Source organism: Tursiops truncatus, chromosome 19 (assembly GCF_011762595.2).
Source record: "Tursiops truncatus isolate mTurTru1 chromosome 19, mTurTru1.mat.Y, whole genome shotgun sequence".
Lineage (NCBI taxonomy): Eukaryota > Metazoa > Chordata > Mammalia > Artiodactyla > Delphinidae > Tursiops > Tursiops truncatus.
In genome coordinates this window covers 42,968,449-43,078,657 of record NC_047052.1, presented here as the reverse complement: position 1 = coordinate 43,078,657, position 110,209 = coordinate 42,968,449, and the positions used below count along the sequence as shown (strand labels likewise).

The 110,209-nt window shown below is 54.1% G+C and overlaps 10 protein-coding genes and 1 non-coding gene across 37 annotated transcripts; 5 read left to right on the top strand and 6 right to left on the bottom strand.

Moving 5' to 3' along the window:
• The first annotated feature begins 6,549 nt into the window (after positions 1-6,549).
• On the top strand, positions 6,550-18,120 carry PRODH2 (proline dehydrogenase 2). The gene is made up of 10 exons (XM_033845394.2): positions 6,550-6,723; positions 6,800-6,996; positions 7,087-7,225; positions 7,308-7,394; positions 12,877-12,957; positions 13,044-13,199; positions 13,303-13,469; positions 16,300-16,410; positions 16,799-16,884; positions 17,844-18,120. The coding sequence occupies exons 1-10, from the start codon at positions 6,550-6,552 to the stop codon at positions 18,026-18,028; spliced, it is 1,383 nt and encodes a 460-aa protein (XP_033701285.1). The 3' UTR covers positions 18,029-18,120.
• Positions 18,121-27,002: 8,882 nt separating this feature from the next.
• On the bottom strand, positions 27,003-45,212 carry ARHGAP33 (Rho GTPase activating protein 33). Of its 6 annotated transcripts, none has more exons than XM_033844879.2 (21): positions 45,149-45,212; positions 38,431-38,528; positions 38,267-38,351; positions 37,833-37,913; positions 37,586-37,723; positions 37,062-37,154; positions 35,983-36,105; positions 35,818-35,895; positions 35,666-35,732; positions 35,523-35,582; positions 35,280-35,432; positions 35,094-35,196; positions 33,521-33,665; positions 33,361-33,443; positions 33,169-33,276; positions 31,629-31,774; positions 30,840-30,993; positions 30,611-30,756; positions 30,456-30,530; positions 28,741-29,406; positions 27,003-28,648 (listed from the first exon to the last, which is right to left on the bottom strand). In XM_033844879.2, exons 6-21 carry the CDS (start codon positions 37,152-37,154, stop codon positions 27,393-27,395), a joined length of 3,456 nt encoding a protein of 1,151 aa, XP_033700770.1. In that variant the 5' UTR covers positions 37,586-37,723; positions 37,833-37,913; positions 38,267-38,351; positions 38,431-38,528; positions 45,149-45,212; the 3' UTR covers positions 27,003-27,392. The 6 variants fall into 6 exon arrangements, with proteins under 6 accessions (XP_033700770.1, XP_033700766.1, XP_073652554.1 ...); XM_033844875.2 differs by lacking the exon at positions 45,149-45,212 and adding an exon at positions 40,755-41,220; XM_073796453.1 differs by lacking the exon at positions 45,149-45,212 and having other exon boundaries at positions 27,003-27,120; positions 28,257-28,648; positions 38,431-40,713.
• PROSER3 (proline and serine rich 3) lies at positions 44,805-55,467 on the bottom strand. 10 transcript variants are annotated; one of them, XM_073796478.1, is made up of 12 exons: positions 54,511-55,467; positions 53,844-54,114; positions 53,479-53,648; positions 53,056-53,258; positions 51,951-52,078; positions 51,743-51,843; positions 51,000-51,082; positions 50,757-50,899; positions 46,421-46,596; positions 45,330-46,305; positions 45,149-45,230; positions 44,805-44,993 (listed from the first exon to the last, which is right to left on the bottom strand). In XM_073796478.1, exons 3-12 carry the CDS (start codon positions 53,482-53,484, stop codon positions 44,852-44,854), a joined length of 2,040 nt encoding a protein of 679 aa, XP_073652579.1. In that variant the 5' UTR covers positions 53,485-53,648; positions 53,844-54,114; positions 54,511-55,467; the 3' UTR covers positions 44,805-44,851. The 10 variants fall into 10 exon arrangements, 9 of the variants coding, with proteins under 9 accessions (XP_073652579.1, XP_073652580.1, XP_073652581.1 ...); XM_073796479.1 differs by having other exon boundaries at positions 53,967-54,114; XM_073796480.1 differs by having other exon boundaries at positions 54,018-54,114.
• Positions 55,468-55,621: 154 nt separating this feature from the next.
• Positions 55,622-58,281, top strand: HSPB6 (heat shock protein family B (small) member 6). Of its 2 annotated transcripts, none has more exons than XM_033845012.2 (3): positions 55,622-55,935; positions 56,922-57,077; positions 57,156-58,281. In XM_033845012.2, the coding sequence occupies exons 1-3, from the start codon at positions 55,738-55,740 to the stop codon at positions 57,327-57,329; spliced, it is 528 nt and encodes a 175-aa protein (XP_033700903.1). In that variant the 5' UTR covers positions 55,622-55,737; the 3' UTR covers positions 57,330-58,281. The 2 variants fall into 2 exon arrangements, with proteins under 2 accessions (XP_033700903.1, XP_033700905.1); XM_033845014.2 differs by having other exon boundaries at positions 55,653-55,935; positions 56,922-57,044.
• A 56-nt stretch (positions 58,282-58,337) lies between these two features.
• Positions 58,338-63,242, bottom strand: LIN37 (lin-37 DREAM MuvB core complex component). 2 transcript variants are annotated; one of them, XM_033844992.2, is made up of 9 exons: positions 63,038-63,241; positions 60,436-60,511; positions 60,224-60,274; positions 59,876-59,905; positions 59,709-59,794; positions 59,457-59,623; positions 58,715-58,855; positions 58,553-58,626; positions 58,338-58,466 (listed from the first exon to the last, which is right to left on the bottom strand). In XM_033844992.2, the coding sequence occupies exons 1-9, from the start codon at positions 63,069-63,071 to the stop codon at positions 58,385-58,387; spliced, it is 741 nt and encodes a 246-aa protein (XP_033700883.1). In that variant the 5' UTR covers positions 63,072-63,241; the 3' UTR covers positions 58,338-58,384. The 2 variants fall into 2 exon arrangements, with proteins under 2 accessions (XP_033700883.1, XP_033700884.1); XM_033844993.2 differs by lacking the exons at positions 59,876-59,905; positions 60,224-60,274 and having other exon boundaries at positions 63,038-63,242.
• Positions 63,243-64,770: 1,528 nt separating this feature from the next.
• Positions 64,771-66,160, bottom strand: PSENEN (presenilin enhancer, gamma-secretase subunit). Of its 2 annotated transcripts, none has more exons than XM_004318711.2 (4): positions 66,023-66,160; positions 65,734-65,889; positions 65,226-65,330; positions 64,771-65,039 (listed from the first exon to the last, which is right to left on the bottom strand). In XM_004318711.2, exons 2-4 carry the CDS (start codon positions 65,792-65,794, stop codon positions 64,900-64,902), a joined length of 306 nt encoding a protein of 101 aa, XP_004318759.1. In that variant the 5' UTR covers positions 65,795-65,889; positions 66,023-66,160; the 3' UTR covers positions 64,771-64,899. The 2 variants fall into 2 exon arrangements, with proteins under 2 accessions (XP_004318759.1, XP_004318760.1); XM_004318712.4 differs by having other exon boundaries at positions 65,734-65,851; positions 66,023-66,119.
• A 129-nt stretch (positions 66,161-66,289) lies between these two features.
• U2AF1L4 (U2 small nuclear RNA auxiliary factor 1 like 4) lies at positions 66,290-68,497 on the top strand. 3 transcript variants are annotated; one of them, XM_033844996.2, is made up of 8 exons: positions 66,297-66,362; positions 66,507-66,594; positions 66,990-67,056; positions 67,140-67,189; positions 67,264-67,362; positions 67,536-67,669; positions 67,780-67,875; positions 68,232-68,497. In XM_033844996.2, exons 1-8 carry the CDS (start codon positions 66,319-66,321, stop codon positions 68,314-68,316), a joined length of 663 nt encoding a protein of 220 aa, XP_033700887.1. In that variant the 5' UTR covers positions 66,297-66,318; the 3' UTR covers positions 68,317-68,497. The 3 variants fall into 3 exon arrangements, with proteins under 3 accessions (XP_033700888.1, XP_033700889.1, XP_033700887.1); XM_033844997.2 differs by lacking the exon at positions 67,780-67,875 and having other exon boundaries at positions 66,290-66,362; XM_033844998.2 differs by lacking the exon at positions 67,264-67,362 and having other exon boundaries at positions 66,291-66,362.
• Positions 68,498-68,649: 152 nt separating this feature from the next.
• Positions 68,650-71,262, top strand: IGFLR1 (IGF like family receptor 1). Its single transcript, XM_033844940.2, has 5 exons — positions 68,650-68,796; positions 69,004-69,437; positions 69,924-70,106; positions 70,406-70,799; positions 70,884-71,262. The coding sequence occupies exons 2-5, from the start codon at positions 69,027-69,029 to the stop codon at positions 71,237-71,239; spliced, it is 1,344 nt and encodes a 447-aa protein (XP_033700831.1). The 5' UTR covers positions 68,650-68,796; positions 69,004-69,026; the 3' UTR covers positions 71,240-71,262.
• A 392-nt stretch (positions 71,263-71,654) lies between these two features.
• On the bottom strand, positions 71,655-92,177 carry KMT2B (lysine methyltransferase 2B). Of its 5 annotated transcripts, XM_033844866.2 has the most exons (38): positions 91,553-92,177; positions 90,290-90,362; positions 89,858-90,052; positions 88,044-89,713; positions 87,696-87,809; positions 87,451-87,601; positions 86,887-87,166; positions 86,670-86,725; positions 86,161-86,439; positions 85,766-85,860; positions 85,387-85,485; positions 85,132-85,245; positions 84,864-85,010; positions 84,669-84,764; positions 84,080-84,197; positions 83,470-83,583; positions 83,113-83,297; positions 82,949-83,038; positions 82,759-82,863; positions 82,552-82,625; positions 81,833-81,948; positions 81,646-81,737; positions 81,428-81,565; positions 80,534-80,692; positions 80,169-80,289; positions 80,013-80,091; positions 79,751-79,911; positions 78,444-78,671; positions 77,064-78,360; positions 76,888-76,977; positions 76,701-76,810; positions 73,609-73,746; positions 73,450-73,524; positions 73,168-73,345; positions 72,756-72,863; positions 72,555-72,638; positions 72,307-72,436; positions 71,655-72,216 (listed from the first exon to the last, which is right to left on the bottom strand). In XM_033844866.2, exons 1-38 carry the CDS (start codon positions 92,147-92,149, stop codon positions 71,941-71,943), a joined length of 8,232 nt encoding a protein of 2,743 aa, XP_033700757.2. In that variant the 5' UTR covers positions 92,150-92,177; the 3' UTR covers positions 71,655-71,940. The 5 variants fall into 5 exon arrangements, with proteins under 5 accessions (XP_033700757.2, XP_033700755.2, XP_033700756.2 ...); XM_033844864.2 differs by having other exon boundaries at positions 88,044-90,052; XM_033844865.2 differs by lacking the exon at positions 73,450-73,524 and having other exon boundaries at positions 88,044-90,052.
• Positions 92,178-93,188: 1,011 nt separating this feature from the next.
• Positions 93,189-102,220, bottom strand: ZBTB32 (zinc finger and BTB domain containing 32). Of its 4 annotated transcripts, none has more exons than XM_073796565.1 (6): positions 101,599-102,220; positions 94,461-95,446; positions 94,131-94,267; positions 93,946-94,014; positions 93,658-93,822; positions 93,189-93,472 (listed from the first exon to the last, which is right to left on the bottom strand). In XM_073796565.1, exons 2-6 carry the CDS (start codon positions 95,345-95,347, stop codon positions 93,189-93,191), a joined length of 1,542 nt encoding a protein of 513 aa, XP_073652666.1. In that variant the 5' UTR covers positions 95,348-95,446; positions 101,599-102,220. The 4 variants fall into 4 exon arrangements, with proteins under 4 accessions (XP_073652666.1, XP_033700827.1, XP_019796779.1 ...); XM_033844936.2 differs by lacking the exon at positions 101,599-102,220 and having other exon boundaries at positions 94,461-94,508; positions 95,297-97,477; XM_019941220.3 differs by lacking the exon at positions 101,599-102,220 and adding an exon at positions 96,550-97,477.
• A 6,416-nt stretch (positions 102,221-108,636) lies between these two features.
• TRNAE-CUC (transfer RNA glutamic acid (anticodon CUC)) lies at positions 108,637-108,709 on the top strand. The gene has a single exon. It is a non-coding gene; the product is annotated as a tRNA-Glu (tRNA).
• The last annotated feature ends 1,500 nt before the right edge of the window (positions 108,710-110,209 follow it).

Below are 110,209 nucleotides of genomic sequence, written 5' to 3'. Positions count from 1 at the left end.
TCTGTCTGCCCAGAATCGAGTCCCTCTTAATTTATATAGATATCATTGAATAAGACAAGTTCCTAATTATGCTAAGCCCCTGGATCCAGCTATACCCAAAGTCAGAGCCACTCCTGGACTATACATTCCCCTTTTCCCTTAGGTAAATCTGAATGGCGTCTTCAGTTAGTTAGTTGCAACCATAAATTACCCTCTCCCTTAAGCCAGTTTGAATGGGGTCTTTAGTAAACTGATACAGAAATGAATAATTTCCAAGGGGAAGAAACTCACTCAAATTAGTAGAGCTAAAAGGCATTTACTTTATTACTTACTAAGGGAAAAATAGTAATTACCAAATGATCAAAGTTAACATTACCAGGCATGTAAGAGATTGACATCATGGGCCTGCTGATATGAAATATTGAAGGTACAACAGTATGTCAATGATATTCCTGACTAAAGTGCATAACCTGAACCTAATCATGAGGGAGACATATTGAAATTGAAGGATATTCCACAAAACAGCTGTCCTGTAATCTTCATATATGTCAGGGTCATACAACACAAAAGAAGACTGAATTGTTCCAGCTTAAAGGAGACTAAAGAGACATGGCAACTGAGGGCAACACATATTTTCCATAAAGGGTATTATGGGGACAACTGACAAAACTGAGTAAGAATTGTAGATTAGATAACAATATTGTGTCAATGTTAATTCTATTACACTATGGTTGGGTAAGAGAATGCCTTGTTCTTAGGAAGTGTGCACTTAATCGTTTAGGGTAAAAGGTTATCATGTCTTCAATTTACTCTCAAATAACTGAGAAAAATAATGTGTGTTTATACAGAGAGATAGAAAAGGATAAAACAAAGGTAAAATGTTGACATTTGGGGAATGAGGGTGAACTGTATTGAAATGCTTTGTGTCCTTCTTAGAACTTTTCTGGAGGCCTGATATCACATCAAAATAAAAGTTGATTTTAAAAAGTGCATTGTAAAGGTGCACGACAATGTCATAGAAGAAAAGAATCGGAAGTACAACTGGGTCTCATGGGTTGTGCAAATCTATCCAGTTCTTTTTTGTGTGTGTGTGGTATGCAAGCCTCTCACCGCTGCTGCCTCTCCCGCTGCGGAGCACAGGCTCTGGACGCGCAGGCTCCGGACGCGCAGATTCCGGACGCGCAGGCCCAGCGGCCATGGCTCACGGGCCCAGCCGCTCCGCGGCATGTGGGATCCTCCCGGACCGGGGCACGAACCCGTGTCCCCTGCATTGGCAGGCGGACTCCCAACCACTGCGCCACCAGGGAAGCCCTATCCAGTTCTTTTTATCTTTCATTGGTCCCATCATCTTTTGTCTACATCCCTCAGCAGATTTCCTCCATTCTCTCCTTGTAGATACCCAGCTTCCCTCTTTGTCCATAATTATTGCTTGTCCAGGAATTGACTGCCCCAGTTCTAGAGCACCACGCCCTTGCCTGACTCTGAAATGTAGTGCCTTTATTCCAAATTTCAGACAGATCAAATCGGATTGGCTCAAGCTGGGTTAAGAAAAGGAGATCATAAGGGAAATGAAGACTATCTAGAGCAACAACGTGGACAGTGTTGAATTAAAAGTCAGACCCAAAAGAGAACATACTGTATGATTTCATCTCTTTAAAGTTAAAAACAGTCAAAACTGATTTGTGGCAAGAGTGGTTACCTTTGGGGGAGAGGGAGACAGTGATTAGAAAGGGACACAAGGAGGGTTTTTACGAGACTGATAATGTTGCTCCTTGACCTGGGTGCTAGTTACACAGGTGTTGTCATTTTTTGAAAATTTATCACACAATACTCGTGATATGGGCACATTTCTTTATGTGTGTTATATATCATTAAATTTTTTACATTATATCTCATAGCTGGCATTATGGTTGGAATTATAATTTTCTGATATGGTTAATAACGCTTGGTACCGTTCTGAACAAATAAATTATAATTGTCACTCTATTTACTGTATAGTTTCATTTCAGAAAAAAAAGTTCGTATATTTTAAACCATACCAAAATTTTTCATGCATGCGTATTTATATTAATTTAAGATAATTATAAACTTATCTTTTTACCCATATGAATGCCTTTAACGATGTTTTCAAGTCGTTCAGGACGCGGACGCAATATCCAGCAGCATGCCTTGACGCTGGCCTCTTAAATGTCTGGAGGGTGGGAGGGAGGGAGACGCAAGAGGGAAGAGGTATGGAAACATATGTATATGTATAACTGATTCACTTTGTTATAAAGCAGAAACTAACACACCATTGTAAAGCAATTATACTCCAATAAAGATGTTAAAAAAAAAAGTGTCTGTAGCGCCCTCCGTCAACGCGGCAACCAAAAACGTTTGCGCAAATTTCCAAAACTCCCACCAGGGGGCGGTACCGCCCCTTTTGGGAAGAACCAATCTACCAGATTTGTTGTGTATTGGGAGCTCAGGGGACGGGTCTGTGCTGGAGATAATAACTTGGTGGTGGTGGTGGGAGTGTCTTCTGCATGTTAAGTCGTCACTGAGCCCCAATATTAAAGGCTAAGTAGCTGTGCAGGGCATCAAGACATAGGAGACCGCAGGAGCACAGCGTGCGGAGGGATTTTCTTAAAATTGTCGCTGGAGAATAACTGTCAAGGCAGGGAGAGGTAGGAATTGAGGCTGGCGAGATGGGCAAAGATATATCACGAAGGTCATCTTATGGTGTTTGTACTTTATCCTATGGGTGATACGAAGCCACTGAATAGCTGAAATGCAACAACGGACAGACAGCATTTATTAGCTGTTTCCACACGCCAACCCCTTTTCTAAGTTCTTGTTATGTATTCTCTTCCGGAACCATCAGAATTACTCATGAGCTCAGTTGTTCTGTCATCCAGAGTTCATTCACCCTTTTCCTGGTGACCTGCAGTCTCCTCTTGGGAAGCATCGTTGCCTGGTCTCCTACTTCAGATATGCTTTGTGCTTCGTATGTAGCCCACTCTACCTGGGGCTCCACGAATAGGGATAGCCCTGGGAACTGACCAACCAGAGTGTCTTATTTTCTAAAGCCCAGTGATTGGCTTACGGGTCATCAGGTGACCCAGTCAGAACCAACGAGAGGACTCTGACCTCCGCAGTTGTTCTCCCCCTTAGAACACTGCCCTGCCTCTGAGCCAATATTAAAGCCCCTTTTACTCTCAGCAGGAAGTGGGTGGTCACCCACAGAAGGACCATCTGGGAACTTCAAGAACCTTCCCTAGCTACAGTTGAGCAGCTTGCTGTGTTCTGCCAATTCTGCCAGGAGCTCAAGTTTCCCCACCTAGCCTCTGCCCCCCACCGCACTGTCATTTTCAACTTCACTTTCTACCAATCCTAGTTCTGTGTTTCAGGTAGTTAAGAAGAAATGCTTTACCTCCTTGTCTTTAAATCGTCTGTGATCTCGACCTGGTATGCCCACCCATTTTATTCAATAAGAATTTGTGGGGCATCTAGTCCGTGCTATACTCTGGAGGATGCAAAGATAAATAGTAGATCTGGTTGTCTTCAATGTTGTGCAATTTCGCTTTGATGTATTTAGGCATGAATTTATTTGTATTTATCTTGTTTAGGATATACTTGCTTCTTGGAACTGTGGATTCATGTTTTTCATCAGTTCTGGAAAATTCTCAGCCATCATTTCTTCAAAGATTGCTGTTCCTCCGTTCTATTTTCTGCTTTTTGGTCTTTTATTAGATATTTGATGTATCTTAATCTCTCTTTCATATATCCATCTCTTTGTCTCTTTGTGCTATGTAATTTCCTCTGATAAATCTTTCAGTTCAAAAGTTCTGTCTTCAGCTGTGTCTAATCCACTGTTTTAATTTTTATTGTGGGAATTATATTTGTTATATTTTTAATCTCTAAAAGTTTCATCTTTTATTTTTCAAATCCACTTTTTTCATTCCTGATACTCTCTTGTTGCTTGCTTACATTTGTGATTGTATATTTTATTTCTTTAAAAATTTTACAAAGGGCTAGTCTGTAGTCTGATTTTGACAATTCCAATATCTGAAATTCTTGCAGGTCTGAATCTTTTGTTTGTTGTTGTGTTATATTGTATTTTTCCAAAGATGGCCAAATCAAGATTTGCTCTTTACAATATGACTTGACACAGGGCAAGTTTATGACTATGGCAGAAGTGACATTGTGATTTCTAAAGCTAGGTCATAAAAGGCAGTACAACTCCTCCCTGATTCCTTTAGGATGCTCACTCTAAGAATTCCACCACCATGCTGCAAAGAAATCCAAGCATCCTGTGGAGAGGAACTGAGGCCCCCAGCCCACAGACCTGACCGAATCTCCAGCCAACAGCCAGCACCAAGTTGTCAGACACGTAAGTACAGTATCTTGAAAGTGCATCCTCCAGCCCCAAGTTGAGCCAACCCTGCTCATACTACATGGAACAGAAACAAACAATGGAACCGAGCCCTGCCCAAATTGAGAAATTGTAAGCAAAATAAATTATCTCTATTTTTAAAAGCTACCAATATTAGGGGTAGTTTATTTTGCAACAGTTGTTAACTGGAGCAGTTGCTTCTGCTAACCCTCACTCACGGTGGCTTACTTTCTTGTGTGCTTGGTGATTTTTTTTTATATATTACCAGGCTGGAACATCATTATTTTAGAGTGATTTATCTTATCTTTTAGGGCAGACCTCAAAGTTAACTACTGATGAGATTATTCCTGGGGTTTAGGGGACAAGGACATTAAATCCACACTTGGCCACTGGCTGTGTGACTTCAGACATCTTTACCTCTCTGAGGCTCCACTTTTACTATCTGTGAATGGGAGGTTGTGCATTAAAGGATTAATTTTGTCCAACTCCTGGGAGGTAACCTCTAATCCCTTAGAATATCCTGCTTGTTAGGAGTATCTTTGTTTACCTGGGGTCCTTGGGCTGTGCAGTATAAACTTGACCCCTGGAGGGGCTGGAGACTAAGGTCAGTCATGTGGGAGGTAGGCCATGCCCATGTGACTGACCCCCAATAAAAAGTCTGGACACCATGGCTCATGTGAATGTCCCTGGCTGTGGCACTCCATGTGTGTTTTCATGTTTTGTTGCTGGGAGAATTGAGCACCATTCCCTGGGCTCCGCTGGGAAAGGACAATGAGAAGCTTGCTTTGGTGTCTCCAGGACCTATGTCTTGTCTTGGCGTCTCCAGGTCGTATGTCTCCTGTGTCCCATAGCTTCTTCCCTTTGGTATTTTTAATCTGTATCCTTTCACTGTAATAAATCGTAACCACGAGTAAACCAGTTTTTCTGAGTTGAGTCCCTCCAGCGAATCGGTGAGCCTGAGGTGGTTTTGGGGATCCCTAAACACAGGGGTGATTAATGTCATATACCTCTTCAGGGGCATAGACACCAATGGGGTTGTACGTACACAAAACTTAATGATCACAGCCAGTATGTATTGAGCACATACTGTATACCAGGCTGTGTGTGTCCACGAGCTCACTGGATCCTCGTAACAACTCCGTGAGGCTGACACTATGATTCATTTCTTATTTTTATTTTATGGTGAAATGTACTGTACATTCAGGAGTGTAACATATAAACGTATGGCTTTAAAAAATACTTATAATGTGAACAACTGTGACTCCTCATCAGGTTAAGATAAAAAGGACATAGAAGCCCCCATGGGCCCCTACCCAGTTACAACTCCTCTAATCCCTTGAGGTAACCACCTTTCTGACTTTTGTGATAATAATTTCCTTGCTTGCGTTTCTTTGTAGTTTGACCACCCATGTATGTATCCCCCATACTATATTGCCATTTCATTATCCCTGCTTTTGAGTGTTTTGAATAGAACAAGACAGCATGTCCTGTCTGGCTGTTTGGTGTCTGGTTTCTTTCACACACCACGTGTGTGAGATTTATCCATGTGGTTGTGTGTGTCAGTAGTTTATGCTCTTTTCACTGCTCTGTAGTATTCTGTTGTATGACTATACCACAATGTATTTATCCATTCTCCTGTTGATGGAAATTCCCATTTGGGACTATTACAAACAATGCTGCTGGGAACATTTCTTCCTGTGCATGTTTCCTGATGCCCATGTTCAAGTTCTCTAAGATATATACTTAATATGGAACAGATAGGTAAAAGGTTATGTGCATTTTCAAATTTATTCAGTAGCACTACCCTCTCTCCCATTTTAAGATGAAGCAATTGCAACAAGAGAGGTTAATAACTTTCCCAAGGCCACAAAGCCACACTGCCTTGCTCCCAGAGCCCACATTCTCACTTAACACCCACTGGCATATGATGGGCACCTAATAACTGTGAGCTGTTATTCTGAGGGTCGTTGGGGGCTGTTTTGGGGGGTTTCCTTTCCTGTCCCCATTATTCTGAACTATGTCCCCATAAGTTAATAATTAACTGCCCCTCAAGGAGCCTGTGATCCTAAAGATTTACCTTTCCCTGGTTACTGTCTGGTTAATCAGTCACTGCCCCTGGCCGGGCAAGGGGCACTAGGTGGACCAGCTGCCTCCAAAGCCCCCTGACCTGGTGTGGAAGTGGCGGAGGAGTCCTGATGCTCTGGACCTGTCGTGTGCTCTGCTCCCAAGCGGGGCCCTCCGCTGGGGGCTGGAAGCCCCTGTGCTTTGATGGTGGGGCCTTCCACCTCAAGAGCACAGGAGAACTGACCCGGGCTTTGCTGGTACTACGGCTGTGTGCCTGGCCCCCTCTGGTCACCCACGGCCTGGCGGTGAGCAGTGACCGTGGGGACTGGCCCAGGGGCTCCCCAGGGCCAGGCTCTGAGCCCTCGCTCCCTGTCACCCCAGCTCCAAGCCTGGTCTCAGCGACTCCTGGGGTCCCAGCTCTCGGGCGCGCTTCTCCGAGCATCCGTCTACGGGCAGTTTGTGGCTGGTGAGACCACAGAGGAGGTGAGGGGCTGTGTCCAACAGCTGCAGAGCCTAGGCCTCCGGCCCCTGCTGGCGGTGCCCACTGAGGAGGAGCCAGACTCAGCTGTCAAGACTGGGTGAGTAGGGGGCCAGGGACCAGGGTGGCCGGGAGGCTTGCAAGAAGGGGGTTAGTGGGCTCCAAACCCTGACGCCTGCTGGCTGGGCAGCGAGGCCTGGTATGAGGGGAACCTCAGCGCTATGCTTCGATGTGTGGACCTGTCACGAGGCCTCCTGGAGAGCCCCGGCCCGACTGGAAACATCCTCATGCAGCTGAAGATTACGGCGCTGATGAGCACTCGGCTCTGTGTAAGGGACCGGCAGGGTGGGAGGGGAGGGGGTGGGCGCCCCCCAGGTCCCCCTCGCTACCCCATCTACCACCCCATTCCAGAAGGAGTTAACCTCACGCGTCCGAAGGCCAGGGGGGTCCTTGGAGCTGAGCCCTGAAAGACTGGCTGAAGCCATGGACTCTGGGCGGGTAAGGAGCTCAGGCTGGGGGAGATTGAATGGTTGGTGGGGAATGTGGGGGAAGCAGAGCCCCCTGGACTTGGAGGTAGCAGGCACCCACCAGAGGCATGTTCGAAATGTTTAACTACCTCTACTTTCCAGGCTTAGAATGATCAGAATAAGTGTGGCTACAGACCTGGGGCATGGCTGGAATAAATGGAATAGGGGTCACCTGGGGACTCTAGGGGAGGGGCCTGGGGGCTGGGAGCTCTCAGAGGAGACACTGAGACAGCAGCTCTTTACCAACTAGAAGAAAGTAATCAATATTTTATCAATCGACTCAGCTATGCTAGTGTGTGCTAACTAGCTGGAAGCTATGATTAGACCAATGGGTTTTGGTTCATTCATTCACTCATTTGTTCTTTCACTTATTCTTTTTTTTTAATTAACTGTAACTTTTGAAAAATATTTACTTTATTCATTTACTTATTTGGTTGCGCCGGGTTTTAGTCGTGTCAGGTGGGCTCCTTAGTTGTGGCACGTGTGCTCTTAATTGTAGCCGGCAGGCCCCTTAGTTGCGGCATGCATGTGGGATCTAGTTCCCTGAGCAGGGATCGAACCTGGGCCCCCTGCGTTGGGAGCACAGAGTCTTAACCACTGCGCCACCAGGGAAGTCCCTCTTTCATTTATTCTTTATTTCCATATCTTATTTCTACCTTCCCTGCCATCAGCAGCATGTATCTCTTTGTTACTGTGATTTTGTTTTGCCAAGTATATGCTCTTTGGGGGCATATTTTTCCAACATTTTATTATGAAAATTTTCAAACATACAGAAAAGTTGAAAGAATTTTACAGTGAACACCCATATACCTGCTGCCGTTAACATTTAACTATATTTGCTTTATTTATTTATTATTTATTTTTAAACATCTTTATTGGAGTATAATTGCTTTACAATGGTGTGTTAGTTTCTGCTTTATAACAAAGTGAATCAGGTATACATATACATATGTTCCCATATCTCTTCCCTCTTGCGTCTCCCTCCCTCCCACCCTCCCTATCCCACCCCTCTAGGTGGTCACAAAGCACCGAGCTGATCTCCCTCTGCTATGCGGCTGCTTCCCACTAGCTATCGATTTTACACTTGGTAGTGTATGTATGTCCATGCCACTGGGCTTATACTTGCTTTAAATCATATCTATCCTTCTATCCATTCCTCTATCCATCCATCAATCCACATTTTTTTGTTGCATTTCAAAGTAAGTTGCAGACATCAGCACACTTCTCCCCCAAATGCTTCAGAACGCACATCACTAATTAGAGTTCTGTATGTATTTCTTTTCAGGTAAAATTTACATACAATGAAATGCACACATTGTAAATGTACCCTTTGATGATGAGCTTTGACAAATACACATCTGAGCAATTCAAATCCCTATCAAGGTATAGAACCTTTCCATCACTGCAGGAAGTTCCCTTGTGCCCTTCTCCATCAATGGGGCTGGGTGGGGGGTGGAGGGTATAGTTTTAAACGCACACAAGTAACATTATGGCATTCTGTTTCTTACTTTTTTCACTGAGCACTCTGATTTTAAGATCCCTCCAAGCATCTCTGTGTACATCTAATCCATTTTTTAAAATATTTATTTATTTGTTTGGCTGCTCTGGGTCCTAGCTGTGGCACGCGGGATCTTCGTTGCCGCGTGCGAGATCTTTTAGTTGTAGCATGTGGACTCTTAGTTACAGCATGTGGGATCTAGTTCCCTGACCAAGGATCGAACCTGGGCCCCCTGCACTGGGAGTGTGGAGTCCCAACCACTGGACCACCAGGCAAGTCCCTAATCCATTGTTTTTAATGGCTGCTTCTGGCCGCATGGTTTACCTCTCCTGGGATGGACACCCGGGTGGTTTCTGAGTCTCCATCATCCCAAATCATGCTGTCTGGGACCTGCTGAGGTTTCTTTTTTTAATTCGTAATTTTTAATATGTGTCACAGAACACATAGAAGCAGGACTTAGTGCTTCAAAGGATCAGCTTTGGAGTGTACCGAATTTCACCTCTTCATGAACTTCGTTTACTCATGTGAGGGCAGTGATAGTAATTTCTTCCCAGGGTGTTTTCAAAGACTAAAGCCCCTGCCAGGCTGGCATCTGCACGATGACAGAGGGGCCCTCATCCCTCTGTGTCACTAGCTTCCCTTGGCTTCCCCAACACCATCACACCTGGTGTTCCTTTTCCACCTCTGCCAGCTCATTCTCAATCTTCGTTGGGTTTTACTCTGCCTGACTCTTAAATATGGAGGTTCCCCAGGGCGAGGTCCCGGCTCACTCCTCTCTCAGTCCTTACTCCCCTCCAAGGGGCCTTCGCACCCACCCCTACAGCCTGTTTCCCTGCTCTGCGCTCATGATGCCTGCCTTCTGTCTCCAGCCCCAGCCTTTCCTCTGAGTCCCTCTGGAACCTCTGCCTGGACATCCCCCAGACCCCTCACACCAACTGGGTCCCACACTGGCCTGTGTCTCCCCAAACCTGCCCCTTCCTCCTGTCCCCATCTCAGAGCAGTCCTACCACCCCCATCCCGATCCCAGGCCCCACCCATCCTTGGTCTTCACAGCCACTGGCTCCACAGCACGATTCATAACTGTCCTGTCAACGGCCATATCCCAGGCCATGGCACCTAGACAAGATGTGATAAACATGTTAAATAAATGAGTAAATGAATGGAGCAGGTGAGTCTGAAACAGAAAATTAATGGTGGAGAACTTACCACTCACAACGTGCACTGTCCTAAGTGGTTTATATGTGTTCAAGGGAAGCATTTACTCTCCGCCTGAAGATGCTGAGGTTTAAATCCCAGGTCAAGCTGTGTGATTTTATAAGTTTATTTATTTATTTATATTTTTGGCTGCGTTGGGTCTTCGTTGCTGCATGCGGGCTTTCTCTAGTTGCGGCAAGCGGGGGCTACTCTTTGTTGAGGTGCGTGGGCTTCTTATTGCTGTGGCTTCTCTTGTTACGGAGCACAGGCTCTAGGCATGCAGGCTTCAGTAGTTGTGGCACACGGGCTCGGTAGTTGTGGCTCACAGGCTCTAGAGTGCAGACTCAGTAGTTGTGGCACACGGGCTCAGTTGCTCCGTGGCATGTGGGATCTTCCCGGACCAGGGCTTGGACCCGTGTCCCCTGCATTGGCAGGCGGATTCTTAACCATTCTCCACCAGACACAGCTTGGAAGTCCCAAGCTGTGTGATTTTAGACGAATGACTTCAACTCTCTATGCCTTCACCTCTGTTTCCCCCTCTGTAAAATGGGGATGACAATAGTCCCTACTTCAGAGGGTGGTGAAGGGTAAATGAGGACCTGAAATTGCATGTAGCACCCTGCCGTCCCTCTGTGAGGGCGGCGGCTCCACCAGCTGCTCACACCCCAGAACTCTCCTGGGATGATGCCCCATAGGGAGACAATTCTCTGACTGGGGAGAAGAGCTCCGCAGGTGCCCCTCACCCTTCCCTTCTCCTGGAGAGTCTTCTCCCCCAGGATGGTATCCATACCCATCCTGTTGACCATACTGGAGCCCTAAATTCCACCTGTTCCTCTTCCTTTAACTTCCCAGTTTCTTTGAACCCAGCTGGACTCCCTGAGTCACCAGCAGGTCACATTCACCCTCGAATCCCCATAAGAGGACCCTGAACTAGGGATAGTTATTATTTCCACATTACAAATGTAACAATTCCCTAAACGTTTGTTGAACATCTACCACATTCCAGGTGCTGTGCCAGGGGTGGGGATGATGACCAAGATAAACAAAATCTCTGCCCTCGAGGTAATTACTTGCTAGTCTGGGAGGCGCAAGAGACTCTCAATTGTTAAAACCAAAGCCAAGTTGGGGCTTGCAGGGCCTCTGTGCCGAGGCGCGGGGAGTGGGGGTGGGGGTGGGGGGATGGGAAGCGCACCCAGCCAGGAAAATCATTCTTTTTCAAGTTTAGGTTCTAGTACCCCTTGGGGTCTCAGTTTCCTAATCTGGAAATTGGGAATAATATTTACTTAATTGTTTTAGGGGATCAAATTTATTAATGCAGATAAAGTAGGTGCTTTTGAAATTGGGCTCCGAGGGCTTCCCTGGTGGCGCAGAGGTTGAGAGTCCTCCTGCCGATGCAGGCGACACGGGTTCGCGCCCCGGTCCAGGAAGATCCCACATGCCGCGGAGCGGCTGGGCCCGTGAGCCATGGCCGCTGAGCCTGCGTGTCTGGAGCCTGTGCTCCGCAACGGGAGAGGCCACAACAGTGAGAAGCCCGCATACCGCAAAAAAAAAAAAAAAAAAGAAATTGGGCTCTGAGAGCTTCCCCATGTTAGTAAACCGCCTTTTCACTTGAGCTCTTTTGAAAGGTTTCTGTTTATTGTTCCCTTACAATCAAATGATCTTGGATTGAGATGGGGAGTGTGGCGCAGAGACAGACACAGAGAAACATTGCCCTCTCTTCACTCTATCCATAAGTGTGTGAAAAAATGTAATAAATGTTTAATTATACTAAAACAAAAAACAAAGCCGATATGTGACAAGTATAGACAGCCATTGTAGGGAAAAATAAGGCTGAGGAAGGGGAAGGGAAAGCCCCAGGAAGGGAGTTGCAAGTTCAAACCAGAGAAAACCTCATAGAGAAGGTGGCATTGAAATAAAGACCCTGCGGAGAGGTTGGAGTGAAGTAAGTGGACATCTGGGCGAAAAGTGTTCCAGGCGGAAGGAACAGCCAGAGCAAAGGCTCTGAGGTGGGAAGGTACCTGGCACGTTCAAAGACTAGCAGGGAGGCCCGTGAGGCTGGAGGGCAGTAAGCCAGGTGGAGGGTGGGAGGAGGTGAGAGCAGAGGGGTCAGACCAGGCGAGCCTTGTGAGCTGCAATGAGGCCTTCAAAGTTCGCTGAGGAAACTGAGGTCCCAAGAGACGAATGCGAGGTAACACTTATGGCTCTTATTCTGAGCTAGCTACTGTTCCAAGCACTTTCTAGATGCTAATTCCAAGTCACGTCAGTCTCCCAGTGGAAAACGGAGCTTGGAATAACATCTGCCTGCTAGGATCGTTGTAAAGATTAAATACATAAGCTGGCATCTGAAGCCACCTATTATCATAACAGGTATTGAGCGCTCATCATATTCTGGCACTGTCCTGTCCTGTGTATGTCCAGTCACAGCTCATATATTAACCCATTTTTATCCACACAGCGACTCCATGAGGTAGTTATTATCATCACCCCCATTTTACAGAGGAGAACATTGAGGCCCAGAGAGGTTATATGATTTGTTCAAGGCCACACAGTAAGTCGTGGAGCCAGGATTCAAACTCAGATTCTGAGCTCTCAACCATTGTATTATCCCTCAGTAAATAATATCAATGTGATCCAGCTACTTTTCAGATTTCGAACAATTTCTAAACTGTTTTTCCCTTCCTGCTGGTGGGGGAGAGAAGACTTAGGCTCTGGAAGGGTCCAGTAGCCCTGAACTGCTCTTGCCACCCCCCACCCCCCACAGGACCTCCAGGTCTCCTGCCTCAATGTCGAGCAAACCCGGCATCTCCAGGCCTCCTTGAGCCGTTTGCACCGGGTGGTACAGGTAACACCTGCGGCCGCGGTCTGGCTCCGCTGCACCTGCTTGCTGGTCACTCCTGGGGGCCCGACCACAGTCTCTCTCGCCCTCAGCACGCCCGGGCCCAGCATGTGAGGCTCCTGGTGGACGCTGAGTACACCTCCCTGAACCCTGCACTCTCTCTGCTGGTGGCCGCTCTGGCCACTCGCTGGAACGGCCCCAGGGAAGGCGGGCCCTGGGTGTGGAACACTTACCAGGCCTATCTGAAGGTGTGTGGTGCACTTGGGGCGGGCGGGGGGGGGGGTCCGGGGGAGGGGACCGCAGGCCGGGGTCCCGGCACCTTGACCCGAAGCTGCCTCTGTGCTCTGCCAGGATACCTACGAGCAGCTGAGGCGGGATGCTGAGGCCGCAGACAGGGCTGGCCTGGCCTTCGGGGTGAAGCTGGTACGAGGGGCATATCTGGACAAGGAGAGAGAGGTGGCCCGGCTCCAGGGTACCGAAGATCCCACTCAGCCTGACTACAAGGCTACCAGTCAGAGGTGGGACTGGGGCAGGCTGGCCTCTGAGACAAATAATATTAGCATCTAACCTTTCATCAGAGCTCACTCCCCAGGGTACTGAGTGTCCTGTGTGGGTCCACACAACACTCCCTCTCCCCAGTCCAGGACACCGTCACTTCCCACCTGAAGAGCAGCCTCCTCCTTGGGCTTCCTGCTCCCTTCTCTAACCCCCTCCCCATTCGGTCTCCACGTGCAGCCAGAGGGAACCTGCCTCAAATCTTGTCCCTCCTCAGTTCAAAATCCCCCCATGGCGCCCAGTGCACCCTTGATAACCCCCAGATCCTTGCAGCGGCCTGCAATCCTGTCCCCTCGCTCACTTCACTCCAGCCACACTGGCCTCCTTGATGACCCCCAGGGCCTTTGCACTTCCTGTTCCCGCTGCCCAGAACCTTCTCCCTCCAGACAGTGGTGTGGCTCAATCCCTCACCTCCTTAGATCTTTATTTGTTGGTACCTTCTCAGGGGACCTTCCTATCAAAAACTAGAACTTTCCACACCCACTCACTTCTTCGATTTATTTTTCTTCCGGCACTTATCAGCAGTTGAGGTTTCACATTCGGTTGCTCATTATTCGTCTCACCCACGGGAGCGTGGGCCCAGGAGGGCAGGGCATTCTGATTTGTTCACTGCTGAACCCCCAGTGCTTAAAATTGCGCCTGCTGTGTGGTGGGTGCTTGGTACAGATCTGTTGAAAGAATGAATAAACAACCCAAGCGGTAGATACTATTATTATCATCCCCATTTCACAGAGGATGAAATCAAGGCACAGAGAAATGGAATCACTTACCCGCGGTTGCACAGCTAGTGAGTGGCAGGGCCAAGATTTTTGGCAGACTGGCTCTAGAACCCACATTTTTACTCACCTCAAATCATTGTGAGTTCCTTGGGCCACCATCCCATGGCCCTGGGAAGAAAGAATTTATTCTTTCAGGGAATTCCCTGGCAGTCCAGTGGTTAGGATTCTGGGCTTTCACTGTTAGGGGCCCAGGTTCAATCCCTGGTTGGGGAACTAAGATCATGTGAGCTGAGAGGCCGCAGCCAAAAAAAAAAAACAAAACAGAATTTATCTTTCAATACATACTTGCTGACCACTTTATTTTTCTTTTAAATTTATTTATTTATTTATTTATTTATTTATTTTTGGCTGTGTTGGGTCTTTGTTGCTGCGCTCAGGCTTTCTCTAGTTGCAGCAAGTGGGGGCTACTCTTCGTTGCTGTGTGTGGGCTTCTCATTGCGGTGGCTTCTCTTGTTGTGGAGCACGGGCTCTAGGCGCACGGGCTTCAGTAGTTATGGCACGCAGGCTCAGTAGTTGTGGCTCATGGGCCCTAGAACTCAGGCTCAGTAGTTGTGGTACATGGGCTTAGTTGCTCCACGGCATGTGGGATCTTCCCGGACCAGGGCTCGAACCCCTGTCCCCCGCACCGGCAGGCAGATTCTTAACCACTGTGCCAACAGGGAAGTCCCTGACCACCTGATTTAGATCAGGAACTGTGTTGCACCCTGGTTGCAGTGGCAACCAAGGTGGCCACCAGGCCCTGTCTTCATGGAGTTTTCAAAGCCCAATTCCATTTCACAGTGGACCAAGGAGAGGTCTGTAGAATTGCAAGTACTCACCAAGCTTCCAGAGCAAGTTGCCAAGCCACGAAGGCTAAGCTTGCATCCAAGCCCATGAAGCTTCCTAGGCACATTTGTGTCCCATAGGCTTAATCATTTGGCACCATTTTTGGTTTTTTTTACTGAGATATAATTCACATATCGTAAAATTTGCTATTTTAAAGTGCACAATTCAGTGGCCTTTCGTATGTTCATAAGATTGTGCAGCCATCACCACTATCTAATTCCAGAACGTTTTCATCACCTCAAAGAGAAACCCCAGGGCTTCCCTGGTGGCGCAGTGGTTGGGAGTCCGCCTGCCGATGCAGGGGACACGGGTTCGTGCCCCAGTCTGGGAAGATCCCACATGCCGCGGAGCGGCTGGGCCCGTGAGCCATGGCCGCTGAGCCTGAGCGTCCGGAGCCTGTGCTCCGCAACCGGAGAGGCCACAATAGTGAGAGGCCCGCGTACCGCAAAAAAAAAAAAAAAAAAAAAAAAAAAGTTGAGTTCTCTAGGACTGGAATCGCTGGGTCATATGGTCACTCCATGTTTAACTTTTTGAGGAACTACCAGATGGTTTTCCAAAGTGGCTGCAGCATTTTAGACTCACACCAGCACGGTGGGAGGGTTCCAATTTCTCCACATCTTCTCCAGCACAGTACCGTTAATGTTTTAATAGAGATTTTGAATAAATAATACATTCACATGATTCAAAAATCAAAATGATATGAAAATGAACACACCGACACAGCTCACATCCGCTCCCATCACCATGTAATCACGGGGTCTCCCTGCCCCCGCAGGGGCACTCCACTCTCGTCTGGGTGTTCATTTAGCCGGTCCCCCACTTACAGACATTTGGGTTGTTACTAACCCTGCTCTGTAGACACTGCTGCAGTGAATGACCTTGGATAAATGTCATCTTGTGTGATGTGGCCCTTTGCTGTGGAGTGCCATTGTGCCAGAGGCTGTATGTCCACCCTCATCTCACTCCATCCTCACAACAACACTGTTAGGTGAACGTGGGTTGTTAAAGAGAGGAAAAAGCCTCAGAGAGGGGATGTCTTTCGCAGGGGAGGCAGGTGGGATGCAGGTACTTCCCGACTTCAGGGTCCTTGCCCTTAGGCACCCCACCTCCCAAGGACAGAAATCCCCAGTCCCTGGGGCCTAACTCTCACTTACCAGGTGTCATATGCCAGGCCTTTATCTCCCTTCAGTTACAGCCGCTGTCTGGAGCTGATGCTGACCCAGGTGTCCCATCGTGGCCCCATGTGCCCCCTCATGGTGGCTTCCCACAATGAGGACTCTGTTCACCAGGCAACCAAGCGGTATGAAGTAGGGGACTGGGAAATAGGTACCCAAAGGGTGGTGGATGTGGAACAAGGGGAGGGACAGTGTGGGCCAGTAGGTTCAAAGGGGATCTGGGGAGGATATTCAAAATATTTAACTCCTGCTACACCTGCAGGTCCCATAGGCCCCAGCTGAACAAGGCATTGCCCCTTATTTGCTGGGGCATGGGGAGGTCCCAGGGCTCCAGGGAAGAAGTGGGGACTCACTGGGGATCCTTCAGGGGGCCCAGGGCAGTGGTTATTTATCAGTGAGTTTGGAAGTACTTCAACATTTGAATAACTAGCACAGCCATATGAGCGCATCATGGCTGACTTTCAGCTCTGGATCCAGCCACTGTCTGGATTGATGATGTGGCCTTTTCTGTAGCATGTGGGAGCTGGGCATTCCTCTGGATGGGCCTGTCTGTTTTGGACAACTTCTGGGGATGTGTGACCATGTCTCCCTGGCACTGGGTACGTGAATGATCTGTCCCTCCCAGCCCCACTCCCACATCCCACCCAGTCAGCCCCAGGCCTCATTCCCTCCCAAACAGATCCCATCTTCCGTTCCCAGACAATGCCTGGCCAGGCTCCCATCCAGAGCCTGCAGCCGGTCCGAGCGCCAGACCCTTCCAGATAGATCTGTCCCATAGCTGAAGGCCTTGCGGGCCTGTGTCTCTGTGTCTGCGGTCTGTTGTTTCTGTTGGTTCTTCATCGTGGTATCTTGTCACCTGTGTGCTTTGTTTTCTTTACTGTGTTGTTCACCAGCGCCTGAGACCAGAAGATTTATGTTTTCTTCTGCCAGGTGCTGAGGGGTACAAAGTCAGTGTACCCTAACTTCACGGCTTGAGGGGTTTTTTTTGAGATATCCCAGGGATGCAAATTGAGGCTGCAAATATTTTAGGGGACTAACCCATGGCCACAACCTATCAGAGATGGATTTCTCTAGTTTTTTCCTTGCTCTGCTCATGGTCAAGGCCATTCCCCGGGAGTGAGGGAGGGTGGGAGGTTTGACTTCTTGTTATCTCTTACTTTGAGGGTCTAGATTTTTGGATTCCAACTTAATCTGGGGAAGTTCTCCTTTATAACTCTTACCGTGGTCAGGCTTTGGGCCTCCATTTCTGTACCCCCTGAGCTTTGAAGTCATTAAGTAGCAGCCCAATTTTGCCTTCAGGATAGAAATGCTTCTTGTGTAACCCTTCCTTCTCTGGATTCTCACTTTCTCTTAATTCTTGGATTAAGCATTTTCATAACTTTGAGAAGATTTTTTTTTTAATGTTTACTCCAGGATTTTTAGTTTTTTCAGTGGGAGATTTTGTCCAACCCACCTAGTCTGCCATGTTCTCAGAAATGGAAATCTCTGTTCCAGATGGGGCCTGGGGGAGCCTCTCCCCCAAACACCAGCCCACACCCTGCAACTACTCTCCCTCCAGGGCAGGCTGGCTATGCTGTGTACAAGTCCATCCCCTATGGCTCCCTGGAGGAAGTGATCCCCTACCTGATCCGGAGGGCCCAGGAGAACCAAAGCGTACTGCGGGGTGCCCGCAGGGAACAGGAACTGCTCAGTCAAGAACTTCGGCGGAGGCTGCTGGGGCGGGGCCTGAGGGTACCCCATTAGCACCCCCAGGGCTCATATGGTCAATAAAGGTCCTGAGCTGCTGCCCAGGCAGCTGCCCTGTACGGAAGCCGCCTCCTTGGGGAAGGGCTCATCTCGGCCTCAGCCAGCCCAAGCTCAGGGGGCTCTGTGGCTCAAGAGAGATCTTTAGATGACCCTAGAGCATAGCAAGGGCATTGATCAAAGACTAATGAGCTCCCCCACCAACCCTGAGGCAGACGATCCTGCGATGGGCCTGGGGTCAGCTCTACTCAGCCAGCTAGTGGCTCACGCGGGAATTTGCTTTACTCCAGTGGACGCCCAGGTGAGGAGCACAGATGAAGAGCAGACACAGAGGCACTGAAATCTAGAGGCTGGGCTAAGGCCACACGTCCACGGAGGGACAGAGAGAAGAAGCAAGCCGCTCTCTCATTTAATAAGCATTTACTGAAGCTCCTTCTGAGCTAGGCTTCCAGGTGAACAGGGTTAGGGACACAACAGTGACCAAACACAACCCCAGGCCTGGCCTCACAGAGCTCTTAGTCCAGTAGGGGTAGACAGACCCATCTTCAGACAGCGACAGCCCAGGGTGGTCAGGGCTGTGATGAGGGGAGCCCAGGCAGAGTATCAGGGCAACGTTGGGAAAAGCCTGGAGGCTGTAGGAGGCCAGAGGAGACACCTGGTGATCAAGAGGGCGTCCCAGAGAATTCATAAGAATAACCAAGTAAATACTGAGAAGGGCATTCCAGGACAAGGGCATGTGCATAAACAGACTGCAGAGTCGGGGGACAAGGATGGAGGCTGGGGGGCCAGAAGATGCAGTCTTTGGTGCCACACTGCAGGGTATCGACTCTGTCCCAAGGGCACTGGGGAGTAAGGAGGCTTTGAAGCAGGGGAGGGACAGAGTCAGGTTGGGCTTTAGTGAGAGTCCCTGGGCTGCAGCACGGCGAGTGGACCTCGAGCTTTCCGCCTGAGAGCCCAGGGGAAGCTGGGGTAGGGAATCCTGGCAGGTGGGTAGAGCAGGGCAGGGTGTGGGGAAGGGAGGAGGGGGCTGGTGGAAAGAGCAATCAGGAGGCTGAGCGGAAGGGCCGTGGAGCTGATAGGCTGGATTTGAGGGAGACATTCAGGGCCAGGCCCGGGGCTCTGGCTTAAAGAGGGGACAGTGGGTCCAACTCTGAGATGGGGATCTGGGAGGAGATGCAGTTTGGGGGAGATACTGAGGCCAGCGTGGGACCCAGTGGGTGTGAGGGCCCCAGGGGACGTCCAGAGAGAGGCAGAGTATCAGGACATTGTGGGGCAAAGAAGAGAGGCTGGGGCTGAGATGGAGGAAACCGCCCATGGGTGTGGGTGAAAAGCATGGAAAGACAGCCAAGGGCAGGGATCATAAAGGGCCCGCCAGCCCAAACAAGAAGGCGGTAACATTAGGGGGCAGTCAGTAGCTCTGGGGTGGCCATTGCTGTCCCTCCTACCGGGGCACCTCAGGGCCGCAGGGGCAGCTCTCAGGGGAGGGAGGCTACTGCGCAAGCGCACAGGTGGCCAGAGACAGCTGGTGCGCACGAGCCTAGGATTCCCGCTCAGATCGCCATAGTGCACGGGGTCACGTGGCAGCCACATGGGGATCGCTCTCGGAGCCCAACGGTAGGTACAAAGCTGCAGCGACTGGGCCCTCAGCTGTCCACCAGGCCCCTTCCCCAGCCCACAGACCCCCGCCCTCAGACCTCCCCCTCCCTCACACTCCTCCCGTCCTTCCCACCCCTCCTGCGCCCTCAGACCCACCCCTTTATCAGACCCTGTCTTCATTACGCGCTCCCTTCCCTCAGCGCACGGATGCAGTCCTCAGACCCCTTCCTTCCCTCCGTCCCTTCTCATAATCCATAGACCCCATCCTAGCACACAGACGCTTCCCTAAACCTCAGCCCATGCCCCCCAACCCTCAGACCCTCTCCCAGGTGACAGACCCCAGCCACTACCCTCAGACCCCTCCTCAAGCCTGCAGACCCTGCCCTCAGACTGTCCTCCTCCCTTGGACGCCTCCCTCTCACAGCCCGTAGACCCCAGCCCCTCTCAGGTCCTAACCCTCAGACTCCTCTTCCTCCAGCCCCTAGGTAGTCTTCAGACCCTCTTCCCAAGCCCCCAGACTCCTTTCCCTGGCCCCAATCCTATCCCCGTAGCCCTTACACCCTCTCTCCCAGACGGAGTGCCCAGCCCTCAGATTTCCATAGATCCTCTTCACTCCCAGACTCCCTTGGACCCCTGACCTGTTCCGTAGCTGTCCCAGAGCCCACCCCTCTTCTCATTCTAATGCCTCTCTCCAAAGCAGACCCCTCCTGAATTGCCTTTTTTTCTCAGTCTGCCCCCCTGGACTCCCAGCCAGCTCTGTCTTTATTGCCTCCCAGAGGTCTAGTCCTTCACTTCCTCATGCCCTCATGAGACCCGCTAGCTGATCCCTGGCCAGGAGCTGAGTCCAGAGCCCACAGATGCCCTCACTGCGTTCTCGCTTCCCCGTGGAGCTGCGCTCTGTCCGGGATCCAGGAGGCTAGGTGGGCCGTCTGCATCGCCTGGCTATGGCCAGGGGCCCAGGCTGGGGCCTCACCTGGCTCCTGCTGGAACTGCCTCGGGGGGACAAGATCAAGGGGCAGAATGGAGGGTGCAACTTCAGTTGGCCAGTCAACAATTGTGTAGCACGCACCTATCGTGTGCCAAGGCTCTGTTGTCTGAGATGGGGATTTATGGGTAAACGTGACCTCCTGGGTCATTGTGAATGAAATCTAATATGAGAATTTAAGAGAGTGATGAGAATGACGTAGAAAGGAGAGGTAAAGGGGATGGCCTTTTGGATAGGGTGATACTTGGGTCCCACACTACGAGTCAGTCATGCAGACAGCTGGGGGAAGAGCACCTCAGAAAGATGGAATAGCCAGTGAAAAGGCCCTGAAGTCAAAACACACTGGGTATGCGTAAGTAGCAGCAAGGAGCAAGGGGACTCAGGGAGAGAACTGAAGCTGAGGGGGCAGCAGGTACAGACAGGAAAGGGCCTTAAGAGGGGTGTGAATTTTGTTGGATTTTGTTCTGTGTGTGATTGGAAACCATCGGAGTTGCAGGCAGGAAATTAACACTATCAAATTTAGTTTCTGTTTTTCATTGATTTTTGTAAGTTGATTGTGTATCCAGCCACTTTCTGAACTTGCTTAATAGTTGTAATTGTGTGTTGATTCTTTTCCTTTTTTGTTATCTGCAGACGGTGACAGTTTGGTCTCAGCTATTTCATCTTTAAACTCCAATCTCTTTTTCCTGTCATAAGGTACTGGCCAGAACCCCCAAACCTTGCTGTCAATGGACATCTCTTTCCTTGTTCTTGATATTAAAGAGAAGAGCCTATGTTTCTGCACTAGGTACCATGCTTGCTGTTTGGGTTTTGGTTTGTAATTTTTATCAAGTAAGGAAGTTCCCATCTATTCTTAGTTTTCTGCAGTGGTTTTTTTTTCTCCCTAATCATAAGTAGGTATTGAATTTTATCAAGTGCTTTTTTTCTACTGATGCAGTTATACGTGATTTTTGTCTTTTAGTTCATGAATGTGTTTTGTTACGTTGATAGATTTTCTTTTGTTGAATCATCCTTGCTTTCTGGGAATAAATCGATTGGGTTACCCTTTTTACTTTATTTAGGGACTTTGCGTATATGATCATAAGTTGAATTGATATATAGCTTCATTTCTGATTCTGGAAACTCTCATCTGGTTTTGGAGTTAAGGTCGTACTAGCCTCATAAAAATGAGCCTTGCCCTCTTTTTCTGTTTTGGAACAACTTGTATAAGGTTATACGTGAAATGAAGTGATTATCGTAATGATTATATTGTGAAATGATTTGTGTTTTAAGATGATCCCTCTGCAGGGCAAAACAAATGCAGAAAACCAGTTAGGATGCCATTGCAAAAGATGGTAGGCTACTGAGTAAAATAGGATGCAGTAAATGTGATATTCAGAGGTTCCTGAAGGACCACATTTGGAGGGATTTTGCGGCAGAGACCAAGCTAGGTTGGACCAAGTACATGATTAATTAGCTGTGTCTGCCAGTTACATAGGAATGCAAGGACAGAGACACCATGGGTATACGGGATAGAGTCTGGAGGAAGAGGCACTCAGGGATGATGGATGCAGAGAAACAGGGCTTGGGACATGATGGGTGTGGAGATGAAGGGTTGGGAGGGGGGCTCTGAGCAGGATGACGGTGAGTAGGGGATTGGCAAGGGCATGGAGGATGAATCCAGAGGAGGTTACTACCTGGATTCAGCTCTTAAATGCAGTGTTCAAAAATAAACTTGAGAGATTTCCTGATAAAATCCAGAGTTTGCTTTTCTTGAATTCGGTGCTGACCACATGGGACCCGTATTCATATAGTGAAGTAGAGCTGGGTGGAGCCTGCCTGCCCTAGACAGTGCACGAGGCTCCTATAAGCCCAAGTGCCCATGAAGTCCACTTCCTCCTGGCCCCTGGGTACCTTGGTGTGATTTTGACACCTCTGGGATGGGGATGGATATTGGCATAGCAGGTAGATGTCACCTTGTTCCAGTTCTGTGGACTTAATGGTGAGGACTGTGTTGAGATGGATTCTGAGGCAGAGTCCCCAGCAGCTGGAAGGTGGGCGTTCCAGGACACAGAGACGGAACCTGGAGTCAAGGATCACCCAGTCTAGGAGGGACTGTGGGGGCAGGGAACTGGGAGAGGACCTCTGCCCCCGGAGTAAAGGGCAGGGGTAATCCTCAACCTTGCTGCCCCTCCGTTGTCCAGGTAGATGGTGAGAACTCTGCTGGGCAGACAGCGCTCTTCCTCGCGGCGCTGCTGGGCCACAGCTCTGCCGTGCAGCTCCTGCTGGCCTTTGGTGCCAGCCCCAACCAGTGAGTGGACAGCTGGTGATGCCCCGCACTCCCAGCACCCTGAGTCTGAGTCCCAGGGAGCCTGAGAGCCAGGGCTGTCTTCCCCAGAGGCCTCTCTCCCTCAGACCCCCTTCCATCCCCTGATGACCCTCCCATCCCCAGTGACCAGCCCCCACCTTGTTCTCTCAGTTCACCCCTTCTTATCCTCCAGTGACTATTCCCATTCTCCCACTGCCTCCCATGCTCACCGCTATCCTCTCACCCTCTCAGACTCCACTGTGTTCCCAAGTGAGCCCCCCATCTTGATAGCCACCTCCCATGATCGTAGTGACCCCTTTATCCCTCAGTCCTCCCACTCTGCCACCTCCTGTCCCTGTTCCATCCCTTTCCTAATCCATTACTGTTCTCATCGTTTTGCTGCAGCCGCTGCCTGGACGGCAGCACACCTGTGCATGCGGGCGCCTTCTCGGGCCGCAGCCTGGTGATGCTGCACGTGCTGCAGGCGGGGGGTGACCTGTGTCTGCATGACCAGCAGGGTCGCACCCCTCGGGAGTGGGCAGAGGAAGGCGGTGCCAAGCAGAGCTGGGAGGTGAGCCGTGGCCGGGGTGGGGTGAGGGCGTCAGGGCGGGCGCCCCACCCTGCCTCATCTCACGGGCCACCCCCTGTCCGGGTGCTGGAGCCGTTACAGCTCTGCCGTGCCCACACATCAGCACTGGTGCATGGCAGTGAGTTGGCACCCATTGCACCCCTGGGCCAGTTGCAGGCCAGCTCTGGACAGAGCCTGTGTGGTGGTGTGCAGCTGATGCAGGCCGACAGGTAACAGCCCACATCCCGAAGCCTGCCCACCCACCGCTCCCAGCTACCCTGGACTTACTCTCAGACGGCCCTTTACCCCAGGGCACGGAGGCCGGAGCAGATCGGGAGAAGCCCCCAAATCCCAGCCGTAGGGTTCGGCCAGGTAAGCAGGAGATGTTGGAGGGAGTGGGGACCACTCCGTCCTCCTCCTGCCTCATGGTCCCGCTCCCCACCTCCAGCGGAGCAGCTTGTGGCCAGTGGGGCTGGTAACAGGTGGACCCCGAGGAGCGGCTGCCAGCCCGGGGCGAGTCCGACCGCACCTATGAGAGCAGCTCCCACACCCTCATGGCCAAGTGAGAGAGAGACCCCTCCCACACGCCTGCCTGGCTGTGCAGCAGAGCTCGGGGAAGAGTCCAGCTCTCCTCTCCCCTTACAGGGAAACCCCCTTGTCTCAGACCCACACTCTCTCCCCCTCCCCGTTTCTCCAGCCTCCTGTGGAGGGGCCACCCCGTGACCATGACCGTGACCGTGACCGTGTGGCAGCTGAAGGCACCTGGAGCCCAGCCTGACGTGCTGTTGCCTGACCTTCAGCACTGCAGGTACGTCACCCCAGCCTTCCCGCCAGGCCAGCCCAGTCCTGCAGAGCAGTCTCCTGCCTGCCCTCCCGACTCAAGTGTTTCGGAAACAGAAGCGCAGGGAGTGTGGCAGTGGCCGCGGTTACAGTCTTCACCTCTGGGCCAGCGCTTGGCATGAAGCCCTCCTACTGGTGTGACCCCTCCCCACGGGCAAGTGGGTACCCAGTTCTGTGCACTGTCTTGTAGGCCTCTGAGAGGAGGCGGGCGTAGGGAGGGATACCACAGACAGGGTGCTGGTTCTACCGCTGCCAGGCTGTGTGACCCGGGGTCTCGGTTTCCCCTCCGTCTGGTGGCTGAGGCAGATCGTCAGCCCCTGGTGCGTGGTGATCTGTGCCCGAGGGCAGCCCCCTGCCCCGTGTGGGTGGGGGCCTCCGCACGAGTGGCCTGCTCTCCGCCTGCCCAGAGCCCTGCACCACCCCAGCCTGTTGCTGCTGACGGCACTGAGCCCCTCGGCCGACCCATCGGGGCTGTGCCTTCTCTTCGAACCCGTGTGGCTGGGACCAAGAGAGGGGGCCCCTGCCCTGTGCCGGCCTGCTGCCTGGCCACCTGCCACTGCAGGTGCTGGAGGCCCTGCTGTTCCTGCAGGCCCGCTGGCGTGCTCCTGGAGGCCTCAGCTCCCATGCTGTGCAGCTGATGCGGCCAGGCCTGGCCAAGGTGGGCAGCCTGGAGCACGGGCGCCCGCTGCACCAACTCTGGCTGTGGCCCAGGTGAGCGCCTGCCTCACTTGCCTGCCCCTGCGTCCCTGTCCGGCGGCCACTGGCTCACCAGGTTCCTTGGCCTCCACAGGCCACAGCAGGGCTACCCGTGGGGAGGCCCAGGCCCAGGCCCAGGGCTGACCCCTCCTCCCGAACTGTACCCGTGGTTGCCACTTGAGCTCATCTGCGGTAACACGCCTGCCACCACCTCAGACCTCTACAGCTTCTGCATCCTGGCCCAGGAGGTCTTCACTGGTCAGCAAGTGACCCCGCTCCCTGCCCCAGTGAGGCCCCCACCCATTTGGGTCCCCCAGTCATGTTTCCTCACAAGAGAGCTTCCCTGGGCTGGAAGAGAAGGGCCTGAACTGGAGGCCGGTGAAGGCTGAACTGGAGGCCGGTGAGAGCCCAGCTCTGGACCCCCTGGTGCCAGCCCCCAACCAGGCCCTGGTTCAGGCTGGGCTGGGTCTAGTGCCTGCTGACCACTGGGGCAGCCTGCAGAGTACACAATACCTGCTGAGGAAGGCCATGGCTCAGGTATAGGGCAGGTCGGCCAGGGTGGGTGGTAGCCCTGGAACCTCAGGCAGGGCCCGTGTCCCACACCCAGGCTCCTCTCCACAGGACTCAGCCTCTGAGGTGAGCTCCCCAATGGATTGGACCACACTGTGCCCTTCACCCCAGCAGTCTCCACCAGGTTAGAGGGCAAGGAGGGGATGGTAGCAGGTGCTAAGCACAGGTCAGCTGTGACCCCACCCCATTCCAACCAACTGGTCTGTTCCCCCAGAGCCAAGACTGCACTCAGGCCTGTGCCCCCTGTGATGTCCCCAGGCCCCTCCCCATCCCAGGTAGGAGCCAGGACAGGCATGTGGAGGACCAAGGGAGCTGTGGGGCACCTGGGCAACCATGCCAGCTCTCTGCCGTCACTCTCTGCAGGTCATGGGCCACAGCAAAGTCCAGAGGGGTGCAGCCTGGGACTCGGGCAGCAGCTTGACTCTAGACAGCAGCTCGAGTCCCAGCCTCAGCCTCTGCCCAGGGCACAGCCCCACAGCCAGCGTCAGCCTGGACCGCTGCCTGGAGCCCAGATCAACAGTATGGATACCCTGAGCCCTGTGCCACCAACCATTTGCTCACCTGTGACCCCTCCCTCCAGTTGTCACCAACCCCAATTTCCCTGGCTGCCTCTCCTCTGACCAGGGACCCGCTGGGACACCCAACTGTCCACTCGATGACCTGTGACCCCCAACCAACCCTGCTTCCCCCAGGGCCCTGCCCTGTACTCCAGCCTTCAGGACTCAGCCTCCCTGCTGGGGACTCAGAGCTCTGAGGAGCAGTTTGAGAGAAAGTTCTCAGCCAAGATCCAAGCCCTGCAGGGGCCGTGGTGGCACACACACAGGGCTGCCCTGCTGACCCCCAGCCCTGTGAGCCCACCCCCTGCCTACTGACCCACAGGGAGGCTTCCCACACCCTGGAGACTGCTGGCAGGGAAGGCCACGAGGGCAGGTGAAGCAGAGGACCCTGAGCCCAGCCCCTGCCCCACCCCACCCTCCCAGGGCCATCCTGAGCTCCGTGGCCACCGGGTGGCAGCTCTAGTCTTTTACTCCTGCAGGCGCCCAGCCCTGAGCTGATCAGAGGAAGTCTCTTCTCCAGCCTGCAGAAGTGAGAAATGGGGCACTGGTGGGAGGCCACAGGCCCCTTCCTCATCCCTGAGATAACCCTCACCTGCCCGCCACCAACCCCGCCCCCCATCCCCAGGATGGATCTGCTGGAGATCATAGCAGAGCTACAAGGTGGATGCCAACTTGAAGACAGGCCCAGGCTCAATCCCACTCCTGACACAAACTGTTAGGGCACCCATGGCCCCTTCTCTGCAGATATTGCCCCTCAGAGTCTCCCAGGAGTGACTCGCCACTTAGCACCTGCTGAAATGATAAAATGAGAAAGCAACCCACCTGTTACTGCCTCTTTATTCACTGAGCCTGGTCCCAGCATGACACTAGCAGCCACATTTTCACCATTTTTATTCATTAATTTTGTCAGATGGTTTAGTGGGGTATGTGGGGGGAGATGGCAGGAGCTGTCCCCCCACCCCCTGTGCACAGGACAGGACATGCTGGGAACTCCTGGAGAGAAAGGGAGGACAGGGAGTCAGCCTAACCCTCTCAGATTTGTGCAAGAGCCCCCAGGATGGAGGGTGGTGGGGTGATGGGCATGCCCTTCAGCCCAGGGTAGGTAAGCTATGATAACAGGTTAGGGACCCACATCAGAGGCAAGTTACAAAGTTAGAAACCTGGGGTAGGGGTCAGGAGCTCAAGAAAATACAAAACAAGGGATTAGGTTGGACCAAGATCAGTGAGGGAGAAGAGAAAGGAGGAAGGTCTCTCCCAGCTCTGGCTCAACAGTAGCTTCGGGTCTGGCCCTCAGAGTGGAAGGACCAGCTGGGAGTGGGGTAGGGGGGTGGGGGACCAGCCCCCTCCCTTCCTTGCCCCCCATTCCTGTACAAGGACCCTCGGTGGTGCTCGCCCCCCCTTCCATAGGCTGGTGGGGCTGCCCTGTAGGGGAGCGGGTCTGGAGGGCCCCAGGGCCCAGGCACCCTGTGAGGGGTGTGGTGGCCCCAGGGGGCCCGCTGTTTCTGGGGGAGGCGGGGGGCTGGGGGACCAGGATCAGAGCGGCTTCTGGGGTGGGCCGGAGGGGAGGAGGAGCTGGAAGAGGCGGGTGAGGGACCCCTGGGCCCTAGGGCTAGGTTGACATAGAGGGGCTCAGGTCGGGTGGGGCGCCGGGCAGGGTGCTGGGGGGCTGAGTAGCCAAGGTGGTCGTGGGGAAAGCAGGAGGAGGGTGGTGGGTAACTGAGCAGGAAGTCGGGGGACCTATGGAGTGGTGGTGATTGGCCAAGCATGCCATACGAGGCATTGAGCCTATCTGGGGGCATGGAACGCAAGGGACTCCAGGACCGGGTGGGACCAGAGTAAGGGGACCCCTCGCCTGCCTCAATCTCATAGTACAGGTTCTCTCCTCTGTCCAGTGGTGCAGGGGGACCCAGGGGGCTCCTCCAGACTGGGGCTGGGGAGCTGGGCTGGAAGGATGGGGAGCCAAGGGGGTACAAGCCTGGCCTGGGGACCCCGAGGAAGGATGGTAGGCATTCCCGGGGGGCTGAGGAGAAGCCAGGGGTAGGAACCTGTGGGGGGACAGAACACAGGAAGTGGGCTGCCATCTCTGGCACATCCCTGTACCTCCCACCTGTCCTGAGCTGGGCACTGACCTGGGAAGGGCCCCTGGGTCCCCTCCTTGAGGTCCCCGTGGGCCGCTGGCTCCTCACCAGGCTCCCATCGCTTTGTTGTCTTGGTAGGGAGGGTGGGGGTCCCGGAGCCCAGGCACCTGGGTGGGCTAGGGAGCGGGGGGGTGGCCCACTCCCTGAGGTCCCTGGGGGCTCACTGCCCACCTCCAGGGACAGCGAGCCGTGGAAAGGGGAGTGGGGAGCAGACGGGGTGCTGCCCTGCTCCTGCTGACTCTGTCTCTGAGCCACCTGCTGAGCCCGCTCAGCCAGGGCCAGGGCCATGAGGCGCGCTGGGTTTTTGGGAGGCGGGGGCGGGGCCCCCCCAGGACGAAGGAGGGACAGGGGTGGGGGCAGCAGCGGTGAATCCATACCAGCACCTAGGAGAGGAGTGGGAAGAGGAGTCGGCAGGGTCTTGGGCGCAGCCTCAGGGCTGTGAGGGTGCGGGATCGGGGGGCTGGACAGTACTCACCATGCTGGCCTTGGGCTCCCCGGGGACCAGGCAGTGCCAGCTTGCTGCAGATCTCCTGTTGGCAGGTGTCGCTCAGCTGGGCCTCAGCTCCACGCAGCAGCAGGGGGATGAGATGGGGGCGCAGGCCTGGGCTGGGGCTGAGGGCTGGCGCTGGGGTGGCCGAGGCAGGTGTTCCTCCAGCCCCCAGCAGCTCCAGGACAGCGGGTGGCACCGATACAGCCAGGGGCTCTGAGATGTCCAGGGCAATGGGTGAGGCAGGGCCGGTGGGTCCACGGGGCGAGAGGGCCTGGGGGGTCACCCTGGGTGGAAAGGCAGAGGCGGGGGCCGGGGGTGCCGGGCTGGCGGGAGGTGCAGGGTCCCCTGGGGTGGGGCTGCTGCATCGAAAGGTAAGGGGATCAAAGTCAAGCCCCCGGAGCCCCTCCAGGCAGCGGGGTGGGCTGAAGTCCAGCTCGTCCCCATCATCTAGCCAGGCTGAGGCTCGGTGTGAGGGGGAACCGGAGAGCGCCCCCAGCCCAGCTGCGGAGGACTCGGAGGTCTCGGAGGACTCGGAGGTCTCGGAGGACTCGGAGGATGATAGGCTCTCGCAGGAGCCAGCAGGTGCTGGGCCCACAGGAAAAGCATCACTGCTGGAGTGGGGTCGCCGTAGCCTGTGCAGCCTCTGGAGGCCTGGAAGGGCAGTATGGGGGGTGCAGTTAGGGGTCAGGGGTCAGAACTTTACATACCCATATACATCAGTGAGAACAGGACACACCACCCACTAAGTTGGGGAAATAACATGAAGAGGCACGTCCCTGGACAGGGTCACAATGGCTGGGAATCCAGGGAGAGCTCTTCAGACTCATGGGTGATAAAGGAAATAAATGGCAAGTCCATGAAGAGAATCCTTCCAGACCCAAAGGCAAGAATGAAGTCTAACGACCCCACTGGCTGTGAGCATGAGACCAGCAAGATCTCATACACAGTGGCTGGGAGTACAGCGTGGGGCGACCACGTCTGGGAAATACTTGGGCCTTGTCTTGTACAGTTGGACGTGAGCATACCGTACAGTATGCACCTCCACTCCTGGGCGAGCTCATCAGAGCCCCCAGATCCATCAGGAGGAGGATGGACAAGCAACTCCCAAGGGGACACCCACACATGGAACACTAGAGAGTGACGGAGAGGAAGGAGGCTGAGCTCTACTCAGCAGCGCGGACGGCAGCCTATAATGTAGTGGTGAGTGAATCCACATATAGCGCGATACCGCTTTTAATGGTACCCTTTAATTAAAGTTTCAAAACAACTAGAACTTCCCAGTATGTTATTGACGCCTGCACCTGTATGTGATAAAACTGTAAATGCAAAGGGATGAAGACTATCAAATTTAGAGGATGCCTGTGGTGGGGAGGCAGCAGGTGGGAGGGGGAAGAGTTCGCAGGTAACATAGTGGCGCTCTTTTAGTTCTGGCCAGTGAGTTCATGGGTGTTCATTATACTATTTAATTTTTTTTTCAAAAGGGATGAATAAAAGACTTTGAAAGGACGCTGCATGGACCAGTGATCATAGTGCATCAGGAAACAAGGGTGAAGCTTTATCCGACTTATTGTACCTATGGTCCAGATTAAAAACGAAAAAACCCAAGACCCCCAAATCTGAAAACACCACTTGGAGGCCAGCTCAGGGCCCCAGTCCCTCCCAGCTCCACCTGGGCATAGGCAGCGCTGCCCCGTGCTCACCAGCCCCGCTGGCCTGCGATGACAGAGACTCCTCACTCTTGGTAGACCTCAGCGTGACAGTGTCAGGTCGGCTGCCTGCAGGGAGAGGAAGAAGGGTCACGGGGGGCACTACACAGTGCCTCTCTGACCACCACGCCAGCTGCCCGGCCTCTGACCTGAAGGTGGCGGTCGGGCACGGGTGCCCCCTAGCCAGGGAAGAGGCTTCTTTCGGGGGATGCTGGGGCCCCGGCCCAGGGCAAAGAAGGTCTTCCAGCTGCTACCCCCAGGCTTCCGCTGTTTCTCGCCTCTCTCCCCTTTCCTCCTGGAGTTTGGGTGAGACACAGGAGGCAGGCTGAGAGCTGGGGCCCCCCGGCGAGCCCCTCCCCTTCCAGGCCTCCCACTCACCTTTCCACAGGTGAAGCTGGGGCCTTGGAAGTTGTGGGCTCGGTGGGCGTCCCCAGCCGGCCCTGGGTGCGAGCCTGGGCTTCCTCCAGCGTCAGCAGGCGAGTGGAGGGGCCGCTGCCCGCAAGGGACTTGGGCCTGGGGAGGAGGCAGCGGCCTGGGAAGTCGGGAAAGGGGGCAGCCGTCAGCTCTGGGACCATTCAAGGCCATAGGCAAAGCCAAGCGCTACAGCCCAAGCCCCGGCCCAGCAGCGTGCCCACCCGGGCTGGCAAGGCAGGGGGCCAGGGCGGATCAGGCGGGAACGGGTGGGCAGCAGGCAGGTGAGGAGGAGGCGTGAGGCAGAACGAGCTGATGAGGAGGCAGCTCCCAGCAGCCAGCGAGGACAGCGGCTCTGGCTTCAGTTACCTCGAGCCAGAGGGCCCTCCGACGTGCTGAATCCTGACTGGGCTGGGGTCCGGGGCGGGGCGGGGAGTCTGGGTGGGGCTGGGGCGGGGTCAAGTCTGGGGACCTCCCACCTCCTCCCAGGTGGACCCAAGGCCCCGAGCGCCCCCAGGAGCTACAAGGGGTGAAGGAAGAACGATGTCCGGGCCAAGAAGTGGGGATCCTGAGCGTAGGAGCTGAAATGAGAAGGGGGGGGAGGGGAGGGAGAGGCCGGGGCGGGGTCCTCAAGGAGCCAGAAGGGAGGTCCAGCTTCAGTGGGATAGGGATGGGGCTGGGAGCCCACCTGCCCTCCCGCTGCAGCCCGGACAATGAGGGGGCAGTAGTCAGGACATCGGGGGTGGATGGGCATACCTGCAGGGTCAAGGCCAGCAGAGGTGAAAGTGTCGCTGAACAGGACGTCCACGTGGGTGAGCAGGAATTCCACCACCACCGACTGCACCCGCACCTCCCGGAAGGCTGCTGCCCCCCCCAGCCCCACTGACTCCAGCTCCATGGACCTGGATGGGAGGACGGGGAGGGTGGCCCGGTGCCTCGAGCCCCAGCTGGTGGGTTCTGGCCAGGCAAGGTAGGGAGCCTTGGAAGCAATGCCTATCATTCAATGTCTCTGACCCCGTCAAACTAAAACTGCATTCTCAACCCTTCCCCAAACCTGCTCCCTCCCTGCTATCCCATTTCAGTCAGTGTACTTCTTCTAGTGGTTCAGGCCAAACACCCTAGAATTGTCCTTGGCCCGTCTTTCCCTCACACCCACATCCAGTCTCGGCAGACCCTGTTGGCTCCACCCACAAAGTCTATCCAGAATCTAAACTCTGCTCCTCCACTACCCCCACCCTGGCCCAGCCTCCATTCTCTCCCTCCTGGACCATCACACAACCTCCTCCCTGGTCTCCCTGCTCCCATCCCGCCCCTACACTCTGCTCCCCACACACAGCCAGAGGGAGCCTGTGAACCCCTGAGTCAGATCAGGGCCCTCCTGGCTCAGAGCCCTCTTCTGGCTGCATTTCACTCCTGGTAAAAGCCAAAGTCCTCACTATGACCCACAACCCATAAGTCCCTCCCCTACCTGGTCCATCACCTCTCTGACCTTACCATCTCCTCCCCCTCAACCCCTCCCTCACTCACTCAGCTCCAGTCACACTGGCCCCTCTGCTGCTCCTCCAAAACACTAGGCCCTGACCCAGCCCCAGGACCTTTGCACTTGCTATTCCCTCTGCCTAGTTTGCTCTTCCTCAGATATCCACATGGGTCCTTCCCTCACCTTCTGCAGGTATCAACTCAAATGTTACCTTCTCAATGGAGTCTTCCCCACCCACTTCATTTAAAATTGTAAACCTCTATATTCCAGGTCTGTCTTTATTTTTTCTCCTGTAGTTCTTATACCTACCATGTACCATCTATTTTATTTATTTACTTATCTGTTTCCCAAGAAGAACTGAACTCCTCCAGAACAGAGAACTTGCCTGTCTTGGTCACCATCAAATCCTCTGGGGCTTACCCTGCTGCTGGCCATGGAAGACTTCTTCCTGAAGCCTTCACTGCCAGTCTAAACATTTCAAATGCCATGGCCCTGCAGATCTCCCTTCCCCACTTTGTAATCTTTCTCTTTGCCACTCATCACCATCAGACAGCGCTCTGTGTTTTTCTTGTAATGGTTCACTGTCATCTCCCGCATGAGAATGTGAGCCCAGAGCACAGGTTCCTGCTCACTACTGTGTCCCCGGTGCTGAGAACAGGGGCTGGCATACTGGCATCCAACACTTAAGAAATATGTGAAATGAACAAGAGAGCAAAAGCTGGGTGGGTTCCTGGGGTGGGGGAGGGGGAGGGGGAGACTCAAGGCCCAGCCTGTGGGAGGGAGCTAGGGGGGCAGGCTGGTGAGCTGCCAGCTTACCGTAGCAGGTTGGGTGCCCAAACAATGGCCAGGTTGCGGGCATGCATGCTGGTATTGGCACTGTGTCTCGCCATGCGGGCCAAGTGCCTCAGCAGGTACTCCAGGGTCCTGGGGGTGGAAGCGGAGGGGGACGCCTGAGCCTCAACTCCCTTGGGAGCCCACCACAGCCCTTCCCTGCCCCTCCTGGTTTACCTGTAGTGCGGCGGGGGCAGCTGCTGGATGACGTCGTGGACCCGCACCAGGCGTTCCTCCTCCCCAGGCACTGACATGGCTTCCTGAGATTGTGTGAGCATGAATGAGGGGGGCCGCACGCCTCCCAGCACCCTCCAACCTTGCCAGCGCCCTCACTCACGCTGAACTTCCCGTAGAGCTGGTATGTGAGCAAGGGGTTCGGCAGCTCTCGGAAGTAGAGCTTGCAGAGGGAGGACACGCTGTGGATGTCCTGCAGGAAGGCGGGGCCAGACAGTTCAGGGATCCTCTCACTGTCAAACTCATGCCTGAGGCCACCAGGTCAAGGAGGAGGAAGATTCGGGTCAGAGCTAGCCCACCTGGCCGTGTCCTTCCCCCGCCCCCTAAAGTGTCCACAGGTGGATGCAATCCTCTTCCTGTGCTGGGCTCTTCAGAGGCTCTCAGAACCTTACTGAGCCCCCCTTCCCCCCAACAACCCTATGTGCCAAAGACAAGGGCACCCCACTTACAGAGGAGGACACTGAGGCTCAGGTGGGAGATGCCCTGCTTGTAGCTACCCAAGGCTATCTGCCTCCACAGTGTGACCGGGCTCTGTCCACAAAGTTGTGCCATTTTCCTGGCTCCAAGAGGTCACACTGGAAAATGCAGCTGAAATCCCAGCGGCCCCTGCTCGCAACCTGGCGGTGTCCCACCCTCTCAGGTAAAAGCTCTATGCACGTGACCTCGGCCTCATCTCTCACTGCCCCAGGCTCCACGCTCTTGCTTCACGGCCTCCTGTCAGCTTGGAAGCCCATGCCTCACTGCTTCCCACCTCTTCGACTGTTGTTATGCATGCTGCCCCTCCTGGGCTCAGAACCCATCCTGTGGCTCCCCTCTTACTCCCAGTAAAAGCCCAAATCCTAACAGTCATCAAAAAGGCCCCCCATGGGGCTTCCCTGGTGGCGCAGTGGTTGAAAGTCCGCGTGCCAATGCAGGGGACACGGGTTCGTGCCCCGGTCCGGGAAGATCCCACATGCCGTGGAGCGGTTGGGCCCGTGAGCCATGGCTGCTGAGCCTGAGCGTCCGGAGCCTGTGCTCCGCAACAGGAGAGGCCACAGCAGTGAGAGGCCCACGTATCGCCAAAAAAAAAAAAAAAGGCCCTGCATGCTCTGCCCCTAATCATTTCGCAGACATCATCTCCTGCTGCTTTCCCCTCACGCTGGCTGTTCCCTCCAACGTGGATAAGCACATGGCTCGCTCCCTCACCTCCTCCACAGCGAGCTCTCCCCCAGGAGGCCTTCTCCGCCCACCCTGCTGAAAACCGCAATACCCCCCCCCCCCCGTTTTCTTATTATGATCTTGCTTACCCCTGTCTTTTTTCCTCCATACCACTTGTCACCTATTGTAAACTCTCTCATTTCCTTGTTTGGCTCCCCCTCTAGCACGTGGGCCCCGTGAGGGCGGGATTTTCTGGTTGTCTCATTCACCACTGCGTCCCCAGTGCCTAGTGCTTGGCATGTGGCAGGTGCTCAGTGAAGGCCGACCCCTCTGCTTTGAGTGCTTGTTCTGCTCTCACCTTTCAGACCTCAGCTGGGGTGTCACTTCCTCAAGGAAGCCTTCCCTGCCCCCACCCCAGTCCAACCCTGCCCTGTGCCCTCCCAATAACTCTGTGTCCCCAGCACATGGCACAGGGCCTGGAATAGAGATGATGCTCAATAAATGTTTGCAGAGGGAAGGGGTTGGTGGAGGGTCCTCACCGTAGCCTCTGGATGTTGGATGACACACCTGAGAGCCGATAGATTCCATCTACCACCCCATGGGCCTCGATAAACTCAGAGCAGCAGCGAAGCACCTGGGGCACTGGGAGAAACAGCGGGGTCAGGGCTGGGCAGGTTGCAGCCTGGGTGGGAGGATCGGGCAGGGCAGGTGGGCCCGGGCCTCACCATCCTGGCCTGAGTTGCTGAGGTGCTCTCCAAGGTCACAGCCGAAGACCCTCTGCCGCAAGATGCCCCGCTGCCGCAGCCGCTGCCGGGAAGGGCGGGAGTGCATGAAGGTGCGGAGGAGGCCGGCCAGCTTCCCACGCGGCCGGGGCACAGCTGTGGGTGTAAAGGCGGGTCAAACAGGGTCAGTGCAGCCCCCGGTCTGATGGGGTGGGAGGCAGGGGCCTCGCCCCTCATTTGCATTACCTGAGGTCAGAGAGGAGATACCCTGGGGAGCTGGGACACCACCCGGGGGACCGTCGGCATCTGTGGGGCGAACAAGGGGTGGAAAGGATGGATGGCTGACAAAGGATGCAGGAGGGCCTCCCCACTTTGCCCAGGACACTCACCCCCCTTTAGTCCTGGACCCGGCCGCTCTGTGAACAGCTCCACACACTCGCTGGGGAAGAATCCGACCTGAGGAGGGTTTGGGGTCAGTGACTGGGCCATCTGAGCTGGCGCAGTGCCCCGACCCCACCTGTCCACCCCAAGCCAGGCTCACCTGGAAGCCCCGCTTGCCCCGCCACCAGCTCCGATCCTCCGTGGGCGGCATGTCGATCACTGAGACAATGTCTCCCACCTGGGAGTGGGCAGGTGTGAGGAGGGAGGGTCAGAAGGCGCAGGGGAAGTGGGGACCCAGCTGGAGTCTGCTCCTCCACAGCCTCACCTCAAAGGACAGCTCGTCTGGTGCCTGGGCTGTGTACCGCTTCACCACATGGGCAGCGGCCACCGCAGGGATATTGAGTGAGGCCTCCTCACTGAGAAGCAGTCGCCGGCCGTGGTTGTCCAGCTGAGATGGAAGAGAATGTAGCAGGGAGAGGCCAGAGGAAGGCGATAATAAAGACAGAGAAGGTTCCTCCATGCCCAATGGAGGCCACCACCTGTCTCCCACCCAAGAGCCCCTGTCACTCAGAGCTATTGGTCAAACACCTACATTCTTGCCCCTCCCAAAACAAAGCCCTTTCCATGTCCCAGGACTCCCCTGCCAGAAGTCTTTCTGATACACCTATGCACCCTCGTCCTCCATAGCAGACACTGCACATCTGCTATCTAAAAACCTGCTGCTTAGGGCTTCCCTGGTGGCACAGTGGTTAACAGTCCGCCTGCCAATGCAGGGCACATGGGTTTGAGCCCTGGTCCGGGAATATTCCACATGCCACAGAGCAACCAGGCCCGTGCACTACAGCTAGTGAGCCTGCACTCTAGAGCCCGCGAGCCACAACTACTGAGCCTGTGAGCCACACTACTGAAGCCCGTGTGCGACAACTACTGAAGCCCGCGCTCCTAGAGCCCGCCCGTGGTCCGCAACAAGAGAAGCCACCGCAATGAGAAGCCCGTGCATCGCAACGAAGAAAAGCCCCCGCTCCCTGCAACTAGAGAAAGCCCACGTGCAGCAATGAAGATCCAACGCAGCCAAAAATAAAATTAATTAATTAATTAAAAAAAAGCCCAACCCTGCTGCTTTAAGCCACTCTTAGCCCGGCATTCTGTGAGCTACAGCCAAACCTATTTCTAACCAATATACCTTGAAATTCTCACATCCCTACAGCTCAACACCTGTGTGCGCATGTGCGCACACACGTTTTCCCCCCATAGGCAAGCGCCCACACAGACACTGAAATACCAGCGTCTCCTCCACTCCTACTCGTTTCTTTCCTGTGCCCACACAAACCCTCCCAGGCTGGTTCTTGCTCCCCAGACATCCCTCACTCACTCCCAGCTCCAAGCCCTCCTGCCCGGGCCCACCTCCATCCAGGTGAGCACGGGCCCACAGTTGAGGTTACTGTCCACCAGCCCTGACAGGGTCTCCAGGTACTGCAGCAGCAGCGGCACCAGCATCTGGGGGCAGGTGGTCAGAGTGGGCTATGTGAGAAGACCCCACCCAAGACAGCCCACTGCCCTCCTATACTGCCCTAGCTCGCCTCTGGCAGAGCCGAAATTCAACTTGTACGCATGGGTGCTGCTCCGTTCGCTCTTAAGTACTGAAATGCTGTCATATCAATTGGTTAAACAGACTATGCCGAGTCCCCGTGTGCCCCCATTGGTCTGGCCATTCTGACCCTTCCATGAAACCCCCAGGAACTCCCTATGATCCTACAACTAAAGGGAGTCTCCAGAACCCTGCTGCAGTTCTAAGGCCTCTGACTGGCTGGGACTCGGGCCATACCAGTGCTTAAATATTTCTCTATTCCCCTGCCTTGATGGTTTCACACATCTCTGATGAGGACACACCTTGGCTGAGGTAGGGGCTGGGACAACAAGTAGTTTACCTGGGCAGCCCTGGCACCCTCTGGGGGTGGGGGAAGCTCTGGGAGGCAGGAAAACCTCCGGTCAAATATGCAGCGGTGGAGGTGGGCGTCCAGGGAACGGAAGTCATCATAACTGCGGAGAACTGGCCAGGAACGGCCCTGTGGGAGCGGGAAGGACAGGAGGGAGCAATGGTTCCATTACCCTGAGCTGAGGACTATGGCAACCAGTCCGCCAGGCTTGATGAGAGGTAGGGGTGGGTGGCCTCACCTGACAGGTCACCTGCACCCCAAACACCAGTTCATTCTCTCCAGAGAAGCTGGGACCTTCACGCTCTGGAGACAGCAGGAGCTGTAGAGGGAAACAAAGGTCCAGGTGCGGGTCTCACTTTTTTCCAGCCCTGACCTCTCCAGATCGGCATTATCTAAGGATGGGTCTGTGTCCCCGTCCTGAGCCTCCCCAAAAGCAGGGCCTCGTGATGTCTTAGTCAGAGTACAGGGTCCTGGCACCAAGCATACACCTAACAAAAAGTTGTTGCTAAATGAATAAAGGAACAAATGAATGAATGAACAACTCTCCCCTTCTGCCCTGCAGCTCCTGCCACTGAGCAGCCAGTCCCAAGGGTAGGTTTCAGCGGTAAAGTGGCTGATACTGCTTCAGGGCTGGGTGGGATCTTGCCTACCCACCTGGTGCTGCCCCCATACCTGAATGTGGCCGAAGTCAACGTTCTCGTAGTGGAAATGGGCACAGTCAGCCAGCCGGGGAAAGGGACCTCGAGGAGCCGAGAGCCTGGGGGACAGGTGACAGATCACTAGTGGCTCCTGCACTTGGTTCCCCTCCTAAGTTGAGCCTGTCCCTCACCTCTCACCTCTTCCCAGGCTTGCCCTTCACACTGGGCCCCCCAGCTGGGGGCAGGGGCTGCACTGAGCCTTCCCCAGGGCCATCCAGGCTGTCAGTGCTGCGAGCCTGTAGAGCAGAAAGAAGAATCAGAGGCCCCCAGAGATGGGAGCAGAGAGACAACGGGAGCATTGTTATCTGTCAGCCTGGGCCTGCAGGCCCGAATTGCTCCATACACTGCCCTGAACAGGGAGAAGAGGGGTAGGTCAGGGGGAGGTAAAGGCTGGGCTGAGGGTAGGTCTGCTTCTTCGTGTGTGGTCTGGGGTGGGGGGCTGGCAGAGCAGGGCCCACGGGTGAATTAGGGAAAGAGCATGTTGGTACCATCTCTCCCCATTTAAAACCCTCCTGTAGCCCCAGCAGAGTACAGTCATCTCCCGTATGTGCCTCTCCACGCCTTTCATAGACATCTGGACAGTCACTGCTCCCATCTTATCAGTCTTCCTGCTTCCACCTCTCCCTCCCTGCCAGCTTCTTCACAGCAAGAGCCTGTATAACTTTCACAAAACACAAATCTGCCTCTGTCTCTCCACAGCTCATGAATCTTCAATGGCTCCCTGTTGTCTTTAAGATAAAGTCTAGGGCTTCCCTGGTGGCGCAGTGGTTGAGACTCCGCCTGCCGATGCAGGGGACGTGGGTTTGTGCCCCGGTCCGGGAAGATCCCACATGCTGCCGAGTGGCTGGGCCCATGAGCCATGGCCGCTGAGCCTGCGTGTCCGGAGCCTGTGCTCCGCATCGGGAGAGGCCACAACAGTGAGAGGCCCGCGTACCGCAAAAAAAAAAAAAAAAAAAGATAAAGTCTAAATATTCTGGTCTGTTTACCTCTCCAGCCTCATCTCTTCCCACTGCCTCTGCTCTCAGAGCTCTCAAACTTCTAAGAGTCCAACAAAAGTACCATCTTCTCATTTCCTTCTAGGGCTTTGCAAAGGCTGGTCCTGCTGCATGGAACACTCTTCCCCATCCTTTCCGTCTTTTCACTTATCCCTCAGGTCTCAACTCTCATGTTCCCACCTCTCGGAAGTTCTCCCTGACCCTTCAGGCTGTGTCAGGCTCCTCTTCTGGACTCCCGCATCCCCTGAGCCACCTCCATCCCAGGCTTGATGTTGCCTGAGCTTCCCTCATTACAGCCTTGAGCACTCTGAGGTGTCCCTGTCTGGTGACAGTCCAGTGGAGGAGTCCATCTCCCCCACTGGACTGGGACTGAGTCCCTAGTCCCCCAGCATTGCCCAGCACAGAGCTGGGCACAGAACTGATGCTCCTCACAGGTTGGGTTGTGCCTGATTCCTCTCTGGGTCCCAACGCCCAGTGCCAGCTCAGTCACACAGCAGGGGCTCGGTAAAATCTGATGAATAAATTAACCATCTGCCAGATGAGGATTCCTCAGGCTGGGCTCTAGCCTCTCCCTCCTTCGCATCTCTACAACGCCGACTTCGTCCTTTGGGTCTCACCCTTGGGTGGGTCCCTCTCCAGCCCATGAAGCTCCCCAAGGCAGGAGGGGATCTGACTTTCTCTGGGCCTGGAGCAAAGGGGCTACACAGAGGTCTCAGTGAATGTTAAGTGAGCGAATGAGGGAATGAATGGATGAATGAGCAGGAGCAGCAGGGTGGGAGAGGGAGATGGTGGGGGAGGGTGGATGAGGACAAGAAGATGGAGAGGACCCAAGGATCACATCGGGGTACAATGCAGGCTTGGGATTAGGGTGGAGTAGGGAGGAGGGGAGCAGATGGAGAGGCTGAAGTAAAGGTTCAGGCTGATGGGGGATAAGGGAGGGTTGGTTGAGAGGGACTGGGAAGGGGTGAGAAAGACGAGAAGGAGAAGAAAAGGGTCAGGCTGAGGATGGAGCCGGGTGGGGGTGGGGCTCAAGAATGAGAAACCGGCTGATGGTAGAAGGAGGAGGGGTCTAGGCCAGGGAGGGGTGGAGGCTGGGATGAGGACGCTGAGGATGGCTCTGGGATAGGGGCTGTTGAAGGACCCAGAGAGCCTCAGCAGGCCCCTGCGGGGGCCACTTGGAGGATGCGGGGTCCTTCCCTGGACCAGCCCTTTTTCCTCCCAAGTCTGGGTCTTCGGCCACTGTCACCCCCATCCAGGGCGTGGAAGGGGGATGCGCGCTGAGGGGGCGGGGCTCGGGTAAGAGCTCGGGCCCAAGACCAGGCCGGGGTACAAGAGGGACCGCGGTGAGGGGTGAGGGGCGGCGCAGGCCGCGGGCTCGGGCGGGGCCGGGGGCGGGGCGCGCGGGGCGTGGCCCCGCGCGGACAGACTGACTTCGCCGACAGATTGACGGCCGCGTGGGCGCCTCACCACCATGGTCGCGTAGCCTCCTCAGGAGCCGGCCGCGCTGGACCCCTCGCTCGTCGTCTTCGTCGCCGATGCCGCCGCCATGGCGACACAAAGGGGAGGGCGCGAGCTGCGCGCGGGCGGCTGCAGGCCCCGCCCCTAACGGCCGCCCGTGGCTCCGGCACTAGCCTCACAGGGGCGGGGGCAATGGGGGACGCGGCGCAGCGTCTCATTGGCTCCACCCTTGGCCTTAGGACGACGCCCCGCCCACCTGGCGGATTTTCATTGGCTTGGGTCTCATTTCTGGCTCGGTCTCTCCGGTCCCGCCCCGCGAAGTTTGACAGCGCCACGCCTATGCCTGCTTTTCATTGGCCGTCATTCCCCTCCTGAGACACACCCTCAGGTTCTTTATGCTTTGCTTCTAACATTTCTAACACTAAGCTGTGGACCCTTCCCTTAGTCCACTGTCAGTGACCGCTCCTCTGCCACTTTCAATTGGCTTCTCCCATGGCCTCAAGCTTTTCTCCATCCCCTAAGCAGCTCTTCAAAGTCCCGATCCTCTGACCCCACTTTGTCAGTCCTTGACCCCTCCCCTGCCCACAGAATACTAACAACATTGGCCTCTGGATGTTTTTCACTGGCTCAGATGCCCTGCCTGGGACATAACCCTAGGCAATCTGCGACTTAGCCTCCCGCTACTCACTGGACATTTTCCTTGCCTCCTCTTCTACTGCTTCTTACAGGCTGGCCTCCAGCCTTTATTTATTCCTTTTTCCTAGGAATAAATTTAGCCTGCATGCCTGAACATGACCACGCCTCCCATAAAGCCAGTCCCAATTGTTCCCGCTGTTGACTGAGGCTCAGAAAACACTCTGTAGGGACTTCCCTGGTGGCTCAGTGGTTAAAGATCCGCCTACCAATGCAGGGGATACGGGTTCGAGCCCTGGTACGGGAAGATCCCACATGCCGCGGAGCAACTAAGCCCGTGAGCCACAACTACTGAGCTTGCGCTCTAGAGCCCGCAAGCCACAACTACTAAGCCTGCATGCCACAACTACTGAAGCCTGGACACCTAGAGCCTGTGCTCTACAACAAGAGAAGCCACTGCAATGAGAAGCCTGCGCACCGCAACCAGGAGTAACCCCCGCTTGCCACAACTAGAGAAAGCCTGTGCGCAGCAACAAAGACCCAACACAGCCAAAAATAAATAACAAATAATAAATAAATAAATAAATACAGCTCTCTGATCCCTGGACCAGGTATGTACATTTTAAAAAAAGAAAGAAAGAAAAAGAAAACACTCTGTAACAACGCCCTTTCCAAGAGAATTTGCCATTGGTCATGCCCTCAACAAGGCCCTCGAAGGTACATCCTTGATCCACCCATTCATTCATTCAAAAACTCTGATCGCTTAATTTGTGGATATATCAGTAACCAAAACAGGGGAAAATATAACCTGCCCACATGGAGCTCAAAAGCTAGTGGGAAAAGACAGTTTACAAAATAAGAATTTTAAAATATAGAATATTAGAAAGCGATAAGTTCTATGGATAAAATTTAAGCCAAGATTGGGGAAAGGGAGTGCTTGACTGGGGGGTAAATTTACAGCTACTTATTTCAGTTTATTGAACTTGCTGACCTCACTTCCATAACAGGGATCTCCCACATGAATTTCCCTCTGCCCGGAGTATTCTCTGCGCGCCACCCCCACCCCCACCCCCGCCATTAAAACACGACTGCAAATTCTTTCACACTCCTCTCATGAAAAGGTAGAGTCTATCTCCATCTGGGCAGGATTGTGACAACTTCAACCAATAGAGAATAGGAATGAATAGAAATTGACACTATGTGATTTCCAAGGCTATGTAGTAAAAGGCAAAGGCATTCTTCGTCCACTGGAATGACTAGCTCTGGAGCCTTGAGGCATCATGTGAGAAGTGCAACTGTGCTGAGGTAGTCGTGCTCTGAGGAAGCATAAACCACATGGAGAGACCTTGTATAGGCACTACAGTCCGTAGTTGCAGCTTAAAGTCATCTGAGCCCTGATGTCAGACTTGGGAGTGAAGAAGCTCCAGAGATTCTGCCCCCAGCTGTCAAGCCACCTTTGTCTTCCCAGCTGAACCCCTAGACATCATGGAGCAGAGACAAACTGTCCCCAACTGTGCCCCGTCCAAATTTCTGACTCACAGAATCCATGAGCATAATAAAATGATTGTTTTATGCCACTAAGTTTTGGGGTGGTTTGTAACCCAGAAATAGCAATTAGGATGGCCCTTTGTTAGTTATTAATTCCTAACTGTCTCAGCTCAAATATAACTTCCTCAGGAAAATTTCTAGGTCCCACTCACCCCCCAAGATCAGATTCTGCTACTATAAACATCTTTTTTTCTCCTTATATCTAAGCAGCTATTTCCTTCTTTTGATTTTATTTAAATGTATGGTTTGTTCAAAAAGACTGAAAACAAGTATTTACCATGTCTGTGACATACAGAGCTACTTTTTACAGAAATCTATCCTATCTTCTCTTTTTTTGTAAATACAAATATCAAAATAATCCTGATCATATATTCTCCAACATTTTATTATAAAAATTTTCTAACATACAGCAAAGCTGAACAATTTTACACCCATATACCCACCACTTAGATCCTACCATTAGCATTTTACTATATTTGCTTTATCTCACATCTACCTATTACTCTATTCATCCATTAACCTAATTTTTGGATGCATTTCAAAATAAATTAAAGACATTGTATACTGTCTCCTAAATACTTCAGCATGCATATCCTTCGTTGGAGTTCAATATTTATTTTTCTTTTGAGGTAAACCTTACATACCATGCAATTCATAAATTTCACTGAATTTTGACACCTTTGTAGTCAAAATCCTTATCCAGGATGGCAAATGGACTTTTTATATGGCATCCCAGGGCTCCAAAAGGAGGGGGACGGGGAGAGATGGAGAGAGAAGAGAGACTGGGAGAAAAACAGGTGGAAATTATATCATCTTTTCTAATCCAATTTAGAAAGTTAAAGTAATATCACTTCCTCTGCATTTTATTTGTGGAGGCAGTCACAAAGTTCAACCCAGTTTCAAGAAGGGACATAGACTCTACTTTTTTGATGGGAAATGTGTCAAAGTAGTCACAGATAAAACAATAGGTTTTTCACAATAGTCCGGACAGGTGACGATAGCCTAGACTGGGGTGGGGCAGTGGAATGGGGAAAAAGGCAGGGTTAAATTCTGGAGAGATTTTAAAGGTAGAGATGATGGAACTCGCTGGTCAACTGACTGTGGGTGTGAGGGAACGAGAGGAGTCAATGACAGCTGTGAGGCTTCTGACTGAGCAAGTAGAAGGATGGAGCTGAGAGCCAGGGAGGAGCAGGTTTAGGGGGAAGATTAAGATCTGTGGAGTTTGAGACATCTCTTAGACCTTTTTGTGTGGATGATGAGCAAGTAGCAGGGTACAAGAACCTGAGGTTCTAGGCTGAAGATAGAAATTTGTGGACTATCAGAAAAGAGATGGGGTTTAGAGCCCATGATGCCAGATGAGAGCACCTGGGATTGACTGTAGATAGAAAAGTCAAGGCCAGGGCCCTGGGACACACTAAAGTGACAGGTGTGAGGCACAATGAGGAGGCACAACCAGAGAGGTGAGGAGAGGGCTGGGGTTCTGGAAGCCAGGAAAAGAAGTGCTTCAAGGAGGGGGTGGGGATCAGAGCACCAAATGCTGCTGCTGGGTCAAGCAGGATGTGGACTGAGGCCTGACCATTGTCCAACACTCTGATGACTCTACAAGCTTCATACCCAGAGGACAGTTCCTTTGGTCTCATCTGAGACAAGAGGATCCACTCCTGAGTTGGTCAGATAAGGTGAGTCCCAGTCTTGCCCGGAACCCCTCTCCTGCCCTCACAGAGGATGAAACCAGAAGAGACTTTGCTTCAGTGGTCAGAAACTAGGGTGAGGTGGGGCAGGGCAGAGCTAGGGTGTGTGTGGGGGGGAGGCGGGGCATGGGAGCTATTTCCCTAAATTAGTATGACCCAAAACAACTTCTTTCTCAGAGACAACCAGTAACCTGAAAAAAAAAAATGTATTAGGAAAAAGAGAATCTGTACAATTCAAAGTCGTCTGGCCTCAAGAGAGTCTCCTTCCCTCCTCAGCCGCATCCTTGGGGACCCGGGAGGCGACCTGGCTCGAGGAGACCAAGACCCTGGGTCTTCAGTGTGGCCCAGCAGGCGGGATATCTGGGCATCTACTTTCCTGGAAAAAGGACAGGGGAGTAGAGGCTGAAGTTTTGCTCAGGATTGGGGTCTGGGGCTGTGTATGTTCTGGGAAAGGGGCTCAGGAGAAGTGGGTACCAAACGGCAGTCTCAGAGGATTCAGGGGCCGGGTGTCTTAAATCCTGGCATGGTCACCTTTTCTGCCGCCGCAGCTCCGCCCTTTGAACCCTTAGCACCTGCAGTATAGGGTCGTCCTGGAACTCGCTGCCGTCGGAGTCTGGGGAAAAAAGAGCGAGATTCAGGGGGCCGGACTCGTAGCGTGCTGGACTGCCATCCAGATCCGGGCAGCCACGAGCGTCTGTGCGCATCTGCTCACCTTCCGCAGCCTGCAGAAGTCTGGCAGCCTGGGAGAGGACGTTCTCTGAGGGGGCGTGGCCATCAGCGGATGAGGGCGTGGCCACAACTTCAAGAGCCCCCTCCTTGAACGGACGGGGCGGGGCCTCAACACAAGTGGCCGCCTCCTCAGCTGGATGAGGCCGGACCTTGGGCGGCTTACACCCGATGTCAGCCAAGAAAGTGTCTTTGTCCTTCCTAGGCACCGATCCCACTAGGGGGAGCATGGCCTTGGCGTTCCGAGACTCGGCCTTAGACCAATCCTGCGGGGTCTCTGTCTGGGGACACCGTGATTCAGATGGAGGGGCCGTGACCTCTGAACGAGAGGACCGAGTCTTGGTTTGAGGGCGTGTGGCCTTGACTTTCTGAGATTCAGCCTCGGGTGGAGGCTGGCCCTCTTGGCGAGGGGGCGTGTCCTCCAGGCTGTCCGGAAACAGCCGAGCCGCCACTACTTGGCCCAGCGCGCCTCTGAGCTGCGCGCCAGGGCCCTCGTCCGCTTCCGTGATTCGCCCAGCAGACTCCCGGCGCTGGGCTCTGCTTCTTCGAGGCTTGGAGCTCTGCCTCTCGAGCTCGGCTGGGCTGCATGGTGCAGGGGTGGGCGGGCCCTGGGGGGCGGCAGGGGGCGCGGGAGTGGAGGCAGACGGCGCAGTGGTTGAGGCTGGAGGCGCAGGAGTGGAGGCTGGGGGCGCTGGGGTGGAGGCCGCGGCCGTGGGAGGGATGGCCCCAAGAGATACCCAGGAACCGGGCTGCGGGGCCCAGAAGAATCCATGGGGGCTGTGGCCCCAAAAGATATGTGGAGAGAACCCTGGGGGAATAGGAGGCCTCTCCAAGTGGAAAGCTTCCCGGGGACCAGGTGGAGCCACACTGCCCCAAAGCGGGATGCAGTTAGGCTGGGTTCCCAGGGAACCAAGCGTCTCCGCAGGGACAGGAGAGGTCTGTAGACAGATGGGGATAGGGACCTGAGAGGGAGAGAAAGGGTAGAGGGTCCTCAGATCCCCTCAGCCTCCTCCTTCCTCCAACTTCCCTTAGGATCCCTGCTCCAGCCCCCTCAGTCTCCTCCCTCCCCCATCTCACCGTAGGGGTGAGGGCAGGGGTCTGGGGCAGCACCCAGGTTCCATCACCCTGGCTTCCTCGAGCCTGTTCAAGCTTCCGCCGCTGCCGCCACTGGTACAGAATGTCATCCTCTTGCCGCAGGGGTGCCCGGGAGGAGACTGGGGATGGAGCAGGGATGGGGGCAGGTGCTGGGGTTGCTGTGGAGTAAGTAGAGGGAAGAGGGGTAAGGCAGGGCCTGGGGGGATGAGCAAGGACAGCCTAGCACACACCCTTCGACTGTACCAGAAGGTTATTCAGACAGGCTCTCCAGATAATGTCCCAACTCCCCTGCAGATTGGGAAGTGGGGAAAGGGGCAGAATCAGAGAAGAGAGCCCTCATGGGCTTCTCAACCTGTCATCATTCAGTTCTTCATTCATCAACAAATATTTATTGAGCTCTTACTATTTGCCAGGCACTGTTCTGGACGTGGTGGTTATAGCAGTGACCAAGGCGGATCCTCCAGAATCTGCCCACTTCTCCCCGCTTTCCTTCCCTCACCTGCCAACCTCAGAGCAACTTCCTCCCTGGTTTCCCTTCTTCCTATCCTCCCAAACTGTCCCCACCCGAAGCCAGAGGGAGCCTGTGAACACCTGAGTCAGATCAGGGTGCTCCTGGGTTAGAATCTTCCCCGGGCTGCACCTCTCTCCTGGTAAAAAGCAAAAGTCTTTGCATTTGTGGTTTCCTCTGCCTGGAAGGCTCTTCGTTCATGTAACCACAGGGTTCACTCCAAGTATTTCCAGTATTTTCCCAGGTACCACCTTCTTAGTGAAGCCTTCCCTGGCTACCCTATTCAAAACTGCAACAACCCCGGCCCTACCACTCTCCATCTTCTTTCCTGTTCCATTTTTCTCCTTAGCACTTATTACCTTCTAACTACTAAATATCATACTTCTCTGCTTATTTATTGTTCACCTCTCCCTTCACAATGCCAGCTACACAAGGGCAGCAATTTTTGTCTATCTGGCCATTATCATATCCTCAGTGTCAAGAACAGGACCTAGTGTCAGTATTTGTGGCATAAATGCAAAATGAACTGTTTATCGTGTTCCATCCCAGTGCCCAGCCCTGTGCTGGGAATACAGCAGTGACTAAAGGCAGGGCCACTGGCTGTCCTCAGTCCTGTGGGGCAAAGAGACACCACTCCCTATCACCCAGAGCATCATTTTGTCAGTTATGATTAGCATGGCTACCATTATCTCTCGGAAGCCCCACCTACTAACGCTGCACCGAGAAGGTGGGGGGGGTGCATCATGTGGGACCTCTTCTTCTCTCCCTTCTATATACTGTGATTCTACTTCCAGACCTGGCCACTCCCCTCTACTCTGCTCCTCAGGCTCTGGCCCAACCCAAACTACCAGAGTCTGTCTCTCTCTAGATGTTGATAGCAGCCATAGGGAGCGATAAAGATCCCGTGCCCTCCTTGCTCAGAACTCTCCCGTGGCTCCCCGGTAGATTATGACCAAATGCCTCACATGCCTACATAGCCCATGGAATCCGACCCCTGCCAATCTCTTCCACCTTATCCCACACTACTCTTACTCCTGGCTCTTGCCTTTCCTAGTTCATTGTCTGCATCGTGTTCCCTCCGACCTCAGGTCCTTTGTACAGGCTAGAGGGCTATTGTCCCCACCTGCATCATTCAGGTCTCCACTTAGATAGCAGCTCTTCCAGGAAGGCCTTCTCTGACATCCCAGCATCGCAATTCTCTCCTGCATGGCCCTCATTTCTGCTTATATTTCACATTTGTTTGTGGAGTTATGTAGCTATTCTCTACCCCACACTCACTATCCTGTGAGGACCATGAAGGTGGGACCATGTATGGTTGGTTCACTAAGGAATCCCCAATCCTGCTCACAGGCTTCATACACAACAGATATTCAATGTTTGTTATGTGAAATAATGAATACATTTAATCTGCAAGACAACTCATGAAGTAGGTAGTAGTTTTATCCCCATTTTACAGATGAGGAAACTGAGGCTCAAGGAGGAGAAGTGAATAAGAAGAGAAGGAACAAAGAATCAGACAGGGGAGTGCTTGGGCAGGATCACACAACATGCACAAACACCACTCTGTTCTCTCTGCTTGCCTGTCCCCACTCATGGGAGTCCTGTGAAACATGGAAAGCATCTGTCCCGTGCACCACTGCATCCCAGGACCTAGGCACAGAGTAACAACGATGACCGTAACAGTAACCCAGGTCCTTAATCCAATCTCTGAAATCTTGGGGGCAGAAATTTGCAAGTTCAACAGTTTGCATGTTTTAGCAAAGTTACATGGTATGTACAGTGTTGACAGGGGTCTGGGTCAGTACACCAGACTCAAACACATTGGTATTTAGTTGAACAATATGAAATTGCCATTATTCAACCATTTTTCACTTACAGACAAAAATTTCATATGGTTCAATGTTATATATCCATAGAAAGGAGAATGAATATTTACTCCCTGGCTTCAGACTATACTACAAAGCTACAGTGATCAAAACGGAACGGTACTGGCACAAAAACAGACAAGTAGATCAATGGAATAGAACAGAGAGCCCAGAAATAAACCCACACACTTATGATCAATTAATCTACAACAAAGGAAGCAAGAATATACAATGGGGAAAAGACAGTTTCTTCAATAAGTGGTGCTGGGAAAACTGGACAGCTACATGTAAAAGAATGAGATTAGAATATATTCTCCCACTTCATACAAAAAGAAACTCAAAATGGATTAAAGACCTAAATGTAAGACCTGAAGCCATAAAACTCCTACAAGAAAACACAGGCATAGAACACTCTTTGACACAAATCATAGCAATATTTTTGTAGATCTGTTTCCTAACGCAAAGGAAACAAAAGCAAAAATAAATGAATGGGACCTAATTAAACGTAAAAGCTTTTGTACAGCAAAGGAAACCATCAACAAAACAAAAAGACAACCTACTGAATGGGAGAAAATATTTGCAAACAGTATGACTGATAAGGGATTAATGACCAAAATATATTAACAGCTTATACAACTCAACATCAAAAAACAAACAACCTGATTAAAAGATGGGCAGAAGACCAGAATAGACATTTTTCCAAAGAAGACATACAGAAGGGCCAACAGGCATATTCAAAGATGCTCAACAATGCTACTCATCAGAGAAATGGAAATCAAAATCACAATGAGATATCACCTCATACCTGTCAGAATGGCTATCATCGAAAAGACCACAAATAACAAATGTTGGTGAAGATGTGGAGAAAAGGGAACCCCTGTACACTGTTTATGGGAATGTAAACTGGTGCAGCCACTGTGGAAAACAATACGACGGTTCCTCAAAAAACTAAAAATAGAACTACCATATGATCCAGCAATTCTACTCCTGGGTCTATATCTGAAGAAAATGAAAACAGTAATTCAAAAAGATACATGCACCCCAATGTTCATAGCAGCATTATTTACAATAGTCAACATATGGAAGCAACCTAAGTAAGTGTCCATCAACAGACAAATGGATAAAGAAGATGTGGTGTATATATACAATGGAATCCTACTCATCCATTAAAAAGAATGAAATTCTACCATTTGCAACAACATGGATGGACCTGGAAGGTATTATGCTTAGTTAAATAAGTCAGACAGTGAAAGGTGAATACCATATGTTATCACTTATATGTAGAATTGAAAAAATAAACGAATGAATAGAACAAAACAGAAACTGACTCACAGATATAGGGAACAAACTAGTGGTTACCAGTGGGGAGAGGGAAGCAGAGGAGGGGCAGGATAGGGACAGGGGCTAAGAGGTACAAACTACTATGTATAAAATAAAAAGCAACAAAGAAATATTGTGGAGCACAGGGAATATAGCCAATATTTTATAATAACTTTAAATGGAGTATAATCTGTAAAAATTTTGAATTACTATGTTGTACACCTGAAACATAATATTGTAAATCAGTTATACCTCAATAAAATAAGATAGATATATGAATATTCTTCATATTGTTTACATCAAATTTTGCTGGCAAATCAGCTGTGGTGCCAAATTTGCAAAAAGCCTTCTGATTTTGGGGCTTCGTGTTCAGAACTGCAGACAGGATGCAGAGAGAGAACACGCATACTCCTGATAGCTACTGTTAACAGAGCCGTGCTAGGTTTTCCATGTATTCACCAACTCATTTAATCCTCACAACACCCATAGCAGAGGAGTACAATTATTTCCCCTGTTTTACAGCTGGGGAAACAAGGCCCAGAGAGGTCCAAGGTCACAGAGCTGGTAAGTCGAAAGGCTGGGATTTGCACCCAGACTGCCCTCATCCTTGCCTCCCAGAACCTACCTCGTGCCTTGGGGTCAGAGCCCTTGCTGGAGTCATGAGTGAAGGTCATGGAGAAGGGAGAGAGGCCATCAGAGCTGACGGGGAATGAGGAGATGCCGGCATCGCTGGGGCTGAGGGAGGAGGAGGAAGAGATGGAGGCCTTGCTGTAGGGAGAGGCATAAGTGAGGCAACGGGGGTCTCAGAGGCAGTGGCCCAAGCCTGGAGGGGTAGGAGTGGGGAGGGTGATGGGGGTGGGGGAGGCACCTGCGTTTGAGCAGCCTGGCAGCTCTGCTTTGCAGGCTCAGTGTCTCCAAGTCCAGCAGGGATGAGTTCCACGTGTTGAGGCTCTGTGAGGTGACAGGGGTCAGAGGCCAGTCCCCATCCCAAAGGCTACTGGGAAAGGGGCTCGGGACAGAGGGCCTGGATGCAGGTCTACATTCCACCTGGTGCCCTCACATGCTGGCTTAGAATCTGCTCTTCCTCCTCAGGAAAGAGAGACCAGGTTTTCCTCTGTGGATCCGTATCCCTCAGTGCAGTCATTGTTATAGAAGGGTTGACCCTGCCTTCCTGATCAGGCCTGGCTAGTCATAACGTTCTGTCCTCTGGTTCACAGTGATTGGCTCAAAGATGAGTGAATGAGAGTAAGCCCTGGGGTTTAGGATGGAGCTATTGGAAAAGCCTTCTCTTTCCACTGGAGTGATCAAGTACATTAGAAGCCTAGAGTTAACGGGGCCATCTTAGCTATTTTGAGGGGAAAACCTACCTGAGGTTGAGCCAAACAAAGAGGAACAGAGAGCCATGAGAGTCAAGTTCCTCCCAATATGGTGCAAACACCTGGATTCAGCTATGCCTGAAAGCAGCTACCTTTGGATTTCTTGATTGCATTAGCCAGCAAGACCTTCCTTTTTTGTTTACACTTCCTTGAATTGGGGGTTGACTCTAATTCTATCCCAGGGCGGGTACTGCCAGTTCAGGCATGTAGGGGAAGGAGTGGATGGGGATGTCACCTGCTTTATTTCCTGAAGGGGGGCCATAGTCTGTGATGCGCTGGCCACCTTGGCACGAGTCGGGACTGCTGTGTTGCGTCTTCCTTCTGGTTCATTGGCTCCTGTTGAGAAGCTCCAGTTGATTTAGGGGGGGCCAGGAGGAGTGGCTGCTGGGGGTATCGCTCAGGAGAGGTTATAGGCCAGGAGTAGATGAGACTGAAGCAGGTACCTGTTGCAAGCTGACTGCTGGGGTCTGGTGATTCAGGCCACAGCCACCAAAAGTCAGCTGGGGTTGGGCCTGCAGACTCGCGTTCCTCTCGGCTTGTGGGCTGAGCCTGTCGGAACCGGTTTATGTACCTGTGAGCATCAGAGAATTGCAAGGTGGGTGGGATGAGGAGAGCCTAATATTTAAAAATAACAATAATAATCACAATAGCCAATGTTTACCTAACTCCATAGCAGCACTTGGGAGTTGTCCCTCAACATCAGTTCTCCTTTCTTATAGAGTAATGCAATTTTGTTTTGTTTTGTTTTGTTTTGTTTGCCACGCTGTGCGGCATGTGGGATCTTAGTTCCCCAACCAGGGATTGAACCTGTGGCCCCTGCATTGGGAGTGCGGAGTCTTAACCACTGGACCGCCAGGGAAGTCCCCCAGTAATGCAGTATTATATAATATGATATAATCCGGGGCACATAGCCACTCTTCTATAAATACATTTACCAGGTGCCCTTGTAGCTTTATGGCCATGTAACTCTGTTCTTGACCAACAGGTACGAGGAGATGTGATTCTGGAAAGTGGATGTGGCTGGGAGCCATTATGGGCCATGAAGGAAAGGGTAACAGCCTAGGGAAGTGAGAGCGACAAGACAGAAGGAAACTGTGTCTCTGAGACCTCAATTAGGGGCTGCCATATCAGGCCTGGTTGTTTCTGTCTGGACTATTAGGTGAGGAAGAAATAAGTACTCTCTTGTTTAAGCCACAATTAATTTGGGACTCTATGTTATAGCAGCTGAACTTGGATCCTACAAATCCAAGTGCTCACTATGTGACAGGCATTGTTATAGATGCTGCACGGACAGTAACTCATTGAAAATTTAAAACAGCCCTAGAGCATACACGCTATTAATATCTCCAATTTACAGATGAGAAAACTGAGGCCAGGATCATATACAGAGTTGGTGACAAAGCTTGGATTTGAACCTCGCTCCAGATCGCTTGCTAACATGCATGAAGTGTGGTCCTAAAAGTGCAGATCTGGCTGTGATATTATGGGATGTCTGCCCCCTCCCACTGATCCAAACCCTTCTTTTCCCCCAGGGCTACTGCTACTTACTTGGCCACCACAGAGTCCCCGCTGTCAGTCACGGTGAGTGGTGGAGAGGCTCTCATCTGTCCCTCAGTGGTGCTGGGTGGGGAAGAGGTCCCTGAGCTGGATGGCCAGGACTCCTCAAACAGCTCAGGGGATTTGGGACCTGTGGCCAGAGCCCTGGGAGCCTCTGGGAGCCTGGATCTCTGGGACCTGGATGAGCTCAGGGTCTAAGATAGGGGAAACGAGGAGAAGAAAAAGTGAGGCTGAGGGGTTATCCCTGTAGGGTAACGAAGACACATACGAAGTCTCAGTCCGGAGGGGAGGAAACATCCCACGATTGCAACAACTCAAAGTGATTGGGGCTGTGATGAGGGATTTAGGTGGTAGAGGACAGGATAAGGGTAGGGCCATAGGGAAAAGAGGAGGGACTGTCTTTTGATCTCTCACCCCCATCTCTCATCATGTCTTCCTTCCCTCTAGTTGTCACTCCCTTGCTACTGGGCTGGAACACAGCACTCTCTGTTGGGTGTCCTCATCTTGGGGTGCCAGGTCAGAAGTGGCTTCGACCCAGGGGGCCGTCCCCCAAAGTACTGTCTTGGGTGGAGAAAACTGGCAAGCTGCAAGGGGAGAGGGGGGTTGGCAGGCAAAGCAAGGTCACTGCAGCCCTGCTGGGAGGCTGTATGTGGGTGGGGTGGATGGGAGAACGGTAAGAGGGCACAACCACCCTACGATTCCCATGGATTCCTGGAAGAGATGGACTATAATTCCCTTGAAGCACCACTGCACACTCAAGATAAAGATACTGGACGCACGATTCCCACCAGCCCTTGGAGCAGTCTCAAAAGAGAAGAACCCAGGAACTGTTGATTGGTGGTTCTTAACCGTGGATCCAGTCTAGGAGGAATCTTTTAAAACTACAGATGCGTGATCCTCACCGCAGACCAAAAGAATCAGAATATCAGGAAGGGGGCTGGGCATCTACATACATCTTCTTCGCAGTGTCCCAGGTGATTCTGAAGTGGAGCTCACGTTAAGGGCTAAACCTTATCACTGTACATTTCCCATAAGTCCTTGGGACACTCTCTGAGGAGAAAGGGGTAGATGGATTACAGTCCCTATAGTCACTGGGCTCCGCCTAAGCAAGAAAGGTCAAAAATAACACCCATGGGAGTCTGGGGACAAATTCAAAATTAAGAACCTTAATTCCCAAGATGCCCCTGAGAATTGCGAGGTTAGAGGGAAAAAAAAAAAAAGCCCTCGGGGCCACTTAGCGGAACGTAAGACGCTATGGAACCCCCGAGACGGTGAAGTCCAAGGCGGGAGCCGCTTAAGGCTGTGGAGCATCTTGGGAGTTGTAGTTCCAGTGCCGTTGAGAACGAGAGACTCCGCACCCTAGAAAACCTGATCCTAGGCTGCGTTGCTCTCACCCTTGATCCTCCCCAGGCCCCTTGTGATCCCCGGAAGAGGGATCGGTCTCACCTGCGGTCCATCCCGCAGCTACCTCGCCGATTCCGCCTGCTCTGCTCGGTCACCGGACTCACTCGGAGCGCATCTTTGTCGCTTAGCAATGCCCTATCAGCCCCGCCCCTCTCTGGGACTGCAGGCGCGGGAAGAGAGCGGCCTCCAAGGCGATGAAAGATAGGAAAATAAAAGTAATTGGACGGTGGCCAAAGGGAGGTGTCTCACAATTGGTTGGCTGTAACGTGAATGAGAGAGCATGTTTAATTGGAGAACCGTAGCGAGCTGCAGTAATTGGCAAGTCCGTGGACCAATGGAAAGGAGCTGAGACTGGGCTCGCGGTTAGGTGGGGTTCCAATGCACTCTTGCTTTCCTGTACTCGTGTATTCTGGCCACTCCCCCTCTTGCTGCGTAAATCTCATCCAGATTTCAGTCTAACTACGGCTTTTCCCGTTGCAGGGGCAATAAGGGCGTCTATGCCCTCTCTAACCGCCGTCCCTCCATCAGTCCAGCAGCCTACCAGTCCCACCCCGTCATCTAAGCACTTCTGTCTTGCTCCAGGAGCAGCTGGTTGCGCCAGATGCCAGGCCTGGGCTCCTGGCCGAGGTGGCTGGATCAAAATGAGCTATTTTGGGCCCCGGCGCGCTGCCCCAGGGGGGCCAGCCTGGACTGTTCTTGCCCGCGCCCCCTGGCCGCTGCTCACCTGGCAGACGCCGCTGTCCTGTGCACCCGAGGCTGAGTCAGACGCACAGAATTAGGCCCGGCTTAGGCTGGGACCAGGGCCCTGCTGAGATGGGAATAGGGTCTGTTCTGTGTCCTCCTGACAGCCTGGCCCAGCTACCGCATTCCCTGTACCCAGGAATCTGCTCCTAAGACCGCCATCTGCGTCATCCTCAGAGCGCCTTTGGGGCGGGGGTGGATTAAAGGGACTGGGAATTCTTTGGTGGGTTTCTCAGGCCGTGGATCCCAAACGCCACGCTTGCACCCCACTCTGGCAAGGCTCCGCCTCCTCAGCTTTAGTTTTCCTTTCGGAAAATTGGGGAATGATACCTCCCTGGCATTCAGCAGGCGCTTAATAAATGGCCAAGTCATTGTTGGGCTGTCTAAATAAGGCTCTATTAATGGCCGGCTCTGGCCGCAGTCCCAACGTCCCCGGGCGGCCCGCCGAGGGGCGGACACAGAGCGTACTATAAAGCAGCGGCGGCACCCGCTGGGGCACTGCGGAGCCTAGGGCGGCGGCGGAGCACGATGGAGATCCCGGTGCCTGTGCAGCCGTCTTGGTTGCGCCGCGCCTCGGCCCCGTTGCCCGGGCTTTCGGCACCCGGGCGCCTCTTCGACCAGCGCTTCGGCGAGGGGCTGCTGGAGGCCGAGCTGGCTGCGCTCTGCCCCGCCGCGCTGGCCCCCTACTACTTGCGCGCACCCAGCGTGGCGCTGCCTACCGCCCAGGTGCCAGGCCTGGGGGAGGGGCGGTAACCCGTCTACTTCCAAGGCTGGGGTCCCCGGTCACCCTGCGGGGGGTGAAGGAATGTCCCTTGACTTTGAGCGGGCCAGAGAGTCCGGCCCCTCAGAGGGGCTTCCGGAGTTCCCTGAGTATGGATTCTCGGAGTTCAGGTTACTGAAAGGGGTAGGAGGTCCCCGTCAGTCTGAGGAGGGTCTCAGCTTCGAGAGGGAGTGTAAGGGCTGGGTCAGTAATTGGGTGGGGGCGGTCACTCTGAGGGAAGTCTTGGTGATTCTGAAGGAGGCTGGGGACCCAGGGAATCTGGGAAAAAGGGGGAGCCCAGTCATTCTGAAGGGCGTGGGGTTACCAGTGCCTCCCGAGGGGAGGGAATATTTTGTTATTCCTGAGGAAGAGAGTTTGGAGACTGTGGTGACTGTATGTCTCCTGGAGAGGTAGAGGGGAGGGAGAGTCCTGTGACTTGAGAAAGGGGGGTCTGGCCACTCAGAAGTGGGGGAGGAGTACTGGTAACTACTGAGGGCTCAAGCAATCCCGTGACTCGAGTGGGAGGGTAGAAAGGGGAGACTGTGGGAGGAGGCATCTTGACGATTTCTGGCGGGGGTGGCGCAGTAAGAGCCCCTGGGGCTCTGAGGGGAAGGGGGCTGAGCGGTGTTCAGAAGGACACGCTGACTACGGCGTTGCTGACACTGGGGGAGAGGGCAGGCCTTACCCCGTGAGGACGGAGGTCCCTGACCTTGCAGGGTAAGGGGGCCTCATCACTATGGATGAGAGGGGAATCCCAGTGGCCACAAGGGGAGGGATGATCTCAGTTATTCTGGGCGAAGAGGTCCTCGGTGGCTACGTGTAGGAAAGGGGACGCCCCAGTTCCAGAGGCCAGGAACAGCTGCAGCACCGGAACCAACGGAGAACCAAGGGGAGGGGCCTTTCTGGGTCCCCGGAGCCTCGCCCCGCCCAATGACTATCGGGCTGTGCACAGGTATCGACCGACCCCGGGCATTTCTCGGTGCTGCTGGATGTGAAGCACTTCTCACCGGAGGAAATCGCCGTCAAGGTGGTTGGCGACCACGTGGAGGTGCACGCGCGCCACGAGGAGCGCCCGGTGAGCCCGCTGGCGGGGGCGGGGCCAGAACAAGTACGCGGGATCCGCAGACCGGAGGGGCGGGGCATCTACAGGGAATGGGCCGAGCCCCTCAAGCCTCTTTCCCTCCAGGATGAGCACGGATACATCGCGCGCGAGTTTCACCGCCGCTACCGCTTGCCGCCTGGCGTGGACCCTGCGGCCGTGACGTCCGCGCTGTCCCCTGAGGGCGTCCTTTCCATCCAGGCCGCACCTGCTCCGGCCCAGGCTCCACTGCCGTCGCCGCCAGCGGCTGCCGGCAAGTAGGAGCCAGGGCACGCTTGAACCCTGGGAGCCGCCTGAGGCCCCTCCACCGCACTTTTAAAGCCGACCTGACTCCGCCTAGCCAGATATCCCGAGCGCGCCAAGACTACCCGCCCACCCAATCTGGGATCTGCCTTGAACCTTCCAACCTAGACTCAGCCTTGATAACCTAGACCTTTCCGCTGACACTCCCTCTCTCACACACTCTCCTGTTTTCAAACCTCCCAACACCTCTCTGGCTTCCAGACCCTACAAGCACAGGCTCTCAGCCTATAGTCTCCCATCCCCACTGACCCCGCTTGGCATAGAACCCCACTCCAAACTCCCTATTTCCTTCTGACTTCTCTAGGAAAACATCTCCACACCCCGTTTCAGTCCCCCCCCAACCCAAGATTATGGTGTAGACAGACCTGCCCCCACCCTAGGTAGGCCTAGGCTAGTCAAGCATAAGCCCCTGCTTCCCCTCAAATGTCCCAGACTCTGCACAGACCTCCCACCCTGGACCTTCCTGGCCTGGTCCCCAAGACTCTGGGTCCTTCCCCTCATTCCAACCAGATACTCCACTTCTCCTCACTCTCTCCCCCCAACCCATCTTCTAACTTGAAACCTCAGCCAGCCACCCCCAGACTCTTGAACCCCTTTTCTGACCCCCACCCTTGTACACCTATTCTAGGCCAACCAGGACCCTCAACCTCACACTGTACAGATACCCATCCCATCTCCTCAGACTCTGCACGGATGTCCTAGGCCCCTACGCCCAGCTCTAACCAGAACCCCCCAGTCACTGTCTTGACCCCCAAGTCTCCAACCACATATCCACCTTCCACACCCCTCCCCTTATTCTCCAAGACCCAACCAAGCAGCCACTTTCTTTGATTCCCCACAATCTTTCTCTCGCCTCAAATTCCCTGATGCCCCGTCTCCTCACTCCCCCAATAAATGTGCTAGAACTGTGCCAACTTCTTTATGTCTGATCCGGGAAGGATGGGCTGGAGAAAGCGGAGGCCAGTGTGGAGGAGGGGAATGTTTATTGGGGTGGGGGTGGGGAGAGGGGAACATCACTGTCGCTCGTACATCTCCCGTAGGATCTTCATGCTTTCTGAGTAACGAAGCTGGTTCCGATGGGATGCCTCCTTCCACCTGCAGTTGGGGTGGGGGGAAGGCAGAGGGAGGACTCAGCAGTTGGAGCACAGGCCACAGGGAACAAGCATTTGGGGGATGCTCACCTCTGGCGGATGCGTTTCCAGCGCTGCATGTTTCGGTAGATGAGTGTGGAGGGTGAGGGCTCAGGCTCAGAGGGCTGCATGGACAGAGAGGCCAGGCTGGGTGGCCACGCCCGAGCCCCACAACTCCTGCCCCATTGCCCCAGGCTGGCCTTGCACACCCACCTCATCATCAGGGGTACCCTGGGTCTCAGGCTGCAGTGGGGATGGAATTCGGGATCTACAGGCATCTCCGGGTGGTCCGGGAGCTGTGGGTGGAGGCAGCTTATACACATCACGACTCTTGCTGTTGGTGACCTCTGAACCCTGAGGATACAGGACCCCACACCAAGCCCAAGAGAGTCAGAGAAGAGGGCCAGGGGCACACATTTCACACCTCCTTCCTTTCCCAGTGACAAAAGACATGAGGGTCTCACCAGGGACCTGTACTTAGGAGTCATGTCTGCCTGCTCCAATGATCCCTGTTTTCTCCTATCCAACCCAGGGATCTCCTCAATTACTCCTGCCCAGCACACAGACCTCTATCTATGGAGACTTCCATTCCCAGCCCAAGGGGTCCCCATCTGCTCCCCTAGGCCAGGTGGCTACACCTGTTTGCACTAAGAACCCCTTCCCAGTCCCCCAGCTCTTGGGAACCCCTGATCTTGGAGGTCACATCTATTTGCCCAGAGGAACCCTGTCCCCTCTCCCTCCCAGACCGGATAGCCACGTCTGTCTGCTCTGGGGCACTCCAACCGTTCCCCTGGCCTAAAGGTTCCTATCTGTGTACCTCACCGGATCCAGGAGTTACCCGAGAGACACAGAGACCTATGCTTGTCTATCCCATTAGCTTGGGGGGAAGGTACCTTGCGACTGTCTACCCACTGCCCTCCCTGGCTGCTGGGCGGGGGCCCACCACCCATCCCACCTCCTCATCCTCAGGCAGTGGGGGCAGCGGTGAACTGGGTGAGTGTTCACGCTCGCGCACTGTGGGGCTGTTGCGCATCCAGGCTCGGCAGATCGGGTACAGCGGTGTGTTCTCACTGAACTGAGCCAAGTCCACGCTCCGGTCAAACAGCTTGATCACGTACGAGTCTAGGGTGGTGAGAGTGGGAGGGGTATGAATATCGTCACGTAGACCGCCATCACTGCCTGCCCTCCAGGGCCACCAACTACTCACTGGATCGCTGTGGCCCTCCCTCGGCCAGCCCCTCATCCATCTCCCTCCTCTTCTTCCTCCGCTGATGGGGGAATCGGGCAGATGGCCTGTGTGGGGAGGGAGAATTTCAGGACCGGGGTGGGGACTGAGGACCTCTCATCAGCTGGCTGGGGCCCCTGCCACCTTACCGTTTGCCGCTGGCCGTGATGGAGCAATCCCTGTGGGGAGAGACAGGGCGTCAGCAGGCTTACCCTTGAACAAATGCCTGCTCAAAACCCCCGAAAGGGCACCCTTGGGGTACTGTGATCAAGCTCATATAGACGCCACCAACTCCTTAGGCCTTGTGTTCCCCCCACACCGGGGCCCGAGGTGGCATCATCAGGGGACCTAAGCTTCTGCTGCCCCAGGGCCTTTGTACACGGAGAGTGGTTAGGAGTGTGGTGGAGAAAGCATGGGGCAGGGTGGTCAGGGCTTGGATGAGGAAAGAAGTTATCTACCACAAACCCTCAAACACAGATCCCATCAATAAAACTTACTTGTTGTGGGTGTCTGAGGGGGTCTTCCCAGCTTCCTCATCCAGACGCTCCCTGGTAGCAGAGGAGAACTGTAGGCTCAGGGTTCCAAGGGCCCAGGGTGGGAAGGCACCCAGTGGCCTCATCCATTGGGCCCCTTCCTCCCTAAGCCAGCCTCTGGGGTCCCACCCAGGGCCCCCAACTCCCTATGACCCCATGCTGGGCCAGGTCCCAACCTGTCCATGTGACTCTTCTCCAGCAGACACTGCAGAACAGCATCCAGTTGGTTCCGGGCCTTTGCCATCTCCAACTCTGGGGAAGAGGGTACCGAGGAGTCACTTCCCAGGCCCACGGCAGGTGGGCAGCCACTGGGCCGGGGAAGGGCATGTGTATCCAATCCTTCGGTCAGGCCCAGGCATGCTGGGAGGGTACAGTGGGCAGAGACTATTGAAATGATGAGCAAGAGCTCTGGCTTCCAGGGCTGACCCACATGCTCATGTGTGACCTAAGGTGAATCACCTTACCTCACTGAGCCTGTTTCCTCATCTCGAAAATGGGTCTCCGAATGGTATCTACCTGCTAGGACTGTTTTGAGGTTTAAACAAACCTATGTTGTATATGAATCTCTTAGCAGGATGCAATAATAACGAGTAACATATATAGAGTGCTTATTATGTGCCAAGCACTGTTCCAAGCACATCACACATATTAACCCACTGAGTTTTCACAATAACCCTGGCAGGTAAATATGATGTTTATCCCCATTTTAAAAATGATGAAACTGAGGCACAGAGATGTTAGGCTACTTGCCCAAAGTCACACAGCTAGGAAATCGCAAGGCTGAGGATTTGCACCCAGGTCATCTGGCTCCACAGCTGAAGTTATAAGGCACGGACTCAAACTGGGTGCAGAATCCAGCCGCCAGATGTGCTCTGTTTGGCTGAGGTAGTTGTGTTATTTTAAATCTGAGTTAAATCTGAATAAGATGACTGCATTTAATAATTGGGAGATTTCATCTCAAATACCCATTTTTGGCTTTTTTTTCCCCCAGGAAATGAGATCTGGGCCCACCTTCCTGCATGCCACAGCCCCTGCCTGGCCCTGTCAGCCTGTGTGTTTGCCTCTCTTCATCACGGAACATAAGTAGGTGATGATGTTATAAATATTCCCCTCTTACTCTTGTGGGGTGTTCACTCTTCTCTTCCAACTAGTAGGAGATCTGACCCAGCACTCAGAGCCTGGAAGGACACTTGGGGACATGCTTTGCCAGCCCTGAGACTTCCTGAAGAGACCAGGAGACATGACTCAGAGGAGAGACAGGGTGGGGATGCAGGGCTGGGGGCAGCTGAGATTCTAGCAAAGAGCCTTGGTTAGGAGCCAAGGTATGGATCATGCCCACCTCTCTTTCCCTAGTCCTTGTTTCTCTCCTGACCCTGGACACTTTCCCTTTGATATCCCCCAGGCTCCTGCTACCTACTGGGTCCCACACTGGCCTCAGTGTCTCTCTAAACTTATCCCTTTTCCTGGACCCCCTTCTCAGGTTTATCCACACTGTCACCCCATCCCTCCCTGGGCCTCAACAAGGTCACTTCTCTCCCTCCCCCGCCCACCCCATGGCCTGTCCACTTGATCCCCTGAGTGTCTCTCCCGCCTCCCTAGTCTGCCCACCTGGGTCCTTTCCCTCCCTCCCCCTGGGCTCCCAGCCTCAGTCTCCCCTTCTAATGAACCCTCCACAAGGTGGCCAGGGGAATCTTCCTAAACCCAAACCTGACCCTGATCCTTCCCTGCTTAGAACCCTCCACGACTCTGCAGTGCCCCCCTGGGGCAGAGTCTGAGTGTTTCAGCCTGGTGTTCACAGGCCTCCATGACCCTGCCTACTCCTTCCTCACCATTATTTTGTTGTGGTCAGGCCCCCTTCACTTTTCCACCCACGATTTTTGGGGCATTTTTTGGCATCTGGGGGGCCGTCTTGTAAAACTCCCTCCTTGGTTCAAAACCCTCCCTTGGCTCCCCATTTCCCTCAGAGCAAAAGCCAAAGACCTGCCCACCCCCCACCTTTGCTCTCATCTCCTCACACTTTCTACATCACTCGCTCTGCTCCAGCCACACTGGCCTCCGTGCTGGCCCTTGAACACTCCGGACAAGGCTTTCACCTCTCCGCTGTTTCAAAGCTATTTCCTTTGTCAGATTTGCTGTTCCCTCACTTATCCTCATCGCTCTCTCCCTCACCTGGCCTCACTCCTGATCTCCCTACCTTCTCCTGTTTCGTTTTATTACCACTTATAGCATTTAACATCTCACGTCATTTTAGTATTATTTTGTTGTCTGGATTCCACGCCTCTCCCACCACCCTTAACGTGCCAGTCCTGGGTTCCCATCAAGCTTGGCCCCAACCCAAAATGACCTCCTCTCTCTCAGATTCAGTTTCCCCATCTACCACATTTCCCACGTCCTAGGATTATTGGGATACAGTGACTACGAGGATTAAAAGCTTTCCCGTACTTCAGGTGCTCAGCAAATGCTGGACTCAGGACCACTGCGAGAAATGGGGAAACGGAGAAAAGAGTCCTTCTTTGAGTCACACGGCTCGGGATCCCCATGTCTTACCGCACCACACCACTGCCTGAGTCACCACCATTCAACCTCAAAGCTATCCTGAACACACACCGGGAGGGTATCAAGGTGGCAGGAATCGCTCGATGCCTGACAGCGATAGTCAGATGGGCTGCGGGGAGAAGTCGCGTAGTCCGCCTTATCGCGATAATGCTGTCTATAGGGACTCCCACACCCTGATCAGTCCGGTGCTCCCCTACAGGCCCCCGACCTCGGGGTCCTCACCTGATTTCTCCACTTTCACCTTCACCGGGAACATGGTTGGGGTCTGGGGTCTGGCTAGCTGGGTCAGAGAAGCCCAAAAGAGCCTACGGTCACAAGTCAAGGCCAGAGGCAGACGGGGAGAAGTCAAAGGTAAGCTTCGTGTGTGGGCAGTCCTCCGCCCTGAGCAGTGTCCGGCCGCGACGGCCGCGGAAGCCGCCACCTCCTCCAGTTCACCTTCTGTGGGCGGGCCCTTCGGCAGTCCCTTGTTTCCATTAGTCAATGCAACCGTCAATCTCGTACCCTGGCCAATTCACAGCTGCCGCTGTCGGTTCCCAGCTCTAAGTCCCACCTTTCTGGGGTGGGGGTGGTCCAGGTTTCCGGAAACAAACCAACAATATCCCAGGGCGCTTCCTGGGAGGTGTAGTTCTAGCTCCCGAGACTCAGCCGAAGTAAGGGCGCCTGCGCCGCGCGAGGCATGGTGGGAGACCAAGGATCAGAGCGTCGCGAGGCTGCTTGGCACTTATAGTATTAGAAGATTTGAGTAACACAAATTTGGCTATTTAACAGGAGTTATTTAACCGTGGGAGTCTCTCTTGGTCCCTAAGAGGAAAACAATTCTGGGGCTAGGCTGGGTTCCCTCTTAACTAAGCACTGACTAGGTGCCAGCTACCTGTTAAACTCTTTTAACGTGCAGCCTCATTCACTTAGCAAATATTAAGTACCTGAGCCAGGTACTCTAGGTACTGGGGACACCGCAGTGAACAATATGGACAAAAATCCTTGCCCTAATGAGCTTATATTTTAGAGGATGGAAGACGAACAATAAACAAGTAGAATATTTTAAATGAAATGTAAGAGGAGAAAGAATATAGCCTGAAAGAGACAGGGAGTGTGGTGGCCCGAGCGCGGGTTGGAAAAGAATTTCCAGGCACAAGGCAGAATGTAAGGAAGATAGAGTTTATTAAAGAGAAGGGTCGCTGCAAGAACAGCGGGCCAACTTCCTGGTAGCCAGGGAAAGTCAACCCCCTGTGTGGGCTGGCAGCCAACTTTTATAGCCTCAAGACAAAGAAAAATCCTGCGAGCAGGATGGCATTAGGTGATTGGTCAGGAAGCTACAAGGTTACTACATGGTGAATATTTTACCTAATATGGAGTCGGGGTGGGGGGCTGTCCGGTTTAGATTAGGAGAGGCCATGGCAACAGTTGCTATGGGGGCTCGGTTAATTCCAGAGTTTTTGTCCTGTGTCCTTGATGTAGGGTGTCCTTGATGTAGGGCTCCACAGGGGGTGCCAAGGTGGGGACTGAAATTTTAAATAGGAGGATCAAGGAAACCTCCTCTAATAAATCTCTTGAATACATGTCTATTGCTGCAGACAATCTCCTTCAGAAAATGAGGAACTTCCATTTACCACATGTGCCTTGGCATAGATAAATTCTAGGGGGTAGCATTGTGATCCACACTTCCGATAAGAATAATGAGGGCGAAGTAATGTTTTCAAATTCACATACTACCTGTACAGGATGACAGTCCCTAGTAATGGAAGTATTATTCCTTCCTTGGTTCCAGATCTGTACAATAGGGTTCCCAAGCAAGAAAGTTCCTATTTTTGAAGGGTTATGAGTAGTATACAGTGAACTAATGCACATCATGTATGAAGCACTAAGCCTAGCACAAAGTAAGCAATCAATAAATGTTTCTGAATATTAATAATCATTTTAAGTTTCAACCTCCAAAAGATCCCAGGAAGTCAATATTGAGAATTAGGGTCCTTTATTAAGGGATGTCAGCAGAGAACACAGGAGATAGGAACAAGTCTTAGGGGCTTGAGAGTGGGCTTGGAGAAGAGGAGCCCATCCTGGTCCTCAGGCCTGTGCAGAAGTTGTCAGGGGGTACCCAGGGGTATGGTGAAGGAGAGGTAGTCCCCAAGGGCGCCCCAACGTGGCCGGTAGATCTGGAAGATAGTGATCCAAGTGGTGAGTACAATCACCCAGAAGAGGAAGCCCACAGCTGAGCGCCAGACATCTGTAAGAGGGAACAGGAGGGGAAAGGTTGGCCACCACCTGCTCTCTGGTCTCCCCGAGACCGGCCCTCTCTTCTCTTCCACAGAGTCCCAGAATTCTGGAACCTCCATTGTCCCTTCCCACCAAGGCTCCCAGAGACCCCCTCCCCACACCCGATGGCCTCCCTTCATCTGTGCCCTGGACTCACAGCCTTTGATTTGGCTCTGTTCTGTGTATGCCGGGACAAGGAAGGCCTCTCGGAAGAACCAGAAGATGTTGACCAACCAGAGAAAAGGCAGGAAAGCAAACCCACCTAAAGAGAAGAAAATAAACTGGGACTTAAGGCAATGAGGATCCTCCCAACACCCACGTAGCTGACCAATTTGGAAGGTCCTCTCCCATACCCAAATTCAAATGGAGATCTCTGCTATCAGGGATTCAAGAATCCTGACTCCTCCCCGGGATCCAGGAATCTGAGTCCTCAACCATCTTTTCGGCAGGACCAGGAGACCAGGCCCCCAACTCCCCTCCTCTCTTGGGACCCAGAAATTGAGGCCCCAGTCTCCTCCTTCCTCAGGACCCAGGCCCTTCCTCTCTTGGGACCCAGGAGTCGGCGTCCCCAGCCACTTCATCCTCTAGACCCAAGAATCCAGGCCCCCAGGCGCTCTAGTCCCGTCCCCTCTCTTCTCCGGGGACCCTAAGATATCAGCCCTTACCCAGGTAGTACTTCCGGCACAGGTTCAACTTCTCCTCGTTGGACACCCGCTCCAAGTTCATAGTTGCGCTGGGGCCGGGTCTTCCGAGGGTCTTCAGGGCAAGACCCAAGCCCTGACCCTAAGTGACAGATGCAAGGATCACAAACAACCACGCCCCTATTACGACAAAAGGGAGAGAAATTGAAGGGTGGGTTTTCTGAAAGAAGGGTACCCCCGCCCCCACCAGCAAGCTGACTGGGTTGAGACGCTCTTTATGTTTATTGGGGTACGGAGACGACTCCTAACTCACCAGTGGAGTCTTACTTCCTCCTGTTTGGACCCCTTTGCCACTTTCAACTACGGACTTTTGCGCGAGATGCCGCAAGCGTCTCTGGACCTTGTAGTCTTTTTGGTCAGGCAACGCTGCACGCATGCGCTTTCAGGAAACTCCAGTGGGTGAGTCCGAGGGGAGGGTGAGAGCCTCCGTCACGCAAGCGCACTAGGGAGTTTCTGAGTGTCCGGAGGCCGCGAAGAACTACATTTCCCAATGCCCTTAAGCAACGGAAGTGACGTAATAGCAGACATAGTTGGAGGGTTCGGGTAAAAATGGCCGAATATTTAGCTTCGATATTCGGGACTGAGAAGGACGAGTGAGAACGGGCGCAGGGAGTGGCCCCTCGGGAGCCCGAGGACGAGGCACTTGGTTCCCTGGTGGCTGGGCGGCGTGGGGCGGTGTTTCTGGGGTGTCCGGCTCCCCGGCCCTCGGTTCACCTCTGTCTCTGCACCTCTTCCAGGGTTAACTGCTCTTTTTACTTTAAGATCGGGGCCTGCCGGCACGGGGACCGGTGCTCCCGGCTTCACAACAAACCGACTTTCAGCCAGGTGAGACCCGGCACGGAGCCTGGGGGGTTAACTTCCTGTCCATTCCCTTTCTGTTGTCCACCATCACGAGGTCCCGCCTTTTCCGGATTTCTAGGGCCCACCCTACCGCCCGGCGTTTTTCTTGTCGGAGCTCTGCAGGTTCCTCTCCCAACCTTCAGGCCCTTCTCCCAGGAACTTGGCCACGCCCCCGTACGTAAAGACCACACCCCTGGGCTGTCCCTCACTGCTAGGTATCCCCTCTTCTGGTTTTCTGAGGGACAGGCGTTGCTGTTGCGCTCAAGATGCTTATGCTTTTTCTCTGGTGCAAGGTCTCACCCCCAACCTTCATACCCAATCCGTCTGCATATAGTCCCGCCTTCTGAGCTCAGGCCCCGCCCCCTTTAAATTCTGTTCAGACCATAGTGCTGCTCAACCTGTACCGGAATCCACAGAACACCGCCCAAACCGCAGACGGATCGCTCTGTGAGTGAGGGACCTGTCTTGGGGGCAGGGCGGACAGCTCCCAGCAGGCCACGCCCTGACTCCACCCTGCCCACCTCCACCAGGTCACGTGAGCGACGTGGAGGTGCAAGAACACTATGATAACTTCTTCGAGGTGAGGGTTGGCAGGGGTGGGTTCCGTTTCCTGTGGGCCAGCAGCGCAGCTGAGTTCCTCGTGGTCTTCCACAGGAAGTGTTCACGGAACTGCAGGAGAAGTACGGGGAGATTGAAGAGATGAATGTGTGCGACAACCTGGGGGATCACCTCGTGGGCAATGTTTATGTCAAGGTGCCTGCTGTCTCCCCATTAGAGCCTAGAGGTGGAGGCATTTCAATGCCTAACGGCCACCGCTGAAGCCTCACAGCTTGAGGTCCTTCACTAAATCCAGTCCAGACCCTGAGCTGCTAGGTAATCCCCTGATTTCTGAGTTTGATTGCTGACCCTGACCGACTTTCCCTCAGTTTCGGCGCGAGGAGGATGCAGAGCGGGCAGTCGCTGAACTCAATAACCGCTGGTTCAACGGGCAGGCTGTGCATGCCGAGCTGTCTCCCGTCACTGACTTCCGGGAGTCGTGCTGTCGGCAGTATGAGATGGGGTATGGTAGTGCAGGGGTGGGATGGGCACTTGGAGTCCCAGACTTCTGTGTATGAGTTGAGGGGGCTGTCAGTGACAATGGCCTCATCCGTCCATCCATGCTTTACCCAGGGAATGTACCCGGGGTGGTTTCTGCAACTTCATGCACCTGCGACCTATCTCCCGCAACCTCCGGCGGCAGCTCTATGGGCGGGGACCCAGGCGCAGGTACCTCAGGACCAGCCTGCCAAGACTTCTCGTATCCCAAGGCCCCTGTATCCTGAAATGAATCTGATCCTGTGCCCCAATAAGTGTCTCAAGCCTTTTGTGCCCTAAAACTAGCCCTGAGCCCCATCTGAAGACGAGCACCTAAGTCCCAACCCCCAAACCAGCCTGAACCCCAAACCCAAGTCCATCCTGGATCTCTAATCCTGAGGTCAGCCCCTGTGCACCTATCCTGAGGCCACCCCCAGGAACTCTACTTACTTCATCAAGTGCCATGCCTTATCCCAGAGCAGAGAGGCAGAACTGGGGGATCTGCACACCATCCCCATGGCTCTGATCCTCCTCTCTCCTGTCCCCAGGTCACCCCCAAGGTCCCATACCGGCCACCGTCCCCGAGAAAGAAATCGACGACGGTCCCCAGACCACCAGCATGGCCATTTCTGAGATGCTGACCTTGCCCTCCACCCCTGGCAGGCACATATGTTCCTGGCCAGGACCCCTCCTCAAAGCCCCCTTAACTCCCTAGTGCCATCTTTTCCATGCTCCGGGTCTCCATGATGTAATACCTTCAACACAGGGACCTTCTATCGCCCCGCCCCTAATAAAGTTCTATATTGAGGGTTTAGAGCTTCGTTGTTAGCTTGAGCCTGGCTGTGGGCTGGTTTCCTTCCACCCCCACATCTGCTGATGAAAAGGGGAAGTAGGGCTGGGCTCTGGCCACAACCTCAGCCAAGAAACTTACAACAACAGGTGGGAAAGCAGCATGCCCAGGGTCCTAGAAACCCCCAAGTGGGACTGGTTGGGTGGGGCTGCCTTTGTGCTGAAACTTCAGCACGTCCATCAGAGGATTCTCAAGGGGGAGATGCTTGGTTGTGGCAGGTCAGAGGATTCCCAGTCTGGAGGAGATTGGGGTTAGGAGCTAAGGTAAGATTGCTGGGAGTTGGGTGGGAGTCTCCAGTGGGTGATGGCTGGGTCCTCCATGCCCACTGCCCTGAGATGGGAATAGGTAGTACCTAATACTTAAGCTTACACTGTGCCAGGTGCCAGGTGTTCTAAATGCTTTACTTCCAGTAATGGTTTTACTTCTCCACAATAACCTTCTAAGACAGGTACTATTATACCATTTTACAGATGGGAAAAGAGAGGGCAAGAAGATGGCAGAGATGGGATATAAATCCACGCAGTCCGGCTCCAGAGTCCTCGCTGTAGCCATCTTGAGGCCTTGTGGCTGCTCTGATAACGGGCCAGGAGCTGGTCTGGGGCTGGAGAGTAGATTCCTGGCTTCCAAAGGGGATCCTATGCCCCCACATCCACTGCTTCCTTCTTCTGCCCCGGTTTCCTGGCAAGTGCGGCAGAGGTGCTGTGGCAGGAAGTCCTGTGGTCATGGCCCCCCAGAAGGCAGGCTCCGCCAGGATGGGGCCCCTATGCCTCCTCCTGACTGCCGTGCTGCTCCTGGCCCAGGCGGCGCCGAGGAAGGCCTCTCAGCACTGCAGCCGGAGTACCGGAACCCTGAGGACCTGTGCTGTGGCAGCTGCTTGCAGCGCTTCGGGCCGCCCCCTGCTCGGGTAAGGAGCCGGGACTGGGCGTTTGCATATGTTCAGGCGGAGTTAAGGGGTGATAGGGAAGGGGGAAGGGGCGAGGTCTGTGGGGTATGGCCCGTGAGGCTTGCTTCGGGGTGGGGGCGGTGGGCCGTACGTAGACAAAGTGGGGATGGGGGGCTGAGCCTGCGAAGAAAGGGACAGTGTGAGTTAAGACGGTCATGGTTAAGGGGTGTGGCCGGTTAGACAGGCGGGAACCGAGAGGCGAGGAAGAGGCGGGCGGGGGAATGAAAGGGGCGGGGCCTATGTAGAGAAGGTTGGGAGACTGGCAGGACTAGTGTGCGGGGGGGGGGGCGGTGAGGGGGGGATAGAGAGATGGGCACGTCCGCTGATAGGTTGGGTGAGTACAGTGCAAGGGGCGGGGACTGCTGGGATAGGACAAAGGGGAAAGCACGTAGCTAGCGCAGAGGAGGCAGGTTTGGCGGTTGCACGTGAGACGCTGTGTCCCACCAGACGGAATTTTCGGAAAACTGTGGGCCCGATGATGCGGGCAATCACGTAACGCACCCCTTCAAAGAGTGTCCTCCTGGGCAGTGCAACCCCAACAGCGAGGAGCTATGTAGCCCTTGTGGCGGCGGAGCAACGGCCCCCACTTCCTTGGGGAGCCGCGGCGGGACCCGGAGGCGCGGCAGACAGGTGCTGGTTGGGCTCCGGAGAGCCTGGGCAAGGTGCAGCCCGCCAGAGTGGGGCGGGGGCGGGGAGCGTGGCTTGGGGTCGGATGGGTGGCGTCTGTATCAAGGGAAGGGAGGGTGTAACCTAACTGAAGAGGACAGGGATGGGGGCACAGTATTGATGGTATCAGGGGTTAAAGGAGTCGGGGTGGGGGGGTGGGAGGGCAGGATCAGGCGGAGATGTGGTCCCATTGAGGGATTTAAGGATGGGAAGTTTGTGCTGAGGAGGCAGGAGTAGGGCATTGCTTCCCACTTTATTTCCAGAAGCCGGTCCCTAACAAGGAGCCCTGCCCCCTGACACGTGGAAAGCTGAGCGTCCTTAGTTCCCAGGAGCCCAGCTTACCGGCGATTTCCAGTCTCCTGTGGACATCTGAGCACAAAGTCCCTCAGCAGGCCTGGCCGAGTTGGAGTTTTGACCTGTCCCTGGTGCTGGTTCTGCTCATGACCTCAGCAGAAATTCTCCTGCTCGCCCTGCAAAGGCACCGCCGTCGCCACCACCAGGGGAAAGCTGTCCAACACCCCTATCCTGGCTTGGTTTGCAACGACCTCAACACCCACACCCTATTCTCCTTGCACTTGTCCCCTCCAGGCCCCCTGGAGGCTTCAGAGGCAGGGGACTCAGGGAAGGAGGTCCCTCTGCCTCCACTCCTAGGCAGGGGTTAGTTGAGGATACACCAAGGAGGCGGGGAGGTGGGCTGGAAGCTTGCGCTTCCTCCCCTTCACCCCTCCCTTTGTCTCCCAGAGCTGCCAAGTCTGGAATCACAGCCGCTGTCTCGCCTCCTGGATGAGCTGGAAGTGCTGGAGGAGCTGATCGTGCTGCTGGATCCTGAGCCTGGGCCAGGTTGGGGGAGAGCCTGTGGCAGCACTCGACACCTGGCTGCAAAATATGGACTGCCTGCTGCCTGGTCCACTTCCGCCTACTCCCTGCAGCCCAGTCGCTGGCCTCGGTGGGCCCTGATGGAGATGGTGGTGGCAAGGGAGCCCTCTGCCTCTCTGGGCCAGATTGGCGCACACCTGCCCAGAGAGGGCGGGCAGATGCACTGCAGGTGCTGTCCAAGCTTGGCTGAGCTGGGGCCTGCCCAGCCTAGTACCCGATAAAAATAAAGTTTCCGTTGAAGTAAGTGCCTGCTGTCTCTGGGCCTCATCACGGGTCCTCTTAAAATAGTCTTAATTGGGCCAAAACCCAGCAGACATCCTCTCACTCCCCTCCCCATTCAGGGAATGGGCCAATCCCACCACACACACAAGACCAGATGTGGGTTACCTCTGGGCAACCAGGGTCCCCTCTGAGAAATGGCCCTGCTACCCTTGGGAGGGTTCATCTATAGGGACCCATCTGAGTTCTAACTTGGAATAGGTGTTACATTTATGCTCTGAGCCTTAACAGACCCCCACAGTTTACTTCTAATTCTGAACGATGCCGTCTCGCCTCCCCTGGCTCAGGATGAGTGTGGGGCGCAGAGGAACAGAAGCTCCTACCTGCCCCCAGCACCATACAAATGGAAAACCACCATTCCAAACATTGACAGACTTTATTGTGGGGGGTTCCCACCTGGGATCCCACCCTCTTAAATAAAAAAGTGCATAGAAAAGAAGGGATTTAGAAACTTTTGTACAATATCTACATCCTGGGCCCCCAGGGAAAGAAGGGGGCGATTGCTGGGTGGGCTGGAGGGGTGGAGGCAGGGCCCTTGCCACCTGCATGCCCACATCCACCCTGAACACGAGGGTGGGGTGAGATGCTCTGGGAGGGACGAGGGGCAAGATGGCAGCGGGGGGCGTGGCAGGCAGCCACAGCTTCAGTTAAGGAACCGACGGCAGCGCTTGGCGCCACAGTTGCAGGGCAGCTTGTTGCTGGCATCCTCAATGGGAAACTTGTAGTCATAGGTGAGCTCCTCGCCACGCAGGATGCGGCGCAGGGCAAAGATGACGATGTGCTTCTGGCCCTCCACGTGGATGACTCGAGAGAAGCAATTGGGCTCACACGAGTGGTTGATGAAGCGGGCGGCATTGCCATGCATGGTGGCATCCACCACATCAAAGTCATCCATGCGGAACATGTAGCACCCAATGCCCTACGGGGATAGGGTGGGGCAGTCAGGGGCTCTGTTCCCGTGGACCACACTGTTTCACCCGTCTCATTCCCATGGCCTGGCAGAGCCTACCTTCCCATCATAGAACTTCTCCCGCTTGTCAGTCAGCACAGAGCGAATGACAATACCAGAGTACTCAATGACCATCTCGCCAGCATCGATGTTGCGTTTACAGAACAGGCCCCGCCCGTGGATGGCAGATCTGCAGGGTTGCATGGGCAAGGGGGAGGTCAGGGGGCAGGGGGACAGAAGCAAGGTAGTCCCACACTAGGGCACCTGTCCATCCACCCAAGGGGCATCCTCCCCCCAACCCCACTGACCTGTAGACACCCACAGCCTCTTTGGATGTCTTCTTGAGGTGGCGAAAGCGCATGGCCATAGGCAGCTCCAGACTGGTGGCGCGTCTGGTGGGGGACGGCAGCGTCACACAGGTTGGTACCCAGGAATGACCTCTCTTGCCCCGATCACCCTCTTTTGGACCTTTCCAGACCATCCCCAGTACCCTGGCCTGCCCTCCATACCTGGTTGACCTGAGCTGCACCTCATCCTCTTCCTCGTCACAGGTGGCTCCCTCAGGGAGCACCCGGTGCTGGGAGGCCAGGAAGTTGAACATGTCAAAGGTGCACTTCCTGCAGGTGGGAGGGAGGAAAGGAAGGAGGTTCATAGCCATTCTTTCAAGAAGATGCTACCCATATATTCTTTGGCCTGGGCCTGCTGCTGGTAGGGTAGGAGCAATACTGCTACTACTGAAGACACAGCAAACGGGGAACAGATGAGGTTCATTCTTCTGATGTGAACTCTAGGAATAACTTCTGGAATGGCCTAGTATCTTCTCCTCAGACCTCAGTTTCTAATCTGTAAAGACTTAATTCCCACCCTTGAGAACTCCTACAGGGCTACCCCGACTCAGGTATCACACCCCAGACCTCTCACCGGAGATAGACCTCAGCGCGGGCTGCCCCATGGGGATTCAGGGGTGGCTCCTCCTGGCCCTCTCCCTGCTGGTGGTAGCGGAATTTATAGTGCTGGCAGCGCTGAGCTCCGGGCAGTTGCTCTGCCAGGAAGATGACAGCATCGTGGTGGATGCCCAGGAGCCTTGCCCCACTCATTCCTGGGGAGAGTCAAAAGTGAGGACACGTAAGTCACGTCGGAGGCCCATCCTGCCAACAGGGAGTCATCCCGGCCCCCAGCATCCCTGTGAAACCCCTCAGTTACCACTAAAGGAGAGATGTCTGAGCCGGGCATGCCCTCGGGCCTCTTGCACCTTCTCAATCAGAATTCTCCATGCCCCTGGGGAGAGGGCAGGGCCAGAGCTGTCAGGATGGTGTTCTATGGGACACCTTCCCTCCCTGTCAATGCTACTCCCAAACTCACCCTCCAAGCTCTCGGCCTCCACGCTGAACCCATCCTCACTGCTGATCTCGAAACGCAGGTGTGGGCCAGCCCGTTTAGGGGCCTGGTTCTCTTTGTCCTCTGGGGATGGAGGCTCTTCCTCAGAGCTTGAAGCCTCACCTGGTCCCAAGGAGCAGATCAGAGTTGGTGAGGATCACCCCTCCTGGTTCCCCTCTGCCCTTCCTTCCTGCCCGCGTATAAGCACAGTTGCTGGGTCTGAGGGCCTTCCTCCTGCAATATTTGCCCAGTGAACCCTATAGAATGGACATTATTTTTTCTAAAGGGCCTACAGTCTCTTTACTGCAGGACATGCTTACGGCTCACGCAAACTCAGTCTACCGTAAATGCCAATCTATTCCTCATTTTTCTGCATCTCACACAAAATTTAAAATACTGGAGAACTACTATATTTTGCACATGTATTTTTCTTATGTGTACCACGTTGCTGTAAAGGTTACCAATATATTATTATAAAGGCCCATACTCACAGAATCAAGTATACGTACACTATGATGGATTTCTCAGGGGCTAAAAATTTTAAAGCTAGAACAGATAGGACTAGCTGACACAGGTGAGGTGGATGTGAGAGAAAAGGGGGGTCAAGGACAATTCTTGAGGTGTGGATCCTGAACACCTGGAAGGATAAAATGGTCACTGAGTGAGATGGTGAAGGTGAGGGAGAAACGAGTTTGGGGTCAAGGTCAAGAACTCAGTTTGGAACATGTTGAGCCTGAGATTCCTCTTAGAAAACCTCCCCTTTCAACTTGCTTGTGGAGATGGCGAACAGGCAGCAGGATATAAGAGCCTGGCTAGTGATTTGGGGGCTATCAGAATTAGAGATGGGGTTTAGAGTCAGGAAGTTAGACAAGAGCACTCGGGAGTGAGTGGAGATTAGAGAAGTCAAGGCCAGAGCCTGGGACACACCAAAGCTGACAGGCTGGGGCAGTGAGGAGGCACAGCCAGAGGTGAGGAGAGGGCTGGGGTGCTGGAAGCCAGGAAAGGAAATGCTTCAAGGAGGGAGGGATCAGCACACCAAATGCTGCTACTGGCTCAAGCAGGATGTGGACTGAGGCCTGACCATTGTACCTGGGTTGAGTGGGGTGGGGGGCATACGTTTGAGTGGAGCATACTTTAGGAGGGGCAGGAGTCACATGGCCACACTTTCTCCCCACAGAACTGCTCTGGGCCAACCTGCCTATATGCCCTTCCAGACCTAAGCAAGACTCTAAACCTAACTCTTGCTGTGTGTCCCACATCATCCTTGGGCCTCGCAATGCCCTAGGGTCCACCTCTGACTTCTGCCACCTTTCCCCATCCTCACTTCCATTCTGTTCCCTGAGCACAACCACAGAGGCCTCGCCTGGGCACACTCTCACTTTCTTCTTTCTCATGGTGCTCATCCTAAGCTAGAATGCGCTTGTTAATTATGCATCTGTTTCCTCTAGCAAAATGTGGTCTGGTCCCTATGGGCAGGGACCTGTCTGTCATGGTCACTGCCATATCCTCATGCCATCTCCGACCCCTGTAAGTAGCCTTTCAGTAAAACAGTCTCAGTCTACTTCATTCCATTTCCATACTCAGCAGCTTAGCTCTACATAATGAGAAAATCCACACATCAGGACAGGACTTGGGGCCACAAGGAATTCCGAGCCTCAGTCTGCTCAATTATCAGCTTACTTGGCTGTAGCCTACTCCCTCTCCCACTGCCCTCCATGACCAACAGAGCACTGCCCTTCCAGCTTCACTGAGTCCATCAGCCAGAACTGCTCCACGTGCCCCCATCCTGCATACTGATGTCTCGTATCTCTGCAAGTACAGGCATAACTCGGAGATACTGCAGGTTCAATTCCAGACCACGGCAACAGAGCGAATAGTGCAATAAAGTGAGTCGCACAAATCTTTTAGTTTCCCAGTGCATATACAAGTTATGTTTATACTATACTATAGTCTAGTAAGTGTGCAACAGCATTATGTCTAAAAAAATAATGTACATACCTTAATTAAAAAATACTTTACTGCTAAAAAAATGCTAAACATCGTGAGCCTTCAGGGAGTTGTAATCTTTTTGCGAGAGTAACAGCAAAGATCACTGATCACAGATCGCCGTAACAAATAATGAAACGGTTTGAAGTATTAAGAAAATTACCAAAGTGTGACACAGAGACACAAAGTGAGCAAATACTGCTGGAAACATGACGCTGATAGACTTGCTCCATGCAGGGTTTCCAAAAACCTTCCATTTGTAAAAAACGTGACAAAGCAAAGGGCAATAAAACGAGGTATGCCTGTACACCTTCCTCATGTCCTTCCCTCCACCTCAGGGGTCTCTTATGCAAACCTGACCACTATGTCTCCTCCCACCTCCTTTTCCATCCACGAGTCCCCTTCACCCTCATCCTTGCTTTTGCTGTCACAGCCCTCACACCAAACCCCCCTGAGCTGCTCCCCCCAACCCCCAACCCCCAACCCCCACCCCAGACTCTTAACTGAGCTTTTTGGCAAGGTGCCCGGCTGCTGTTCTGGCTTCCTCGGAAAACACTGTCTTCGGTTCTGGACTCTGACACAACATCCTCCCTACCCTGTGCCATCTGCCCAGACAGTACACCAACCCTAGACCCCACATGCCTGGTGTTCTCTGTGGCAGTTGGGACTGCTGACCACTCCCTTCCCTAAGCCTCTGGGACACCACCCTCCTCTGATCTCCTTCCCACTGTTCTTGTCTTTCCTCTTGTTCTAGGTGGGCTCCATCCTCTGTGGATGATCCCCAGAACTTCATCTCTGGCTTTACTAGGTACCTAACCTCTGACCCTGGTGCACTAGCTCCTGAAGCCCTTCCTTGGGCTCTTGGGCACACTCAACAGGCATGTGTCTGTTTCTGACACAGGCCATAAGCTCCCAAGGGTGTCTCTGTAACTCTAATATCCAGCCCAGGCTCGTACCCAGGTGGGTGTGCAATGTGCAACACCCAGCGCGTTGTGTGTGTTTTTTTAAGTGGACCAGTTCTGTATCTGTGAGTTACTCAGCTGAGACAAGCGCCAGGAAGGACGCAGTGAGAGGAAAAGGCTGGCCCCTACCTGAGTAGTGGTGCCACTGGGACTCAAGCAGCAGGTCAGAGGGACCATCGGGGGCCCGGGGAGGACCACCTTCTGGAAGTGGCAGCAGAGGGGACCGGTCCTGGAGGGGCCTGTGAGGAGAGACCTGTCAGAAGGAGGAAGCGGCAGAGGTTCCAGAGCCTCCAGGGAAAGGAGGCTGGCCACTCACCTTGGGCTTTCCCCCCAGGTGGGCTCCCCAGGTTCATCCAGGTCGAGAACTCCACGCACAGTGGGCGTTTTCATCCTCACTCGGCTAAACCTGGTGCGGAGTGGACGGTGAGAAGGCTGAGCTGCCTTCTCCTGCCCACCCTTCTCCCACTCCGCAGCCTGGGCACGCTCACTCACCCGCTGCCACAAAGCCCTGGACCCTGCTGGGGGTCCTCCGAGGACTCTCCATCTTCCTCCAGCCGGGGAGTTTTGCTTGGGGGAGGTGCTGGTGGGGAACGGCCAGAGAAGGTGGACACCCTTTTGACACGGATGGCCTGGCGGGGTGGGCTGGGGGGCCCACTGCTCAACACCAGCGTCAGTGGAGGGGGGGGTGGGGGAGGGGCAGGGCGGACCACCCCTACTACCGGCAACACACCCAGCAGGGGTCCTGGGGGCAGAGTCCAGGAAGCAGGGGCCGTGGGGGGGATGGGAGGGGGCAGAGGTGGTTGCTTCACTGGGGGTGAGACAGGTTCACCCTCCCCTGCCATCTTTACGAACACCTGCCCCAGCTTGTTGACCAGGATGATCTTGGATGTGGCAGGTTTGGGGGGCTCGGGGGCAGGGCCCAGGCTCAATACCCGGACCCCTGGGGCCCCAGGGAGCCAGGCAAACGTCCGGGTGGGGTCAGCTGGGCTAGGGGGCAGGCCCTGAGGGGGCTGGCTGCCATTGGCCAAGGGAGGTGCTGGGGGGAGTGGCTCCTCTCTAGGCCCAGCGCCCCCCTCCCCAGGCCCCCCTAAGTTCTTCAACACGAAATCCACAATTTCTGACGGCAAGTCCTCGGGAGGTCGAGCCCTGTCCCCTGCAGCCCCGATGACCCCAGCCCGGCCTGCTCCTGGCCCTGAAGGTGGAGTCCCCTGGCCCCGAGGCTGCTGGACTGCCTCGGCCTCACTGTCGGTACCATCATCCACTCCGTCCAGCTGTTCAATGCGGGGGGCTCCAGGGAGGGCTCCAGGGGCCAGGGCAGGGCCAGACACCACAGTCACAGGGAAGTGGACGTAGCGGGGGGTGGGGCTGGCCTCCTCCTCCGAGCTGTCCCCTGGGCCCCCGTGGCTGCTCCCCACCACCCCTGCAGCCACAATCTCTTCCTGGAAGGGCTCAGTCCCCAGCAGGCTGGCCGCAAAGTCCAGGTCAGCAGCACTCAGTCCTGACACCACCTCCATGTCCTCAAAGTCTGGGCCCAGGTCTTCAGGGGGTGGTGGAGGAGATGGGGCCCGGCCAGGGGGAGCCAGCTCCCCTGAGGTAGGTGTGAGGGCTCTAACGACTGAGGTAGGAGGGGGCACCCTGAGCTGAGGAGAGGTTCTGAGAGGGGGAGAGGCCCGCCGTGATGGTGGCAGCCTGGAAGCCAGGGGGCTGGGACGACGGGAGCGTCTTGGGGGAGCTGGGAAGTCCGGGTCTCCCACCGTAGGGATGTGGTGGGTCAGAGAAGATGGGCTTCCTGTAGGGAGAAGGGTCAGGGTCAGCCAGGAGCTCCTGCCTCACCCTGCCCCACCCCTCTCCCAGACACTCCCAGGTACTCACCAGGGGAGGGCAGGGGTCCAAAGGAGACACCCCCCAAGGGCCTCCGGGATGGTGAGTAGTTGGGCACTTTGATTCGAGCCCCCGAGAAGGAGCGGGGGGCTGGAGGTGGGGCGCTGCTTGGATCCGGCCGAAGTGGGGGGTCCTGGTTCTCAACGGGTGAGTGGTGCTCAGGAGCTCTAGGGATAAGGGCACCTGTATCTGGTGGGGGGTCCACATGATCTGGGGGCTCTGAAGAGGCAAAAGAATGGCATCATGGGTGGCAGGGGCTCTTTGTGAAAGCCTCCCCTCACATACCCTTTGTTCTTCTGAACCAACCGCACCTTCTCTGCCTGGCACCTGAGCTGGGGACAAGGTGCATGGGTTCCCAGTCATCACCCAGGTCCCAAACCCCTCTGTGGCTTCTGCAAAACCTCCATACACACCTGGGTCCGAGTTCCTTTGTGACCCCTCCTCACCCATCCTTTGCCATCTCCCCACTTCTTGGCTGCCTACTGCTCTCTGATTCAGGCCCCACACAGGGCACTGCCCTCTCTCCAGCACGGCCAGTCCTACCTGCTCTGCACATCCCTGCCACATCAAATGCATCCACCCCGTCCTGGTGCTTGCGGCTCCCCATTACCTGGCTCCACCCAATCTGTGCAAGCTGATCTCTTCTGCCTCCTCCCAACACTTCCTTGTTTCCAGCCAGGATGGCTGTACCCTCCTCACCTCTCTACCCTGTGTCATGCTCCAACCCAGAACAAACACCTCACCCACAAGCGCAATCCAAATCTCCTCCTCCTCCCATTCGGCCCACGAGGACCTCTCCCTCTACCTATCTCCAAGCCCGTTCTTTGCTTTGTGCCATCCAGCGCTCAGCTACATCCCTCAGTGCTAGCACAGATGGGAAGGTGCCAGTTTGGGAAATGAGCAGATTTAGGTTTGAATCCTGGCTCTACCACTAGGTCACTGTGGAGAGCTACTGCCCTCTTTTGAGCTGTACAGAGGAGCTTACACCTTTCTCAAAGGGCTGCGGGGAGCATCACATGAGCACGCAGTCCCAAGTCAGGTGGCCATAAATGCTCCCTGCATTTGTGCACAAGCAGGTAGCATGGCACTCTCCCCTCAGCATCCTGGGAGACGCTGAGCACAGCCCCCGCACACTCTGCGCAGCCATTAAGTCATCTCAAACTACCGCCATTACAGCAAGTGGCACAATGGCAAGCATCCTGGGGTTTCCTTAGGGCACAAGGAGAATAGGGTTGGTGGGTAACTGTTTGGGGAGGGCAGCAGTCAGGGAAGAAAATGAAGGAGTTCCAAGGCTGTACCTGAGGAAGGGGCGGGGCTGTGCACAATGGTCTGGTTCTCCTCTGCCGCCTCCAGGTGAACCGGCTCTTCCCTCGGCCCCCATGGCCGATACTCCAGAATTCGACACCGATACCAGCAGCGCCGCCGAGCATCTACTGTGCTCCAGTACAGACGGGAGCACCTGACGGGTGGGCGTGTGGGACAAGAGGGTCAGGACAACTTAGGAAACAAGATCCAGTCCTGGAGACCTCCAGCCCCACCAATGTCCCTTGGGCTGCTCACTGGTAGCCAATGGGGAAGAGCCGTCCTTCGCAGTCTGAGAGGTCAGAGAGAGTGCCCAAGGAGTCGATTCGGATGGAGCCTATGGTGCAGAGGAGAGATCAGGAGGGTGGGCCCAGGCAGGGTCAGGAAGACCAGGGTAGAGAGCAAGCTGCTTACCAATGAGCACATTGATGGCATCAGGTTCAAGCCCCGTCAAGAACTTTCGCTTGAAGTTGATACCCTCAAAGTCCACATAGACTCGGCGGAGAACATCAAAACCGTCAGGGGTCACGATCTCCTGGGAGGGGGGTGGCAAATGGGGTTGCTGGATTGGTGGCAGGTGAGGGGGATGTGAGGGAAGGCTCTGGAGGCAGAGACTGGTCAGTCAGGGGCTTGACTAAAGGACTGGGGGCAGAGGGTAAGGGAACAAGGAAGAGACACTGAGAGGCAGCTGGGGCCAGGCCTGAGGGGCTACGGAGCTCCCTGAGTGGAAGAGGAAGAGAGTGCAGTGGGGAGCTGTCTCCCCCAGGGTGCGGGCCCACCTTGCCATCCAGCAGGTCTGTGTGTTTCTGGCAGAAAACTTTCTTGTCATCCTGGAAGATGCAGTAGCTGGCCCGGGCACACATGAAGTGGAAGTTGCTGAGGCAGGAGGAAAGGCAGCAGCCCACCGTGGCTCCAGGCTTCAGGCAGAGCTCACAGCGCTGCGGGGGGAAGGGGCTGCTAAAGGGGGAAGCCAGTGACCCGAGCCAGAGTCTGACACTCAGCATCGTTGTCCTTGAGACCCTGCTTGGGCCCCTGCCTAGCCCAGCACCTCACCAAGCAAAGGCACTCACCAAACATTACCTCTCCCCTAGCTGCATCCAGGGCCAGGTACACATCAAAACTGTTTCAGACTGTTTGATACAGAATTGCAATAGGAAGAAGAATAACAAGAGCTAAGGCTGAGAGTGGCATTTACCTTACCATCTTCCTCATGCTGTTCTAGCATGGAACCTGTATTATTTCATTTAATCTTCACATCTGCCCTCCGTAGTACGTCTCTCTATCATCTTTCTGAGGGTGAGCTGAAGACGTTCTACAGTACCTGACTCAGGTTCGAAACTGGTAAGGGGGATTCTAACTCAGGCTACATCTCACCTCATAGGGATGTAATAAGAGCTAAATGCCACACTGTATGGAAAGCACCCAGCACAGGTTTAATCAACAAGATTCAACAGTCTAACTTTTAGTCTCCCAGGCTTCAGGCCCATATTATGGCCAGAGAGCACAAACAGGAAAAGAGCTGCTGTCACTGCAGCACCACAGTGCTGGGACAACCAAGAAAGGTACTAGGACCAGCAGTGGAAGGACAAGCTGTGGCAGAGACTAAACAAGAGCTGTCTCCGAGTGGAGGAGAGCCCCGAGGACTGCCCACCTCTCCAGGCCCGTGCCCTCACCATCTGCCTCCCTCGAGCCACAGCAGCGTGCACGTTCTTGAGGGAGCCGTCATTTTCTTCGAACACTTCGGCTGACCAGATGGCACAGTTGACGTGTGTCCACTCATTCTGCCCGATGTACAGAAGCCGCCCTGCCTCCTGGGGACAGAGGAGGGTGGCAGGAGGGGAGGACCCAGAGACCAGACCCCACAGCCTGGGCTTCATGCAGTAGCCCTCACCTTAGAGTCTGCATCCCCATATTTGAGGCACAGCGCACACTGACGGGGGTCCTCCAGGTGTGAGAAAGCAGCTGAATCCTTGCCTTGGAAAGCTGGAAGGGGTGTGGGAAGGAAGGTCCAAGAATGAGGACCTGGAGCCTGGCCCACCAACCAGGGGATCTGGCTTCCAGCCCCGATTTCCCAGTACCTGTTGAGGGATCCCCTGGAGGCTGCCCTGATTCTGGGGTCTCTGGTTCCTGCTGCCTCCACTGAGCGTAGACATGGTCCAGGGAAGGGGGCAACACGGCATTGGGGAGGACTCCGCTGTGGACAGGCAGGGTCAGCCTCTGACACGTCTCTTAACAGGGGGTGGGGGATGCACTGGGACCCACCCACAGTATCAGCCTGAACATGCCATGACACCCTCTGTCCTCTCTCTACGTGGAATTTCTCTCAGTCTCCCAAACAAGCCAGGCCCTCTCATGCCACCTTTGGCCCACGAAACACTGTCCCTCATGCCCGGAATACTTTTCCTCCACTTCTCAGCTTGGATGTCATCTCTCCGGAAAGCCTCAGGCCCTAGGCTCCTAGGCAGGCGCCTCCTCTGGGCTCCCACAGCCCCTGGGTCTCCCCATCAGTGCCCTGACTGTCTGGGTCATCAGTGCCTGCCCAACCTCCCAAACATGGCTCGCCCACTGCTGTCCCCAACACTGCCTTGCATAAAGTAGAACCGAAGTACGAGTTAACTACACAATCTGAGTCTCTGCTCGTCTAGAACCACTGGGAACTCTCATGCTGGTTCCACCACCCTCCAGACCCTAACCCTGTTCCTCGTCTATTCTCAGTCCAGCTTGCCCCTGGATTCCTAGGTGCCCTTGCCTTTGCCCTCACTCCCTGGTTCCCCTCCTGCTACCCAGCCTCGCTCACTTGGGCAGCCGGGTACTCCGTCGCCAGTACTTGGGGTCGTGGGCGTCGAACCAGCCGAACGCAGACTCTAGCAGCTGGGGAGCAGGTTAACAGGATGAGAAGAACTGGCTTCCTCAGGAGAGCTGGCCGGGGCAGGGTCTAAAGGACCCACTCTCTCCTCCCCACTACCATACTAGCTACCCTCCAGGCATCCCCCAAAGAGCTCACCTTCAGTAGGAGCCCCTTCGTCTGGCCTCCAGCCCGGCGCTCCGGCGTCTCTCCTTCTTCCGAGTGCCTCATCAGGATGCCCACCACATCCTCCATGAAGCTGTGCTGTAAGGGGGTTTGTCAGGACTCGAGCCTCGACCCCAATCCTCTCCTCCTGGCACCCACCTGTTCCTCTCAGTGTCCCACTCACCACGGACTTGTAGTGGCCATCCTCAAAGCGCTGGCTCACAGCGTGCAGATCACAGGGCCCTGGGTGCAGTTGCTTTCCATCCTGCCCACACTGCAAAGAGGGGAAGTCAGCAGGGCTCGTGCTGGGCCTAGGCCCACCCCGTCCTGCCACCTGGGCCCCCAGACCTGGGTGCACAGCAGCAGTGGGCCTGCCACCTTGGAGCTCAGCAGGCCCTGGAGCACCTGGCGCAGGCCCCCCTGCAGGGCCCCACTCAGGGCCTCTCGCCAGCGGGGGTGCGTGGCCCCAGCACATGGCCCACAGGTGTACAGCACCGAGTCTGGCAGCCCCGAAAGGATCTCATAGTCTTCATCTAGAACAGCCAGGGCAGGAAAGGAAAAAATGGTTTAGGGAGATGTGAGGGCTTTCAGCAGCCCCCAGATCACCAAGAACATTCAGCCCTGTCCCCTGAGGGCCTGTGGTGAAGGGTAGAACAGGGATCCCCAAAGGACTGAGGCCACCCCCCAGGTAATCCACCCACTCACCTGAGAGCCCCTCACACTTCGCGTGCACCCAGTGGTCACACTGGGCGCACTGCATCATCTTGCTCTCGTAGTCGTTGTCTTCATAGCAGCGTGTGCAGATCGGGCAGTAGTTTCCTGGAGCGAGAGGGAAGAAGAGACAAGTCAGAGGGGCTGGTGCCACTGGCTGCCCCTCAGAGCCCCTGTCCAGAGGCCAGCCATCCCTTGACTGCTGCAGGAGCTGCCTCTATCATGCCCCACTTGGGTCCCTACCATTCCCCAAAAGCTGGCTGAGGATAAGGCTGTTTTTCTAACTCTGCAGCCCCAAGGCCTCACAAAGTAAAGAGCTTTGCTAAACATGCTGCCTGAGTAAATGAGGAAGCCCAGGTCTTCAAAGAGCTCAGTGGAGACTTGAGGTTCCAGGAGGCATCTCAGGGACCACCACAAGGGTGGGCTCCACGCCCTCCACTCCCATTGCCCTCAGTGGGAGAGTACTCTGAGTGGAAGGAAAGGCTCCATAGTTAGAAGAGAGTAGAAAGCCACTAGAGAAGAGTATCTGTTCCAACTGCTTGTCTAGGAACCTGGCCCACTCCCCGGTGGCCCCCGGGGCCCCGGTCCCCTGCCAGGTCCCCACCTTTCTCATAGAGCTGGGTGCACCTGGGGCAGAGGCTGTAATCTCCCGACCACTCGACGTCCCAGTTCTTGCCTGGAGTCGCCCCACAGCTCTTACAGCGCACGCAGGCTGAGCAGATCTGGGAGGGCAGGGCGACATTAGGGGGAAAGCCAGACACCGGGCTGGAGCAGTGCGAAGCGGGGATGGGCAAAGAGGAGGCAGGAGACAGATGAGGAAGGATGGGTAAGAGGAGAAAAAGTGTGCAGGAGAGGCGAAGAGGAGGAGGAAGGGAGAAGGAAAGAAGCAGGGCAGGAGAGAAATGAAGTGGGGAGATCGGTAGAGTGAGACGGAAGAGATTAGGCTAGAGCAGGAGGGGGCTGTGAGCTGGGGGCCGTGGAATGCATGAGCCCATAAAACCATTACATACAAATTCTGGACATAAATCTTGTCTACGTGAAATTCTTGAAGAGGACGTGTGATGTTTATCAAACTCTCAGAAGGACCTCCACCCTTCCCCGCCTCCTGAGAACCCTCGCCTAGAGCATGTCTGGGGGTGGTGTGCGGCATTAATCAGAACTCCAAAGTAAGGGGTGGGGGCCTCATCTCTCACCCAGTGGCGCCGTTTGCGTGTGGCCCGGGTTGGGTAGCTGGGCCCCAGGCAGGCTGGGTGGTAAGCATGGCGGCAGCGCTCGCACTCCAGGAGGTGCTGTTGGATGTTGAAGAAAGACAGCAATGGCAGAACCTACTGGCACAGGGATACCCCTTCTCTTTCATGCCTCCACTGCCATGGCCCTCGTGCCCGAACCTTGGATCCCCGGCCTTTGCGCCCGCAGACATGGCAGAACTTGCAGCGGCGGCAGCACCAAGCGTCATGATGTTGGGGCAGGGGCCGCTCGGCCTCCTCCAGGCAGAATGGGTGGAAAGGGTCACAGCAGACTTGGCAGAACACCAGCTGGGGTGGGGAGACGGAACGACAGGCAGAGTGTGAGGCCAGAAGGCCAGGGAACGTGACCCTGTGGAGAGGGCCCAAGAAACCAGACTTGGGGGGTTGTGAAAGAAGGCAGGGGTCCAACCTCATGCAGGCCTTTGCTGGCACACAGCAAGCACACCATCGGTGGTCCCCCTGGCACGGAAGTGAGTACGCTCAGGCCGCCCATCAGCCACACGTTCTCCAGATCACAATCCTCCTGAGGGAGGAGAAGACAAGGGGTCAGAGAGCAGCCAGGAACACAAGCCAGACCCAACCTTAAAGCCCTGCTTTCTCACTCATGATTAACAAGTTTCTTCCCACCGTAGTCCCCACCACCCTCCCCTGCTCCATGCCGTACCTTAAAATCCACACGAACCCGGTGCACGCCATCAGGGGACTTTTGTTTTCCAGTCCAGCCATTGGGAAAAGAGACAAAAGGGCCAGGGGCCAAAGCGTCCTAGGGAAGATGGTGGTGCTCAGAGTGCTGCCAGCCCCACCCTTTACCAACTTTTCTCCTCACCGCCCTCTCCTCCAGCCTTCCCAACCCTGCCTTTTGCCCAGATCCTACTTGGCCTTTCAGAAGGATAGGCCTGCTTCACCCCCTCAGGACCTGTCCTCTGGCGTGGACACACCACGGCACTCAGGTGAGCCTGTTACCCTGACTTGCCAGGAAGCTCCTTGGGATGGAGCCATGCCTTCCACAGGACTCGGGGTTCTTGGTGTGGGGTTATGCTGACCTTGTCCAGGCGCCTTCGGGCCTTGAGCTGCAACACAGGCTGCAGGGTGGGTTTGCGGGGCCGACTCTGCTCCTCTGGTTCTGGTACTGGCAGCTCTAGGCAGGACACATGAGCGGTGAGGTTTCCCCCTCCTCTCTGCCCCATTCCCCCTCCTCTACAACCCCCAATTGTTACCTGGATCCCCAGGGCCTTCTTTAACTAGACAAGGTCCACTAGGATGACTTGGGCCTTGTTCAGCAGGCTACTGAAAACCTCCTGCACCCGTCCTCCCTGTCCATTAAAACCACCCCCCTTCTCTACACTGAGACTGACATAGCCCTGGGTCTGGGAGTCCTGACGCTTCCACACAAAAGACACAGGACTGACTGACAGAGGAAGCAACAAACAATTCGCACCATTCTCTCGGGGGGTCCGACGCCGAGGAGCAGGGGGACCCCCGGGCTCTGAGTCATCCGAGTCCTCGAAGATATCATAGGAGGGTCGCTGTTTGACGCAGCGCCGGGCTGACTTGCGCTGCAGTAGGAGGGAGTCCTGCTCCTCGGGCCCCGGGGGGGCCGCCACCTCCTCCCGGGGCCCCCCAGCTCCCGCCCCCCGGCGTGGGCCTGGAGGACCAGGGGAGGCCTCAGGAGATTCATCGGAATCCCAGGGCAACAGCGTCTTCACTATCGTCCGGCCTGTGGGAACAGGGGACTTAGTAGGATCTGAGCTCAGCCAGGGACATGGGACACTGGGATGGAGAAAAGCCAGAAAAAAGTGGGGCAGAAGCGAACAAGCACACGATGGAAAAGAAAAGAAAGGTGGTGGACTGCAAAGGTATGGGGAGGAGAGCAAAGAAGACATGGTTTCCTCCGTACCACGAATCTCAGTAAGACTGTGTAAAGAAATGCTCCTCAAACCTCGTTACCTTTTTTGGCCAGCCGTTCCATCTTGCGAGCCTCTATCTTGTCACACTTCCGGTATCTGGGGAGGGGAGCAGCACGTCACCAGGGTAGGGGACTGGTGGTCTGGGGGAAGAGAGGAAGCTCTCCACAAGGATGCCAATCCCACTGCTCTGCTGGGGCAGGAGGCCTGGGTAACTGACAACCACGGGTGGGAATGGAGGCTGCACCCCAGCTACTCACACACAGCACTGCTTCTTGGTGTTGGGGCCCCCAAACTTGGGCTTGTCCAGGCAGTTGACACAGGACCCACAGTCCTGCACACGCAGGCAGCCCCGACAGTGTCCACACCGTGCCATCCGCATCTTCTTGCCATGATGGGAGGGCAGTGAGCGCCGGGGTGCATGTGCCAGGGTCCCTCCAGACCCCGCAGGCTCTGAGTCTCCCCCAGGCCCTGTTGGCTCCACCTTTCCCCGCCGGGACCGAGATGGGACACTCTCAGTCTCAGATGCTGACGACGTATCTAGTGCAGTGGAGAGGCCGGGATGGAGCCACAAAGCCACCAGGAGTTCTACCTCATTTCCCTAACCTCCCCTAGATTCCATACAACTGGCCTTCTGGTCCCCACTTTCCCACAGTGCTCCCATTCCAGGTGCTCCCAAATCTGCTCTAAGACCTAGCACTCCAACCCACTTGCCACCTGGCCCCAAGCACCCGACTCAGCTGCCATTCTCCCAGGTTCCTGATGCCTTCACTTGCCCCCAAACTTGACACAGCTGTCAAATTTCCCAACATGCCCGCCCCTACCCTCCGTGGCGAGGTCCTGCCGATCCCGGAGAGGGAGAGCACTGAGGCGGGGGACGTCTTCGGGTACCATGGCCCGGGCCTGACCAAGGGCCACAGCAGCGTGACGGCAGACATGTTTGATGCGGGGGCCTTGCACAGGGGACTCGGGGCCCTGGGGGGAGGAGAAAGCAGGAACATATGTGGAGCACTGCCCCTTGTGGCCCCGCAACCAGCCTTCTTCAGAGGGCCTTCTTCCCACTCCATACCGACGGTCTCTCTCTCTTAGTTTCCATCGATTCGTCTTCAGACCTGACAGAACCTCTGTCTGGGATCTGCTTGACAGCCCCCACGACTTCCTCCATCTGCCCTCCAGGGCTTGACTGGTGGGGGAATAAACAGGGTCAGAGGCTAGAGAGCGAGAAAAAATGGGGCCAGGAGACTAGCACTGGGGAGGGATGGGGCCAGGGAAGGAACACAGGAAGCTGGGGGACAGGGGAAGGACTGGCTCTGAAGGTTCCCTGCAATGCTGGAGGGTGGCTAGGGAGGGAACGAGGTTCAGGGGTTGCAGAGAATTGAGGCTGGGTGCAGGGGCATGGCCCAAGTACCACGCTCACCGGCATCAAAGATGCCACCTTCTGCTGCTGCTGCTGGTCGATCTTGATTAGCTGCACCTTGGCTCTCTTGAGGAGGCTGAACATTTTCTCCTCCACACCAGACAGCGGTAAGGAACCCAGGCCTGCAGTCCGGGCCTTTTCCAGTGGTGGCGGCTGCTGCGGTGGCGGCGGCTGCAGCTGTAACTGCGGCTGTAGTTGTGACTGCTGTGGTGGTAGCGCTGGAGGCAGCAGCTGGGTGTGCAAGGCCTGTACGGGCTGCTGCAGCTGAGCCTGAGGCTGCTGCCCACTGCTTGGAGCTGGAGCCCCAGGAGGCGGCACCTCGGCCTTAACAGGAGTGGCGACCACAGGGGCAAATCGAGGCAAGCTGAGGTGGTTCGTGCGGCCCACTGCCCGCGGCTCAGGCTCAGCTGGAGAGTCATCGGCGGGAGGCGGCTCTGGCTCAGGGGCTTCAGGGGCCCCAAGAGGAGTAGTAAGCACCGATTCGTAGATCTTCAGGTGGGCTTCGCTTGGGGTAAACTGAGGGGCCCGAAGGAGCAGGGGCCTCCGGGATGGTGCAGGAAGCGGGGGTGGGGCCGGTGGAGGAGCAGGGGGAGGAGGGGGCAGTTCCCGGGTCAGTGAGGTCCAGCGAAATGTGGGTTCCCTTAGGATGGACCGTCTCTTCTCAGGGAGTGGGGCTGGGGTAGGTGGAGGAGTTGGGGCACGCGGTGGAGACGGGGCTGGCGCTGGTTCCTGTGGTGCGAGTGGGGAGGTGGCAACAGGAGGCCGTAGAATAGGTGAGACCTCCACCTTTGAGGGTCTGGGCGGGTCTTCATCCATAAATCGCCGGGGCGTCTTGATGACACGGGAAGAGCGGGCACTCACCACGGGCATGATAAACTGCCGGATGTTCTTCAGAAAGGTGGTACTTTTGGGGGCCACAGTGGGGCTGTCTTCCAGAGGGCCTCCTGTGGTGGTGCTGGGGACTGGAGTGGGAGGAGAGGTGCCCTCTGGCCCTGCCCGAGCAGCTTCCCGCTCTGCCCGCTGGCTGGGAGTCAGGGGAGGCCGGCCCCTTTTCCTGGAGCATGTAGCTGGGACCACAGGAGGAGGGGATTCTGCCTGCTCCTCTGGGGCAGGAGGCGGTGGAGGGGATGGTGGGGGCGGAGGAGACACTGGGGGTGGTGGAGGGCAAAGTGGGGATGGAGGAGATGTTGAGCGGGGTGGGAGGGAAGGAGGAGGTGGAGGGGCTGGAGGAGTCAGGGGTGGTGACGGCAGCTTCGCCTCTTCCTTTTCCTCAGCCGGCACCATCTCTTCCTCGGCTACAGCTCGCTCTTCCTTCTCTTCCTCCTCCTCCTTGTCTTTCGCTTCTTTCTCCTCCTCTCCGTCCTCCTCCAGCTTCTGCTCCTTCCTCCAGCAGGGGCCCTCTCCCTGTCCAGACCCAACTCTTCCTTGAGTGGCATCCTGCCAGCTTTCTTCATGTTGATCTTGACCCTGACCTGATTCAAGTCCCAAGGACAATTGTCCCATCTTCACTTTTTTGGCCTTTGAAACAAACTTGATCACGAGGGGGAGCCCGCCTCGGCCTCGGCCCCTGCCTCCACGGCCTCCTCGCCCAGACTGTCCTCCACGCTTGGGGGTCCCAGGTCCTGGGCCGGGCCCCTCCTTGCACTTCCAGCTGCCAGTTCGGTGTTTTACTGGAACAACAGGAGGTGGGGGCTCAGGTTTGGGGATTGTCACAGCTGCTTCTGCCACCACTACTGCTTGTTGCTTCTTCCTGCAGGGGCCTGCTGACCGTCCTGGGGGCCGCCCCCGAGACCGACGGGGGGTGGAGGACTCACATGCCCGGCTCCGGGGGGCTGGGGGTGCCTGGGCCCGCCGGAGAAGTTCAGTCAGTGCCTGCACCATCCGTTCTGTGCCCTCCTCACCCCGTTTCCGGGCAGGAGTCTTTGGAGGGGTAGGAGCCACATCTGCTAGGCGAGGAGGCGGAAGGGGGGTCGTCTTATGCTTGCGGCCCCGACCTCGGGGGGCTCGACCTAAAAGGAGAATAGGTGTGGGGAGATGGGTCAAGGTAGCCCTGCAGACTGAGGGACTCCAGGAGGGCAGGGACTAAGTCTTGTCTGTTTCCCCGACAGCCCAGCCTAGCTTGAGCTTTGAACACAGAACACACTTGGTAACTGATGAAGACTCTAGTTGAACAGGGAAGAGCTGACACGAAAAGCAAGAATAACATTCTTGTAAAGCTATAGATGTAGAGTTTCCCCATCACTCACCTCGCTGGGATCGGAGCGCAGAGCGCAGGGAACTGGGGGCCACATCTTCATCTGAATGAAAACCCTGAAACTCCTGATTTAGGGGACCAGGGGTGGAGGGGAGAAACAGCAGTCAGTGCCAAAGCCCTCGTTTCATGTGAGACTCAGGTTCCGAGGAATATCCCCAGCTTCCCCCTTAACGTATCCCTATTTACAAAAGAACTAAAAAGACTGGAAAGCAAGGGGAAAAGAAAAGACGGTCTCCTCCTAGGGATGGAGGCAGAGGGTATTTTGAACCTGCACCCCGTTCCAGACCACACCAGCACAGCCATCAGTGGTTCACTGGTTCAAAGGGAACAGAAGAGGGTCGCCTCAGATCAGGCAGTAGGCACTACCCTCAGATTTCCTCATTCTCCAACTGAGAAAAAAGTGGAACCTCTGCTTATACCTTCTCGGGCTGTAGTTTCTTCCTCAGTGAAAATGGGAATTGGGGCACCCAAGCAAGGTGTGTGTGTGTGTGTGTGTGTGTGTGTCCAAGCAAGGTGTGTGTGTGTGTGTGTGTGTGCGCGTGTGTGTGTGTGTGTCTCAAGCGGTTTATCATATTATAATCTGCCCTCAGTCCTGAGGTGGCTACAAACTGTCCTAAGTAATAAAACGCACACTTTCCTGCCTTTTCTGAGAGACTGGTGATAAATCCTGAATTGAACTCAGACCTGCTAGAGTGCCCAGTCTCATCCTGCATTCCATTTCTCTTCAACCTGTGCCCCCAAGAGGAAGACCTCCACCATTTTACCCTCTCTCCACTTTAAGTCAGAAAAAGAATTGGGGCGCTGGTGAAATCAGGGATGTGCCGGAGGTTATGCGGCCGGGCGGGGCAGCCTGCAGGTAAGAGCCCAGAGAGCCCTAGCCTGGGTCCACTCGAGCCACGCTGCTGCTGTCAACCACCGGTTGGGCGTGCAGTCCCCACAGCCTCCTAGCCCAAACCTCTCCTGCCCTGGATTTGCCAACTACCAAGAAGGATCAGCCCAAGACACTTCAGCAGGACCTGCCTCGGGCCCAAGTGCCCAGCTGCAGCCCGGGCTTCTCTATCCACTTTCAGAGGCCTCTTCCTCCGACAGCTCCCGTGCAGCCTACCTCCTCCCATGCCTATTTCCAGGGCCCTTTCCCTCCTCAGGAGGCCTTGAGGACCACGCTTCCCCACGCCACTCCTCGGGGCCACCCAGACCCCTGGAAGCCCCCCACCTCCGCCCCGCCCGGCGATGGGGACGCCTCCGACTGCCTCACCTCATCGTCGGACTCCCCGTCACTGCTCTCCTCCTCCAGCAGGCAGTCCCGGCTCGGGCCCCAGCCCCAGCCCCGGCCCCGGCCCCGGCCCCGACCCCGCTGAATGCGCGGGCCGGCCCACAGGCGGCGGAGCCGGCGCAGGCCCCGGCGGAGCCCCAGCAAACGGAGCAGGGCCGTGTCCTCCCCGGGCTCGGCTCCGCCCGGCCCCGCCGCGCCGCCGCCGCGCCGCAGAGCTACCCGCACTCTTTCGGCCCCGCTGCCCCGTCCGCCGCGGCCCCCGCCCCCGCCAGAGCCCCGCGGCCGGCCCGGGAAGCGGCCCCGCGCGGAGCCAGGCCCGGGGCAACTGCCGCCGCCCGCCGCTGCCGCCATCTTGGCACCGTGAGAGGGGCCGGGGAGGCGGGGGGAGGGGCGGCCCGTAAGCAGGGCCGGGGGGGAGGGGAGCAGAGGAGGGGCGGGGCGGCGGCGGCTCACGACAACCACCAGCGCCGCCGCGGGGTCGCCGGGAGCCGGGGGCTGGGCCGGCCGCGCGCGGGGCACCACGGGAGCGGGAGTCCGAGACCTGCCGGCCGTCACCCTTAGACCGCATCTGAAGAGCATAGACTCCCGCGTCGCGGCGGGAGAGGATGAGGCGCAGGGCCTTCTGGGAAATGTAGTTCGAGCGCCTCGCTCCTTCCTGGCGAGCTAGGGCCGCGAGAGCTGGGACCATGGGGTCCTGACCCGACCCAGAAAGCGATCTCCGGGGCCACCGGGAGATGTGGTTCTTGACCCAGACTCCTCCCATTGTTCTTGTCGAGGCCAGCGGCCCGTGTGAACTACCACTCCCAGAGTGCGGTGGGCCTCGGACCCTGGGAACACCAGAGACACTGGAAAATGAAGTTCGGTACTGCAGGAGGCGTGGGCTGGGTAAGGGGCGGCGGCAAAAGATTAGTCTCAGTTCGGAGCTAAACCCGGCAGCCGTTTCGTACAGCCTGGAGGGAGGATGCTGGAGAGGCTGCGGCCTTTCGGCTCTTGTGCTAGGAAAGGAGGAGGGTGGCCGAAAGCAGGGCGGAGCACGCGTTCCTCTCGAGCCCCCGGCTGGAGGCCCAGACTCAGACTCCGCGCGCAGTTGCTTGCTGTGGAAGGGACGGGTAACTTGGGTTCTGACAGCCTCCCCACACAGGGCTTGCTGCTAAGTCGGCCTGGACGCCGAGTCCTCGCGGCCCTCTGCCTCTGGGGGAGGAGAGGGAGCCCCGGGAGACGGAGGAGGTGGCCGCCGCGATGAACCACCAGGGGCCGCTACAGGACTAGGGGCAAGGCTGTCCCCCGCCCGCAGGCTAAAGTCCGGACTCGGCTTTCTGGTCCTGAGAGGAGGGCACAGGAAACTCTTTATTTTGGTGATGAACCGCCAGTCCCCGCACAGTTAACCTTCACTCGTGCACACTTCACTGCCCTCACCCCACACGGGCTCGCTGGCCCAGGTTTCTGTGGCCCGCGGTCATCTGGGAGAGGGCTCTTGGCGCCCTTGCTGCGACGCTTCTTGGAGCAGAGTTTGCTAGGCGGCCGTAGCCGCGGTGCGAGGTCAGAAGCCTAGCAGGCCCGCCGGCCCATCTTTCATTCGGTACGCTTGGCTGAAGCCAAAGAAGCTACTGATACCCTGTCAGGTGGTTGAGGAAGGGGGCCTACAAGGAGAGGTCGAGGCCCGAGATGGCCTCGAGGAGGAGGAGGAGGAGTAGAGGAAGGTGGAGCGAATGGTCCATCCCGGCGGGAGCTGGCTGGGCGAGTGGCCGCGCATGTGCGTCTGCATGGAAGCCAGGCTGGGGCAGCCGGCCTGGCACAGAGGGCAGCGGTAGGGTGCGGCCCCATGCGTCCGCAGGTGCTTGGTCATGGCTGAGAAGTCCCGGGAGCGCTGGGGACAGAGGCTACAGGAGAAGGGCTTCTCTCCTAGGGCAGGTGGAGGGGAAGACCCATGAAGGAAAGAGGAAAGGAGCGAAGGCTGGCCTGGGGTAGATTGGGGCAATTGGGCAAGGTCGTTGTGGGGGAGCCAGACACTCAGAGAGGGACTTAGGAGCGGGCCCACTGGAGTTTGGAAGGAGGTAGACAATTCACACAGGGCAGGGTGCCCATACCTGTGTGGACACGGTAGTGCGTCTCCATCTGATGTTTGAGTGAAAACCTCTTTCCACAGACAGAACAAGAATAGGGCCGAGACCGAGCAGGAGGGGGTGGGGGAGGGTGTTGGTGAGATGGGTGGCTTGCTGTGCCCACATGACCCACACAGGTTGCAAGTTCACCTGTGGCGACAAAAGGCAAAGGAGGGCAGGGCTGGGAACCCCAGAGCCGGATCACTGGAACACTCAGGCAAGACATCAGGGGCTACAGTGGGGCTGAGGCAAAAGTGCCCTCACCCTACTCACCTGTGTGCCTCTGATCAGACTCTTCCATCTCCCCAGGGCTGAGCTGTGTGGGGCCCTGGGGGAGGGAACCTGAAGGGAGCAGAGTGAAGTAGGGGCTCTGCTCAGGCTGGACTCCTGGAGCCCCAGCCTCAGCCCCAGCTGAGAGAACATGTTACAGGGTGCATGCAGGGCAATGAGGGGCTTACCTGGGGTGGGGCTGCAGGAGGCCAACTGGTTCTGGCTCCAGAGGCCTTTGTGGAGGCTCAGGGACAGTGGGATCCTGGGAGTGGGATGGGGAAGAGTTACAGCTTCGGCTACACCTGGGATCCTGGCCAATTCCTTTCTGGAGAGGGAGGTGTCATGAGTCCTCAGGGGCTGGGCTTTGGGTTTCCCTGTGGTGGGAGCTTCTTGTCCTTTCCCCAGCTCAGGAAATGTATAGTAGAGATAAGAGATGTGGTGCCCTTCCACCCTTCACTGCTGCCTCTCCTAAGCCACTCCCTCCCAGCCGGAGGTCTTCCATAGGCCCTTCAACTCACCTCTGGTCCCGAGGCCAGACCTCCTGCTGGGCTGCAGTCATGGGGGTGCTATGGGAGAAGGGAGTGCCATATCTGGGCGGCAACAGCAGGATGCTCCACAGGGCAGGCTGGCCCTCCCCCAACCAAGGGGCCTCAGCCCACCAGGGCCTAGGGGTGATGCCGGTTTGGAGGGAACCTGGTGGGGGAAGGGGGCCAGGGAACTCCCGCAGACTTTCCTCAGAGCCCCCTGGACTGTCCCTCACCCACATGATCACTTCTTGCTTCCCATCTACTCCTCCGCGGCCAACAGGGGATTGGTTGAGTTTCTCCTCTGGTCTCATCTGCTCCCCTTGCTCCTCCAGAGTTGCCTCTGCCATCTCAGGGCTCTCTCTTGGTGGCCTGTGCCTGTGCAACGTCTCCTGTTCTTTCCCACCAGCTCTAACAAACTTCTGTGGTCTCTGCTTCTCTCCAAAGCCCCGCACTCCTCTCATAGAATCCCTTGTGGGTTTCTCTGGCTCCTCCTGTTGTTCCTTCAGCCCTGGACCCAGCTCTTCTCTGGCCGTATCTCTTCGAGCCCTCATGCATGCCTCTTCCAGGGACTGCACCCCTAACTCTCTGGCTGCCTCCTCAAGGGGCCCCAGTTCCCCAGGTTGCAGCTCTAGGCTCTCCCCATAAACAAAGTGCAGAAGTTGGGCAAAGGTGGAAGGGCTGATGCCTTTCACCAGAGCCCAGCGACCCCTGCGACCCAGTTGCTGGCTCACACCTGCCAGCACCAGGCTGTGGGCAGGGAACTCCTGGCTCCCCACTGTGATCAGGGTATCACATAGTGCTGGCCGGAGCCTGGCTGCTAGCCGTACCAGCCGATCAGAGCCATAGGGACTAGGCAGTCTTGTTGGGGACGTGGGCATTGTGCCTTGCCTGGGTACCAATCTCAGAGGTTCTGAGAGAAGGGCCACACTGTGGGGTCCATGGTGAAAAGGGGAGGCAGGAACAGCATATTCTCAAGCCTGTGGAGGTGAGGGGAGAAAGAGTGAATTGCTGGTTCTGAATCAGAGCTCTCTGTCCTGAATGGAACAGATAACCTGTCCCGAGAGAGGACCTGAGCTTATCTAGAATCATAGCAGGGGCCAGGGGTGGAGGTGGGGTGGTGGGAGAATGGAAATTAGACCAAATTCAGGACTTAAAGAGCAAGGACCAGACAGCTAAGAACTATCTCAAGTAGTGGATTTAAGGCTAGTATAGATGGGTCCTGCCAGTTGGCAATGTCTGACTTAAAGGATAGCAAACACTGATACTTCTGCTTCTCCAAGCTCCTCTGCAGGGAAAGACCTCGGAGTAGGTCAGGCTCTCCTCATTCCAGACAAGAAGATCACCACAAAACCCAGTCAGCCCTGGAAGTTAGGGATGGAGCAAGACACAGCTTCATGGGTGAGGTTAGAAAGCTAGTGTGTCCTCCCCCTGCAAGCCCATCATGTGGAGCTGAGGGTCCCAAGAGGAAGAAAGGGCAGCAAGACAGGGGTCGTAACTGCAGGAGGGCAGGCTCTAAGGCATCAATCAATCATCTCCCTGAGGACGAAACTTCTAGAACCCATCCTCAGAGAAGGAACTGGAAGAGACCAAAGGCTCCCATGCAGTGAGATAAGAGAGCAGGTCAGAAGCCACAGGAGAGAAGGCTCCTCATCTGAAGATGGAGAGACTTTGGAGAAGGCTTTGACCCTTGAGGAAGCCAGAGAAAGGGAAATGGGAACTATAGAGGGAGAGGCTATTTCCTCTCAAGATTAGGATAAGGAGACGGTTCAATTTTGTTTTTCATAAGCCAAAAGTGAAGAACAGAAGGACAGAACCGAACAAGGCAGAAATTTATCACACATCAAAACCACCACATTGGCTTTTAAGAAAACTGGGAACCCAGATATAAAGAGACGCACCTAAGTGTTGCAGTGCCCAGCAGGCATATTCCTAGGTGTGGGCTCACCATGAGTACGGACCCCATAGGAGGGGGGATTACTAGTTGGACACTTCACGGAGAGGGCTACAGGCTGGCAGGAAGTGGACAGAAAGAGGGGTGTAGTGGGAGGAAAGTCTCAGCTGGGGAGAAGCAGCCACTCACCGGTTGTAGCTTCCTCCTGGACACCGCATGCTCTGAACTGCTGTTGGGGCTCCTGGGCACCCCCACCCTGGAGCTAGCCCCGCCCCTGACCTCACAGTCATCCATTGGGTGTCCCAAGTATCAGTCTGCCACAGTCCTCCAAGGGGTGTGGTTTTATACCCCTGGCTGTGCTTCACTCCTCCAGGAGAGACCACTCTCCCCTCCAGAGCCCTGGCATTCTGCCTCCTAACCTCCTGTCTCATTTCATTTGTGAACCCCTAGTCAAAGAAGTGTATCTAAAGCAATAAGAACTTTGGGATAATCAGACCTGCGTTTGAGTCTCATCTCTGCCATTTACTAGTTGAGTCACCTTGGGCAAGTCACCTCTCTGAGCCTCAGTTAACTCATCCATGAAATAGGGATAACCTCTGCTTACCTCATTTGGAGGTGGGGTGAAGATGAAATGACATGATGTATGTGAAAGTGGTTTCTCGGTACATAGCATCATTCAAATAGTATTAGTTCTGTTTCTTAGAGGTGTCAGTAGATCTCTAGCAGCTGGAAGCTCTTTCTACTACCTCAAAAGTAAAAAGGACTGAAACATCTGCATTCTAAGGAGAGAGTGAAGGAGGGCCAAAAGCATGCCTCCTCCTCCCTCTCTCTGACTTGGTACTAGGAAGCCTCAACTGCTCTGTGGGAATGACCCCTGTCATCTGGGACATCACTGGGGACTGGGTGTGTGAGTGACTCAGATCCTCCCATCAGGCTCTGATGGGGGCAACCCCAGGAAGGGCCTGTGGTGGTCTTCGAAGAGAAAAACTCCTTTTCTTGGGTTGATGACAAATGACATTTCTCTGAAATCAGGACTCCGAGGTTTCTTTGACTTCCTGCCCAGGGGGTGAAGTTCCTCAGAGATTTCCCCTCTTTTCACACTTTAGCACTCCTTAACCTGGGGAAAAGATGAGCTCTGAGAGACTCAAATTTCTTTCTCTGTTTCTTACTATTTCATTATTCCTCGTCCTGTGATAGAATTTTCATTCACAGAACAAGTGCTGCTAAATCGCTTATGATATGTGCCTAATAAATAACTGGAAGGTTAACGAGTCAGGCACTGGTGGGCTGCTCTGGTGACAAGACACAGTCTGGTTCCCCCTCGGCTTCTCTCTTAGATTCTGGTCCCCTCCTAGACTCAAATATTATGTCTCTAAAACTCCTGTTTCACCTTTTGGCTCCAGGACCCCCGAATGTTCAGACCATCCTTCTACTCTCTCTCCAGACCTAATATGCCTTCCCTCTATCTCTCATTCTAGCTTGGGTGCAAACGGATGTTAATCCCTCCTAGATCAGACAGGGTGTGCCAATGGGTGGGGCTAGTGGAGGGGCAATAATAGTGTGGGGAGAGGGGAAGATGAGTCAGAGTGAAAGGGAAAATGCAAATGGGCAAGCTGTATTCATTTGCTACTCTGGTCGTTAAATATTTTCCATTTCTGAGCTTTCTAACTCCTCACACCACCACACCCAGGGACTCATTAGATACCCATATAAAAGACGCTTGATTTGGACACAGAAATGCACCAATCCCTGACATGTAGGTATACAGAGGGAAACATCCTTCCTCCAATACAGAAATACACACTCCCTGAGGATATGGGATAAGTGAGGAAAGCCATGAAGGAGAAACCCCAAGTGTAGGTATAGGGGTCTGGAAGATTACATCATCACCCAGTGGAGTAGAGTCCCCTCACCTCCCAGGCCTACATCATGTGCCCATGACTCGGCTCCCCTACCGGTGGTTGCCCACTGATGTTCAAAAGAGTTGGAGGCTGTGCTCAAAGGGCAGCATCCTCTTATGCAGTTGACAGGGAGTGCCAACGGGCTCTCAGGAAACCTAAAAGTGAGGGCAAGGGGCAAGGGGACTCTCCATTCAGTGAACAAAAGCCCCCAAGATTGGGAAACCCCATCTTTCCGCCCACTTGGTGTCTACCCCCTTCTAAGGATAACCCTTTAGAGACTGCCTCCTTAGAGGTATCTCTAGGGCCCTCTACACCGCAGCCCTTCTTCCTTCCTACATTCTTGACATTCTTGACTGCACAGTCCAAACCACCTTGCACTGAGCAGTGATAGCAGAAGCAGAAGCAAATAGCACTTTGACTTGGAAAGGTAGGGACGCTGCTGACTCTTTCTCCCTCTCTCTCTCTCTCTCTCTCTCTCTCTCTCTCTCTCTCTCTCTCTCTCTCTCTTTTTGGCTGCATGGCATGCAAAACTTCCCTGACCAGGGATCGAACCCGTGCCCCCTGCATTGGAAGCCCGGAGTCCTAACCACTGGACCACCAGGGAAGTCTCGTGTTTCTCTTCTTGAAAGGACTCTCCTCCCCAGCCTCAGAAACCTTGCCCACCTTCCACTTCCCAGGCTGACTCAGTAGGGATCTCCTGCAGTTGTCTCTCTGGGGTGGAGCCAGGAAACCACAGGTCATGAGGACACAAGCCTGCATCCTGGGAGAGGGTACCGTAGGTGGGAGAGGTTAGGTAGGATATAATTGGAAGAAAAGAATGTGGGAAAAGGAGGTATGATTTTTGCCTCTCAGTCCTTTCTAATATTCATATTACTAAATAAAGTTTGAAATCTGATATCTTTTATTCTTACTGATAGACTTGACCTTCAGGCACAACCCAGCTTGCTATAAAAATGTCAACACAGCAATACAAGTATAGAGTCTCTTCAAATATTATAATTAAAACTAAACCATCAGAATATGCCAATTAGAGGGATGATTATTTGTTTTATGAAAATATTCTCCCTTGGTCTCACGTATTGAGGTATTGAGTACCTCCAAAAGCCAGGTTAAACAAGATTCAATTCAGAAAAGTTCTATGAACTTTCCACTCTTCCCAGGAACACATCACTTTCGGCAAATTAAGGTGGTTAAACTCCCTGCATCATTTTATATAGATTAAAACCAATTATCCAAACCTTACATAAATCTTTTTAGTTAAGTACATCCAACACATACCAGAGGAGAGACACCACAGAATGAATGAGTTTCTTTCTTCCCTTAAATCTATGTTCTACATAGCCCAAGATCTGGATATAATAATGGGCAGGTGAGCTGAATCTAGGTCATAGAGACCCTATCACAGCACACCTTTTGTGGATTAAGTGGCAAAACAACCAGATGAGAAGTAAAAACAACTTAGGTTCCACTGCATCCTCACAGTGGACTGCCTTTTTCTTCAGCACTAACGGGGTTAACTCTTCTGAGACCCTCAACTTCCTCATAGGGACTATTTTCAAGACCAGTATTGAATATCCATATTGCCTCAAATCCAGACAGAGGGCCCCACTCTGACCTCTAGTTGTGTCCCTCCCCATGGGCTGAGGAGTCCAAGGGTATCTAGGAAGTACCCCCCTGGAACCTGTGCCCCCCAATTCTAGACCATGCTCTGGGAACTCGGAACCCTGGACCTCCTGGCCCAAAGAGCCCACTTCCTGGGTTTACATTGGCCTCAGACCCAGGTCTATACTCTTCCGAGTGGGCTATGTGATTGATGTAATTGTGTGGCCGATTGGGTGGGAGGGGCACGTAGACGGAACTTGGACATGCAGGCTAGTATGTGAGACACCTTGAAGTATGCGCCAACACCAGATGTGGGGATAAGAGGGGAAATCTCCATTTCTAGTCTTGCCTAAGCCCCATAAATAATATGGGAGCCTGCTTTATTGTAGTGGTTCTTAACCTCTCAGGGGGTCACTATGCTTTTTAAAATTGTAAGTCGTGGAATCAACTCTTTACATCAGAAAATTGTAGATTCTCATACCATTTTGCATGTGAATGACAAGAGAGTCACAGACTGCTCTGAAACTCACCCTTGCACAGGCTTCACTCCTCATCCTTGTGGCTGCTTTTACCGCCCCCCCTGCCAACACATACAGTTTTTTGGATTATTTCCAGGAGCTCATAGACCCTGTAATCCACTCATAGACTCCCCCCATGCACCTCCACCCTTGGTTTAAGAACTCTGGGTGTACATGAAAGTACCCTGAAAGCTTTAGTACCAGGTAGAGCTTGAACAGCGGAGTGAAATTAGATATCAACATCCTGCCTCATAAGTATAAAAAGATCTTCAGTAAAGACAACCTGGGTGATTTCCTAAAGAGCAGGATATCTCACACACCTCCTATGCTCCAGTACAACGTCCATCTTCTCCAAGCAGCTGCCCCATGCTTAGAACCTGATGTCTTCTGGGAATGACCAGAAACAGGTTGCGGAAGAATGGGAACAGGGACTAAAAGGCCCAAGACACGACTCAATCCTGGTTCTATCTAGAGCCACCACAAAACAATAATACTTCATGGAGGGCAAACAACCTGCTGGGATTCAGAGACACCCTCCCCACCCCAGAACCTCCAGAAGACCACGGCCCTAATCTCCTGGCCACGTTGTCCAGCCTGGACCCAGTCCTGGAAAATCTTACACAAGCACCCCAACCCAGAAGCTAGAGTCCCCCAAAAGTCTTGCAGCCACATGTTCCCATCACAGCCAGGATGCAATGACTCTTGACAACTTCCCATTGGGCTTTCGACTTCATCAACACTCACTCTCAGCCCAGGCTGGATCCAAAGACTCCAGAAAACCTCTCAAGTTCTCACTAGTTTCATTTCTTGGTCAAAGACTCCCAAGAACCTCTGGAGAGTCACAGACCTCTCCAGTCACCAGATCCAGTCTCAGTCCAGAGACCCCGGACAACCTCTCATAGGTCAGAGGCCATACCTCATGGCCAATGACCCCACACAGAGCTCCAAGGCCTCCACCTGCCCCACAACACACTTCCAAATCAGGCTGTCTCAGGGCCCGGGGACATGCCGGCTTGGTCTCTGCCCAGCCGGGCCCAACGGTGCCCAGGAGGCCCCACTTCCAGCCTCTCCAGGGCAGAGGGAGTCCCCAAAGCCTAACGCCCTCACCCCCACTTCCCGATCCTCATCCTCAGGGCGACCACTCAAGCCCCCATACCTCAGCTTTGCCTGGGCCAGGCCCAAGCCCGAAGAAAAGAAAGAAAATCCATGGCACTCACCGACTCAGGCCCTGTTCCTCTCCTCACTCCGCCTCACATACACTCCGGGCGGCACAAGCCCGAGTAGCCGTTAGAAAGTGGAGCGGCGCGAGGCTCGGAGCTCGAGGCCGGGCCGCGTGCACAGCTCGCTGGTCGCCCTGGATCCCGAGGCAGACGCTGATTGGCCGCATTGCTGGCCACACCCTCTTTCCTGGCTCCCGCCGGCTGAGGGATCACAACAGCCTGGGAGGCACCTAGGACAGCTCCACTCCGCACCACCCCCTGCCCCTCCCCCTCCCGGCCCCCGGGTCCCCAACTCTGCCTCGCGACCTCCGCTGATTGGCTGCGGAGCCGAGCTCGCGCCCACCTGGCTGGCGCTGTGGAGGGACAGGGCCTTAAATCTGATTGGTCCGCGGACTTAGGCTTCAGGCCTCTAAGGCTGAGAGCTCATCCACCAGCCGGTCCTCAATGCTTTCTGGCTGCGCAGATTGCTCTGTCCCCCGCTCTTTATGAAGAGACTGGGGCCTGAACCTCCTTCACCTGCATAGCTTTGGAGGCTCCCTCTGAAAGTGCTCAGGGATACCACTGCTTTCTTGTTTCTATCTTTCCATCCTGTGTAGTCCTCGTTGCAAACCCTTTCACCTTTCTCTCAACCCCTTACAATCTGTGGAGAAGTGACTGGGATTGGATAGGAGGCCATCAGGCTTTGGGTGCCAGTGGGCAGCTCCCCTTTCCCGCCTCTTGCCTTGCACCACCATTAATTGGCTGCAGAACGCACCCTGCCTCACCCGGAAGTATGCGGGGACAGAGAAGACACAAGAGAGGGCAGTGCCTTGACCCCCCTCATTGGCCTAGATGCTCGCGCTTCAAATACACGATGACGCCCCAGCTGTCTGCTGAGTCAGGATTAACTGCGTACTTCATGTACCAGCCCCCACCACACCGTAAAGAGAATGACCCATTACGCTGCCCCACCATTAACTGGCCCGGGGTTAGAACCCGGCCAGCGGGCTTTCTGACTAGGCAGGGCTTTGGTGCTGACACACCGTACCAATCTGTGGCTGGCCGACTGCCTCCCTTCTTCCCCCGGCCCCGCTGCCATTGCACCGTCGATCAGCTGGCCCCACTCCTAAGTGGCTTAGCCTGGACACATCCAATCAGGCGCGAGGGCGCTTTAAGGAGGCGGGCATTGCTCCACCGCTTCCACTTCTGATTGGTCCCGAGGCTTGCTTCTTCGCCTTTGATTGATCAGCGGACCTGGAGGAGGGAGCCCAGCCCAATGGTTTCGGGCGGCGGTTAGAATTCTGTCCCTTTGCTTCTGTTCAGCTTCGGGGTTCTGGCGACTGTTGTCTGGCGTCTCCTTCCCCACGGCTAGTGGGGAAATGGGGATGGAGAGTGGGGTGGGGGGAGGAGCTGGAAGGGGCCCCGCTGAGGAGGGCGTGACTCGACTAGAGGAGCTTAGGACAGTGGGAACCGAGACCACCTAAGGCGAGCGCCTGGCACGAGGGAGATAACCCTTCAAATAGCAGGGGAAAGACGGGCGCTGTAGTAGTAACAACAGCCCTTTCCATGTACTACGCTTTGTGCATCATCTCACTGAATCCTTCTAAACAGCTCTGTGAGGGAGTCTATTACTAGCCGGGTTAAACGCTGAGGGTCAGAGGTGAAGTCACTTGTCTCAGTGAGTATGGGCATTGCTGGGACGCCGACATTGTTCTGGTGAGAGTCCAACATCCGAGCTACACTACAATTAAGTAGGATTGATCTTATATAGATGTGGAATGGGGTCTCATGTGGTCACATGACCTTGGTTTACTTCATCATATAAATGAGTTTTTTTGCTTGTTTGTTTTTCTTCTTTTAGACTTGAATCCCATCCTGAAGGCTCAGCACTCAGCATATATTTTCAACTCCTCCAACTCTGGGGCAAATGCATTTGCATTCTAGAAAAAGATATTTTAAAAATCAGCATCATAATATCTTTGCCACTTTTTGGCCACTGACACCGAACGAGGCCACTTTTAAGTGTTTTACATGCATCCTCTGACTGAATCCTCATAAGCTGTATCAGATGTTTACTGTTATTTTTCTCACTTCACAGATGAGTATATTGAGGCTGACAGAAGAACCTGATTTCCCTAAGATCTCACCAGAAGTAATTGTCAGAGCCGGAATTTGAATTGGGCCTGTTGCAGTTTGACTCCAGAGCCTAAGCTCCTAACCACTGATATACAATGCCTGTCATCCTAACAGCTACAGTGTCCAGAGTGTGGGCACACATGGTCCTGGGGAATCCTCGTAGCCACTCTAGGAAGAGGAATGATGACAACACTCGTTAGAACAGACAACAGAGGCTCATGGAGGTGAAGACACTCAGCTCACATAGCTGGTCCATGGCTGAGCAAGGAGTAGAATGAATCATACCTAATATGCTGAATCCACACCCCACATTCTTAATCACTCCTCACACTGCTCCCTTCCCATTTGACAAACGAAGAAACTGAGGCGCTGAGGAGAAATCCAAGCTGGAATTCAGACCCAGGCCTATCAGACCCAAGAGATCACTCCCTGAACCACATTACCTCCAGGAAGTATGTGTCTGGTAGATCCTGTGTTGTTGGGTCAGGTGAGAAGTCCTCATACCCAGCCAGCCTTGTCTGCAAGCAATGAGGTCATCTGGTCCCAATTTTGGCCCTAAAGGTGGTTGGGAGAGTATTTCACAGCCTCAGAGCCTTTGGGGGCTTCTCATTGAGAAGCCTTAATCGTAATTGCTACAATTTATTGTACACTTTTTATGAGCCAGGCTAGGTGGAAAACATTCTGCATGTATCATCTCACTGAATCCTTATAATAATTCTAGGATATAGGGGTTGTTATTGTCCCCAATTTACAGGTGGGGAAACTGAGACCCAGGGCGGGATGTAACATTTCTATGTTTACAGAGCTAGTGAATGGTGGAGCCTGGATTGGAACTTCGAGAGCCCTCAATTCCAGCTACTACCCAGTGTGTACATGCATGAGAAGATGGAGTGAGGGACCCTGGGTTCTGGCAGGATGGAGTCAGAACGGTTGTTGGTTTCATTCTGGAGGCTGGACTGTAAGATTTGAAGAGTAAGCTGTCTGAGAGGAGTAGAGAAATAACTATGGCTTATGGAACAACTACCCCATGCCAGGCCCTATGTTAACTACACTTTAATATATGTTGAGAAGCCTTGTGGTTAAGAAGCTGGACACTGGATCCAGTCTGCCTGGATTCATGTCCTGGCCTTGCTTCTTGCTAGTTGTGAGACCTTTGGCCGGTTACTTAACCTCTCTTGGCCTCAATTTCCTCATCTGTAATGTGGGGATAATGATAATAAATACCTCTCAGGACTGTCAAGAGGATTTTATTTTATTTATTATTATTATTATTATTTTTTGCGGTACGCGGGCCTCCCACTGCTGTGGCCTCTCCCTTTGTGGAGCACAGGCTCCGGATGTGCAGGCTCAGCGGCCATGGCTCACGGGCCCAGCTGCTCCGCGGCATGTGGGATCTTCCCAGACCGGGGCACGAACCCGTGTCCCCTGCATCGGCAGGCGGACTCCCAACCACTGCGCCACCAGGGAAGCCCCTGTTAAGAGGATTTTAAATGAACTAATAGAACAGTGGCATTTCTTCTCTTCTCCAGTGTTCTGAAACTGAGTTGTTTCCTTGCAATCAACATCACTTGCCTCGACTCTGCTGTAGATACTGAAAATTAAGGCTGGATATTTGCACTGGGAAAGTCTGGGGGAAGTGTGTTCCCAGAAGAGGTAGCAAGAGCAAAGGCCTTGAGACAGGAGTGAACTTAGTATGTCTGAGGTACAGCAAGAAGTCCAGCTGGAACCAGGCAGATGACTAAGACTCAGGAGCTCAGCCCAACTGCACATGTGCTCATAACAGGCATCAAAACGACCCTGTACTTTTCAGAGCATAATGGACTTTACCCAAGCTTTTATTTCTGGAGAAACCCAAAGCCATGATTACTGTTTTTAAAAAATTAATTAATTAATTAATTTCTATTTGGCTACATTGGGTCTTCGTTGCTGCGTGCGGGCTTTCTCTAGTTGTGGCGAGCGGGGGCTACTCTTTGTTGTGGTGCTCGGGCTTCTCATTGCGGTAACTTCTCTTGTTGTGGAGCATGGGCTCTAGGCGTGTGAGCTTCAGTAGTTGTGGCACAAGGGCTCATAGTTGTGGCTCGCAGGCTCTAGATTGCAGGCTCAGTAGTTGTGGCGCACGGGCTTAGTTGCTCCACTGCATGTGGGATCTTCCCAGGGCAGGGCTTGAACCCGTGTCCCCTGCACTGGCAGGTGGATTCTTAACCACTGCACCACCAGGGAAGTCCGCCATGATTACTTTTGAGGCTCAGTGTCCAAGCACAGGGATTTAGAGATGTTGCTTAGAACTCAGGTCGTCTTGAGCCAGGGCTCATGTGTAGGGGTCAGAAGACTTGCATTCACTCAAATATTTATTAAACTCTGAGAGCATATGCCATCTGTGCCAAGCCCAGGGAAGACTTAGCCCCTTCAAAATCTTTAGATTAAAAGCTTTAACCTTATAGAAAGGAATTAGACCTTAAAACATATCCTTCCAAAACCAAGTGGTAAGTGTAGCAACTAAAGCCCAGAAGGGGCACTTAAGCCAGGGCTGGGGGAGGGAGAAGGGTGAGGGAAGACTTTTCAGAGAAGGTGGTGACCCCTAAGTGTATATTTTTGGAGGACCTACTATGTGCTAGGCACGGTGCTTAGTCCAAAACATATAATGGCAAACAAGAAGAGACCGAATGTATTAGTCTGCTAGGGCTTCTGTAACAAAATACCAAAGGCTGGGTGGCTTAAACAATACAAACTTATTTCTCACAGTTCTGGAGGCTGGAAGTTCAAAATCAAGGTGCCAGCTGGGTTCATTTCTCCTGAGACCTCTTTCCTTGGCTTGCAGGTAGCTGCCTTCTCACTGTGTCCTCATATGGCCTTTCTTCTGTGCATGCACACTACTGGTGTCTCTTCCTTTTCTGATAAGGATACCGTAAACTGAATGTTAGTGCCGCCCCCTCCCACACCCCCAACTACACCAGATTCGTAGGTTGAAATCTCATCCTCAATGTGAGGATATTTGGAGATAGGGCCTTTGGGAGGTAATTAGGTCTTAAGGGTGGAGCACTTATGAATGGGATTAGTGCCCTTATAAAAGGCTTCAGAGGGAGCTTCCTCGCCCCATGTGATTTTACAGTGAGAAGACAGCCATCTATAAACCAGAAGGCGGGCCCTCACCAGATACCAAACCTGCCAGTGCCTTGATCTCGGACTTCCCAGCTTCCAGAACTGTGAGCAATAAATTTCTGTTATATATAATCTACCCAGTCTTTGGTATTCTGTTACAGCAGCCCAAACAGAAGGACATCAGTCCTTAAACAATACAAACTTATTTATCCGTCCTATTGGATTAGCTTCATGCTCTTAGGACCTCATTTAACTTAATTCCCTCCTTAAAGGCCCTGTTTTCAAATACAGTTACATTGAGGGTAAGTCTTCAACACATGAATCTGGGGAATTTGGACTTATTGACAATTCAGTCTATAACACTAAATATCTACCACTGAGGGATTAAACAGCCTGGTAGGGGAGATGCATATTATTAACAACATGTGGAGAGAGCAGAGCAGAATGGTTAAGATGTCAGCTCTGGAATCACACTGACGGTTTGGGTCCTGCCTCTGTCATTTACCAACTATGTGACGTTCAGCAAGTTTCTTCCACTTTTTGTGCCTTGAGGGAATCAAATGAGCAGATACCCTTGAAGTCCTTAGGACAGCCCCTGGCACTGAGTACGTGCTCATTAAATGTTGGCTATTGTTATTAATTACAAGTAAAATTAAAATTGTGCTAAATGCGCCGAAGGAAAACCACAAGATAGATTAAGAAAGTAAAACTCTCATCTGGCCAGTGTTTTCAAGAAAGACTTCCTGGAGGAAGTGATGCTTGCACTCAGGTCTGAAAAATGAGTACTCACTAACCAGACTAGGGAGCGAGGAGAGGTTTCCAGGCAGTAGGAAAGTAGGTTCCAGAGCTCTGGGGTGAGAGGAAACATGGCCCAGAATCCAATGTCTCAGAGCAGAGCAAGGAGGTACAGGGGAAGCAGGGGAGAGGGAGACCTGGTGTAGTTGGCAAGGCCTGGCCTTGCCAGAAGTGCTGGCATTCTCCTAAGAACCATGCAGAATCACAGAAGGAAGTGTCTATTTTTTTTTTTTTTTAACAGAGACTGGTTTGATGGACCTCTATGTACAATACTTATCACCCAGATGCAAGAGCTATCAACATTCTGCCTTTCTTATTTCATCAGTACTCCCTCAGTCTTTTTCTTTTAAATATTTTTCTCCTTGAACACATTCTACTTGACAATGAAAGCAATTGGGACAAAAATCTCTTGAGAGGGGGAAATATACAAACACACTTTATTAGGGAGGAAAGGTACACACATAGTTGGTTTTATCTAGTGATAATGCATGCTTTTTAAATGACACATTTTGTGAAATGCTTTAAAAAATTTTTTAGCACCAATCAGTAGCATTAACAGTACAGGAATACCTCGTTTTATTGTGCTTTGCTTTATTGTGCTTCGCAGATACTGCATTTTTTACAAATCAAAGGTTTGTGGCAACCCTACGTTGAGCAAGTCTATCAGTGCCATCTTTCCAACAGCATTTGTTCACTTCATATTTCTGTGGCATATTTTGGTAATTCTTGCAATATTTCAAACTTTTTCATTGTTATATTTTATGGTGATTTTTGATCAGTGATAGTTGATGTTACTATTGTAATTGTTTTGGGGTGCCAAAAACCGCACCCGTATAAGACAGCAAACTTAATCAATAAATGTTGTGGGATTACTGGTGTAATTTCTCCACTAATCAGCCATTCCCCCTTCTCTCTCTCTTTCCTAGGGCCTCCCTATTTCTTGAAACACAACAATATTGAAATTAGGCCAATTAATAACCCTACAATGGCCTCTACATGTTCAAGTGAAAAAAATCACGTGGGAAATCCCTGGTGGTCCAGTGGTTAGGATTCTGCACTCTCACTGCCGAGGGCCCGGGTTCAATCCCTGGCGGGGGAACTAAGATCCCACAGGCCATGCTGTGTGGCCAAAAAAAAGAAAGAATTACATGTCTGTCATTTTAAATCAAAAGCTGGAAATCATGAAGCTTAGTGAGAAAGACTAGGCCTCTTGTGCCAAATAGCCATGCTGTCACTGCAAAGGAAAAGTTCTTGAAGGAAATTAAAAGGGCTACTCCAGTGAACACATGAATGATGAGAAAGTGAAACAGCCTTATTGTTGATATGGAGAAAGTTTTAGTGGTCTGGACAGAGGATCAAACCAGCCACAACATTCCCTTCAGCCAAAGCCTAGTCCAGAGCAAATCCCTAACTCTCTTCAATTCTGTGAAGGCTGAGAGAGGTGAGGAAGCTGCAGCAAAAAAAGTTTAAAGCTAGCAGAGATCGGTTTGTGAAGTTTGTGAAGCCCTCTCCGTAATATAAAAGTGCGAGGTAAAGCAGCAAGTGCTGATGGAGAAGCTGCAGCAAGTTACCCAGAAGATCCAGCTAAGGTCATTCATGAAGGTGGCTACACTAAACAAGAGATTTTCAATGCCGATGAAACAGCCTTCTGTTAGAAGAAGATGCCACCTAGGACTTTCATAGCTAGAGAGGAGAAGTCAATGTTCGGCTTCAAAGCTTCAGAGGACAGGCTGACTCTCTTGTTAGGAGCAAATGCAGCTGGTGACTTTAAGTTGAAGTCAGTGCTCATTCACCATTCTGAAAATACGAGGTCCCTTAACAGTTTTGTTAAGTCTACTCAGCCTGTGCTCTATAAATGGATGCTGTAAACAGATGTGCTGGATGACAGCACATCTGTTTACATGGTTTACTGAATATTTTAAGCCCACTGTTGAGACCTACTCTTTCAGAAAAAACCATTTTCTTCAAAATATTGCTGCTCTTTGACAATGCACCTGGTCATCCAAGAGCTCTGATGGAGATGTACAGTGAGATTAATGTTGTTTTTATGCCTGTTAACACAACATCCATTCTGCAGCCCATGGACCAAGTAACATTTCGATTTTCAAGTCTTCTTATTTAAGAAATATATTTTGTAAGGCTATGCTTCCATACATAGTGATTCTTCTGATAGCTCTGGGCAAAGTAAACTGAAAACCCTCTGGAAAGGATTTGCTGTTCTAGATGCCGTTAAGAACATTGTGATTCATGGGACGAGGTCAAAATATCAACATTAACAGGAGTTTGGAAGAAGTTGATTCCAACCCTTATGGATGACTGTGAGGGTTTCAAGACTTCATTGGAGGAAGTAACTGCAGATGTGGTGGAAATAGCAAGAGATCTAGAATTAGAAGTGCAGCCTGAAAATGTGACTGAACTGCAGCAACGTCATGATAACCTTTTCACGGATGAGGAGTTGCTTCTTATGGATGAGCAAATAAAGTGTTTCTTGAGATGGAATCTGCTCCTGGTGAAGATGCTCTGAAGATAGTTGAAATGACAAAGATTTAGAATATTACATAAACTTAGTTGATAAAGCAGCAGCAAGGTTTGAGAGGAT

Excerpts from the sequence above, each read along its gene's own strand:
- PRODH2 (XM_033845394.2), top strand. The coding sequence starts at position 6,550 with ATGCTCTGGACCTGTCGTGTGCTCTGCTCCCAAGCGGGGCCCTCCGCT. Across the intron at positions 6,997-7,086 it reads GACTCAGCTGTCAAGACTGG|CGAGGCCTGGTATGAGGGGA; the intron begins GTGAGTAGGGGG and ends CTGGCTGGGCAG. Across the intron at positions 13,470-16,299 it reads TACAAGGCTACCAGTCAGAG|TTACAGCCGCTGTCTGGAGC; the intron begins GTGGGACTGGGG and ends ATCTCCCTTCAG.
- ARHGAP33 (XM_033844875.2), bottom strand. Across the intron at positions 35,197-35,279 it reads CAGCAACTCAGGCCAGGATG|TGCCCCAGGTGCTTCGCTGC; the intron begins GTGAGGCCCGGG and ends TGTTTCTCCCAG. Across the intron at positions 33,277-33,360 it reads CTGCCCCCGCCGCACTACAG|GACCCTGGAGTACCTGCTGA; the intron begins GTAAACCAGGAG and ends TTCCACCCCCAG.
- PROSER3 (XM_073796476.1), bottom strand. Across the intron at positions 52,079-53,055 it reads GGGGACTCTGTGGTGGCCAA|GTACATAAACCGGTTCCGAC; the intron begins GTAAGTAGCAGT and ends TGATGCTCACAG. Across the intron at positions 51,083-51,742 it reads CCCTTCAGGAAATAAAGCAG|AGCCTCAACACGTGGAACTC; the intron begins GTGACATCCCCA and ends GTCACCTCACAG.
- HSPB6 (XM_033845012.2), top strand. The coding sequence starts at position 55,738 with ATGGAGATCCCGGTGCCTGTGCAGCCGTCTTGGTTGCGCCGCGCCTCG. Across the intron at positions 55,936-56,921 it reads TGGCGCTGCCTACCGCCCAG|GTATCGACCGACCCCGGGCA; the intron begins GTGCCAGGCCTG and ends GGCTGTGCACAG. Across the intron at positions 57,078-57,155 it reads CGGGGGCGGGGCCAGAACAA|GATGAGCACGGATACATCGC; the intron begins GTACGCGGGATC and ends CTTTCCCTCCAG.
- LIN37 (XM_033844992.2), bottom strand. The coding sequence starts at position 63,071 with ATGTTCCCGGTGAAGGTGAAAGTGGAGAAATCAG. Across the intron at positions 59,624-59,708 it reads GGGAGGGCCACAGCGATCCA|ACTCGTACGTGATCAAGCTG; the intron begins GTGAGTAGTTGG and ends TCACCACCCTAG. Across the intron at positions 58,467-58,552 it reads TGGAAACGCATCCGCCAGAG|GTGGAAGGAGGCATCCCATC; the intron begins GTGAGCATCCCC and ends CCCCAACTGCAG.
- PSENEN (XM_004318711.2), bottom strand. The coding sequence starts at position 65,794 with ATGAACTTGGAGCGGGTGTCCAACGAGGAGAAGTTGAACCTGTGCCGG. Across the intron at positions 65,331-65,733 it reads GTGCCGGAAGTACTACCTGG|GTGGGTTTGCTTTCCTGCCT; the intron begins GTAAGGGCTGAT and ends TCTTCTCTTTAG. Across the intron at positions 65,040-65,225 it reads ACAGAGCCAAATCAAAGGCT|ATGTCTGGCGCTCAGCTGTG; the intron begins GTGAGTCCAGGG and ends TCCCTCTTACAG.
- U2AF1L4 (XM_033844996.2), top strand. The coding sequence starts at position 66,319 with ATGGCCGAATATTTAGCTTCGATATTCGGGACTGAGAAGGACGA. Across the intron at positions 67,190-67,263 it reads ACTATGATAACTTCTTCGAG|GAAGTGTTCACGGAACTGCA; the intron begins GTGAGGGTTGGC and ends GGTCTTCCACAG. Across the intron at positions 67,670-67,779 it reads TGTCGGCAGTATGAGATGGG|GGAATGTACCCGGGGTGGTT; the intron begins GTATGGTAGTGC and ends TGCTTTACCCAG.
- IGFLR1 (XM_033844940.2), top strand. The coding sequence starts at position 69,027 with ATGGCAGAGATGGGATATAAATCCACGCAGTCCGGCTCCAGAGTCCTC. Across the intron at positions 70,107-70,405 it reads CCCGGAGGCGCGGCAGACAG|AAGCCGGTCCCTAACAAGGA; the intron begins GTGCTGGTTGGG and ends CTTTATTTCCAG. Across the intron at positions 70,800-70,883 it reads GCCTCCACTCCTAGGCAGGG|AGCTGCCAAGTCTGGAATCA; the intron begins GTTAGTTGAGGA and ends TTTGTCTCCCAG.
- KMT2B (XM_033844864.2), bottom strand. The coding sequence starts at position 92,149 with ATGCTCTTCAGATGCGGTCTAAGGGTGACGGCCGGCAGGTCTCGGACT. Across the intron at positions 90,363-91,552 it reads ACGGGGAGTCCGACGATGAG|GAGTTTCAGGGTTTTCATTC; the intron begins GTGAGGCAGTCG and ends CCCCTAAATCAG. Across the intron at positions 82,864-82,948 it reads ATGGCCACTACAAGTCCGTG|CACAGCTTCATGGAGGATGT; the intron begins GTGAGTGGGACA and ends ACCCCCTTACAG.
- ZBTB32 (XM_073796565.1), bottom strand. The coding sequence starts at position 95,347 with ATGCCCACGTCCCCAACAAGACTGCCTAGTCCCTATGGCTCTGATCGG. Across the intron at positions 94,268-94,460 it reads GTCTGGCCTCGGGACCAGAG|AAAGGAATTGGCCAGGATCC; the intron begins GTGAGTTGAAGG and ends CTCCCTCTCCAG. Across the intron at positions 93,823-93,945 it reads GTCTGATCAGAGGCACACAG|GTGAACTTGCAACCTGTGTG; the intron begins GTGAGTAGGGTG and ends TTGTCGCCACAG.